Source organism: Sminthopsis crassicaudata, chromosome 4 (genome assembly GCF_048593235.1).
Source record: "Sminthopsis crassicaudata isolate SCR6 chromosome 4, ASM4859323v1, whole genome shotgun sequence".
Lineage (NCBI taxonomy): Eukaryota > Metazoa > Chordata > Mammalia > Dasyuromorphia > Dasyuridae > Sminthopsis > Sminthopsis crassicaudata.
The window spans coordinates 183,064,565-183,186,460 of NC_133620.1; the positions used below are offsets into that span (position 1 = coordinate 183,064,565).

Here is a 121,896-nt window from a genome sequence, read left to right on the forward strand (position 1 = left end):
ATTTTCCTATAGGGTAAGATAGATTTCTATACCTATATGGAGCTTGTATGTTATTTCCTCATTGAGCCAGTTCTGATGAAAGTAAGATTCACTCACTCCCCTCTCCTCCCCCTCTTCTCCTCTACTCTAAAAGCTTTTTTTTTTTTTAACCTCTTTTATTATGGCAGATAATTTGCACCATCCCACTTCTCACTTTCCTTTTCTCCCAATACACTCCTCTCTCACTTCTTAATGTCATCATTTTTTAAAAAGATATTATCCCTTCATATTCAACTTACACCTTCGCCCTTTGTTTAATTATACTCCTTCCAACTGCCATAATGAGAAAGTTCTAATGAGTTACAAGTATCGCCCTTCCATGTAAGAATATAAACAGATAAATCTTAAGTATCTTATGATATCACTTTCCTGATTACCTCCTTATGCTTCTCCTGAATTCTATATTTGAAAATCAAATTTTCCATTCAGTTCTGGAATTTTCATTACAAATGCTTGAAAATCCTCTATTTCATTGAATAGCCCCCTTTCCCCTAAAGGATTATACTCAGTTTTACTGAGTAAGTGATTCTTCGTTGTAATCCTAGCTCCACTGCTCTCTAGAACATTATATTCCAAGGCCTCCAATCCTTTAATGTAGAAGTGCTAAATTTTGTGTTATCCTGACCGTGGTTCCACTATTTCTGAATTGTTTATTCCTGAATGCTTGAAGTATTTTCTTCTTGACCCGTGATTTCTGTAATTTGGCTATAATATTCCTGGCAGTTTTCATTTATGGATCTTTTTCAGGAAGTGGTCAGTGGATTCTTTCAAATTATATTTTACTTTCTGGTTCTAGAATATCAGGACAGTTTCCCTTGATAATTTCTTTAAAGATGATGTCCTGGCTCTTTTTTTTGATTATGACTTTCAAGGAGATCAATAATTTTTAAATTGCCTCTCCTGGATCAATTTTCCAGATCAGTTATTTTTCCAATGAGATATTTCACAGTTTTTTCTTGTCTTTTTTTTTGTTTCACTTTATTGTATCTTGATTTCTCATAAAGTCAATGGTTTCCATTTGCTTAATTCTAATTTTTAAGGAATTATTTTTCTCAATAAGCTTTTTACCTCTTTTGCCAATTGGCCAATTTTTCTTTTTAAGGCATTCTCCTCATTAGTTTTTTTTTGGTTTGTTTTGTTTTGGTTTTTTTGTATTTCTTTTTGCATCACTTTCAATTCTTTTCCTAATTCTTTCTCTATTTCTCTTACTTGATTTCCAAAACCCCTTTTGAGCTGTTTTCTGGCCTGAGTCCATTTTTTTGGAGGCGTTCGATGTGGGAGCTTTGACTTTGTTATCATCTTCTGAGTGTGTGTTGATATTCCTTTTCACCATAATAACTTTCAATGGTCAGAAACTTTTTCTGCTGTTTGCTTATTTTCCTAGCCTATTACTTGGCTTTTAACTCTTAGTTAAAATAGGGCTCCATTTCTAGGGTGGAGAGTGCACTTTCCCCAAGCCTCAAGGGTTTTGTGCAGCTATTTTCAGAGATCCTTCTAAGCACCTGGCCACAAGCACTCTTTTCTGCCCTGGAGCTATTAGGAGTCTTCTCAGCCCCACTGTAGTTGTTTGGAGTCTCCCTGCCCCACCTGTAGTTGTGCGTGTGCTAAAGCAACCAATCCTGCTTCACTGACTCTGGGGATCCGGGCTGGGCTGAGACAATACACACTGGACTCCCATCCTGGTATACAGCCCCCTCCACTGATTCTCCCTGGTGTCCCTACTCCAAGAGGTCCAAAAACCACCAGTACTGCTGCTGATTCATAGGTCCCTTCTCATTGAAGCTGGGGCCCAGCCTGGGACTGGGACTGGGACTGGGGTTGGGACTGGAGCCAGCATGGGACTAGCACAGCTTGTGCTGGGATTATGTGCTGGTTCCACAGAACTTTTATGCTGACCTTCTAAGTCTTCTTTGATGTATCTGGGCTGAGAGGTCTCTCTCAGTACTGCTGCTGATTCAAGGTTGGGCTGGGGCCAGTCCAATGTGGGGCTAAGGCTGAATCCAGGACTGAGTCCAGGACTGTGGTGGGCACAAGTTCTGAATGTTGGACTCCTATTCCTAGTCACAGACCTTTTCTGCTGAACTTCTAAGTTGCCTTCAGCTGGAAAATGTTTTACTCCATCTTTTGGGATGTTCTGGTGCTCTAAAATTTGTTTAGAGTCATTATTTAAAGAAATTTGGAATGGTTTGGTGAGTTCCTGCCTTTACCATCTTGGCTCTGCCTTTCATGAGAATATTTCTGTAAAATAGTGTATGCCAATTATAATTGACTTACAAAATTTTGGACCAAAACAAATCAGTCAATCAATTAACAAGCAAATACTTTAAAAGGGTTGAGAAATAGAAAATTATACACTTCTTAAGTGCAGGAACCACTCACTCTTCATACTTCTTGGAATTTATATAGTACTTAAGTCTCATATCTTGCTAATAATTGGCCTACAATAATTAGTTCTTGATTGATTAGCCCTGGTGAGAAGAAAAACAAAAATATGGAATCATCAATTTAGAACTTAAAGGGACCTTCAAAGTCAATGAGTTCAAACCCTTGGTTTTATAAAGAAACTAATGACCAGGTGGCCAGAGGAATAGCAAGCTTAGAAAGAATTCAAACTCAAGCATCCTTGACTTTTAAGTTCAGTACTCTCTCCCCATTACACTCTCTCAATTCTATTTAATGCAGTAGGCATTTATTAAATGGAAGGTTATGGACTAGATGTGAAGAATATGAATAAAAGCAATAAGAAGTTTCTAACCAGAACTTATTTATAACCAAGAATAACAGATAAATAAATGTAAAATCATTTAAGCAAGAAGAAAGAACTGAGAAATGAGGAAAGATTTCCCTCAAGGGGTAGAACAGGAAAGGAAGAAATACGTAAAAGTTCTTGTTTCCTACTTTTTGGAGACTCCTGTTTCCCTTCTTTTCTTAATCTCAGTACCTCACATAAATTCTACAGCTATATAATTCAAGAAAGGGAAAGATGATAATTTATCAAAGAGTAGATAACTGCATATGTGCAGTCTGTTTGATTAGGCATTGTTCTCAAATAACCCTATTCCATAGTATCTTTGTCAATTAACTATATATTCCAAGCAAGTTCAATTAACGTTTCTAGGGGTTAGATTAGATTAGGAATTCTTAAAATTTTTCTACTCATGACCCCTTGTCACCAGAGAAATTTTTATATGACTATGGGTATATAGGTTTATAAAAAGGCATACAAAGCAAACATTTACTTATAATAAATCATAATTTCACAACTCCCACATTCAGTTACAAGACCTCATATGAGGTCATGAACCACAGTTTAAGAAGCTGGGAACTAGATGACCTCAGAGAAGACCCTTTCCAGCTTTGAAATTCTGTGTAACATATCTTTAAACTACTCCACTAAATTCCCACTCTGATGAGTCACTCTGGCAATATGAGTCTGAGTTCCTCAAAGATTTTGTCAGTGGAACATCCTAAAAAAATGGAAAGGTTGATGAAAGAATATCCAAGAAATAACCTAAGTTCAGAAGGGCTCAGAACCAGGGTGTTAGCACAAGATGATTAATTTTTTTCAATCTGTTTCTAGGATATAATTTTTGTTTTAGTATCTAATCTCTGATTTCACTGGGATAGAGAATTTCCAGGAGGAAATTCCCTCTATATATGCAAATCAATTCCAGACTAAATTTAGGGAGTTGCCAGGGGCACTAGAAGATGAAGGCATTTGCCTGGGATCATAAAGTCAGGAGGTGTCTTCCTGAATTTGTTGAGATCAGCTCTTTTATATGGATTTGCTCCCGTGAGAGGGACTTGGAAGAAGATTCCTACAAAGATGAAATCGTAGAGCCTTTTAAAATTATGTTTCCTTTGGTATAAGGGAAACATCAATGGACTGAAATTCAAACTTGGGTTTTAGTTAATGCTTTGTAATTAGTTGTGTGACCACTGGAAATTTAAAATCTGATGGATCTCAGCTTCCCCATCTCAAAAATAAGATCTCCTTTAGCCCTAATGTATAAATTTTTGTTTGCTTTCATTACTTCTTACCTGTTTTCAGTGATATTCTCTTCTCTCCCCAGGCACTGCCATAACATTTCCTGTCTGAAAGATTTTGCACCAGCCTCTTTCCCTAGTCTTCCAACATTCTGTTTTATGAATAAACATGATGCTTGGACTAAGGTATATCTTATAGTATAGGTTATAACCCTTGAGGAAGGATCGGGTTAGTTCTATGGAACATATATTATAAATCCAAAAGGCCTAAGAAAGAGGCTATTTCAGAAATCTTTCTTTCAGAAAGAAATAGCCTTGATTCTACTCCTGTTACTAACACCTAGTTAACTTTTACTGAATGCTACTGTCCCACACAGTAGTGACCACAAAAACAATGAGACTCCCTGAGTAAGAAAAGAAAAAAGGGGTTTATTATAATCTTTGGAGAAAGGGCAATTCCCACCTGACAAGGTGTTTGTCACTAAAGAAGAGCAATGTACAGACTGCAAACATGGGATTATATAGAACCTAACCAGAAGCCCCCACCCCACTCTCTTACCTTTTCTCCCATTGACTGGAAAGTTCTAATTTACTCAGAGACTAAATATGGAACCCAGAACACACTTTATTAAATACTTAAATGCTAAGGAAAAGGGGGGGAGGGAGAGGAAATTTTTGTTTATCTAAGATAATTAAACACCTGCAGCTTTTAGCTATAGCTCAATTTGTTATTGCAAAATCTCAAGTCACAGATTGAAGCCACATCCTTATGAGAGGTCTTCACTCAGTTTATCCCATACAGTTACTTATTATTTTCTATGCTTATTGATAGCTAAGTTCTCTTTCTTCTCTCTAGTTGCAGTTCTTTCTTCTGTTGAAAAAAAAAAAGACTAAAGTTTATAATACTATCCACATGGAAAACCTGCATAGGGATGGGAAAGAATTTTTTGAAGGGAAATGGGAGAGACTGCATTGGAACTAAATCTGTACCCCTTGCAAGAATATAAATTAGTAACTATTCCTACTCACCCCCAATCTTAACGGCCTACCTAAAAAACTAGATGAATATTTTAAATATTTTCTGCATCTTTCAGACCCAAGATAGATGCTTCAGTTGTTGCAATTTATTAATGGTCTTTTAGAATGGTGCTGCAACTCTCTGTGATTACCTGAACAAAAAGTTGAACCTAATAGATGTAGAAAAAGCTTTTGATAAAATATAACATTTATTCCTATTTTTTAAAAAAATCTCTAGAAAGCATAGGAATAAATGGAAATTTCCTTGAAACAATATGTAGTTTCTATCTAGAATCATTAACAAGGGACAGCTAGTTGGTATAGTGGATAGAGTACCAGCTCTGAAGTCAGGAGAACCTGAGTTCAAATCTGGTCTCAGACATTTAACACTTCCTAGCTGTGTGATCCTGGGCAAGTCACTTAACCCCAATTACTTGGGGGGGGGGGAATCATCAACAAGCATTATCTCTAGTGGAGATAAGCTAGAAGCTTTCCCAATAAGATCAGGAGTGAAAAAGATATGACCATTATCATAACCATTATCATGAATATTGTAATAGAAATTGAAATAATCTAGTAGTAGCTAAGAAATAGAATAATGGATCAGTATAATAAGTTAGGTATACAATTCACAGAAGTAGATAAGCATAGTAATCTAGTGTTTGAAAAGTCCAGTGATCCAAGCTTTTGGGTAAGAGATAGTTTTGATCACATTAAATTAAAAAGATTTTGCACAAACAAAACCAATGTGGTTGAGATAAGAAGGAAAGCAGGAAATGTGTGTGTGTGTGTGTGTGTGTGTGTGTGTGTGTGTGTGGTTTACAAGCTTTTTTTTTTTTTTTTTTTTTTGATAAAGGCCTCAATTTTCAATTATAGAAAAGACTCAATTTTATAAGAATATGTTATTCCCTAATTGATAAATGGTCATAGAATATGAACATATGGTTTTCATAAAAAGAATTAAAAGACATATTTAATCATGTGAAAAATGTTCTAAATTACTATTGATCAGAAAAAATGATAATCAGAAAATTCAGAGGTACCATCTCATTCACTAGCATTAAAGAGAATCAGGAAAGGCTGAGCTTTGAGGGGAAATGGGAGGACTAAAAGAAGGAAGGAAGGAGAAACTCATTGTAGGAATGGGGTCCAATCTATACAGAAAGGAATTGTGGGGAAAAATTAAGTGTGGTTTGTGAAAAGATTCAATTTCTTTTTACCCTAGAAGCCTTGCTTTGAGTATAATAATGAACAAAGATTACATATATAATGAGCATGATAATCTTAGAAATGGATAGAAACTTTATTAGCACTAGATCAATCAATGAACAGGAATTATGCTACCTACTATGTGGCAGACACTCTGTTACATACTGAAATATAAAGAAAACAATTATTTTGCTCTTAAGGAGTAAAATAAGTAAGTATCCTAAGCAACTGAACTCAATAATCTGATGGTTAGAATAACTAGAGAACAAAAACAATTAGGGAAAAGCTCCCTATTTGACAAAAACTACTGGGAAAACTGAAAATTTTCACCAAAAATTTAGTTTAGATAGATATTATATATCATGTGCCACAACTAAATCAAAATGAACATACAAACTAACAAGCAAGTATTTCCTCTCACATAAAGACTTTCTTCCCTCAAGATCTCTAACTCCATCTCTGATGCTTAGATGAGACTCCAGACTGGTACAGAATAAAAAAGAGAAGGAGAGGAAGAGAAGTAGGAGAGAGAGAGAAGGAGAAAGAGAAAGAGAAGGAGAGAAGAGGAAAGGAGAGGGAAGGGAAAGGGGGGGCAGGAATAAGGAGAAGAGATAGGGGAAGACGGAATAGGAAAAAGGGGAAAAGGAAGGAATGGGAGAAAGGGGGAAAGGAAGGAGTGGAGAAGGGAGAAGGGGGAAAGGAGAGAGGAAAAAAAAGAAAGGGGGGGCAGAAGAGAGGCCACACAATAAAAAATAATTTAATTTTAAGAAGAAAATCAGGTATCTTTCATAACAACAATTAAGGGTAGAATTCTTAGCCAAATGAAAACAAAGAAAATCACAAAAGAAAAAATCATTTCAACTCTAAAACGAAAAGATTTTATGAGAGCAAAATCAATGCAATGGTGATAAAGGAAACTATGGACTGAGGAAAAAATTCTTTACATCATAAATTTCTAAAATGGGTTGTATATTTATGATGGAATGGGAAATTAATACACATATATGATCAAGAATCAAATGGTATAATCCTCAAAAGAATTCCAATGTGCTAATAGCCATATGAAAGACTGCTCCAAATCTCTATTAATAAGAGAAATGCACATTTTGAAGCAATCCCTAAGGGTCCTAGAGAAAAAGTTATGAAACATTTTCTTACAACAGAGAGGTAAAAACTACTACAAAAGGATATTTTATACATTGTTTAACCTGGTGTATCAATATTTTTATTTAATTGTTTTTCTTTGTGAACAAGGAAATTTCAGTCCCCAATATGGATAGGAAATAATTATAAAGACAAAAGGCATCAATTAAATGTATTTTTCCTTTTATTTATTTATTTTATACCTTTTTATTGACAAAACATATGACATGGGTAATTTTTAAATATTGACTCTTGCAAAAACTTCTGTTCCAACTGTTCCCCTCCTTCCCTAGGTGGCAGGTAGTCCTATACTGTTAAAGTATATGTTAAATACAATATATATGTACATGTTTATTCAATTATCTTGCTGCACAAGGAAAATAGGATTTAGAAAGAGAGCCACTTCCATTAGAATTGATCCTCATATAGTATTGTTGTGGAAGTGTATAATGATCTCCTTGTTCTACTCATTTCACTCAGCATCAATTCATGTAAGTCTCTCCATACCTCTCTGTATTCATCCTGCTAGTCATTTCTTACAGAACAATAATATTCCATAACATTCATATATCACAATTTACTCAACCATTATCCAATTGATGGGCATCCATTCAATTTCCAGTTTCTAGCTACTATGAAAAGAGTTGCCACAAACATTCTTGCACATACAGGTCTCTTTCCCTTCTTTAATATTTCTTTGGGATATAAGCCCAGTAGTAGCACTGTAGATCAAAGGGTATGCACAGTTTGATAACTTTTTGAGCATAGTTCCAAATTGCTCTCCAGAATGATTTAATCCATTCACAACTCCACCAACAATGCATCAGTGTCCCAGTTTTCCCACATCCCCTCCAACATTCGTCATTATCTTTTCCTCATCTTAGCCAATCTGTAGTGGTATCTCTGAGTTGTCTTAATTTGCATTTCTCTGATCAATAATGATTTGGAACAACTTTTCATCATCCAAAAATTGCCTGTTCATATTCTTTGACCATTTATCAATTAGAGAATGGCTTGATTTCTTATAATTAGAGTCAATTCTCTGTATATTTTGGAGATGAGGCCTTTATCAGAACCTTTAACTATAAAAATGTTCTCCCAGTTTATTGCTTCCCTTCTAAATGTGCCTGCATTAGTTTTGTTTATACAAAGCTTTTTAACTTGATATAATCAAAATTTTATATTTTGAGATCAAAATGATCTCTAGTTCTCCTTTGGTCACAAATTCCTTTCTCCTTTATAGGTCTGAGAGGTAAACTATCCTATGTTCCTCTAATTTATTTATAATCTCATTCTTTATGCCCAGCTCATGAACACATTTTGATCTTATCTTGGTTCACAGTGTTAAGTGTGGGTCCATGCCTAGTTTCTGCCATACTAATTTCCAATTTTCCCAGCAATTTTTGCCAAATAGTGAATTCTCATCCCCAAAGCTGGGGTCTTTGGGTTTGTCAAACACTAGATTGCTATTTTTATTCACTATCTTGATCAACTAGTCTATTTCTTAGCCAATACCAGATGGTTTTGGTGACTGCTGCTTTATAATATAGTTTTAGATCAGGTACAGCTAGGACACCTTCATCAATCAAATGTATTTTTAAAAAATGCATCCCACATGATTCCCTGGATAAATTTAATAAAATGTTCAGTACCTGGTTAATGAATCCAAATTTGTCACTAATTTGCAATTATGTTATTTCCCATATTTTGAAAACAAAAGTTTATAAAAATCCATTATTAAGTAATTATCATCCTATCAAATATTTCCTATGGGGAGCAGCTTATTGTTCCTAAAGACTGACTTTTAAAATTTACACATACATGGGATAAGAACTTTTAGGTCAACATCTTGGCAATTCAGAGTCTTGGAGAGCTTCCTAGAGCACTGAGAAGACCCCACAGCCAATAAATGGCGGAGGCAGGACCAGAATCCACATCTTTTGGCTTTGAATGTATATTACTATGTCTTGTGCCTCTTTAAAAAATAACGAATAAGAAGAAATTCAGAGAAACATGAAATTTGGATGAAGGAATGCAATGCAAAATAATCAATAGCAAACGAGTAATAGAAATAACTACAATTAAAGTAAACTCGAGGTTCTTAATCTTTGCATTATGGAATAATTCAGTCTGATGAAGCCTATGAGGAACGTTTTTAAACGGATAAAATGAAATACAAAGGAAATCAGTTATCTTGAAGTACATATCAAAATCCAACTTCAGGAATGGGGGGAGGAGTGGGAATCATCAAGTCTGACTAACTACAATACTCGGGATAGTCCTAGAAAAATGATAAGGGCACGCGAACCTCCCCCTCAAGACAGAGAGGGGGAATACTGTCACGGAATGTTTGCAAGGTCAGATGAGGTCACTATTACGGGGTAAATGTTTTTCTTTGTTACAAGAGCGAGTTGTCCGGAGGGGGAAGAGAGAGGTTTCCAGAATGACAAGGATGTAATGTTAAAAGACCACAGTGAAATACTTTTTCCATTCGGTACGGTTTGGGTTTTAAAAAGAAAAAATCCCGGGGATCAGACGCGGAGCCCCGCATCCCGGGTAGGGAGCGGGCCCGCTTCCCGGCGTGCAACGGCTCCGAGAGCTGTCCGGGGTGCTAAATGCGCGGCTACCGGGTCTGGGAGAGAGGGAGGCGAGGAAGCGGGATTGGCAGGTGGCGGGATGCTTGGCCGGGCAGCGCCGCGCTGCTCCGGCCCGGCACAGAAGGAGAGGTGGGCGGGGCTGGGGGTCGGGAAATGACGTCGCGCTTAACGCGTTCACTGTGCGGGGCGAGCGCCCTAGTAACGGCGACTCCCCGCGGCTCCGGCGGCAGCGGTGGAGGCGATTACGACGTCTGCCTCCGGGGTCCTCGCGTCCTCTGGACCGCGCAACCCGTCGGTCCCTTCCCCTCCTTCGATGTCCCCGCCTGCCCGCACTCCAGCCCGCCGCGCCTCCCTGCTCTCGCCCTCCTCATCCTTGTCTCCGCAGAGCCGGCGGTGGGGGCCTCCAGCATCCCTCCGACTCCCGTGTGACCCGCGGGGCTGAGCTTCCCGCGGGCCCCGGGCGCGGTGATCCTGCCAGGATTTCGGCCCGGGCTGAGATCCGGGAGAAAGGTTCAAGCCTGACGCGCAGGCCGTCCGTCCGAGCTGTCGGAGAGGTCCGGTCCGGTCCGGTCCGGTCCACCCTGCGGAGGGACGGAGCCGAGACTAAGAGGGCCGAAGAGGGCCGTACGTAGGGAAGCCTTTTCCTCGTGCCTTCAGCCTCCATCCCGACCTCCCGCCACAGCCCGCGTCCCTGGGCGGGATGGAGGTGCGGGGACCCTGGTCCTAGACTTGGCCGCTGAGGAAGATGGCGACTCCAGGGATGAGTTGGCAACAACACTATTACTCGGCGGCCGGGGGGGCGACGAAATTCTCTTCCGGGACTCAGCAGTCGGCGTTCAGCATGGACTACAGCCAGGATCTCCATCTGAAGATGAGCAAGAAAATTGCCCAGCTCACCAAGGTAAGAGGCGCTCCCCTCCGCCCCAGCCAGCACCTTGGGAACGCGCGACCATCAACAAACAGATCCTGGATCTCCTGGTACAGCCCGTGCATCCGGTTTGAGAAACCAGGAGTTGCGGCGCGAGTGGGAGTGGAGGGTGGAAATGGGATTGTGGCTTACCTGGCACATGGAAGGGTCAAAACTTTGTGAAACTTTGCAACTTTCAGTGCAACTTGGATAGTTAAACTGGACAGCGTTTTAGTGAATTGTGTAGTTTTTTTTTAAAGGGGAGTAAAACAACTGGTAGTTAAAAAAAAAAAAAAAGAAAAGAAAAACTAGGCATCGCTGAACAAGTTAGACTTTGTCTCCGTCTTTTCGCAGCAATTTTTCAACCTAATCTTTAATTTTAGGTATCTAGGTAACAAAAAAGGTTCCCCAAATCAGTACACCATAAAGATTTTAGTTGATATCTAGAAAGATGGTTCGGTTTTTTTTGGTGTGGGAATTCCCTTCCCCCAGTTAGTTTAACAGCCCACCTGCAGTTGAGGAATGTAGATAGAGACGGGATTTGTGAGGGCGTCTGTTTCAGCACCCTTATCTTCCACATGGGGATGCTGAGGCCCAAGGAGAGTAAGCAAATTGATTAGGATCCTACCACTCGTTTGTGTCCCGAGCGAAACTTCTCCACCTCTGCTCCAAACTTTTCTATTTCTTTTCACCACGATGCTTTTCGGTATGATGTTTCACTTATTTAGGTAGGATTCACTGAATCAGTATCTTTTATTGGTTGCATCATTTTCAAAAACAGAGTGTGGAGGCAATTTAGAAGATGCGCTGGCTTTGGAATTAGAATGGAATCCCACTTCTGATGATTCCTACTTGTGAGATCTTGTTTACTGAGCCTTCTTTGCCTTAATCTCAGCTAACTCATTCAAAACACTATTCTAAGGAATTCCTATTTCAGTCACCTAAACATGGAAGTGTTCTGATAGAATGTAACTAACTCTTAAGAGATAAAACAAACTGGACAAGCACCAACCTAGCAATCTCTAAAATGAAGGGGGTTGGACTGGCTTCCGAGGTTCCTCTCAACCCTAAAGCTGTTTGAGGGCCCAAAATTCACTTCAAATTTTTTTTGAATAAAATAAGATGTTTCAAAATATCTTTTTTTTTTTTTTTGAATAAAAGGCTTTCTCTGGGCAGTATTATGAAATATCTTATTAGACTGAATCACATTGATCTAATCCGTATATTTTTTTAAAGGATAACCCCAAATTTGACTAAGCAGATGGTAATGATGATTTTTTTCCCCCTTGGGATTAAGTGATTTACCCAGGTCACACAGCCAGGAAGTGTCAAGTATCTGAGCCCATTTTTGAACTCAGGTCCTTCTGACTAAAAGGACAGTTCTCTATCTACTCTACCAACTAGCTGCCCCCAAGCAAATGGTAATTAAAAGAAAGTATGCAATTAGTTTAGAATATGGAAGAATTCAAAGGAAATGTTTCCCGAAAAGGAAAATTTGATGCCTTTGAATCAAGCTAGTCCTTGCTGGCCTGTGTTTATACTTGATGATCAGTCTGTATTAAGTGGTATAAGGGTTACTGGTTAGTTTCTAACAAATTATAATTCTTTGATGATTGGAATTTTTGAGTGGGAATAGGGAATGCAAAAGAACATTTAAAAAGAGGTGAGTGGGACAAGGGAAATGAATGAAAGTTTAATAATGGATAGAATTTGGCAAGTGAAAAGAGAAAATACTGAAGGAGGGAAAAGAAGGGAAGCCAGGAAAGTGGGTCAGAAGTTAAACAAAAAACTAGAGTGGGACAGAGGAAGAAGTGAAGAATGAAGAAAAAACAGGAAGGCTCCATCACCAAACTGGGTTTTAGAGTTTATGTTCTTTCTGGTTGTTTTAAAATAGATTGAAGGTTGACCTGATTGCTAGGTTGGTGCTTGTCCAGTTTGTTTTATCTCTTAAGAGTTAGTTACATTCTATCAGAACACTTCAATGTTTAGGTGGCTGAAATAGGAGTTTCTTAAAATAGTATTTTGAATGAGTTAGCTGAGATTCTTGGAATGAGTTTTCTGGATGACTTGGCTGTTTTAAACTTAAGAATTTTGACATAAAATAGTGTTTTGCTTGAGTTAGCTATTTTAAACTTAAGAATTTTGATATAAAAATAAGCACATTGCATTTATAGAGCTTTAAGATTTGCAAAATATAAATAAATATTATAAATATATAAATATTTTCTCATTTTTGTCCTCATAGCAGCCTTTAAAGATAGGTGCTTTTAACCTAATTTTAAGAGATTAGGAAATTGAGGCAGGCAGAGATTAATTAAGTGATTTGTCTAGGGTCATACAGCCAATGAACATCTCAGATCTTCTTGCCTCTAGGACCAATGCTCTCTTCTACTGTGTAACTTAGCATCCTAGAATGAAGTACATTGTTATTCATTCTGTTGGATGTTTAATTAATTTTTACTGTTCATCCATTCATAGTTTTGTTTTCTCTTTGTTTCCAAATTCTTCCCCTTTGTATTCTTCATAGCTCAAAGTAACCTCAATGCAATTATATAATGTAGATGTAATTAAGGTCTAAAAAGTCACAATCAAGCAATTATCAACTCCTTGAGTATATATCCTTTTTCATTTTGGCTGTCTCTGGGCATTTTTTCCTCCTTACCTGCTTCAGAAACTAGACTCTATACCTTATTAAATGTTCATCATCCTTTTCTTTATTACTGGAAAAAAAAAAAACAAAAATAGAAAGAAAATTTAAGTTTTCTGAGACTGTTAAATTACAGAGCAGGTCTTAATATGTACAGATAAGAGTTTTCTGAAGAGTTTGTCCATAATGTCAAAGTCAAATGGAAACAGATCCAGATAGCCACAGAATATATGCCCAATAAAAGACTGTCTCAAAACAACAATAGGATTAAGTTTTGAAGAATTTTAACACTTAGAACTCTCAGAAATCATCTTGGGAAATCTTAGAGATTATGACATTTATTGGTGGAGGGAAAAGTTTCATTGAAATATTTGTCCATTTTTAATCTCTCTCTCTATATATATGTATACATGCTCATGCAGTAAGTACATACATACATGCATCATTTGTGTGTATACATACACAAGCTCCCCCCACTGTCCCAAAAGTCTTAGTGCCATTTTAACTTAAAAAGGCACTGTGACTTTTGGGATGCCTTATAATTATATATTACTCCTTTTCTATTCTCCATTAAGATGTAAGCTTCTTGACAGCAGGTATAGTTTTTCAATTTGTCTTTGTATCTCCAGCTTTGGCATAGTGTCTAGGATTTATATTTTGCTACTGGACCCAAATGGCTCAGATAGAGAGAGTGGGACTTGTTACTTTGCACAGCCCTCCTGTCTCAAATAAAATTCAGTTGTAAGTCAGGACATCTTCTTGAATTACGATGAAGGACAAATGACAACAACAACAAGGCTAAATAATAAACTGGATTATATATACAAATGGATGGGTATATATATGCACACGCAAGATATGTGATTTCATAAGAGCAAGTAATCTCTGCACTGATTCAGATTATAACCCTGCCAAGTTTTAGTAAACAATTATATTATAGCCAGAAAAATTGATAGCCAAATCCTTCTCATTGAGATTCTGCTAAAACCAGTTAGGCTGGTCTTAGGAAGAGCCATACCTACTGAATCTGTACTTGTAGCCTGGCCATTCTAGCTTGTATTTATTGTCAGAGGTTATTGCCTACTTTTAGAACCCAACATTATTTCGTCACTAAGATGATACATCAGAATAGGACTAGAGTCTCCTTAATTGTCAACATAACATTTCAAAAAAGATATCAAATGTTATTAAAATATATTAACATAAAGGAATTCAAATAAAGTCATGATGAATTTTGTTCCAGACATCTTCAGTACACTCTTGGTTTAAAAAAATATATAAATAAAATAAAATAAAAAATAAAAAAGGACGGAAATTTCTAAAGCTGTTTAATCTAGAGGATACCTCATTGGAATGATATTTGTTATAGCCATTCAAGAAAAAGTGATGTTTGGATGGATAGTGCGGGAACATAGAAATATAGAACTGGATATCATTAAGTTATTTTTAAAAATAAGATTCTACCTAAATCATCTTTTTTGAATGAGTAAAATATGAGTAAGTCTTCAGTTTTTATAGAGTGTTTGTTGTTATTTTTGTTTGGCTTCCTTTTTGAGACTAGATCTCACCTAGACTGGAAGTATAGGGACTCCTTCTAGTTCAATCTAACTTTGATGTAGTCCTTTTCTAAATTTGGTAAATTTGTCTCTCCATAGGCACCTAGCCAATTAACTACTGAGTGAATTGTGGATGATATATTGGAGCCCAAGAGCTTCATAAGTAGCAGGGTTTAGGAATGTGCATCATCAGAGTGTTTATAAAAAAACAATCAGAGCTAGTATGCCACTGGATATTAAATATTACTAAATATAAAATCAAAGGAAGGCAAATGAAGATTCTTGAAATGGAGGGACCTGCTATTTTGCAGGTGTAAGAGAGTACTTTGCCTCCATTTTTTTTAGTTTTCCTTATCAGTGACTTTACTATTGAGAGTTCTCTTGTTTGTTACTTCCTGCTTATTCCAAACTTTAAAAATTTTAAGTGTTCCAAACATATTTAGAACAGAAAAAAATTCCTTTTATTTAGGTGAAATGTGCCACTCTTATCTCAAATCCCATAATTTAAAAGTTACAGTAAATTTGAATGAAGGTAAGCTTGACTTATTCCAAATGAATTTTTTTTTAAATAATTAAGGCCTACAATTCACCTTATTTGTGATGAGTAAGTTTCTGGCACTAGCATTGGATTTTGTGTTCTATAGATAACTGTGTGTGAGTCATTGCTATTTGAGGTAATTGGTAATATTCTTCTTTTCCCAAAAGTAGTTTTTTTTTCCCCCTTTCCTTCCCTTTTTCTCCCTTTTCCCTTTGTATCCCCAGCTCTTAGCATAGTACCTCTCATAGGCACTTAATAATGTTGGTTAAGTGATCATTTTACAAATGGTTTCACATTAGTAATATCCTTTTAAAACACACTATACCACATTTAATAGCATTATATACTTAGTACCGTATTCTCTTGTAAGCATTTCTTAAAGAATCTTTCAGTGTTTGTAGATATAGTACATTTAACATAGGACTTTTTACAACTGTTACATATGTTATAGCCAGTTTGTTAAGGTTGCTATTTGGAACAGTTAAGGCATAAAACACAAACTTCTTTGTTCCTTTTTATATAGTAGATTGTGTAAGTAATGGTTGACATTTATCTAGTACTTGAAAGTTTACAAGACACTTTCATTAGCATTATAGCTTCTCTGTTGGAACATTACAAATTCCTCCCTTCCAGACAGAAAGCAAGTAAAATTCTAATAGCTATATCCAGAAGTTTACTAATTATTATTATTAATTTATGAGCTCATAAATTTTTAAAATTTCTACAGTGTCTAGCCTTTTTTGTGACACTGATTAGTGCCCATGAACAACGACAGCTAGTTACTATGAAATTTTTCACCTCTTAGATGCACAATATATTTTATCAACTAAAAGGAGTCTAAAGACATTTAGCAGTGGGTATTTTGGTAAAGATTTTTTTAAGCTCCCAGGACAGTAGCCTATTCATTTAAAGGATTAGGAAGTCTATACTGTCAGTTTAGCAGCCTTTTCAGAGGCACTGTTAATTCTGATCATTTATACATGAGTGTTTTTGGACCATCAGATGCCATACTTATGATAGGGCCACCTGACTGAATTAAAAAAAAAATTAGATATAAAACATTTTATTTTTTCTTATTTTTAAAAATTTCAATATTTTATTTTTACATATGCAAATATATCCCTTAACATTCATCTTTGTAAGACTTTGAGTTTCAAATTTTTTCTCTCTCTTTCGCCTTTATTTTCCCTCTTCCCAAGACAGCAAGCATGGATTTTTAAAAATTTTTAAAAATTAAAGTATGGCCATTTCTTAGTCCTCTTCTTAATTCTAAAGAGAGCTGAGCAAAGATATAACATCAAAGTTTGAGGAAACCTTGGAAACCATCTATTCAAATCCTGAAATGGAACACTTTAATTATCAGCTAGTGAGCAACATTCGTTCAGTAGTTTAATATTTTATTATATTTTAAACGTCGTTTTGGGCAGAATACTAATAGGGAATTACTGAGGTGCTCTTCTGTTTTAGCACTCTATATGGTTCTTATGGTTATTTTTTGTTAGAAGTGTGCTCCTCTTGGGAATCTTTCCACCTTCTAGTGAATGTTGTTGGTTTTGGCTTCCATTACCTTTTGCTGCTGTTGTCTCGGTTGTCTGGTAGAGTGCTTCATCCTTTCTGAAATTCTTTGCTTCACCCAGTATTTCATAATCATAAGGCTTCTCTTGTTACTCTGCATAGTGTCCTGTCTTTCATGTTACTCCACTTATATATCCCTTCAGCTCCCAGAAGCAAATAGGATCTACCATTTTGTTTCACAAGGGACTAGCTCTCCATTACAGCACCCTAGAGCTTATTTTGTTAAGTCATATCAATCATGTCTAATTCTTTGTGACCCCATTTGGGGTTTTCTTGGCAGAGAGACTGGAGTGGTTTGCCATTTCCTTCTCCAGCTCATTTTACAGATGAGAAAACTGAGGCAAACAAAACTAAGTGACTTGCCCAGGTTCACACAGTTAGTACATGTCTGAGGCTGGATTTCAATTCAGGAAGATGAGTCTCAATCAAGATGTCTAACTCAAGGCCTAGAATACTGTCTATCCACTACATAACCTAGCTGCCCTATACCACAGAGTAACAATCTCTAAAGTGGGATCCATGGCCTAATTACAAGATGTGTGTAATCATCCAATCAGTAGTGGTATTCATGATTGCCAAATCTGTGTCTTTTCTCCTACACAACTGCACATCTCAAGATTTCCATATTCTTTCTCCTTCCTCTGTTATGGGATCTCCCAACCTCAAGAGAGTGGTAACCTGACTCAACCTCAGATATCACTATAAAAGCTGTACTGGTACCATTCCCTCCAGATGACTCTATGACCATAGTAGTTGACACCTGTGTTTTAGATCACTGACAAGTAGCTAAAGGTCTTTTCATTTTGGATGGGCTAAAGTAAATTTCACAGGATAAATAGACATGGATGGATTGTGATATATTTGTAATTTTCACAATGATGATGGTGGTGGTGGTGGTGGTGATAATGATGATGCTACTGCTTGTAATATACCAAATTACCTTGATACTAAAATTACCAGATAGCAAAAAAAAAAATAAATAAGTGAAGATATCACCTACTTAATATTGCATAATAACAAATTGTTTTATAATTCTTAAAGATTTCTGCATGATATCTTGGTTATCAACTTGCTGTTTCAAGTTAGTTTTCTGTATAATAGTCCACTTGTCTTTTTTGTAAAATAGGTGTTATGTTAATCTGGTTCAAGATTGGGAAATTTTTTAGGAGTATTGACAAATGCTGAAAGTTAAAATTGCTTTAGTAGACAAACTTGTCCCGTAAAAGAACCAGAGATCAGGAAATAGCTACCTATTTCAAAACAAGTAAAAATTCATACTCTTTTTTATGATAATTGAAATAATTACATTTTTCTTAAAATAACAAGTTTTGTGATAAATTTGAATTTTTTGTTGGTATTCTTGAAATAAGTTTCACAATCCATTGTTAGGAAATAACAATTAGTAGACTTTTTTTTTGTATCCCACTTCAACAAACCTTTATTAAAGGTTTATTATCTTTATCTAGATTATGACATAAGATTTATTTTAATATACAGTAGGAGATCGAGTTTTTGCAATCAAGGTCAAATAACTAAGAAATTTACAAAATAACTCCCATTCCAGTAATTGGTTGGCAAAAGGTATAAAATCTTTTTTTTTTTTTTTTTTTTTTTAGAATTTTTTTCCCACAGTATATATGAATGAGTAATTTTTTTTATAATATTATCCCTTGTATTCATTTTTCCAAATTATCCTCCCCTCCCTCCACTCCCTCCCCCCGATGACAGGCAATCCCATACATTTTACATGTGTTACAATATAACCTAGATACAATATATGTGTGTAAATACCATTTTCTTGTTGCACATTAAGTATTAGATTCCGAAGGTATAAGTAACCTGGGTAGATAGACAGTAGTGCTAACAATTTACATTCACTTCCCAGTGTTCCTTCTCTGGGTGTAGTTATTTCTGTCCATCGTTGATCAACTGGAAGTGAGTTGGATTTTCTTTATGTTGAAGATATCCACTTCCATCAGAATACCTCTTCATACAGCATTGACATGCACAGAGATCTTCTGGTTTTATTCATTTCAATTAGTAGACTTTTTAAAATAGTTTTTTCTTTTTCCAAGTACATGTAAAGATAGTTTTCAACATTCACCTCTGCAAAACATTGTGTTCTAAATTTTTATCTCTTCTCTTACCTTCTCCCATAGAATGCAAGCAGTCTAAGTTAAACATGTGCACATGTGCAATTCTCTTCAACGTATTTTCATATTTGTCATGCTGCACAAGAAAAATCAGATCAAAAGATGAAAAAGAAAAAAAAAAAACAAGCAAACAAAGAACAGCAGCAACAACCAAAAAATGTAAATACTTAAGCTTTGATCCACATTCAGTTTCCATAGTTCTCTCTGGATGCAGATGGCTCTCTCCATCACAAGTCTATTGGAATTGCCTAATATCACCATATTATTGAAAAGAGCCAAGTCCATCACAGTTGATCACCACATTATCTTCTTGTTGTGTACAGTATTCTCTTGATTCTGCTCATTTCATTTAGCATCAGTTTATGCAAGTTTTTCCAGAATTTCCTGAAATCAACTGCTCATCATTTCTTTATAGCTTTTTTTTTATTTTTTCAAGATATATCCAAGGATAGTTTTCAACATTCACCCCTGCAAAATCTTGTGTTCCAAAGTTTTATCTCTTCCTTCTCCCTCCCCTGGACAACAAACTAAACATGTGCAAGTCATTATATATAATTCCTGGGTTTGCCTTGGCAGGTAGATTTGCCAGTATTTTATATTGTTTGTGTTATTTTTAATGGAATTTCTCTTTTTATGTCTTGCTGCCAGGTTTTGTTGATAAAATATAGAAATACTAATGATTTATAAGGGATTATTTTATATCCTCCAACTTTGCTGAAGTTAATTGTTTCAGCTAGTTTTCTCTGAGGTTCTCTTAGGTATACCAATAGATCATCTGAAAAGATGATGTTATGATTGCTATCCCTTTCTTTTTTACTTCAGCATTTGCATAATAGATATTGTTCCAACCCCTTATTTTTAACTCTGTGTGTGTCTATATTTCAAGGGTGAGTTTTGTAAACAATATGTTGGATTCTATTTTCTATTCAAGTATATTTCTATTTTGTGGGTGAGTTCTTACCATTCATATTCATAGATAGGATTATCATCCATCCTATTTCCTTGTAGTTACCATTCTCCCTCTTTTTGTCTTGTTCTTCCTGTTTTAAGCCAATTTTGTTTCTGAGAACTGTCTTTTATCTGCCCTTCTTTTTATGATTATGCTCTTTCTTTTATCCTTTCCTTCTCTATTTCCCCGCTGGGTAAGATAGATTTCCATTACCACACTTGGGTGTGTAAATATATACATTTGTGTATGTGTAGAGTTTTTTTTTCCCTATTTAAAGCAATTTAAATGTGAGTGGAGCTCAAGCTTTGCTCATTCCCACCCCTCTAAACCATTTCTCTTCTATTGGAAAAACTGTTGTTTGCACACCTCTACATGTTATAAGTTTCCTCATATTTCCTCTCTAGTCTCACTTTCTCTGGGTATCCTTCTTTACCACTTATCTATTTTTTTACATCATTCCAACATAATTGACTCACTTTTATACACTCTTTCTATGTAGAATCCTTTTATCTGCCCTAATAATGACAGTGTTCTTGGAAGATATGATGAGAGTTAGGTAAGGGGTACCTAGATGAAATTAGGGTTAATTGAGGTCTAGTGGCAGGTTCAAGGTACAGGGAGTCAAATAGAACTCTCCTACAACCCCTTTGGATTTGGTGCAAAGATACAGAGTTAAATGAGGTCTAGTAGCGGTGCAAGAGTCCCCTATAAAGGAATTTACAGACCCCAAAACATAGATTAATAAAAGAGGTTTATTTGGGGTTTGAAAATAAGGGTAAAGGTTGAAAGACGCCAGGGCCAGAGCTGGCGCTGCGTGGACAGGAACCCTTGGCATGGCCGGCGTAAGGATGCCATGTTTGGGGCTCCTGCCAAGAGTGGACTCCAGGGTTCCCCTTTTTATAATGGGGGCTTTTGGTAATCTTTGAAAGGGGCCTATGGGTGGAGTCCCATATTGGCCTCTGGCTTGAACTTTAGCCAAGGTTAGAATTTGAATAGGATTCAGTGGGCTTTTAGATAAGGAGTAAGCTATTTGTGGGGGTTGAGAACCTGAGCAGATTATTAGAGTGGGGGCTGGGACAGCCCAAGTTAGCTCAGATCCGGTGGGGGCTGGGAAAGCCCGGATATCTCCCATTGGGATTCATGGGGGCTGGGAATTAGAAAGAAATCTTAACCCACATCAGATACATGTGTTATCTTTCCATGTAGAAAGGTATGGTATTTGAATTTTCTTTCTAGCTGCTTGAAATATTTTCTTTTTGATCTGGGACTCTGGGATTTGGCTATAATATTTCCAGCAGTTTTCTTTTTGGGATCTCTTTCATGTAATGATCATTGGATTCTTTTGATTTCTGATTTACCTAATTCAAGGATATTGGGGCAGTTTTTCTTGATAATTTCTTGAAATAATGATATCTAGTTTTTCCTTTGATCATGGCTCTTAGGTAATCCAATAAACTATAAATTAACTCTCCTTAATCTATTTTCTAGTTCAATTGTTTTCCAATAAGATAATTCACATTTTCTTCTTTTGATTGTTTTGTTTCTTGATATCTCATGAAATTAATTTTGAAGGAATTATTTTCTTCATTGTGCTTTTTTAAAATAGTGTTTTATTTTCCCCAATACATGTAAAGATAGTTTTCAACATTCATTTTTGTAACACTTTGTGTTCCAATTTTTTCCCCCTTCCTCCCTTGCCAAAACAGCAGAGAATCTGATATAAGTTAAATATGTGAAATTCTTTAAAACATTGCCATATTTTTCATGTTGAGCAAGAAAAATCAGATCAAAAGGGGGAAAAAAAAACACGAGAAAGGAAAAACAAACAGCAAGGAGGTGAAATTATTATGCTTCGATCCACATTTAGTCTTCCATAGTTTTCTCTCTGGATATGGATGGCATTTTCCATCCCAAGTCTTTTGGAATTTCTTTATATCAACATGTTTTTGAAAAGAGCCAAGTCCATCACAGTTGATCATCACATAGTATTTGTTGTTGCTGTGTACAGTGTTCTGTTGGTTCTGCTCACTTTGGTCATGTAAACCTTTCCAAGCTTTTCTGAAATCAGCTTGCTCGTCATTTTTTATAGAACTATAAAATTCCATTACAATTATATGTCATAATTTATTCAGCCATTCCCTAGTTGATGAGCATCTCCTCAATTCCTTCCTTGCAACTACAGTTCCTTGCAACTACAAAAAGAGCTGCTACAAACATTTTTGCACAAGTGGGTTTTATTCCCTCTTTTTATTTCTTTGGGATACAGACCCAGTAGAGACACTGCTGGGTATGAACAGTTTGATAGCCCTTTAAGCATCGTTCCAACTTGCTCTCCGGAATGGCTGAATCATTTAACATCACCATGAACAATGTATTAGTATCCCAGTTTTCTCTATATCCCTTCCAACATTTATTACCATCTTTTTTTGTCATTTTAGCCAATCTTAAGAGGTATAAAATGGTATCTCAGAGTTGTCTTAATTTGCATTTCTCTAATCAATAGTGATTTCCAGCATTTTTCATATGAATAGAAATGCCTTTAGTTTATCTGAAAATTAGTTTGTTCATATCCTTTGACCATCTATCAATTAGGGAATGGCTTATATTATTATAAATTTGAGTAAGTTCCCTACATTTTAGAAATGAGACCTTTATCAGAAATATTGGATGAAAAAATTTCCCCCAGCTTTCTGCTTCCCTTCTAGTCTTGGGTACATTGGTTTTGTTTATGTAAAACCTTTTTAATTTAATGTAATCAAAATTATCCATTTTGCATTTCATAATATTCTCTACTTCTTCTTTGGTCATAGATTTCTCCTTTTCCACAAATCTGTGAAGTAGAGTATTCCTTGTTCTCCCAATTTTCTTATCAAATTACTACCTCTTATGTCTAACTCATGAACCCATTTTGATCTTATCTTTGTATAGGGTGTTAAATGTTGGTTAATGTCTAAAGTGTTAGGTGTTGGTCAGCTCTTCATTTCTGCCATACTCTTTTCCAGTTTTCCCATCAATTTTTGTCAGATAGTGAGTGGCTTATCCCAAAAACTGGAGTCTTTGGGTTTATCATCAAATACCAGATTACTGTAGTCACTGACTATTGTTTCTTGTGAACCTAATCTAATCACCATTAGATTCCACTACTCTATTTGTTAGCCAGGACCAAATGGTTGTGGTAAATGCTGCTTTTGATCTCATTCAGGTAGACCACCTTAGTTGCTTTTTTTTTCTTCATAAATTCCCTTGAAATTTTTGACCTGTTGTTCTTCCAGATGAATTTTGTTATTTTTTTCTAGCCCTAAAAGTAGTTTCTTGGCAGTTTGATTGGTATGGTACTGAAAAATTAGATTAGGTAGAATTGTCATTTTTATTTCATTAGCTCAGCCTACCCATGCACAATTGATATTTTTCTGATTATTTAGATCTAGCTTTATTTGGATGAAAAATGTTTTGTAATTGTGTTAATATAGTTCCTGGTTTTGTCTTGGCAGGTAGATTCCCAGATTTTTATTATCTTTTTATATTGAAATATATATTTTAAATGAGATTTCTCTTTCTAGCTTTTGCTGCTGAGCTTTGTTGGTAACATAGAAACATATTTATGTGGGTTTATTTTATATCCTGCAACTTTGCTAAAGTTGTTAATTGTTTTAGTAATTTTAATTGATTATCTGGGATTCTTTAAATATACCATCATCTGCAAAGAATGATAGTTTTGTTTCCTCATTACCTACTCTAATTCCTTCAATTTCTTTTTCTTCTCTTATTGCTAAAGCTAGCATTTGTAGTTCAATGCTGAATAATAGTGGTGATAATGGACAACTTTGTTTTACCCCTGATAACTCACCCCATTACATATTATGCTTGCAGATGGTTTTAGATAGGTGCTACTTATCATTTTAAAAAAAACTCCATTTATTCCTGTGCCCTCTATTGTTTCTATTAGGAATGGGTGTCATATTTTGTCAAATGCTTTTTATGCATCTACTGAGATAATCATATGATTTCTGTTAATTTGGTTATTGACATGATAAATTATGTTAATAGTTTTTCTGATATTGAAGTAGCCCTGCATATTCATGGCATGAATCCCATTTGATCATAGTGTATTATCCTGGTGATAAATCTCTTTGGTAATGTTTTAGATTTTGCATCAATATTTATTAGGAAAATTAGTCTATAATTTTCTTTCTCTGCTTTGGCCCTTCCTGGTTTAGGTATCAGCACTATATCTCTGTCATAAAAGAAATTTGGTAGGACTCCTTTTCCCCCTATTTTCCTGAATACTTTATATAGTATTCTTCAAATGTTTGATAAAATTTCAGTGAGCTTTTTAACCTCTATTTCCTTTTAAACCATTATGCTTTTTAAGGAGTTATTTTCATTAGTGAGTTTTTTATATTTTTCTTCCATTTGACCCATTCATTTTTTAAGGTATTATTTTGTTCATCATCTTTTGTGTTTTTACAAAGCTGTTTTATAAGTAAGGTGACAACCTTATTTAATTTACATGCAGAATATATCATGTGAAATGCCCAGATTGAATGAATTAAAAGATGAAATTAAGATTGCCAGAAGAAATATCAACAATCTCAGATAGGCAGATGATATCACTGTGTTGGCAGAAAGTGAAGAGGAATTAAGTATCTTGATGAGGGTGAAAGAGAGAGGAGAGGGTTAAAGCTGGCTTGAAGTTTAACCCCCCAAAAAACTGTTGGCAACTGGTTCCGTCTCTTCTGGCAAATGGGGGGGGGAGAGAAGTAGAAGCAAAGAAATAGAAGCAAAGTCATATTTTACATTCTTGCACTCAAAGATCATTGTAGTGACTTGCACCATGAAATTTAAAAAAAAAAAAAAAAGCTTGTTCCTTGGAAGGAAAATTAGAACAAATCTAGACAACATATTAAAAAGTTGAGACATCACTTAGCTGACAAATCTCCATCCACATAGTCAAAGCTGTAGTTTTTCTAGCAGCAATATATGAGTTGAATTGTATAGAAAGCTATGGTCAGGTTTTTGTTATCTCATCTTTTTCTACTGTTTCTTGAAGTGGAACTTGATGGGCTCAGACATCAACATAGTGGGAGGGAGAGGCACTGTTTCAAGTTTCAGACTTTTTAACATGGTTGTTTTCAGAATTAATTCTGGGAGTTTGAAAATTTGCAGTGATGTGACCCAGGGAGATGTGGGTCAGTATTCTCCTGTTCTACACTCTGGTTCTTACCCAGGGAAGGCCACTGATCCATCTGGATTGCAGTCAGTACTGCTCCTCAGGGTTCCTGCTTCTTTGTTATTGGAAGCCTTTCTGACCAGTTGGTCTGATCAGGTGTCCAGCTCCATTGTCACTGCTTCTGTCATTAATTTCACCATTAGTTTCTCATCGATGTGGGCTCTGGGACAGCTTTTTTATAGATGTTTTTTATTTTTCTTATTTTCTATTATGTCTTGTGCTGGTTCAAGAATGTCTTACTGTGACCTTTTTTTGGTTTGGCCAATTGAGAATTTGATTTGAGGCATTATTTTAAAGTTTGGAGGGGAATGTTATGAATGCTAAGTTGAAGGCTTTCTCTGCTTTGCCATTTTGATTCCATTTCCCTCCCTGTAAGACTTTTCAAAATCAAAAAATATTCATAGTCTTTGACCATTTTTTGGCACTTGATTTTATATTTGTGTAAGTTAACCTATAAGTTTTGGATATAATACTTCTGTTAGTGATGTTTGATGCAATTATTTTTCTATTCTATTTCCTTTTTTAGTTGTCTGCATTTTACCTATATAGTTTAATTTTTTTATGTAGTCAGAATTGCATTTATCTTTGTTTTACCTTTAAGAATCTTCTCTATCCTTTATTTATTTACTATTTCTTCCTCTTGCGGTAATTATGAAATCTTTTTCTCTTCTGATTTTTTTTAATGATGTGATTTTTAAAAATTCAAGTCTCATATCTGTTTTTAAACTTAATTGTGGTATATAATGTAACATGCTTAGTACAATAGTAATTTTTGCAAATTTCTTTCTAGGAGTTCTTGTCAAAAAGGTAGCTCTTCCTCCAGTAATTTATGGTTTAGGTGTTGAGATGCTAATTTATTATTTTCTATTACTTGTTTCTTGCCTATTTAGTCTGTCCTATTGTTTTACTTTTCTTTTCACCAGCATTGAATGTTTTTGAGGTTTCTTGATTTATTACAATACATTTTGAATTCTGGTAAAGAACTTTTTCCTCATTCTTTCCCTTGAAGTTCTTGACCTTTTGTTTTTCCAAATGAAATTTGTTATTATCTTTTCCAGTTCTAAAATTTATTTCCTCAGTAATGGAATTGCTATTAGCACTAAATCTTTTCTTTTTTTTTTTTTTGCTAAGGCAATTGGGATTAAGTGACTTGCCCACACAGCTAGGAAGTATTAAGTGTCTGAGACCAGATTTGAACTCAGGTCCTCCTGACTTCAGGGCTGGTGCTCTATCCACTGCACCACCTAGCTGCCCCAGTACTAAATCTTTAGATAAATTTAGGTCATATTAGAACAATCGCATCATGAACTAATTTCTTTCCAATTATTTATTTCCCTTTATTTATCTGAAGACTTACAATTGCATTTATATAAATTTTAACTGTCATGGTAGGTTAACTTCCAGATATTTTATACATCTTATAATCAACTACATTTTATTGCCAAACTCAGAATACCTAAAGAAAAAAAAATAATCTAATCACTACACACCTGTCAGATTGGCTAAGATGACAGGAACAAATAATGATGAATGTTGGAGGGGATGTGGGAAAACTGGGACACTTAATACATTGTTGGTGGAGTTGTGAAAGAATCCGGCCATTTTGGAGAGCAATCTAGAACTATGCCCAAAAAGTTATCAAATTGTACATATCCAGCAGTGCTACTACTGGGCTTATATCTCAAAGAAATACTAAAGAGGGGAAAGGGACCTGTTTTTGCCAAAATGATTGTGGCAGCTCTTTTTGTAGTGGCTAGAAACTGGAAGATGAATGGATGCCCATCAATTGGAGAATGGTTGGGTAAATTATGGTATATGAAGGCTATGGAATATTATTGCTCTGTAAGAAATGACCAGCAGGATGAATTCAAAAAGGTTTGGAGAGACTTGCATGAACTGACGCTGAGTGAAATGAGCAGAACCAGAAGATCACTGTACACTTCAACAATAATACTGTATGAAGATGTATTCTGATGGAAATAGGTATCTTCAACATAAAGAAGATCCAACTCACTTCCAGCTGATCAATTATGGACAGAAACAGCTACACCCAGAGAAGGAACACTGGAAATTGAATGTAAATTGTTAGCACTACTGTCTATCTACCCAGGTTACTTATACCTTCAGAATCCAATATTTAACATGCAACAAGAAAATTGGATTTACACACATATATTGTATCTAGGTTATACTGTAACACATGTAAAATGTATAAGATTGCCTGTCATCTAGGAGAGGGAGTAAAGGGAGGGAGGGGAAAATCTGGAAAAATGAATACAAGGGATAATGTTATAAAAAAATTACTCATGCATATATACTGTCCAAAAATGTATAATTATAAAATTAACCAAAAAAAAAAAAAAAGAAAAAAATAATCTAAAGAAATTCTAAAGAAAAATTTCTGATAGAAATACAGAGATTTAGGGGCAACTAAGTGGCGTGGTGGATAGAGAGCACCAGCCTTGAATTCAGGAGGACCAGAGTTCAAATCTGGTCTCAGACACTTAACACTTCCTAGCTGTGTGACCCTGGTCAAGTCACTTAACCCCAGCCTCAGGGAAAAAAAGAAAGAAAGAAATACAGAGATTTGTTTATTGACCCTGACCTAATTACCATACTTTGTGGTTTGGGTTTAAAGTCTTGTTTAAAGAATGTTTAAGGCTATTCTGGGATTGCTTTTGATGTTGATGTTGGCTTTTTGCCTTTGGACTCTGGTTGGCCCTTTGGTTTATCAATCTCAAATTAATTAGCCTAAAGCTTGATAAATATAAAATTTTATATATGTGGGTACAAAAATATCTTCATAACATTATAATAGGCATGATAGAAGTGAGGTCTCTCCTCGTCCAATTCAGACTCATTTTTCTTTCAAAAGATGTTGACATTCCTCCAAAATTGCTCAGGGGATTAAGAACTTCAGTTTAAAAAATATATATATTCACATAATTTATAGTAATACAAAGAGGTAAACCACATATTTGTGATAGAATAAAGTTATATAACAAGGTAATATTTTATCAAAAGGCAAATATACAGTCCAGACAAAAATGTACATCAGTGATCCATACATTTGAACCATCACAGATTTGAGTGTACATGATGATTGGAGCCAGGGAAGTTGAACTGTAATTAAGTACAAATGGTTCCAATAAACGTTTTTGTATTGTACTAGTAGTATATTTGTTTGAATTACAAGTCTTGTTTTTTATTTTATTTTATTTTTTTATATTTTTCCCATTTATGTAATATTTTTCTAATTATATATAAAAACAAATTTTAATATTTGTTTTTAAAATTTTGAGTTCCAGATTCTCCCTTCCACCTGAATCTCCCATTGATAAGACACATGTGAAATTATGCAAAATATTTGCATAAAAGTCATGTTGTGAAAGAAAACAGATTTCCACTCCTCCCCAAGAAAAGCCTCCAAAAAGAATAAAGGAAACTGAGGCATGCAATAGTTAAAAAATTATTTATCCAGTTAACTTCAGGGCAGGTGCTCTATACTGTTGAGTAACTACAGAGTCTCATTTTGATCCACTATTGTAACCTAAACTTCTAGGGGACTGGTCAATCCAGAAAAGTAGGGGATGCACGGATATGCAGCTACTCTACATGGATATATAGGACTCCACAGTTATAGAGTCCAATTTAGTCTTAGTACCAGGAAGAAGAATATACTAACAAGTAGGTATCTCTAGAAGTGGAATGTACTGCCTAAGGAATTTTCCTTCCTTGAGGGTCATTAATCAGAGGCTGTATGATTATTTGTTGGATATATTGTAATTGAGGATTCCTTCCAAGTGTGGGTTAGTCTGAAATTCTGTGGTTTTGGATTGTCTTCTGTGGATTTTATCAAATGAATTGGCTTTCTCTCATGTAATAATCAATTTCTAAAGACAGCTACCTTTCTATTCAAATCACATATATAGTTCATAATTACATCTTTAAAAAAAACTTTTAATGCTTTTTAGGATATTACACAAGATCTTTGTGTATAGTTTTCTTTAAACAATATAAAGCTTTGGCAATATTTGGATTAGAAATAAATTTTAGGTTATTCAGATTAGTATATATGTCTGCTAATATTTATTGAATGAATACCAGCATTTACGTGGCCTTCCATATGTCTTCTTATTGCCATTTGGGAATATTGTATAGGCAGAATGTGGTCTTTTCAAAATATATTTTATTTTAGCAACAAACATTTGTGAACCATTTGATTTACTGATAAATTTTGTCTTACCTTTCATAAAACTTTTGTAAGCAAAAACAAAACCCAAACTATGAACAGCTAGCTACCCAAAACAGGTAAAAAACAATAAACAAAATTTAAAATTATTATATAATTTGTTATTTGGTAGTTCTTAAAAGAAACAAAAGTTTGTATAAATTAATAAGACATACTTTTAAACCTGTTTAATGTATTTGTCAAAGGCTTTGTGTTATTTAATGTTCTTTACTTATATAATTATACTCTATATTTTTATTAGAATTTTTGATTCTGTAGCTTTTCACAAAAAAACCCACTCATTTTGATTATTTCTTTAGATGGAAATTTTATTCCTTATAGCACAACATTCCATTATATTTGCATGCCAGATTTTATGCATTCTCTGACCTAATGATAAATTATTTGTGTATACACATACACACACATATACAAATATGTATGTGCATACACGTGTATAATAGATTTAATGGAACAAAGGGTATTAATATTAAATTCTTACTATAAAATGTTTATTATTTATTAAAAAATAAACCAGTTCTTAGCTTTATCATCTCCATATGAGTATGCTAGTTGTTTTCATAGCAATATTGAATATCATCTCCTTTTATTACTTTGGCCAATTTTATTAGTATAAGGTAATAATTCAGTTATTATTTAATAAGTTTTTATTGATAGCTTTTGTATTCTTCATTACTATAATCTCCCACAGTATTTTTTCCCTCCAAGAAAGCTATCCTATATAATGAATGGTATTTTTTAAAAAACAAAGATAAAAAATCAGCATAATTGATCAATACATTGAAAAAAGTTTGAAAATATGTACATTGTACAACATTTGTGCACCTTCCATTTCAGCAAAGATGTGAATGGGGTGAAGGAATATATCTTTTTAAGTCATACATATATCTTTTGAGTTCGTGCTTGTTGTTTATAATTTTGCAACATTCATGTTTGATCTATGTGTGGTTCTTTCTGTTTATGTTGTCTTTATGTATATTAATTTTTAACTTTGCTTTATTTCATTCTACTTCAGTTAATGGAGATCTTTTCATGTTTATATTCATCACATTTTTCATTTCCTACAGTACAATAATATTCTATTACATTAAATATTCCATGGTTTGCTTAGTTGTTTACAAATCAGTGGGCATCCTTTTCGTAGTGTCTGAAAACTGGAAACTGAGTGGACGCCCATCAATTGGAGAATGGCTGAATAAATTATGGTATATGAGTGCTATGGAATACAATTGCTCTGTTAGAAATGACCAGCAGGATGACTTCAGAGAGGCCTGGAGAGACTTACATGAACTGATGCTAAGTGAAGTGAGCAGAACCAAGAAATCATTATATACTTCAACAACAAGACTATATGACGAGCAATTCTAATGGAGGTGGTCCTCTTAAACAGTGAGATGAATCAAACCAGTTCCACTTATACAGTGATGAAGAGAACTATCTATACCCAGAGAGATAATCATGGGAACAGAATGTGGAACACAACATAGCATTCTCACTCTCTCTCTGTTGTTATTTGCTTGCATTTTGGTTTTTTTTCTGTTTTTCTTTTTCTTCCTTCTTGATCTGATTTTTCTTGCTCAATAAGATAACTTCATAAATGTGTGTACACATTGGATCTAACATGTATTTCAACATAAAAAAGTGCTGTTCTAAATACTTTTGACATTTTCTCATCTCTAGCTTCCTTGAAGTATAAACCTAGAAAAAGAATTTCTGGTTGAAAGGGTATAGACATTTTAGGCTCTTTATTCTCAGAATTACCCATTGCTTTTCAAAAAATTAGTACTGATTCACAGCTTCACTAATAATGTAGCAGTGTGTCTATCTTCCTGCCAGCCCTGAAACATTGACTCTTCCTGTTATTTGTCATTTTTGCCAATTTGTAGGGTGTGAAGTGAAATTTTAATAGTTGGTATTTATACTTCTTATTATTAGTGATTTGGAACATTCTTTTATGTGGTGGTTTTCTATCTTTGACCTGCTTATTATTTTTTAATCGTTCTTCTTTGAATTGTAAATTCTTCCTTGGAAGTGAACTGAGGTCTAAAAATGTCACCCCAGGAGGAATTAGAAAATTAGCTTGCCAGGAATTGTAGGAAAAAGGAAGAATAAAGCAGAAAATTATCTGGGTCTCCCAATCTTCTGTTCCTCAAAATAACTTAAAATAACACCTCAAAGTAAATTTTACAGTAGCAGAAATAATTTCCAGGCATATAGATTGGATAGGTCTCAGGCTATGTGGGGTCCAGGAGGATTGAAAATTCGCCAGTGAATCCAGCTGCAATGGAGCAGGAGCCCTGCTTGTCATCATTCACAGGACAACAAATTCTCTGGTTTCCGTTCCAGGGCAGAGGGGCAAGCTTAAACTTGCAGCTGCTAGAGGGATCACAGAGAGCCTAGAGAGTTTGCTGTGACTGCAATGCTGGGGATCCTGCTTAGCTACTCAGGGGTGGAGAGGAATACCTGAGGTCACTCATAGACCAAGAAGAGGGGAGCCACCTGAGCAGTGACCACACCTGGCCTTGGATTGTAGCACATTAGCAAAACAAAAATGTCAAAGACCTCTAATAGTTCTCTAAAAATAATGGGACAAAAAATCTGAGATCCCCCAGACCATGGATCAGAGTCTGACCCTAACATAGTCAATAGCCAGGAAATAGGCAATTTAAGAAAGAGTAAAGAAAAAAGGACTTTAAAAATCAAATACAAAAGGGAAAAGAAATTAGTATAAAACAAGAAAATCAAAGAAAATTATGAAAAGTTAACAAATTGGGGGGGGGAATCCAATAGAAGAATATACTGAAGATAATAACTCTTTAAAAATTAGAAATGGGAAAGAGGGAGGAAATAACTCCATATTAAGGAATAATAAAATTTACAGAATGAAAAAATTGAAAACATGAACTAATTCATTAGAAAGATAATTGATGTGGAAAACAGATTGAGGATAGATAATAAAAGAACTGTTGGGCTTCCTAAAATTCGTGAATAAAAAGTCTATACTTCAAGAAATTATTCAGGAAAAATGGCATGTAGTTTTTTTTAATTTAGTAGGTAAAATAGAAATTGAAAAAATCCACTAATCACCATACTGAAAGAGATCCCAAAATAAAAACGTACAGTAACATTATAGCTAAATTTGAAAGTTCCCAGGCCAAGGATAAATATTACAAACAACTAGAAACAGTTCAGATATTGTGAAGTTAGTCAGGATAACACAGTGAAGCAAATTATTCCATTCAAGAGATATGAATGAAAGAATTGTTACAGTGGACAGGAGGATAGGGTTCAGGGGAATCTTACTGTCTTTGGAACTTGATTAAAGAGGGAATAACTATATATCTAGATGGGTATAAAAATCTTCAACTTACAGAAAAATTCAAGAGAGTAAGAAGATAGGATAAAGGAAAGTCTCTCAGAAGGATATGCAAATTAGAGAAGCAATGGTTAGAAGTAGATTAGACTTTTCAGGAAGGAACAGGTTAAAAAAAAAAGAAGTTATCAATAAACAATGAGGGGTGAGGGAAGAAATAGGATGTACAACTAGTAGTTATAACTTTGAATGTTAATGAGATGAATTTACTCCTAAAATGTAAATGGATATCAAAATCAATCAAAGACTAGATCTGACCATATGCTGTTTGTAAGGAACACATTTAAACATGAGAAACATACATAGAGAAAAATAAAGGGCTGAAATAGAATTTATTATGTTTCAACTGATGTAGAAAAAGCAAGGATAACAACATGATTTCAGACAAAGTTAAAGTTAAAATAGATTTAATTAAAAGAAAAAAACTGGGAAATTACCTTATGTTAAAAGAACCATAGATAATGAAGTAAAAGTTACAGCTTTAATAATGAATATTTCACATAGAACTTAATTGTGTTTTGTTCTGATGGTATTAACACAGTGCTAAGAACAAACTACGAACTAACTGAAGTTGTTTAAAAATTTTTTTTCCCTAAAATCATCATTTGGCAATGTTTAAATCATTGATTGCAGTTAACACGTGTTCATTAGCTGAAATAAAACAATCTGTTTTTAAAATATTTTTGAATAAAATTTATTCTGTACATCACCAATCTAATAAATATCAACCCAGGCTAGAAATTATAGCTAAAAAACTAGAACTTGAAATTATTAAAATTGGTTAAATATTGGGACTGAAATGGATGGCATGTGATGATGTTTACAAGCTGCTATTGCTGTTTATATAAATTGTACATATGTTATATATGCAAATATTGCTTTATGCAATTTTCTAATTGCTCTCCTTATTTTGGTTTGGCAATAATTAGGCAAAATTAATCTCTTACAAGATCTTTAACACTTGACATTCTTGAAGAATTTTCATTACTTTATTGCATTGCAGTAAAAACCAACTAACATTTGGAAAGTACAAAAAATTAACCAAAATCACTATAAAATATGCTTTGCAAAATTTAATGATTGGCATTGGAAAGCATGAATCGCCAATCTGAAGAGTAGATTAAGTCAGATAAGCTTAAGGGTATTCCATTTAATAAAAATAATAAATGTGTAATGCAAATTCCTAGAAACATGTTAGAAAATAATAATTTAACATATGCAATTATATCTTTTATTGATGATGATGAAAACATTTTAAATTATTTTTATTTCTTAGAACCACACATTTGGATGTATGAAGAATTAAGTTCACCTTGAATAAGCAGTAGGGAGAACATTTTGTCATTTAAATAAAATTTTAAAATATAAAATTGATTTGAATTATTTGGAGGATTTTATTGATTATAATATGAATCAGATAATGTTCTATTTTTTTAACTAGACAGCAAAAAAGACAGCACTATTATATTCAAAAGGGCTGAAACTGAAAAGTTTTAGTTAAAAAATATAATTATGGGTGAGAGATAGTTTAACAGTAGTAAATTGTAAAATTTAATGGCAGTAAATTTATGGGAAAAGGGCAGATTAGAATGTAATTTATTTGTCAAAACTTGATTGACTTGACACCATAAGCTGGTTATAGATATACGAGTTCAACAAAAATTAATGTAAACTATTAAGGATCATGCCTAAGTGTGAAGTTACAGGTCTATTCTCCAAAAGCCCCCATAGCTGTGAATCATAATATACTTGAAGGAGATGCAAATCAGCCTTTACTGATGCAGATGTTGTTTGTTAATTGGGAAGTTAGAGGGAAGAGGAGAGAGGTCGGAGAATGCAGCTGCCTCTGAGTCTTCTTGTATCATTATCATCCTTTCACTTGAAGGGATCTATTCTGCTGGTCAGATTTAGATCCCCAATAGCCATTAGCAGGTGGCTCCCATAACAGTAAACATTCTGTAAGAATCACTTTTGGCTATATGGAATTTACAATAAAGAATGTTGTATATTTAGTTAGTAAAATTTATAATAACTTATGTACACATATACATGTTCACAAATGTTTGTATATGTGTGTGGGTGTACACACACACATTTTTCTTTTCTTTTTTTAATAAAACTTTTTATTTTCAAAATATATGCATGGATAATTTGACTAACCCTTGTGTTTCAGATTTTCTTTCTCCTTCCTCCCACCCTCTCCCCTAGATGGCAAGCAATTCAATATATGTTAAACATGTTAAAATATATGTTAAATCCAATATGTATAAACATATTTATACAATTCTCTTGCTGCACAAGAAAAATGGATAAAAAAAAGAGTAAATGAGAAAGAAAACAAAATACAAGTTAACAACAACAAAAAGAGTAAGAATGTTATGTTGTGATCCACATTCAATTCCCATAGTCCTCTCTCTGGATGTAGATGGCTGTCTTTATCATAAGATCATTGTTAACTGGCATCAATCATCTCATTGTTGGAAAGAGTCATGTCCATCAGAATTGATCATTGTGTAATATTGATGTTGTGTACAATGATCTGGTTCTGCTCATTTCGCTTAACATCTGTTCATGTAAGTCCAGACCTTTCTAAAAATCATCCTCCTTATCATTTCTTATAGAACAATAATATTTCATAACATTCACATACCATAACTTATTCAGCCATTCTCCAAATGTTGGGCATCCATTCAGTTTCCAGTTTCTTACCACTATGAAAAGAGCTGCCACAAATATTTTTGCACATGTGGGTCTCTTTCCTTCCTTTAAGATCTCTTTGAGAAAAGCCCAGTAGAAATACTGTTGGATCAAAGGGTACGCACAGTTTGATACTTTTTTGATCATAGTTCCAAATCGCTCTCCAGAATGGCTGGATCCATTCACAACTCCACCAATGATGCATTAGTGTCCCAGTTTTCCCACATGCCCTCCAACATTCATCGTTATCTTTTCCTGTCATCTTAGCCAATCTGAGTGAGAGGTGTGTAGTGATACCTCAGAGTTGTCTTAATTTACCTTTCTCTGATCAATATTGATTTAGAGCACCTTCTCATATGATTAGAAATAGTTTAAATTTCTTCATCTGAAAATTGTTCATGTCTTTTGACCATTTATCAATTGGAGAATGGCTTGGATTCTTATAAATTTGAGTCAGTTCATTATATATTTTGGAAATAAAGCCTTTTTTAGAACCCTTGAATGTAAAAATGATTTCCCAATTCATTACTTTCCTTCTGATCTTGTCTGCATTAGTTTTGTACAAAAACTTTTAAACTTTATATAATCAAAATTATTTATCTGGTGTTAAGTTATGAGTTCCAGTTCTTCTTTGGACACAGATTCCTTCCTTCTCCACAGATCTGAGAGGTAAACCAACTTATGTTCCTGTAATTTGCTTATAATATCACTCTCTCTAAATCATGAATGTATTTAGATCTTATCTTGGTAACACATGATTTTTTCAGAGAGCAGTTGTTAAACTTATTGGTAGACCACTAGTTAAATGCCTTCTGGGTAAACACTGTATCTACTAAGCTGTGCCACTAATCACTCTCCTTTGGGAGGTAAAGGAAATCTCTCCTATCTTACCTGAAACTCTAAGGATTGGTACTACATTGTCTCACCCTGATTTAATGAGAAGCATTGAAAGATAAAGAGAAAACGGGAAGCTTTGGAGAGAAATGTGAAATAACTGCATATAGTATTTTGCCTATCTCCCCCCCCCTTTTTTTTTTAAATCAGTACACTATAAATCTCTTAAGTGCCTTTAAAAACTTACCTCCAGGATTTTTTTTTTCTGTCTATTGGGCAAGGTCCAATTTCTTCCTAACTTCCTTATAATGAGTCTTGTTTTTATTTCCTCTTATAGCATATTGGATGCTGATGCTTCTACTGTCATTGATGATAAAAATAAATTGCAGAGAATAACTAGCAGATAGTTCCATTTTACACCTTTTTTCTCAAGTTCATTTATAAATGCTTTGAGATCTTAAGATTTAATTGGTTTCAGGTTAAACTTTGCTCATGATTTCTCCTTTTGTTGCTTTTCAATTTGAGGTACTGTGGTAATTTTTTTTAAGATGATAGGTTTTAAAGTTAAAAGATCTTAGGGGAAAATGATTTGCTCATAAGAACTATGAGTACCTATGAGAAATTAATCAGTAAATAAATAATGAAATAAGAGCTTTGAAAAGGAAAAAATAGAAAGAGGAAACTAAATATCTTTTAACAAATGTGTGGGACAGCTAGGTAGCGCAGTGGATGGAGCACCAGCCCTGAAATCAGGACAATCTGAATTCACATCTGTTCTCAGTCACTTAACACTTCCTGGCTGTGGGACCCTGGGCAAGTCACTTAATCCCAATATCCTCAGCAAAATAAATAAAGAAAAGAAAAGAAAAAATAAATGTGCAAAATTGTATCCCAGTGGCAAGCAGCTTATGAGAAACTAATCAGGAAATAAATAATGAAATAAGAGCTATGGAAGGAGACTAAATAACTTAGAACAAATGTGCAAAATTGTATCTCAGTGGCAAATTCTTTGAAAGTTAAAATAAACTCTACAGAATACTGTTACTCAATTGACAAATAATAGTACAAAATAAAACCAACCAAGTAAAAGAAAAATAATTTAATAATCTTTGAACTCTTCAAAACAGCATTTCAAGAAATCGTTAATAAAAACTTCCCACATTTACTAAAAACAGAAGACAACGTGAAAATATGATTCATCAGTCACTGTGAAATTTTAAAATCTGGCATAAAAAAGTGTCTAGTTGAATCTTGCAGGAATCCAAAGTCCAGAGTTTACAAGTTCAGGGGAAAATGTTGCAAGCAATAAAAAAGATGTTCAAGTTCCATGGAATCCCAGGGTCAAATAAAATTTGGCAGCAAATATCTCAAAAGAGAGCAGAACTTGGAGTAAGATATCCTCAAAGGCAAAAGATAAAGGCTTATAGCTAAAAATAAGTTACTCTGCAAGTGATATATTAAATTCAGTAGGAGAATATGTAGGGTAAAGAAAAGGAAGAAGTCTTAAGAGGGAAAAAGAAGTTGGGATGGAAGTAGTCACAATTAAAGCACACTTGAATTTTGATAAGGGAGTTTAAAAGGAAAGAAGGTAAGGTGAAAGAATTAGTGAGCCCAGGATCTGGGAAGTCTTGATGGGAAAGGTGATTGCGTAGAAACAGATCACTTCAGTTTGATCAGTAGTAGTAGTGATCTATAGTGGACACAGTCTTTCTCTATCACTACTTCTTGTATAAAAAGGATGGCAAGAAACAAAGGAAGAAATATAAGAGGACATAATAAAGGGAAATACACTACAGTAGTAGTTTTGAATTTGAATGAAGCGGATGGTTTCACTTCTAGTGGGAAAGGATAGAGAATTCAAAGTGTTTTGTTTTTTACAAGAAACACTTGATGTGCAAATATTTACACTGAAAATGAGTTACAGTAAAATATATTTCATTTGAATTTTTATAAAGCAGAAATAGCTGTGGGGATCTCAGATAAGGTAATAGCATAAAAAGATGATTAAAATAAAAAGGAAATTATATTATGTTTAAAGATGTCCTAGACATTGAAGTGCTATAATGCTTGATTTTATATGCACACGCGAGCGCTCCCCCCCCACACACACATTCTAAATGGTATACTTGCAGGACAAGTATATACAATTATAGGAAGAAATAGTGAAATTATAGTATTTGGGAGGTTCAATGTGTCTTTTTCAGAATTAGATAAATGTAACAGGATAAGCAAAGAATCTAGAAATTTTGAAAAGCTAAATATATTAGATCTCTGGCAAGTATCAAGTAGAAATAAAAAAGAATATACATATTTCTCAACTGGGCGTGCCACATTTATAAAAACTGAGCACATATTAAAAGCATAAAAATCTCATAATTTGAAGGAAGAATAATAAAAAAGAATATACATATTTCTCAACTGGGCGTGCCACATTTATAAAAACTGAGCACATATTAAAAGCATAAAAATCTCATAATTTGAAGGAAGAATAATAAATTCATCCTTATGCGATTACAAATTTTAGCAATCAATAGCATCTTTGAAGAAAGGATTCAAACAAATGGAGACCAAATAATTTAATATTAAAGTAATAGTGAATTAAAGAAATCATAGAAACTGGATCTACATCAGTCAGACTTTGCTGGGAATTCATCTAAAAGATATGTAGGGGAAATTTTATGTCATAAAACACTTTCATTAGCAAAAGAAAATAAAGGAGCAATCCATTAATTGGGCATGTGTCTCATGAAAAGTCAACAAATTAAAAAAATACTAAGTAATAACAAAAATTAAAATTCTGAAAAACAAAGGAATTTAGCAATAGAAAGCAAAATAAACCAACACACTAAATTGCTAAATAAAAATAGCCTGTTTTCAAAATCTAATGTATAAATCATAAAATGTATAATTTCTAAAAATGAAAGACCAAATTCCCCAAATATGAAAAAGTATTTGCAATAAATGTAGATGGAATAAAGCATAAAATATTAGAATCGATTTCCTCCTTACATGCCAACAAAATTGATGACATAAATTTTTTTTTACAAAAACATAAAATACTCGGATAACAGCATAAGAAATTTAAATTTAATAACCCAGTGTCAAAAAAAAGAAACTAATGTGATCATTCTAGAACTAAAGAGGAGGAAATAAACCAGGGACCCAGATAGACTATGAATTCTATCATTCTGAGACCAGTAATTTGACTAGCAAGGTAAAAATACTGAATAAAATATTAGATACATTTAAAAGATTATGTAGTGTGAGCAGGTTGGATTTATACCAGAAATGCAAGGGTTGATTCACTATTAAGGAAACTTAAACTATAATTATTAAATTATAAATTAATTGAATTATTAACTTTAGCACAGGACAGAATATAAGCTTCACAGAATCATTAGCCTTTTTATATATTATCATCAAAACCAAATTTTAAGAAAGTTTAGAGCTTCTTTTCATAACTATAAAGTGTGTAAATTATCTAAAAATTTACTTACCAAGACAGAACTTTTATGAATATAATTACCAAATATTTTTCAGAAATAAAGATGTATAAATATTGGAGATAGATGTGTGATATGTATTGCTCATCACTAGGCCATGCCATTATCTTAAAAATGACATTACATCCTGAATTAAGTATTCAGTACCCTATCAATGAACTACCAAAGGATTACTTTATATCCAAATAAGGTCCAGAAGCATGATGATGAACATAGGAGCCTACTAGAGATATCCAAATATACTACTGGGGTAATGACTTAACTATTTGATACATAGTGCCTGGAAAACTGGGAAAATATTCTGGTAGAAATTGGGCCTAACTCATACTGTATATCACAATAAACTCTTAATATGCATAGCACATCATAAGCAAGTTGGAAGAACAAGGCAAAAGATATCTGTGAATAGAGGAAGACTTTTGAGCAAACAAGGGATAGAGAGGATTATAAATAGTAAAATTGGCAGTTTTGATTACATAAAATTGAAGAGATTTTGTACAAACAATATCGGTAAAATAAGAGAGAAAATAGTTAATTAGAAAAAAATTTTACTGTTTCTCTAAAGTCTGATATCTAATACATAGAGACAATTAATCCAAGATATCAATTCTGCTATGTGTGTTTTGGAAAATATAAATGTGTTCCACTATGATTGTATATTAAAGCAAATATGTTAGGTGTAATGTGAATTTTTTAATTTTCTTCTGTATGATTTCTTCAAAGAGAAACAAAGTAAACAACTGTATCACTTCACAATAATTCACAAGCTTCAACTCTTCCACACTTACTTCCACAAGCAATTATTAGGTCTTTGTCTAGGCAAAGTGCCATTGTTATGGTATTTCTTTTGGTATAGCAGGAACTGTGAGCAGAGAACTGGTCCCACATCTTTTCCCCTCTCCATCCTCCTACCATGCCCCCTTCTCCCACTTCCCCTTCCACCATGGTCTCTAGCATGGAGTTTTAGCCTGCCCTATTTGTGCACCTGGGAATAAAGCAGCAGACTTAGGCCCCAGATGATAGCCATTCTTTAGTGTAGTAATTCTGTATTTGTTTACTGTTTAACATGTGTAAAAGTATGCCACTGCTTTTTAATTATGTTTTTAAAGTTTTTTTGTATGTTTTTTTAATGATGTTTTTGGGCGTTGTGTCTCTAGCCCCATTTTCCCTGTAAGGCCTGGGTTTTATTGCATCATTTTGCATATAACAATGGTTTTTAGGAATATATATCTCAAGTTGTAAGCAGAATTGACTTTATAGAAAAAGAACTATCCTCTAACAGATAATTTATCAAAGACTATGTATAAATTTTCTCTTAAGGAAGAAATCCAAATAATAAACAACAGTATTAATTTTGTTGTTATTGATTCAAGAAGGAAATGGTAAACCATTCTAGTATCTTTGCCAAGAAAAGCCCATGGACACTATTGTCAACACAAGGTCACCTCAAAAGGTTGGACACAACTGAACAACAACTTTCAAACTGTACATACCCTTTTATTCTAGTGATGTAACTATTGAGTATATGTCCAAAAGAAATCAAATAAATAGGGAAAAGGACCCATTTATATAAAAATATTCATAGTAATACTTTTTGTCATAGCAAAGTAGTATATATTAAATAGATTTCTGTCATTTGGATAGTAGCTAAACAAATTATGGCATATGCATGAAATTAAATATTAATTTTTCCATATGAAACAACAAAATTGAGAGATGCAAAGAAATCAGGCACTACTTGTATGAATTGGATTGGATATTGAACAATTTATATAATGATTGGAATATTATAAAGAAAAACAACTTCCAAAGATTTAATAATGATTAATGCATCAATCAACCATTACTAGAGGACCTATCTCTTGTCAGAGATATGAGAGATTAGAAATGTAAAATAAAATATTTCTGGACATATATAATATGTAAATCTGTTTTGCATGATTACCCTAACTTATTACAAGAGAGGGAGAGAATTGGTAGAGAGAGCAAAGCTCTCAAAGGTAGTGATGCTAAAAGGAAGGAAGGAGCAGATTTCATTAAAGCATTTTTAAAAACATGCTCAGAAAATAACAGAATGAGGGTTCAAGGGGAAATAGACAGCTCAGCTTTTGTAATAAACATCCTGAATTTAGTATATGCTTTAAAAACACAAAACAAAGGATATGATGAGACTTCTAGTTTTATATGCCATATGCTTTCTGTTTTGTGCATATGAAAGTGTTCCATTTTTGTTGTTTCAGAATTTTTTTTTGTTTCAGGGGTGTATGTCAGGTTCAGAATAACAAAGAAATTTTTCAAAGAATCAATTTCTTTGGTATTTTGTGAAACTAACAAAAAGGGTTTTAAATTTTAAAACTAGGGGAGGGAAAAAATTGTTGATTTATACCCACCAAAACTAGATAGAGAATATAGCTCTAGAAATTAGCTATACTGAAGGAAGAAGAGAAAATAAGATACCTATAAGTTTATAGAAGAAAAAAAAATATCCCAGGATGGAGGCAGTAGTAAAACACATGACCCCAAGTGTCTGTATTCAAATCCCCACAGTTTGAGTAACAACAAAATAAAAGTATTTCTTATTTAACTCAAGGAATAGAATTTGACTTCATTAGGTATCAGTGAGAGTTGATGGAATGGGAATTACAATTATTGTTCTGAATGAATTTTCCTTATTCATAAAAAATAGGACCAAATTAGGTAGAAAGTAAAAGGTAGCATTGTTTATAAAGAAGATATATTCATGGGAAGAAACCTAGGAATCAGAAAGGGAAACTATGATGCAATGAATTTAGGTGAAGGATCTAAATAGAAATTATTTTATTACCCTAATATATTACAGACTTTGTAGATGATATAATAGAGATGGGAGTCTTCTGTTATATAGGCATCTGATATAGCTACATGTCAAAAGCAGGACAGCTAAGAGCTTTTTGAGTTGCCTGATATTATCCTTTTAAAGAGGAACAAAGAAATTCTATTTTGAATCTGATTCTCCCTTTCTGTTCTGAAAATGTGAGGAACCTTTTAAGAAGTCACAACACCGTGGGGTATTTAGTTGCAGTGGTTAGTGCACCAGCTCTGAGGTCAGGAGGACCCGAGTTCAAATGTGGTCTCAGGCACTTAACATTACTAGCTGTGTGATCCCAGGCAAATCACCCAACTTCAATTGCCTCAGTCCCCCACAAAAAATAGTAACTATGTTCTGTTAGGGTTTCTGATTTTAAAAAGCAAGAAGAAATCTCAACGTGGACTGACAGATTTCGGAGAGCATATTTTAAAGGTCTTAAGGAAAGGATAAGCAGGATCACATGGACTAAAAATTCTGCAGGAGAAGTTAGCCCAAAATAAGAGACTAAAGAATGAAAATTTCAATTAAAGGCAACAATTCTGAGTTTAGTAAAGTAGGAAATTCTCTGTAATTGATGTGGATATCCCAAGATTTTAAAAAGGTGGCAACAGAGCAGGTAACAGAGGATGAATGTAAGAGCCTGGCATAGTCCTAGAAAAATTAATGTTAGAAGTGATAAAGCTCAAGAGCTGAGGTCAGAATGGGAAGAGGACGACAATAAAAAGAAGGGGTGTGTATGTTTTAGTCTTATTTGGGGAAAAAGGGCATTCCCTTCTCAGGGTTGAAGTGACAATGATAACGAATGACAGAGAAGGCAGAGATGCTCAATTCTTATTTTGCTTCTGTTTTCTCTGTCAAGGAGACTGATCTTTGGATGGGAAAGGACCGGACAAAAATGGCTAATAGGGAGTTGATAACCAAGATAAGTATGGAGATAGTAAGAGAGCACCTAGCTGCCTTGATGAATTCAAGTCACCTGGCCCAGATGAACTACATCCTCAGGTACTGAAAGAACTGGAAGATGTTATTGCTGAGCCATTAGTAGTAATATCTGAAAAATAGTGGAAAATGCAAGAGTTTCCATAGAACTGAAAAAAGGCACACGTCCTGGTTTTCAAAAAGGCAAGAGAATAATAGATTGTGCAAATTATAGGTCAGTGAACTTGATTTGGGTTCCTGGCAAAACTGTAGAACATAAAGTCATGATTGGTAAATAATACATAATGGTGATCATGAAAGAAAAAACAAGACAATTTTGATTAAATGAAATGGACATTTTTTAGCAATAAAATCCATGAAGCTAGGAGAAGAAGGACAATTTACATTCATTGTCTCTGAAAGTGAAATAATATTCAAAGTATCTTGGGAAATAACACAAATATGCAAGATTCCCTAATAGGTAAATAAATGGTAAAGAAAATGAACATTTTCAAAAGAATTATAGATTTTTAACTATTTTATTATTAATTGTTTCACATCACTAATGATTAAGAGATGCAAATCAAAACTATAGTTTCTTCTCACACTTAGCAAAAGTTAGAAATGATCAGTTTTTTGAGGTGAGGAGGAACTTAGCTTGCTTATACCATAGAACTATGGACCATAAAGGTAGCACAGTGAATGTAGCACCAGTCCTGGACTCAGGAAGACCTGAGTTCAAATCTAACCTTAGACACTTATTAGTGTGACCCTGGGAAAGTCATTTCATCTGTTTGTTTTAGTTTCTTCAACTGTAAAAAATGGGAACAATAGCATTTAGTTTTCAAGGTTATGAGAATAAAGTGAGAGAATATGTATATAGTACTTAGAATAATGCCTAGCACATAGTAGGTGCTATGTAAATGTTAACTGTTATTACTATATTTAGTACTGAAGGGACTTTAGAACTCATCAAATCTAACTTCATCTCACAAATGAGGAAACTGAAGCTAAGAGAAGTGACTTTTCCAGGGTCATATGGCTGAGAAAGGATTTTGAATTCAAAATATCCTAATTCCAAGCTTAGTGTTCTGTTTACACATCACTTAACTATTCTTTAACCCAGAGATCCCTTTGCTGGTTCTGTAGCCCAAGGAAATCAAAGATAAGCCATACATATACCAGAATATTCATAGGAGTACTTTTTGTGATAGCAAAGAACTGAAAGTAAAGTTGAGAGCTCAGTGATTTGAGAAGGATAAAAACTGTAGTATTTAACATAGCTCTACTATGGTACCATAGCATCATAGATTTGGAACTAGAAGAGGTCTTAAAGGTCATCTTGTCCAGCTCACTCATTTTATACATGAGAGAATTAATAATATTGAGAAAAGTTATGATTTGCTCAAGTTGATCAAGGTGTAATAAATAATTCGGCTAGGATTTGAATTCAGGTGCCATGTCATGACTTTCTACCATAGGACAATAAAAAAGGATAAATATAAGGAACTCAGAGAACATGAATTGTAAAAGTAAGCATAACCAGGAAACTATATAAATGACTACAATTATATAAACAAAAAGTAATAAATAATAAAGCTGAGCACCATGTAATTTATAATAACCAGTCTTGTTACTGGAAAAGAGATGAAATGTGGAGCATGGGATGTTAAAAGGTTGTGTATTCATTTATTTGCCATTTTTTCTTCTTTTGTTTCAAGGGAAAGGGAAGAGGGAGAACAGTTTTAATGATGCCTCTTATTTTTATATTACATCAATTTTCATATATATATATTATATGAAATACACACTTATATATGCATATATATGAAAATTGATATAATGTAAAACCAAAAGACATCTTCAATAAGACTTTAAAATAAGAACATTGACTTCCCTTTCTTTCCTTACCCCTCTCCCCTTCATCAAATGAAGATCTGTTTAGTGAAGATATTGTTGTTTGTCTTTCATTCTCAACGAGGATCATGATGACAATGTCAGACCATCTTCATTTCCTTTTTTGACAGGTTGATTAAACAAGGGAATAATGTTGATAGAGCTTACCTCGATTTTACCAAAGTATTTTATTAAAGTATCTTTATAATTTTGGAAAAGATGGAGATGTGGGCCAATAAAATGGATTGGAATGGATTCAGAATTAATTGAATGGCCAGAGTAAAAAGAGGAGTCATTAATAGTTCATTGTAAACTTGGAAAGACATAATTATTGGAATTCCCTGGGATTTATACTTGTCCCTAAAGTACTAAATCTTATTAATGATTTGGATAAAAGTATAGATGACATGATTACCAATTTTTATCATTATGTCTTATTTTGTATTATAATTCTCTTTGTTTCATATCCTTTTATTAGACTATTCCAAGAGATCCATACAAAATCTTTCTAATTTTCTAGGGTTTCTAGAAATTTTTAGAAATTCAAAAATTTTTAATTTTCATTTTCTAGTATAATGCATCATTCTGGTGGTCTCTTAAATACATATTTATTGAATGGAATTAATTCTAGGAGACTTAAGGTTCTTATCAGATTATGACATATTACAGAAAGGGTAATACAAATCACAGATCTATGCTATTTAATAAACGAGAGATAACAAGGAGAGAGGACCAAATGGAAGATACTGGAGCACACATTTTTTTTTCAGTTGAACTTGGGATTTCACAAGATTATTTGTATAAAACCTTAAATGATTAAAACAGAAAAAAAATTTATTGATTTTTAGAACACAGTGTAATAAAATTTTTAACTGTAAAAAATACAAATGGGAAAAATAAAATCTATTCTGAAGTTATTTACCAAAGAAAAAGTTTTAAAGATGACATTATTTACGAGAGAATAATAGTAATGTCAGTTAACAGAGTCTATGGGATAACACCAAGCAGTTTTTGGAAGTATATTTTTAACATTGAGTACATACAATATTAATGAATATGTAAAAATGTATAAATAACTTAGAGGAATAAATAATTCAAATTGTTAATGAATTGTTACTACAAAAAACCTGATTTCATATTAGTTTCCATGGTTTTTTTTTTCAAAATTTCAAAGAAAAAATAATTTTTATCTCCCTAAAGTGCTTTTAAATATAGATTCAGGTAACATTATAATACTCAAGTTATTTTTGAGTGGTAAATAAACAATTGATTCTAAGATCTCATAAAGACAAGACTAAAAAATGAAATTGTTGTTTGATTTCAGTACTTTATAAAATATATAAATTTTCAAATGATTAAGGATTTGCTGATGTGAAAGTACTTGGGCAATCCCTTCAAATCTGCCCATCAAGTGCAGTTATTATTCTTGTCTACTTGTTCAATAGTATCTTACTTCATGACGATTACCAGTAGAAGACTCAGGTTATCAACTGGTTAATTCTTATGCCATTTTCTTTTTGAATTGTAGATTTCTTTGTAATGTCCTTATTCAAATTTTTCTTCATAATTTGTTGTTGTTGTTGTTGTTATCATTTTGTTTACTTGCTTACTTTAGCTACCCACATTTCCTATTTGCTTCTCTACTGAACTCTGAGTAATATTCACTTTTAGTTCTTAGGAACCTGTAACATTATACAAATTATATACACACAGTTATGTCAGATAATATTACAAGTGTAAAGCAGAGACCTGGAATTAGTGGTATCAGTGGAAGAGGAAGGAAAAGATGTAAGAGCCATTTTTTTGATTTAACATTTCCCCCTAGTAACGTGTTAAAATAATTTTTAAATCTTTTTTGTTACATTTTGAGTTCCAAATTCTGTCTCTTCCTTCGTCCCCTTCCTCCTCCCTGATGGTAAGCAATCCAATATAATTTATACTTGTAAAATAATGTAAAAAATTTCCATCTTAGTAATTTTGTACAAAAAGACTTTAAAAAAAAAAAGAAAGAGGAAAATAGCATGCTTCAATCCATATTCAGATGGTATCAGTTCTTTCTCTGGAAGCAGGTAGCATATTTAATCATGAGTCTTTTGGAATTGTCTTGGGTCATTGTATTGCTGAGAATAGCTGTCATTCGCAGTTCTTCATTGTAGAGTATTTCTGTTACTGTGTACAATATTCTCCTCTTTCTGCTCACTTTAAATCAGTTTTTGTAAGTCTTTCCAGATTTTTCTGAAATCATCCTGCTTGTCTTTTCTTATAGCACAATAATATTTCATTATAATCATATACTCCAGCTAATATAAGATTTGTTGGATTACCTGAAAGTTATGATTTTAAAAAAAAGGAATCTAGACCCTGTACTTCAGAAAGTTATTAAGAAAAGTTGCTGTGAAGTTTTATAACTAAAGGGTAAAATGAAAATTGAAAAAATCCACCAATCATCACATGAAAGAAAGCCCAAGATGAAAATTTGCAGGAACATTTGCAGGAAAAATTCGCATAATTTTTGAAGTGCTTAGGTCAAGGAGAAAATACTATAAGCACAACAAGAAGGATACAATCCTTTTTTTCTACAGTCAGGATAACACAAGATTTAGCATAGAACATGATATTCCAAGATGCAAAAGAGCTGGGCTTGCAATTAAGAATAACTTATCTAGCAATGCAGGGTATAATCTTGCAAGCAAAGAAACAGATATTTAATTAGTTAAAGGACTTTTAGGAAAGTCCAGAACTGATGAAAAAATTTGAAACATAAGAAGGTAAACATGAAAGTCCAATTATAAGAGACTTTAAAAGGTCTAACTTTTTACTTTTTATTTGGAAAAATTATTTATAACTCTAGAGTATTATCATTACTAATGTGGTTTGAAAGTTCATACATATGTTGAAGGTGGTGTTGATTATAATGGGATGATTTTTAAAAATAAAATTGGGTAGGAACAGGTATAATGCAGCAATTATCTCATTGAAATGAGATGTAGATGGAAGAACTATTAACAATGGAGGTCAGGAGATCATGAAGAGTTGGTAGTGGTAGAATCTTAATATCAGAATTGAATTAAAGAGGGGATAGCATTTCCATTTAAAAGAGCATAAAAGTCTTCTAAATTTATAAGAAAATAGGAAGGTGATGTCAGTAGTGAAAAATATAACAGAGTTCTAGAAAAATGTCTGCGGGGGCAGCTAAGTGGTGCAGTGGATAGAGCACCAGCCTTGAAGTCAGGATAGAACACTAGCCCTGAAGTCAGGAGGACCTGAATTCGAATTTGGCCTCAGACACCTAACACTTCCTAACTGTGTGACCCTGGGCAAGTCATTTAACCCCAAATTGCCTCAGCAAAAAACACAAACAAAAATGAAAAATGTCTACAAAGAAGCCACCCCTTCACAATTTGGACTCTGTTCTTAAAACAATTCAACAGTACATTGTTTTTTATCTCATAATTCCTTGCCCTCTTGCCTGCTGACTTACTTATACTTTGCCGAATTAAACTACCTGCCTTCTCTTTTCCTTCTCAAATAGTTATAAGTGCAGATAGAGGAAATTACCCACCTGTGGTGACTTAGGGCTACTACAAATTTTTATTATCTAATCTCAATTGTGTCCTCACTGAAGCAAAACTAATTTTATTTTGACCTAATTTGTTCTTTCTCTTGCTCATTGGGTACCCTAAACCTCTTCTCTCCTTAAAGCTTCCTCCTTACCTCCCCATCCCTTTCAGCTGAGTACATCATCATACTTTAATGAAAAATTTAGGCCATTTATTTCAAGTTCATTTTTCTTTCCTTTTCTTTTTTTAAAGATACATTTTTATTTTCAATTTCAAATTCTTTCTTTTCCAGTCCACCTCCTTCACCTTCATACCTATTGAGAAAGAAAAAAAAAAAAAAAAGTGTCCATGTTAGCCATGACCAGAAAATGTTTTTAGTTTGTACTCTTTAGGCTATCAGCTCTCCATCTGGAACTAGATAGAATAGTTAATATCAAATCATTTGAATTTGTTTTATTGTTCTGGAAGAGCATAGCCAAGTGGCAGAATAAGGCAAGAACTCATCTGAACTCTGCCAAATTCTTTTCTAAACAAAAGTCCGGAGCAGCAGAACCAATAGAAAGATGGAATAAAATAGTTTTCCAACTCAAGATAGCTTACAAGGTTGACAGAAAAGATCTTGGTTGGGCAAAATGGAAGTAAAATCTAGTGCAGGTGCTGTCTGGCAAGCCAGCAGCAGGCTACATCCCAACATCCCAACAAGCTAGCTGGAGGCCCCTAAATCCCTACACAAGTGTGGCAAAACTCTGTGGCCTCAGTGCAGCAGGCTGGCAGGCAGGCCCCACATCCCAGGAGCTCCTAGCTCAAGAAATTTGGAACAGTGCCCCTCTACTCTAGAAGCAAAATTCATATTAAAAGTCATAAAATAGGCTGGGAATTCAGCAAACAACAACAACACAAAAACAACTTGACCATAGAAAGTAACTATGATGACAGAGAAGATGAGAACACAAACTCAGAAGACAATGTCAGAATGCCTACATGTGAAGCTGCAAAATAAGAAGTCTCATGTCCAAAAAGAACTCCTGGAAGAGTTCAAAAAGAATTTTAAAAATCAAGTGAGAGATGTAGAAGAAAAATTGAAAAAGAAATGAGAATGATACAAGAAAATCATAAAAAAAAAGTCAATAGTTTAGTAAAGGCAGCACAAAAGATGGGGAAAGATGTACAAAAAGTTACTGAAGGAAACAGCTCCTTAAAAAAGAGGTGTAGAAATCCACCAAAGAATGTACCTGTTTTCTCACAACTCCCCTTCAGTATTTATCATTTTCCCTTTCTGTCAACTGTGCCAAACTGATGGCTATAAAGTGGTTAAGTAATAGTTTCAATCTGCATTTATCTAATTACGAGTAATTTAGAACTTTTTTCCATATAGCTACTAATAATTTTGATTTCTTCCTCTAAAAACTGAGTGTTCATTTCATTAAAAAATTTTACAATCTTTGATTTAATTTTAAAATACAGTAGAATCCTATTATCACATGGATTCAGATATACTAAAAGTAAAATTATGTTGACCAAAAATAATGGATAAAAAATTAGATTAAGAAACTTCTAAGATGCCTTTCAACTTTAGAATTATATTATTTAATTATCTACATATAGTCATAGTCTGATGTATGGTTTGCCTATAATATGGGTTCTGGTCTTCCTAATACCAGAATTGCAAATTATATAATTCTTTCACAGTTTAGGATTTAATTTTGTAACATATGTGTACATATATGTTTATATTCATATATATATATATTTGAGGAATTATTAGGAATAAGTAACATCTCTATACTAAAATGTATCATTTCCATTTTCTTCAATAATTCTTGTTATTCAGCACAGTTGCCTAGGGTACTGTGCTAATGAGGCCAAGGTCTCCCATTCAGGTACCATGTAGGCCATTTAACTTACCTTCTTGGCTACAGATTTTTAGTCTGATACAGACCAAATGTCTTAATAATGTATGTTGTTGATCACCAGAGAACAGATAATAGATTCGGGTCAATGCAAATCCATCATCAATAATAGAGAAAACAGTTTATCATATATCACCTTCCAATATATCCTCACAATTAAGAGTAACACATTTTGCTGTGTTTTTAATTTTCAGGTAAAAAAAATTAGTAATGATAAAATTCAAGGCATAATATTAGATCGTTTTGAGTAACTTATTCAGGTTATTGGTAATATTTAGAGCAATTTTCATAACATTCTCGTAACATTTTAGTATTCATTAAGAATCTACCCTAAGGACTCATCTGACAGTGCCATCTGTCATTAAATGGGTAACAATTCTGTAGGCAATGAAATTAAGCCAGTGTTATTTCTTTAGAGTCAAAACCAGAAAAATAAAGGTCATGTACTCACTGTTTTTTAGAAGGAAACTTTTAGTGATACTTTATTGGCATATCACATGCTCAGAGCATGTGAATACATTTTTATATAGTATTTATTTTCCTTTTTTTTTTTTTTTTCAATATTTTCCCTCCTTTTAAACTGCCTTTCTTCCTTATCCTTGTGGGAAAAAAACATGACAAAGCCCTTATAATAAATATCAATAGTCAAGAAGCAGCAGTTCCCATATTGACTGTGTCTAAAACTTTATATGTGATTCTTGATATAGATTCTTGAATCTATCACCTCTTTTTAACAAGAGTTTAGTATAATATTCTTCATTTATACTCTGGAATCATGGTTGATTGTTGAATTTGTCAGAATTTTTAGTCTTTCCAAGTTGTTCATTTTTACTGTTTATAGTATAAATTATTCTGGTTCTGCATATTTCAGTACAGGCATTGTTGGGGTTCTCTGAATCTGTCTTAAAATGACAAAATGTATTATATTACATCCATATACCTTAATTGTTCAGCCACTACCCAGTTGATGGGCACCCCCTTGGTTTCCCTTACTTTGCCACCACAAAAAAGTAACTGTTAATATAATATTTTTGTATATTTAGGTCCTTTTCTTCTTTATTTGAGGCATCACTGATACAAAGTGTATGTACAGTTTAGTGATTTTTGAGGGTATATCCAAATTGGTTAAGAGAAATATAAGCTAAGAAAAATTATATAATTTTGTTGTTTTTTATTATAGATTTTTATTTACAAGATATATGCATGGGTAATTTTACAACACTGATAATTGTTCCAATTTTTCCCCTTCTTCCCCTCCACTCCCCTCCCCCAGATGGCAGGTTGACCAATACATGTCACATATGTTCAAGTATAAGTTAAATACAATATATGTATACATAGCCATACAGTTATTTTGCTGTACAAAAAGATTCGGACTTTGAAATAGTGTACCATTAGCCTGTGAAGGAAATCAAAAATGCAGGCAGACAAAAATAAAGATATTGGGAATTCTATGTAGTTGTTCATAGTCATCTCCCAGAGTTCTTTTGCTGAGTGTAGCTTATTCAGTTCGTTACTGCTCTATTGGAACTGATTTGGTTCATCTCATTGATGAAGATGTCCATCAGAACTGATCATCATATAGTATTGTTGTTGAAGTATATAATGATCTCTTGGTCCTGCTCATTTCATTTAGCATCAGTTCATGTAAGTCTCTCCAGGCCTTTCTGAAATCATCGTGCTGGTCATTTCTTACAGAACAATAATATTCCATAATATTCATATACCACAATTTATTCAGCCATTCTCCAATTGATGGGCAACCACTCAATTTCCAGTTTCTGGCCACTACAAAGAAAACTGCCACAAACATTCTGGCACATACAGGTCCCTTTCCTTTCTTTAAGATATCTTTGGGATATAAGCCCAGTAGTAACACTGCTGAATCATAGTTTGATAACTTTTTGAGCATAGTTCCAAACTATTCTTCAGAATGGCTGGATATATTCACAATTCCACCAACAATGTATCAGTGTCCCTGTTTTCCCACATCCCCTCCAACATTCTGCATTATCTTTCCCTGTCATTCTAGCCAATCTGACTGGTGTGTAATGGTATCTCAGAGTTGTCTTAATTTGCATTTCTCTGATTTCATATGGCTAGAAATAATTTCAATTTCTTCGTCTGAGAATTGTCTGTTCATATCCTTTGACCATTTATCAATTGGAGAATGGCTTGATTTCTTATAAATTAGAGTCAGTTCTCTATATATAAAGAAATTACATAATTTTGAATGGAAAACATCCTAACATTCACTTTGGGATATTTACAGCTTTTGGTCAAAAGCTTGATTTAAGTAGTTCTTATATACTAATTATTATTTTAAAAATACAAAGTTTACTTTATTGAAAGAGTACTTATGTCCCTCCTAATTCACCAAAAAAAGTATTGAATCTTAAGCTTGAAGACCGGGGGTTTGGGGTGACAGAAAGTAAAGGCATAATGAATTTGAGGGTTTTTTCCCATTAGGTAATAATTTTTCCAAGTTGGAGAATAATGAAAATGAATTTTATATTAAAATACTATTGGTGTGAAAATCCAAATGGAAGATAAATTCATGATATTTTGGATGTTACAAATTAGTTTCCCACCACAACACTCTTTTCAGATTCCATACCATAGGATGTATTTGTATAAGTGAAAAATCCTTATTTTTAGATCTTTTTAATACTCTAATAACTTAATTTCTAGTTTTTTGTGTCAGTGTCAGCAGTATTCTCATCTAAAAAGATTACATTTGAGATGATTTTTAAATTTTTAAGCATTTATTAAATACCTGCTAGGCATGGGTGATACAAAAAATTAAATATTCCCTGTTTTGAAGGAACTTCTGATCTAGTAAAGTGACTATATTTACATATTTAAGTACATATTTATACATTTTACATATACAAAAATGCTATCTCCCCAAATATGAGGAGGAAGAAAAGAAAAAAATCCAGGAGAGGGTTTATTTGGAGGAGGATGGAACTAACATCTGAAGGATGGGAAAAGATCACATATGTTAAGGCACTTAAGCAATTTGAAAATTTTGAAAATTAAGATTTCTAGGAGATATATTGTCAAGAAGAGAATGAGTTCCAGGAATGGGGGGAAAGGAAGGGAGCCTATTCAAAGTCATAGAGATGGGAAATGTATAAGATCCAGGAGGAAACCAGTATGAATGTTTAGAAGAATGTGTAGTGTAATGTAAAATTTAAAAAGAAGCTGAATTGTATGGGACTTATAGGACTTAAAATGCTAAACAGAGGAATTTCTATTTGATTCTAAAAGTAATGTGAAGACCCTGGAGTCTGAAAAAGTGTCAGAATCAGACAGGTGCTTAGGCAAATCACTTTGGCAGCTCTAAAGAGGAAGATGGGTTGGAAAGGGGAGAGACTAGAGCCAGAGGGACCACATAGGAGTCTGTTAAGAGTTCAAGTGAAAAGTGATGAGAACCTGAGCCAGGGTGATGGGATGTTTATGTGAGTAGAATAGCTATCAAAAAAGAGACTGATTATTAATCAGACAAGTAGGAGACAAGTAATGGCGAGATTGGCAATTAACTGGATATTTAAGATTTAAAATCTCCTGAAATTGAATGTGTATGTGTGTGTGTGTGTGTGTGTGTAATGTATAATACATGTGTTCATCTAAAGCTACTTTTTTTCATTAGTTCTAAACTACAGTGAGGCAAAGTGAATGTACTATATGTAGGTTTGACAAAAGCTTCTGTAAGCTTGAAAAAATTGCAACAGAATTTTTTTACACTAAACTTAGCAGAGAACCAGGGATGGAAGAAGTTTCAAGAAAGTTGTTGATTATAAACTAAAAGATTCAAAATAGAATGAAAGAAAACCTGGATGAAAATCAGGGTTATGTTAATAATCGAAAAAAGTTATGAAATACTAAATAAAATTGACATTTAAATGTTTATTGATCATTTTCTTTTTTAAATTTTTCTTAGCATTTATTTCTATAATAGCTTTTTGTTTTCAAAATACTTTCAAAGATAGATTTCAAAATTTATCCTTGCAAAAACCTTGTATTCCAGATTTTTCTCCTTCCCTTCCCCCAACCCTCTTTCCTAGACAACAAGCAATCCAGTATAGGTTAAACGTGTGCAATTCTTCTAAACATATTTCCACATTTATCATGCTGCACAAGAAAACTTAGACTCTAACCATTTTCTTAATGAAGAGAATTGTATTAGGCCATGTACACAGATAAGTACAGGGAAGTTTGAACAGGTTGAAAATAGTAATAATTGAAGAATAAGAAAAATTGAGAGATCACAGATGTAGACAGCACCTAACCTGAAATTTGAAGGAAGGTAATGATTCTGACAGATGTAGGTGATGTGGAAGAAACAAGCTTCACTCTCTCTTTTGCTTAATGTCAGTCAGAGACATTGCTTGTTTTTATTAGAAGCATTTATAAGAAGAACTGTTGAACTGACAGTTTTCACTTTTCAGCCTAGCCTCTCCGACTGCCAGCAGTTTCCAAAACTAATTTTTATGACATAAAATGAATAAGTAAAATCAAGATCTGGTAATCTGAATTTTAAGGTGTTACTGAATATAGGAAGTTTTATGGACAGAGTTTTCAGATACTGTTTGTCACAATTTAAAGAATCCTGTTAATGATGTTTAACTCCAAAGGCTTAGCAATTTTGATTCACATGAGGCCTAGTATGTGGTTTCAAATTCTATCTTTAAAAAGGTTACTTTTAGTCTGTATTTAAATAAGTGATCCTTGGGTTCTTTGGTTTACTCCAGATGTAAGTGTGTTATGGTTAATGGAGTTCTTGCTAGTCTCCAATTAATGATTATGCTCTTAGCACAGGTATCCTGGAAAATGACACTTTTCTGCTTAACTATACCTTTTAAAAAGCATGAGAGATTATTTTGTGAATTCACAGAGATAGAAGATGGGATAGATGTCTAGTTTAAAAAGTATCTTATAGTCCAATTTGATTAAAATATAGGGTATACAAAGGGATCAGAAGGCAGTGAGATTGTCAGGAGTCCAAATGTCAAATTGAGGAGTTTATATTTTATTGTAATGATAGTAGGGAGCCACTGAAAATTTTTGAGGACTTGGTTAAATTGTACATTAGAAAGATTATTTTGGTAATTGTGTGCAGAATAAATTGGGGAACAAAGATTAGAAGCAAGGAAAGCAATTAGATGACTATTTTAAAATCTAGGTTAAGAGGAAATAAAGATCTGAAATGGGGGGGGTGACTATAAGTAAAGAGAAGGGGATGGATGTTAAAGGAGACCAGTGATCAATTAGATCAATTAGTCATATCAATAGTCAAAAACTCATGAGAAAAAAAGATTTCTGAAGAATGGGATGTGGTAGGTAGAGATAAAGTCAAGGAAAATAAAGAAAAAGGGGGGAGAGTGTTTGGATTTAGTCTATTGAGAGATTATTTGTTAACCTGTGAGGATACAGTTTCAGTTTATTGGTGGAGATACAGGTCCAAATTATAAAAGGTAAAAAAAAAAAAAAATGAGAAGTCACAAAATAGAAATAATAAGTTCAGAATTCAAATACCACAACTTGCTCAGCCATTCTCTAGTCGATGGACATCCCCTCAATTTCCAATTTCTTTGCCATCACAAAGAGAACTGCTGTAGTTTTGTACATGTGGGTCCTTTTTCCTTTTTTATGATGTTTTGGGATATAATCTTAGTTGTGGGATAGCTAGATCAAATAGTATGCATAGTTTTATAACCCTTTGGACATAATACCAAATTGTTTTCCAGAATAGCTATATCAGTTCACAATTCTACCAACAGTGGAATTCCCTTTAAATTATTGGAGAATTTCTCATCCTGGATTCCTTCAGAGCCCAAGGAGAAGCCTTACCTGTTAAGGCAGGTCCACTTCCTAGGAGGGAAAGAGCTAATAGATAAGAAAGAAGTAAAGATGTGGGAGAAAAGGGTGGCTCCCACAGGAAATGAGATGAGATCAAGGGCACAAGTTAAGGGCTTATCTTTGATGATAAGATGACTGTTGTGAAAAGAAGAAAGTAGGGGGGGTAGTGTTGGGAGATGAGGGGATTTCTCAATGATAAGTTAGATGCTTGTATCTGGTCTAATTGTACAGTATCTTTGTTTATAACTTTTGTATTTAAGAACAAAGCAATATTTATAATTAGCTATTTTAATTAAAAATTTATTTTCTGAACAATTTTATAAAATGATTAACTTGAGTAAAAAATATTCTTTATCTGATTACCCTACTGCAGAGAAACATTGACACTTAGATCATGAAATCATAATAAAGATACTTATTGGGAATTCAAAACAATTTGCACTCACCCTAAGACCAAAATTCCTTAATTCATTCTGAGAGCATTTTCCCAAATCTCCCCTGAGTTTGTTTCTCCAAATCTTCCCTGACTTTGTCCTTAGAATATTTTTCCACATTATAACCATCAATCATTTGGTAGAAGAATATCATAATTGTACACTCCTTTTGTCATATCTGAATCAGATATTGCTTAATGAGGACTCTTAATAAGTTTCTATTTATTTTTACCATAAGAATAAAGAGTGCATTTAAATAGGGGATTAATACATGTATATTCCTTCAGATTTTCTTCTTTTTGTGAGTCATATTTGGATCTCAAATCTGTTAACCTAGTACTTTGTTTTACTGTGAAGAACAAATGTGATAAAATAATCAACATTAACTAAAGAGCTGAGTAAAGCTCATTAGAAAAGAGGTTTTCTTGGCTCATAAAGAATCAAGAATTTATGGATTAATGAATTGCAAATACAGCAAAGTCGCAAAAGAAAAAGAAGCCAAGAGAGTCAACTTTGCTCAAATTCTGTTACTAAAGAATAAGTGACCAATCTTTTCTTTTCCCATGCCTTCCCCAACTCAGAAAAAGCAGTTAAGCCAGGGGAGCAGAGAAAGAAAAAAGTATTTGAAAAAGGCTTTTGGCCTTTTTTCCACCTTTCTCTTTTTAAATCTCTTATAAGACACTGGCAGTATGACTGAGGGGCAGCAAGACAATATGGCTATAAGGAAGTTATTGCTCTTTTTCAGGTTTTTTTTTTAAAAAAGTATTTATTTAAATGTTGTTTAAAAATTGTTTATATTACTATCATGAACAAATCCCATGCCCAGTCATTATACTAGCATTAAGTCATTTGTAGAAGGTTACACTTGACCTGGGTCTTAAAGATCAGATATTTTAAGAGAAATTGATAAGGAAGTAGAGAGTATAGATATTGTTGAGATTCAGAAGAAGACGACCCCAAGAGGTAGGGGTCACAGGGGTCTTAAAAGAATTTGCAGGCTTGAACTCATCTCCAACTCAAGGAGCAAAGTTTACTTTAATTGTAATGTCAATTGAATTGTAAGTTCCAAAAGGATTTAGCAAAGAACCTGGAGCAAGAAGATAAATTTATAGGAAAAAGCTGAGATCAGGTGCTTTCCGTTACTGATATGCTAATTTTATATCTTAGAGGTAGAATTGAAGAGTGGTCTTAGAGGTGAAGTTGAGAAGTGGTTTGGTCTGTATCTCATTATTATCTTAGAAACTTTGTTATTACTGATCAACAGAGTGTTATCTGACAGCCAACATTGTTTGTGATACTGGGCACTATCAAGGTCTCGGAGATTTCAGGACTACTACCACATTTGCCCTAGAAGCTGTATTGCAACAATATGATGGAACATGCTACCAGTATTAGGACCACAGAAGAAGTAAAAAGGAATATTGTTTGCAATAAAGCTTTCTTTTTTTTTTTTTTTAAAGTAAATTGGGGACACTTTACAGAGTACTTTTGCCAAATTGGAAATTTATGTATGATTTTATGTGTATTAGGAGGCTATTGGAGTTTACTGAATAGAAGTTGCATAGTCAGCATATACTTTAGAAATTGTTTTGGAAGATGGAATGGAGACATTCTAAAGTTGTTAGAATAATCAGCTGAAAAATGTTAAATATCTTCATTAATGTAACACCTATATAAGTGGATAAAAGACTTTCAAGGGATAAAAATGACAAGATTTAACAACTTTTTGGACATATAGGGTTAGGCAGAGTGAGGATAATACTAAGATTATGAACCTGTGACACTAGAAGGATGGTAGTGTCTTGAACAGAAAGTCTGAAAGAAGGGGGAGAGTATAGAAGGAAAGATGAGTTGTGTTGAGATGTTTCTGAAATGACCAGTTTGAAATGTCTAATAGGGCATTGTTGATCTGAGACTGAAACTTAGGGGAGAGACTGAGCCCACACATGTAGATCTGTGAGTCATCTACAGAAAGATAGTTAAGCCTACAGATAGTTAAATTAATAAGATTCCCAAATAATCCTCTCAAAGAGGGAGGATAGATAAAGAATGAAAATGTAAGATATGCTCTAGTGAGAGGTCTTTTTAAGAATGGGTGAGATTTGAACATGTATGAAGACAGTAGGGATTAAATTCATTGATAGAGGTTAAAGATTCAAAAAAGAGCAGAAGACACTTGAGGATGACGCAGTCTTCTAAAGAAGGTGAGAAAGAAATAATCCCAAGTACCATGAATATGACAATGTTTTCAAATGTGCATGAAAAAAATATTAAGCTACATAAAGGAATTAGGCAAAAATTTGAAAAATTCAATTTATTCATCTATCATTTTCCCCTTTTTCTCCATTTAAAAATGCAGGTAATATATGCTTTGAACACTAAAAATGATGAGCATGAATCTTCAATTCAAGCCCTTCGAGATGCTCATGAAGAGGAAATTCAACAAATTCTTGGAGAAACAAGAGAAAAGATTTTGCAATATAAAAGCAAACTTATAGAGGAGTCAGATCTTAAACGAAAGATCCAAGTTTTAGAAGAGTCACTGGAAGGTCACAAAAAGATGAAACATCAGGCTTTGACTGAATTTGAAGCTTATAAACACAGAATGGAAGACATGCACATTTGCACAGAAGCACAGCATGTCCAACGTGTGCTGACTATGGCTAGAGAAGTTGAAGAGATCAGAAAGAAATTTGAGGAGAAGTTGCAGAGCTTTTCACAGCTACAGGTTCAATTTGAAAAAGATAAATTGCGTGCTCTGGATAACTTGAAAGCTGAACATATACAAGAAATCCAAGAAATTCTTCAGAGCCAGAAGTGTCACAGTGTCTCATTAAGTAAGGGGCAGGAAAAGGTAGAAGAACTGCACAGAATTGAAGTGAAAACCTTAAATAAAAAACTTGAAGAGCTAAAGCTTGAAAGAAAAAAACTAATTGAGGATTATGAAGGCAAGCTGAGTAAAGCTCAGTCCTTTTATGAACATGAACTTGATACTTTGAAACGGTCTCAGCACCTTACAGCTGATAGCCTCTATGCTAGTAAAGAAAAAGAAGCAGATCTGAGAAAGGAATTTCAGAATCAAGAAACAGTCTTACGTAAGACTATACTTAACCTTAGGGCAGAGTTACAAATGGCACTAGATGAAACTGGAAATCTTCATGAAAAATGCCATAAGCTTCAATTAGCACTTGGTACAGCAGAAAACAATGTTTTGGTAAGTACTATTATGATCTTGATACTTAAAAGATTTTATTGAATTTAGTGTGGATCATCTGAGGCAACCATTATAGGTCATAGGACCCCTGGAAAAATCCATTCAGAACCAAAGCCACAATGATGTTTACTTTTAGTAAGCTTTTAGATGACTCAGGAAGTTTAAAGTCAGAGCTATTAATTAAAGTAGCAATGGAAAATTTCCTCCATAAATCTGGTACATATTCTCCCACGGATACATGTATTGTCACTGGGAAGAGGGATTACATGTAAAGAACATGTGTGGCTAAGCTATATATGTGGAAGGGCACAAAGATAGGCAGTTCTGTTCTAAATGTTGCAGGGTGACCGGTTTCTTTGGTCGGATTATCACATCACTGTCTCTGGATCTGCATTTTGGTGTTGAGCAATGTCTACTCTGCTTCCTATTAGGTATCTTTTCTCTGCCTTTGCTTCTACTTTTCAGCCTTGGACTGGACTCTTCCCTCTTAAAGTCACTGCAGGACACTACTCCTTGGTGCTACCTTCTTGGTTCCATCCCTTCTTGACCATTTGCTGATCATCTCAGATTATAACTCCTAAGGTATTATTGTTGTTGTTCAGTCATTCAGTCATGGCCAACTCTCCATGGCATATCCTCCATTATCTCTCGGGGTCTGTCCGAGGTCATGTTTGCGGTTTCCATGACATTCTCTATCTCATCCACTGCAGCCCCCTTTTCTTTTTGCCTTCAATCTTTAACTTCAAAGTTTTCATGCCTAACATAAGTCTTTTCCATTGAATTTGGTGTTCCCATTATGTGATCAAAGTATTTAAACTTCAGCTTCAGTATTTGACCTTTCAGTGAGTAGCTTGAGTTAGTTTCTTTAAGTATTGGCTGATTTGATCTTAGTGTCTAAAGGATTTTCTTTATCTTCTCTAGTACCACAATTAGATAGTATCAATTTTGTAGCACTCACTTTTCCTTGTTGTCCATCTCTTATAGCCATGCATTGTTACTGGAAAAGCCATAACTTTTGATAACAAAATTGATACCTCTGCTTTTTAATATGTGTCCAGATTTGTCATAACTTTTCTCCTAAGGAGCTTCTTTTAATTTCATTGCCGAAGTATTGCCATCTTCAGTTATCTTTTAGCCCAAGAATATAAAATCTGACATTGCTTCCATTTCTTCTTCCCAGATTATCAGCTGCCAAGATCTTAGAACCTTTTTCTCTCTTCTCCTCTTTTGTCTTAATTCTTTACTTCATATACTTTCAGATGTAGATGTGTTATCATCTACATATATGATATTGTTGATATTCCTCTTGGGAACCTTAATTCTGACTTTTGATTTATCCAACCTGGCATTTCACATGCTGTTATTTTGCTTAAAAATTAAATAAATATGATGACAGTATACAACCTTGTCATATTTCTTTTCTAATTTCAATACTATTAGGATATACCCTCTTTTCCAGATCTAAGACCCAGCAAATAAGCTGTGCCCTGAGCCTGGCATAACACACTTTTGTGCTCACCCGATGGTCTCAGTCCCAGAAAAATCCCTGAGTTGTTTCCCATACTTATTATATTGCTTTGACCAGCACCAGGTAGTCTTTGAGTTCAGACAAAAACTTAATATATCTATGTTCCAATCATGAATCCCTGTTATGAATCAGACTTGTCTCATTGTGGCTGTTATCCTTCTTTATCAGTCCAGTAGCCTTTGGTATAAGAATGTAAATTTGTCTGCACTAAAGTGGATTCCCAAACCAGAGGTGGAAGGGTCTATCTAGTTCTCTTCCTTGCTTGCAAGTCATTTCCCTCATTATAGAAGATAAACTCGTCTCTTAGTCTCTGCACAGTTCTTACCTGCTCTATCTGTTCACTCTGGCCTCTGCAGGTCAAGAAATTTTGGTCCAGTTGACACAAATCTTAAGCCGATCAATTGTTCCATCTTCAATTCTAACTGATGCCCCACGGGTTCCTCAGGAGACAAGTAAGATAATCCCATCTCTTTGAAAATTTGCCCCTATTTTACTGTGATTCACACAAAGGCTTTAGTGTAGTTAGTAATGTAGAGATAGATTTTTTTTTCTCCCGAACTTCCTTGCTTTCTCCATAATTTAGCAAATGTTAGCAATTTAGTTTCTAGTTCCTCTGCCTCTTCAAAAACTAACTTTTCAAAAACTGCTTTTAGCTAATTCTAGGTTTACATATTGCTGAAGCCTAGTTTACAGAATCTTAAGCATAACCTTACTGATAATATGAAATGAGTGTATTATTCAGTAATTTGAATGTTCCCTAGCATTGCCCTTCTTTGGATTTGGCATATAAGCTGGTCTTTTCCAATCCACTGGCCACTGTTGAGTTTTCCAAATTTGCTAGCACATGAATATAGCATTATCTTTTAGGCTGTAATGACTAGAAAATGTCTTTATTTTGAAGACTAATGGAAGACCCTTTAGTTATAACCAGAGGCTATGGTATATCAAATCTAGTTAACAAAAGCCAAATATGGTGTCCTTGGCCCAAGAAAAATTTTTTTTTCTTTTCATCCTTGTGTCTGGAGTAAGATCAAAATCCATTGCCCTAACTAAAGTCTGGTACCTAAGGTTTGAAATTCTGGAGACTTTCTCTAGCTTTAATTATAAATAAATTTGATCCACATTAGAAGAAAAGCTGAAGGAGGTTCAAAAGGTAAGTGAAGAAAGTTTAGTAATTCTCCTTCTACTTGACTTGTTGTTTGACCTTTGTTCTAGAAGAGGACTGTGGCTTCAAAGAGGTAATGCAAATGAGTTGGATCTAAGTGGGGCTTGCCTGTGCAAAGTCACCAATCTCATTTTCTCTTCCAAAGCCTTAAGGGGAAGACATGGATCAGGTCTCTCTGCAAATATTTTAGGTAGACTGATTTTATTTAGACTGAAGAACAAAATTTATGAAGAAGCCTGATTGTTTCTGTCATTTTTTTTCTATTTACACTACTTTTACATCTTTTGGTTTTGTAAATGAAATTTAATATTATTTGCACAAGAAACCTGTGCTCCATGACCATTCAAACTCTGGGCTTACACAGACATAATTTATCTTGGGAATATCCTCGAAAAGTCAATATCCTTTAACTCGTTTTCTCTGTCCCCAAAGCCTAATCTGGAAAAACTCCAGTATAGTTTAGGCACACCAATATGGGTAATTCTGTTCCCAGCTCCTTTAAAGGTACTCACATGTGAAAAATGCATATAGGTTATAGGACAAGTTTTAGGTTAGTTACCCCATAGGATATGCAGAAAGTACAAAAGATTCTTAAGAACCCATAAACAAATAACAAAAAAAAAAAAAAAAAAGTAGTTAAGAGTTCATAAATATTCAACATAATTTTTCACTGTCCCAGCTACTTCCTTTTCTTGGGCTGAGAAAATCCATTTTCAGTCTCTTATAAGACAATGGACAAGCTCCCATGTGCTTCTGTCCAAGGTTAGTCATTATTACGTGGGGAAAAGAAGGGAGCAAGGGATGGTATAGGTTAGGGGAATGTCTGGCCTATGGGCTGTGTAAGACCTGCAGAATCATTTGGTCTGGCCACCTGCCAAAGCAACCACAGGCAATGATGAGCTAAAAGTTAAATACAACAACCTCCCATGTTTGAGTTTTTAAAGTGATAATTTTATGTGGTCTGTGAATGATGCTATAAATTTCCAAATGGCCTTTGGCAGAAAAAAGGTTCCCCTGTGTAGATGGTACACATATATATGATGTTCCTTTCCTACCTTCTCCCTGGCTCCCCACCCAGATCCTCTGATAGCTTTTCTGATTTCAGGATGTCTTGAAAAGGAAAAGAGCAATCCATTGGCTCGCAGTCAGTTTAAAGGGAAAATTATTGTCACATGAGCTCTTGGTCATTTTGCTCAGAGTTTAAGATCACCAAATAAGCAACCCAGTCACAAAAACCTATCCAGTAGGAAGAGCTAAACCGTTCATTTTAGAGAAGTCCTTGTGTCTAATACTTAAATTAGCAATTCGTTTTTTGTACTTTTAACAAGGTGGCAAAGGGCATGTCCAAATCTGTTCCAGAAAGAAATATGGACAGTCAAAAGTTCAAAGCTTTGTTCCTCAGCAAGCTCATCAAATTAATTCGGAAACTTCCTTAATAAAACCCACTTTTCACATATAAAAACTTCATTTTTAGAATACAAATGAATATTATAGTGAGACCAAAAAAAGCAAACCAAACAAACAAACAAAAAAAAAACCCAACTTGCTAAGAGTTGCTAATATGCCCTTATTTCGACAGTAATTCAATGATATTAAAACTAAACCATTAAAACCTGGACTTTTGCTAGATGATTTACACAATTAACATTCTTTCTGTTAGTATTAATAATGTTTTGACTATCACATGAACTTCAGCTATTAACTTTGAAATCTAGGTTAATTATATATAGGTATTAATCAAAACTTCTCAAGAATTTTGTTTTATACTGATTTTAGAAAATTCCATAGCCTTGTGCTGAAAAACAGGGATTTTGGGGTGAAAGCAAAAAAAACCAAAACAAAACAAAAAAAAAACTTTTTTATAAATGTTGGAACCTTGTGATTTATGAAAAGGTTGGTTATTATTAATACCTATAAATTTAAATTTGAGAACAAATAAATGAGCATGATTTAGCCAATAAATAATGTGCTGATAGGAATAAATTATTGCTGATTTAGTTTAGCATCTTGATTATGTTGTAATAATGAATATTTTCTTAACTTCTTAGGTTCTTCAAAAACAGCTAGATGATGTCAAAGAAGAAGAGTTAACTTTACTAAGCAAACATAAGGAGGTGGAAAGTGAGCTAGCAGCTGCTAGAGAACGGTTACAGCAACAAGCTTCAGATCTTGTCCTTAAAGCTAGTATGTCTGACCATTTTTATTTGTATGTTATCAGACTAAAACTAATACTTATGTTAATTACAAATGAAACTAGTATTTCCTTGTTATATTTAAATTATACCGAATCTGAGTATTTTAAAAAGTTTTGATGTTCCTACTGAATCAATATCATTTTCAGGTAAACTATAAATGATTTTAAGTAATATATACTTTTAAAAACAATAACTTTTTATTAAAATAACTGAGGAAAACAATTCCAGAAAATATAATTGATATGTAAAAATATTGTATAACTGTATACATTATGAGGCTTCTATACCTTAATAATAATTGGTTTTAGGGTGTTTAAAGTAATGAAAGTAATGCTAGTATCAGAGCTTATAAATTTTAATGCCTCATCTCAAGCGATTCATCATTGAATAAAATACAGTGTCCTCTAGAGGTTCCCCTTTGCCAATGATCCACAACATTTATTAGAAACAGGAAGATATTTTAAGTTGGGTAGTCATATGTAGCATTTTTGCTTTGTGAAAAAAAATAATAATCTTTGAATTGATTATTTTTACTATTCATTTTGTTCTAACTTACCCAATAAAGAATTCCAGGTTCCCTTTCATGAAATCAATGATTTAGAACTAGAAAGCATTTTAAGTCAAGTTAAACCTCCTCATTTTACAGATGAAGAAATTGAAGTCCAGAGAACATAAATTACCAGCTGAAGACCACATAGTTAGAAGCAGGGTCAGATTTAAATTCAGGACCTATGATTCAAATCTTATGTTTTCCTTATCATTAAATATTGCTTTCCTTCTCTCTTCATCTAATATAGTTCAGCACATTTTTTGTTCTGATTTCCTTTGTTTTTTCTTTTCTTCCTTTCTTTTTTTTCTTCTATTTTTTACTTTCTCTTCTCCTTCTGTTATTCTAAATTCCTATACTTTTTCCTGGCATCCTTTCCTGTGTCTTTCTTCTCAGCTATTCTTAATCAAAGTTCAAGATCAGTATGGCCTGATGGAGCTTAAAGGACACTATGCTTAGAGTTGGACCAGCTTGGGACTCAGGACCTGGGTTCAGTCCTACCTCTGGTTCTGACTACTAATTTGACCTTGAGCAAGTCATTTGCATTGTAAGATTAGGAGATTGTACTAGTTGGCATTTAAGGCCACTTCCAGCTCTAGATCTATGAATCTGTGAATAGTGGGTTTGAATTTTTGCTCTAATAACTTAGAAGCTATATGAACATGGGCAAATCATGGCATCTGTTTGAGCATGTTTCTCCATCTATAAAATGGGAGCAATAGTGATTTACACTTTTATATTTAATATGCATTATTAACACTTGCTTAAATTTAAAGAGTCAACAAAACAATAAATCATGCCTTGATTTATAGCAATTGCTGGTTTTTGAAACATAAATGCTCACACTAAAAATTTAACAGTTCTCACATGCTAGTTACTACTGATTCCAGCATCCCTGTCTTGGCTCTCCTAAATATAAATTATGGCAATTTTTCTTATCCTTGTTTGGTTGCAGGTACCTGGGAAAATGTCTATACTTACACTTTTTCTGTGTCTTGTACAATTTTCAGGTTCAAGGAATAGCTTACATGATATGAGAATAGTTTTTCCAAGTTGTTACTCTGCTTCTGTAACTAGTGAATGTTCAAAGACTGAATATTTCAGTGAAAAAAATAGAAATTACTCCTTATAAAGTCCTAATATTTATTCTCCTGAGGTTTAATGCAATAAGTAATGAATATTATGCTATTCAAGATATATCTGATCTTAGTTCAGTTCCAATTGATCAATGGTGGACAAAATCAACTACACCCAGAGAAGGAACACAGAGAAATGAACCTGGACTACTGCATTTTTGTTTTTCTTCCCAGGTTATTTTTACCTTTTAAATCCAATTCTTCTTGTGCAACAAGAGAAGTGTATGGTTCTGCACACATATATTGTATCTAGCATATACTATAACATATTTAATATATATAAGACTGCCTGCCATCTAGGAGAGGAGGTGGAAGGAGGGAAGGGAAAAGTCAGAACAGAAGTGAGTGCAAGGGATAGTGTTGTAAAAAATTACCCATGCATATGTTGTCAATAAAAAGTTATAATTTTAACAAATGTAAAAAAAGATATATAAGATCTTTAAACAAAGGTTTTTTTGGGTTATAGGTCATATTGGAATGCTCCAAGCTACTCAGATGTCACAGGAGGCTACAATAAGAGAATTGGAATCAGAAAAATCACTAGCAAAGGAGAGAGTATCCCAGCTCGAAGAAGAAAGAAGTTTTATGCAAAACAGAACCCAGAATATGGATGAACAACAGAAAAGACAGATTCTGGAACTAGAAATGGTAGGAGGTTTTTCAGATTATCAGATTGAGTTTTCTTTATATTCTTCTGCAAATTATAATTTTAAAATTATTTGGAAAAGATTAAAAGATTGATCCCATTCTATGCCTATATTAAATCTATGGTAAATCGTTTTTATAATTTTATAAAAATGCAGCATTGTGGAGACTAAAAACGAATCATAAAATTCAACATAAAAACTAATCAAATTCTACTTACTTTTTAATCAGAATACTGTTTCAAAAATAGTTTTTTCCACTAGAATTCTATTTTTTCATGAAGGATGAGATATTCATATAGTTAATCATGTAGTTTTGAAGGGCATGTCAGTCAACTAATATTTATTAAATGCCTAACCAGTCGGTACCAGGCATTGCTCAAAGAGTAAAAAAGAGCCCAAGCCAGTTCTTGGCTGTCAAGGAACTACCAAACTAATGGGGGAGACACCATGCGAACCAATAATGTACGAATAAGATATATAGAAAATAAATTGAGGGTAATCTTAAGGAGAAAGCACTAAAATTGAGAATTGGAAAAGGCTTCTTATAGAAAGAAAAGGAGACTTTAACTTTAGACTTGAAGAAAGCTGGAGAAGCTAGGGAGCAGAGATGAGGAGCAAGAGCTCTCCTGATGAAGTGCATAAGCCATCAAGAACTTTTGGAGTCAGCAGATAGACTACTGTATGGGAGGGACAGCAAAGAGTACCAGTGTCACTGGATCACAAGGTATCTGGAGGGGAGTAAGAAATGCTCATGCATGAAATGGTACTACAAATTATATGACTGCAAGATATAAGAACTGGACTTATTATTTCATTGCTATAGGGTACTGTCATGTGTAACTCCAGTGTACTAGTTCTGTTCCCTTTCCTTACTCTGAAATTATGGATCTTGTATGTGGTATATTATTATATATATTTTAAGTCAATAGATGATAAAGTCTCTATCTGGAACAATCTATTACTTTTTATTACTTTGTACAGTATTATTCATATTTTGATTGTCAAACATTGATGGTAATGATGAAAATAGTAATAGTTTTCATGTGAATATTTTTAATTGTAGCAAATAAGTGACATAAAGAAATCTCAGAAAGAATTTTATGAGAAAGAGCTAAGAAATCTGCAGACTAAATTGGAAGGGGAAGCAGCACAATTAAATGAAGCTCACTCAAAGACTTTGGAAGAATTAGCATGGAAGCACCATATTGCAATTGAGACTGCCCACAGTAATGCAAATAAGGATAAGAAAAGGCTACAGATGGTAAGGTTGTTTTTTTGTTTTGTTTTGTTTTTGTTTTAATTTATCTAACTTTAAATTCTAACATTACTAGTTTTGGAAATGACTGGAAATGAGCAATTGGGGGTAAGGTTGTCAGAAACTAGGCCAGTGGAGCACTAGAGATAATAAGTTGAAATTAGGAAGACTTTTGAGTTTTGATTCAGGGGTGGAGTAACTTTATATCACTTCATTGAGGACCATTGTCATACATTCTGAAGAGAGATCACAAGGCTGAGTTTTATTAGTTAAAACTATTAGTTAAAGAGGAATCACACACACAGTGGGTAGCAAAGAAATCGAAACATTTTAGCAACTTTTTTTTTTTTTTCCCAAGAAACTTGGCAGGAGAGAGGAAAAATGGGAACATTGTAGTGTTCCAGTTGGTTTTCTGGAGGTCTCTGAACCAGCCTTCATTTTAGTAGGAATAGCCAGGTGTTAAAGTCCAGATTCTTTATTGTCTCCTTGCCTTGGGCCCTGTTAACTTTCTGGAGGCCCTACTGGCTTTGGTCTCAATGGGGGAAGCAGGAGGATAGGCCAACCACTGGTGGAGTGAGATGGAGTGAATCTGTCTCCTTGGCTCCAAGAGCTTGAGCTCCCTCCTCAGTCCTCTGTCTTCTCTGGCTCTGACTCTGGCTGATTTTGTCCCAGCTTTATATGCTCTATTTTAATTATATCATAGGAGTGAATCTTGTAAACTATATTAAGTACCAAGTACATGTACTGAACTAGAAAACTATTAATCGTCATGCTAAACTAACTAACCATTGTCTTATCAATTCCACTGAGTTAGCACCTTGTAAGAATCCTTGTTTCAAGTACAGAGTTCTAGCCCATAATAGAACATGACAACTGGGATAGAAGTTTCCAGGAAAGGTATTTTTTGTTTTTAAGGATTGGGAAAATTCTGTAGGTTGATGGGAAAGAACCCAGGAAAGGGAATCGCTGAAGATATATGACCTCTGGACCAGAGCATTAAATGAGAGTAAGATCACTCTAGAGATTTAAAATAACATCATAATATAAAGCAAGGTAAAATGTGTTTTTATAACCTTCTCCCCAATAACATGCTCTTAACTATAATTTTCTTTTTTTTTTTTTCTCATTTTCTAAGGAACTAGAAGAACAATATGAAAAAGAAAAACTACAACTGGAAGGAGATAAAAGTCAACTTAGACAGCAGATGGAAAGGCTAAAGGAAGAACTGACAGCTAAACTAAATATAGCTAACCAGGAGGCAAGAATCCCCTAAATCACATCAACTGTATTATGTGTTAGGTCTTAGTTAATCCAATAATGATGTTTTGAGAAGATAGTATCTAAGATACTTAACTTGTCAGTGCCCCAGACAGCTCTCTAAGACTCTTGCAGATGTTAGGGTTCTATATCATTGCAGGGTCATTGCATTCCAAGAGTTTTATCTTGATTTTTGAAATTTCCACCTTTGAATCCCTGAGAAAAAAAAAGAAATTTCTTATTCTATTGGCATTCTAGGACAGGTTGATGTCATTTTATGATGACAGGTGATATCATTTTAAAGGGAAATTGAATCAATTTGTACTTATCTGTAAGTATGAGCTGTCCCGTTATGAAATTATTTTCAAATATTCCCTGAAAACATTAGTCCAAAATATTGCAACCAGCAAACACGCAAAACAAAATACCAGAAATAATTAGATAGTACTGGAAAAAAACAAAATTTTATCTTAGTCTTATACAAAATTTTAATGTATCTACATCATAATGCTGCCTGTTTTTCTTATTGCTGTGTTTTAAAGAAAAATATAAGTGAAAATGAGGAGAAAATAATAGATTTTTAAAATTTGTATTTTTATTGAGAATGAGAAGGCTTCTTAAATTTTTTCCACTCATGACCTCTTTTCATCCAAGAAATTCTTACATGATCCCATATATATAGGTATACAAAGTAAGTATACAAATCAAATACTTGCTGATGATAAATGATAATTTTGCTACCTCCACATTCAGTTACAAAACTCTGCATGTGGGGACACTACCCACAGTTTTAAGAAGTTTTGATATATATGATCATTATAGGTATGGATAGAATGAATGTGAATTTTTACCAAATCACAGACTGTTGCTTATCTAAGAAATCTTAGTGAGGGATTTTTTCAGAAAAAAAATTTTTTTTTTTTTTTTTAATTGACACTAGCTTACACAGCAGATGCCATGAACTTCTTTCTCTGGGAGGTCTTATAAGAGCTGTAAATCTAACTAAGATTTAGCAGGATTAGACCTATTCATGAATAGTAGAGCCATAATGACAATGTAGATTTAAGTTACTATGTTAGGATAGATTCAAAGCACTTTCGGGCTTAAAATAATGGGCTGTATAACTACAACCACTCTCCTCTGATTTCATTGGGAAGGAACCAGCTCTAGTTTTCCTGTCAGGGTTCCTTTTTGTCTTGTCCATAAACTTATGGTTTGACTTTTTTCTGCAGTTCTAAAGTGGAAGATGTCCCATACCATAGTTTCTCATTGGATTTATTCATTGTTCTGTGTGGTCTGAATCTAAGGTTTTACTTGTATGAATATATGGGTGATCTGCTTACATTCAGGCAATTTAGTTGGAAACAGTTGATTGTTTTCATAATTTTCATTTTCATAAATATTTTACAAATTTTCCATTATTTTTCATTCCTAGAGTAGTTACCAGCCTAGTTTATGTCTAAATATATACACATATCCTAATTTCCTTGCCACCTTCATACTGCTGCCAGATTAATTTTATATAAATATGATTTTCACTCTCGTTTCTCTGTGAAAATGTTTTCACTTTACCCCTATTATCTGCAGAATAAAGTTCAGACTCAAATAACTGTGCCTTTAAGGTTCACAGTTTGACTCAATTTTTAATTTTTAATAGTTTATTTTTTCAAATACAAGGATAGCATTCAACGTTCATTTTTGTAAAACTTTGTGTCCCAATTTGTCTATGTCCCTCCCTTACCACTCCCCTTCCCAAGATAGCAAGTAATATGATATAGGTTAAATATATGCAGTCCTTTTAAACATACTTTCATATTTGTTGTGTGTGCAAGAAAAATCAGACAAAAAAGGAAAAAAACACAACAAAGGAAAATAAACACACACACACACACACACACACACACACACTCTACCAAAAAATCAAAGGTTTAAAAATACTGTGTTTTGATCCATGTTTAGTCTCCATAGTTCCCCCTCTGGACATAGATGGCATTTTCCTTCTCAAGTCTATTGGAATTGCCTTGATTCACTGCATTGTTGAAAAGAGCTAAATCCATCACAGTTGATTATCACATAATCTTGTTACTGTGTACAATGTTCTCTTGATTTTACTCACTTTACTCAGCATCAGTTCCAAGCTTTTTAAAAATCAGTCTGTTCATCCTTTCTTATAGAACAATAATATTCCATTGTATTTATATGCCATAATTTATTCAGCCATTCCTCCAACTGATGGGCATCTACTCAGTTTCCACTGACTCCGTTTTTATGTCTTATTACTTAAGTACCAGTCTTACTGACCTGTTCCTATCCCCAGAATACACAATGCAATGTGTTTTTACATTAGCTTAGAATTAATTTTTTCTTGTCTTATCCAAATGCTATTCATTCTTCAAGACCTATCTTACTCCATGAAATCCCCGACCATTGACGTATGACAATCTTTCCATCCTTTAAACTCCATTTTTTATTTGTATCAGTTAACTAGCACTTGCATTCTACCACCTCTTATATTATTTAATTTTTCACTGTTTTACTTTCTAAATGATAAAAGCTTTGAAGAGTTTGTCTTTATATTTTCTGCAACACTTAGTACAGTGCTGTGAATATAACAGACCATCAGTACATATTTAATGAACAGATATTTTTATCCCTCCACATTATTAAGCTAAAATAGATTTTTGCCTCTAACTTCCCCCCTCCACCAAATTTGGAATTCTTGAAATTAATACATGATAAAGAACAGAAATAATATCACAGACTAGGTTCTTCAAAGACTAAGGCAAAACTAAGAATTCCATTAGCTTTATTTGGTAGAGTTTTTTAAACTGAAATGTTATTAATTGCAGGTGTAAGATTATTATTATTTAAGTATTTCCTCCATATGCATAATTAGAAGAAGGTAATTAAAGGAAGAAAAGATAATCAGTATTTTTGGTTTGATTCTCAAAAATATACCTATCCTCTAAAATATTTTTATGCAGGTTTCTCGCCTCCAGGATCTAGTAAATAAAAGTGAACAAGGTCTTGGTTCTGCAGAAGGGGTTATCTCTCATCTTCAGGATTCCCATGGACAACTTCAGAATGAACTAGATTTCACAAAAGCTAAGCTAAAAGAAACCACAGACTCATTATTAAATCTTGAGGTAATTTCATAATTCATCCATGGTCTAAATTGAGTGATAGAAAAATAAAATTCAAGCTACTGATACAATTATCTGTGTGACCATGGGAAAGTCATTTGATCTCTATGTCCTAAACAGTTTTCTGACATTGTAAATTGCCCCCTATATTAATTAAGTAATTGATCTGGACCAAAAAACACCCATACTTCTAATTTTATAATTTATTTAAGCAGCCAATTACCAGTACAAGGGTCTACCATGTTACTTTGTAAATTGTAGGCATTTTAACAATTTTTAAAATTTTAATTGAATACAGCTTTAAAAAAAAAATAGGGCCTTTAATTATTTGTTTAAAAGACATCTAAAAGGTTCATTTAAAGGCAAATGGATAAATTTTTCCAATAGATCTCATTTCCTCAAACTTTCTCACTCTTACCTTGGGTAATCTTAATTAATCTTAATTTTAGGATTACCTCTTGGCCCTGGTGACCCTATTTCTGGTGCCAAAAATAAAACAAAAGTCTAAACTTATTACATACTTACTTTATTTGTTTTTGAACTATGATAATAAGAATCTATTAGGATGATTTCTATCAACTTGGGGCTGGGAGAATGGGAGCTGGGGAAAAAGGAGATTGAAAGTTAAAGGCTCTTGTTCTTAACCTTTTTGTTTCTTTAAAACAAATAATTGGTGACTCCTCTGAAACATATAATTATGAGAATTTACATGATATTAGTGCTGTGTTAAAGCCATTATAAAATAATTTAGAATGAGATGGTAATTTTATTACAAATGTGAATTCTTGAACAAATTATTTAGCCCTGGAAAGCAAGGTTTTTTTCTCTTTATAAAGAGCAGATTAGACTAGATGATCTTTAATAATCTCTTATAGCTTTTAATTTTATAAAACACGTGTCCCACCTCTGACTTCTGTACTTTGTGAAAGTGGTTTTTTTCTTCTTTTTCTTTTTTCTTTTTTTTTTCTGAATTGGCTTAACTTTTTCCAAACAATTCAAATTGGAAAAACTTTTTGTAAGGTACACTCTGCTTAGGTACTTAAGAGAGATCCCATATAACTCATAAGAGACAATGAGACGTTGAGAGAAAAAGAAATATTTCATTGTCTAGGTATACTTTAGGTTGGCAAGCTATAGCAAGACTATCAATAAGCAGGGGAAGTAAGTATGGTAATAATGATAATTGTGGAATCCCCTAGTGCCTTCTGCCTCAAAATCCTACAGAATCTACCATCAGGTTTTTAGCATTTGAATTACCAATAGATAGTTGATACTCCTACAAATCTTTTTTTAGTTGAAGTTTAACCTAATGTTCTTGTTGCTATACTGTACTATTACCTTTCTGCTTCTAGTATTATCAAGAACCTTAGGTAATTGATGCCAATCTACAAATAGCTATCTCATTGGTCATTTAGAAAATAGCATTTCAGTATATTATAATCCAAACATGTAGCAAATAGTATATCATTATTTTTAAAAGTTTAGCTAATTGCTTTATATTTGATTATTATCCTAATTATCTGCCATTAAATTATCATATCATAGCATTTATGTCTTCATTAAGACTTGAGAGTCTGAAAGATAGTAACTTTTTTTTTTAAATAATGTAATTTTGACTCAAGTTCACATATTTAAACAGAATACTATATTAGGATTATTGAATAATCCATGATGGGAAAAAAAGTTTCAAATTAGTATTGTCACTTAGGATCTGACTAATTATGTTCGTTTATGAATGCTTCAGTAATAGAATATCTCTGTGATATAATCAGTGTGTGTTCATCCCTCTCCTATGGTCATAATCATAAGTCAGGTATATTTTCTCTACCTGTGTGACTCATCCACATTCCACCATAAATTCAAAAAAGAGTGTACCCAAAAGCTGATTTCCCCTAGATTCTTTAAATTATGTGAATACATAATTCAACATAGGGGCTGACCATCTGTTATTCCTTACCAGTTCACATCCTTTTCTGATAATAGATCTCCTGTTTGATATTATTAATGTCACTTTTTACACAAATTATAATTGTCAGGATGCTATGTTCTTGTCATGCAGACAATTCAGTCTCTTTGTTGTCTTTTGGATTATTTGTAGTTTTTATTGATTGCAAATTGTGATGCACCATAATTTTACCCTATAAAAATGGGATTTTATTTTAGGGAGCATCTTAGAATCATTAAAATATCAAATTATATTTATTTTAAAATTATATTATTAGTATAGTTTTGGGAAAGTTTTAAAATTTATTTTGTTGTTGTCATAAAAATCTGTCAAATTGCTAGAAATTTTCGGCACTGCTCATTTTATATAAAGTAATTATTTAAAGTAAAGATTTTAAATAGTCAGCTTTTACATTTTGATGCACATTTTGCATTATAAAGATTTTGTTTTTCAGAGAGAACTGCAACAAGAAAGACAACAGCATAAGGCATTGCTTGCTACCATGAGGGAAGATGAGAAGTACAAAGTGGACAAAATGGCCCAAGACTTAGAAATAAAATGGACTGAAAATCTTAGGTGCCTTTTCTTTAACCTTTAAAAAATTTACATTTTTAATGGGAAAATTATGAAGACATGGTAAAAAAATTTTTCACATATAATTTGCTTCTTAATTCTTAATTATTTAGAGGCCTTTGTCAAATATTGAATTTGTAAAGACCAAGGCATGTGAGTAAATAGGTACTACAATCATGCAATTTCTGCAGAGTACTGTAGTATAATATATAATGTTTTAAATAAAGTCTTGAATTTTTCTCCCAATTTGGTTTATGTTATAAAACCTGAGTATGAACATCAAGGAAGACAAGATCTTAGTGAAAATCAGAAAAAAGAGAAAACAAAGAGACAAAGGTAGAAAACAGTGACCAAAAGGAATAAAACATATTTATTAGAATCAAAATGTTGAAAATCACAGCAAATATTTTCGTATTGTGATTTTCTGTTATTTTTCAGTATATAAGTATATATATGTTTTTTTTTTTCCTTGTGTAGATTTCATTTTTTTGGTGAGGGCCTATTATTTAAGATGGCCTATATAGACCAATATAGTAAGTCACAGTTTTGGTGGTAAAGTTTTTCCCTCGGAGTCTTGTCTTGCCAATTTATAAACAAGTTTTTAGGGCTGTGCTCATTGATAGTTATAAGCTGGGTATTAATAGTTGCCTCTCTGTACAGTTCTCTAGAAGAGAGGACATATAGATCCCTCAGACTAGAAGGTGCACAGCTTTAGATAGGAAATATATTCCGTTACTCATTGTCTTCCAGTTCATCTCCTTTTATTTCCAGCAGAAAAGAAGAAATCTAATGGAAATACAAACTCCTCTTTAAGCTTTTATAATCCTTTTATCCACAGCTATAGTCTAAATGGTGATTGAACGAATATTAGAAATAATATGTACTTGAATTTTTTTAACCTTCTAATTAATAATACCTCACCCAAACCTTTAGTGAGCTTTTAGTGATTACTAATGAGATATTCATGCTAGTGTATACATATAACACAATAAACTCTTCTAATCATAACTTTTGCCAGCAACCATTAGATTTCCCCATCCTGCCTCCTTTACCTTCCCCTTTATCTACCAATTTGAGGAGGTCATGTCCATGTTTTTTCCACATTTTCTTCTACTAGTGGACTCGAAGTCCTGTCTTACCATTTCTTCCTTAATACTCTATTGAACTTAGTTCGACTTTTTCTTATTTTACTATATTCCACTGCCATTCTCCTAGATAGCTTCTTTGGTAGATAAATGAATTTAGTAGTTAAGTGACTACAGAACTTTGTGTTCATCATTATCACATTAGTTTTACAACATATATCATTCAGTAAGTTGCACAATAGCAGCATGGCGATTGTGCTAATAAAATGAGCTACAGGTCTAAAGCTTTATGCACATCTTCAGATTCATTTTGTGACTTTGAACAAGTTTTTCTGATTGTTTTCTTTTTTTAAAAAATAGGAATATTGATCATTGCATATTTGAGAATAGTAATTCCAATTGCCAAGTACTTTGCATTAATCTTTTCAATTGCTAAATAATTTGTCTCATTTTTAGACAAGAATGTTCTAAGCTTCGAGAAGAGTTAAGACGTCAACATGAAGAAGATAAAAAGTCAGCAATGACTCAACTTTTGCAGTTAAAAGAACGGGAAAAGAATGCTGCCAGAGATGGATGGCAGAAGAAGGTAGAGGATCTCTTAGATCAGGTAATTAATATTGATATTAATAATAATGAACAATAATGGATTCATAATTCTAAAAGCTAATTTCTGGTTCACCCAATTATGTAAATTCCTTGCATAGGAATGTGCCTTTCCAATTTGCTGAATCACTTTAGCCTGGATGTTTTCAGGATCTTCCCTTTCCCTTCCAGCTTATTGCCATTTTTATGTTCTCTTCCATCTATTTTTTCCTTGTATTTAGTCTTAGGTTAGAGATTCAACTGGTAATGACCAGTCAAAAAGGACAGAGAGAAGAAGAGCAAAGCTTCACCTTCTCCCCAAATCTTTTACTCCCTCAGCTTTTAATTTCTGGTCTTTCTCAGCTCCTCTAAGGAAATGTCTCAGAAATTCAGTTTGTGGGTGTTCAGCTGAAATTATAATGAAACTTTACCCTGTCCAATTCAGACCTTTTTAGATCATATTTCCCTTTTGGAAAGCTGATGAAGTTTATGAACTTTTCTTAGAAAATGTTTTAAATGCATAAGATAAAATGTATAGATTAAAAAGGAATTCATCTACACTGAAATACCAGTGTCAAAATGTTTTTAAAACATGTTTTCAGACCTTTACTTTAGTTCTTTGTGTACCCAAAGATTCATCATCCATATGCATTTTTAATTTCTTTTAGTTCTAAGTGGAAAAAAAAGAAAAAGGATAAATTTATAGAAACTTTTTATACCCCACCAGTTTCCCTTGGCTGTTAGCAATCATTGGAGGGAAAATTTTCCCACCCTGAAGAATACTGTTTTCTTACTTTAGAGATATGTTGGGGGACTGACTACTTATATATCAGTTCCTTATTTATTGTATATTTACTTCTGATAGAACAGACTTAAAAATAAAATGTATTATAACCAGAGATGAGGCACTAGAGCTATAAAATTGTAGGAATGAAGTTCAATAAGTGCTTAAATTTACAACAGTTAAAGAATGAATAGGATCCCTTGTGTTGATTAAAAAGGAGAAAAAGTTTTGAAGACATGACAAGTTTTTAAGGTCATTAAATGTGGTCCATATAATTAAAGAAAAAGTTCAGTTAATACACCTAAATAGATTGAAACAGTTTCCTTCCAAAAAGGAGCAATTTCTTTTCTTTTGATCAATAGCATCTTTCCCAATTTGTTTCTATACTTTTAACCTCTGGAATAAAAGTGAGATAGAAACAAAAGATAGAAGTATTCTTAAATCTTTCTTGTTTCATGTTCACTTCTCCATTATTTAAAACTAAAATTAAAACAGTTTTCTCTCTTCAAATAATTTACACAACTTTTAAATTTATGATCTATTATTGCTATTTTGCAAAGCCAGTAATTAAATAGTATATTGACTGCCCTAATCCAGTAATTGTTTGGCAAGCTGTAAATTGAGGACAAGCAGCACACTGATCTATAAGTTTTAGCACTATGGCTACATAGTAGCTTGACTTACCTTTTTAAAGAATTAGCTGTTGTTTTTATTTTTGTTCTAGCAAATTTTTGAATTAATAAGATAGCTCTCCTGGTAATTTCAAAGAACTATATGTAATATTTTTCAAGAGAGTTTAAAATCTATTTTTGAAGTTTCACTATTTGCATAGTTAACCAAAATTTATACATTTTTGTATGGAATATTGGAAGGGTGCTATATGATGTTTGCTTTCAAATTTTTGTGAGCAAATTTGGGACTTAGAAACTTGATAAGAAGAAGGAAGCAATTGTATTAGATGCTTCATTTAAAACTGATCCAAATGAAGTTTGGCATATTATCAGTATTCTCATGTAAAGCATACATACTGGACATATGAAGACAAACGTTAATAGCCAAGCCAAAGTAGTCATTATGTTATTTTGCACTCTGACATTCTGGTGATAATGGAAGATTTCAGTAGTTCACATTAGCTTGTGAAAATTGAAGTCTTCTTTGGCATTTTAAGTGTCATTTTAAAATTGTCATTTAGTTACTAAAGAACAAAAACAAACAAACAAACAAAAAAAAATAACCTTACTACCATTGCATCCATTTCCTCCAGATAGTGGTTATTATTTTAGTAGATTAAGAGTCTATATTTACATATCAGATTTTTTTTTTACCTCTAACAATTTTTCTTTAAAAGATTTGTTTTCTAACATTATGCTTCTGTACAAGATAAATAATTTTCCTAATGTCTCATCTTCTCTGATATGATAGAACGCCCCCTGACTAGAGTAGGCCAGCACCATCTTGAACCATGAAGCTCCAGAAATCAAAATTGTTCTTTACTTATTTTTTGAGAGAAGTCTATTATATTCCTTTCTGCTATCTCTAGGATTATTAAATACTGAGGTATTTGGGGTTCATATTGCCCCCATCCTTGTGGCATATTAACATTCACTTAGACCTCAAGTTAACCTCTGTACAGTGAAACAGTTTATTTGGATTATAAAATCATAGATTTAGAGCTGGAACAGGCCTGAGAAGTCATATAGTCTATTTTTCTTATTTTTAAATGGGGATAAAGTCATATAATCAAGAAGCATTAGACCTTTGTATCATAGAATGAAATTTTTGAATCACTTCCCTTTTCCCAAAGGAAACACCTTCCTCCTCCTTTGAGCTTTGGAATCCCTTCCTTTCAGCTTTAGTCTCACAGCTCAGTGAAGCCAGCCCGAAGTGCAGTCTCTCTCCTTTCAGATCCCATCTCCTAGCTAAGTAGAGGTGGTTCATATAGTTAACCTCACTGTAGCTTATTACATAGATTACAGATTCTTTGGGTGTCATGCCATAGTTGAACACAAGTTCAATACTAGTTTCTTCAGAGTTCTGTGGCTTCTGAATTTTAGAAACTCTACTTTGCAGTGGCCTGGCTTATTCAGCTATCTATTCCTGATTCCTGGTCTGAGAAGGAATACTGTTCAAAGATGACCACTACACAAGGCACAAGGCCTAATTGTCACAAATCCAACCTGCACAAGAGGCAAGATATTAGTTGTGGTAGAGCCTCTGGTCACCATGTCTTTCTCCTCATTGTTTTCTCAACCTCTGTGCCTTTCTCCTCAGTCCTGTCAAAAGTCAGGTGGAGCTCCAAATTCTTGCTAAGTAAGGCAGCAGTCAGTTGCATTGCCCTATCTGTACCTCATTCTAGTTGGAAAAGTCCTCTTTTCAGTCACTTAAAATTCTACATTTTTACTTTTTCTTCCTTTTACTGAAAGTTCTTTTCCAAGTCTTCAAGTGGATGGCCTGTGACCATCAAGGTGCCAAAGGGCCTGATCATCTCTAAAGTAAAAGCTACTACAAATGCCCCAACAGCCCAGCACCAGAAGGCAGTTTTCAGAAGTTCAGAATACTACTGCTACATTTTGTGCCATCTCTTTTTACTCCAGCCTTAGAAAGGATATAATGCTTTATTGCTATTTAAAATAGTACAACCCTCAAATAATAAAATGAGAAACAAAATTTTTCCTTTAGGGTGATACATATTGTCAGTTCCATTGATCAATAAACATTATATAGTGATACACTCAGAATAGGACAGAATCAATTAATATCAAGTCAAAACGTTTTTAGCTTCAAATCCCTTAAATTCTCCCTTCTTTTCCCCCAATAATAGAATAATTGCATATTTGGCCATAATGTCATAATTTTGAAATGATGAAATCGAGTAGGAATAGGTTTGTTGTTTGAACTAGCAAGAACATAGTGGTTCGTTTGTTTGGATTAGAGAAGGGAGGTCAAGCACAGTGGCACAGATTTGGTACCTATGATTTCATCAGTGTAGAGAATTTACCGTGAAAAAACCCTCTGCTTAAGCAGGTGGCAATCTTTCCTATCTGACCAGTTCTCTAGGTTAATCTAGCTGTTTGGAACCAGGTCCCCTCTGCTATTGATCTTCTCTTTTGTTTACATCTTTCCCAACTCCTGCACCTATTCCAAGACATTTCCTGACCCAGCATAGTCTAGTTACTTAAATAGTTCATCAAAAGAAACTGGCTTTGCCTACCATTGCTGTCGGGAGCTCACTGAACATACAGCAGGGTTGCCATAAAATAGGATTTGGAACCCAAGGTAGAACCTGACAGTATTGAACAGAAATGTGCTGAGAGCTGTTGTATTAGAAAATATCATGGAATCTGGATTTCCAAGTTTGGGGATTGTTTCTGGTCCAGGTGATGCAGATATGTGTGATCCTACCGTGCTTTACACATTTTTATTTCTGGCCATTTGTGTAGGGCAAGCAAGAAATTGCATACTTTGTTTTGCCTATAAATTTAAATTCTGTGAATGGTTTTTGGACCAATTTAAGATTATTTTGCTATCTAAAAAGAGTCAGTGAAAAATCACAGGTAATTAATTGTCTTGAAATCACCTACTTACACTTTATTAATTCTTTCATAAGCTTTTATTTCCACCTTATGTTTTGACTTTTTAATTTAGTTTTTCCTTTTAACATCTTTTTTAACCCAATAATTGAACTAATGAGACTGACTGATTTTTTTGTAATAATTTACATTCACTTACATAATTGTAAGGGTGGAGAAATATATTTTTTGACATCTCTATTACAGTTTTTTCTAAGTCAGAATATTTTCTAATATGGATTATAAAATACTAGGGCCTGTGATTATTACACTATTTGAGGGAAGTAGCAGACATTTCTATGTCAACTTGCACATATTTTTTCACCAATGTGATTTTGGTCTATAATGATTCATAAATTCAACCAAAGCTATAAAAGACTTTCACTCAACTAAAAATATAAAGTTCACGTAATGTAGCCTGAATATTCTTCAAGATATGTCAAGGAAAACTATGTTACAATTTGGGTTAAATTGCAGGCATCAGAGAATAAGGTGAAACAACTTTACAGATCAATGGCTTATACCTATAAACTGAAAAACCGTGGTAGGTTGTGGAATTTTTGTCTTTCAGGGAATACTGCTTCACAAGATATACATTACTGTTTTTTCAAATGTATTTAGATGTATATTTAATGAAATATAAATTTATTTTAAAATAATGAATTCATAGTAGTTCACTGCTATTATTTTTGCAACCAAAATATTAAGAATGCAATTAAATGGTATTAAGAGTACAATTATTATCATAATAATAGCTGTTTTTTGTATTTTTTTACTGTTACAAATGGGGATAGTATTCATCCTTGAAAAGGTTGGAAACCCTCAAAGCACAATAATTCAAGGGTGGAATCATGCTGGCCAAAAAAAAACCAGTTATATTAGAGGATTAGCAAACAAAGTGACCCCAAATCAAGCCAATGTTATTAAATCATAGCATATTAGTTTGGTGAGATAGTAGGGTATTTAACCTTCAAGAACACGCTAAGGAATTTATATTTGGTATGATAGGCAATTTGGATAGGCAATTTTATTCTCTTTCCACTAAATTCCTCTACTATCACTGTGATAATTAGAAAACAGTTAAAAATCTTTCCTTTGAAAATACTGAATAGAATTTTTAAAAACTTCTATATTTTGAAAATAAAAAGCTATTTTTAAAAGCTTCTAAATTTTCTCTCTAATAATATAATATATAATAGAGAAATAATTTTTCTCTCTAATAGTAAAATATATACTAGATAAATAATTTGTGGTTCCTACTATACAAAAGGCCTCAAAAATAAATCAGCTTCATTGTGTTACTATCTGTAGGAGTCTAGCAAATCCCCTTACATCCAAATTTTCATACTAAAAGCTGACAAAGTAACAGTTCAAAGTAGAATATTAGCTATGATCTACTGTTCTAAATGATATCTTATAATATTGTTACAGCTTTCTAATAAGAATTTGGTGCATCTTTTATTATCATGTCACAAAACAAGTGTTTCTTAAGTGTTTGGTTTGTGCCAGGCACTGTGTTAAAATTTAGCTAGAGTAAAAAGGCAAAAATAGTCTTTGACCTCAAGGAGCTTATGTCTAATCAAGGAGACAGAATTGTATACTGTACAAAAAAGATATATACAAAATATATAGGAGATAATCTCAGAGGGGAGGCACTAGCATCCATTGTTTGCATGTTGACTACCCAGTTAAACTGTGAACTCCTTTGGAGAAGAGACTGGTTTTTTTTGTCTTTCTTTAAAATCCCTACCTAATGCTTACCATAGTGCCTGGCATACAGTAGGTGCTTATTATATGCTACTTGAGTTAAAACCAGGAAGAGGAAAAAAAGGAGAGAATTTTAAACATATGAGATGCTGTCAGTATGAAGTGAGAAAATGGGAATGTTGTGTAAGAGGAACAGCCATGAAACCAAGTGCCATTGATAGAATAGATTGTGTGATAAATTAGGGAGTAAGATACAAGAAAATTGGAAGAGAGAAAGGGGCCAGATTATAAAAGACTTTAAAATCCAAAAAAGAATTTTATTTGGAAGCAGCAAAGGAACCATTGGAGTTTGTTGAATATTGCTGTGACATGATAAGGCCTATAATTTAGAAAAATTACTTTGACATCTGAGGAGAAAGTAGACTGAAGTGGGGAGAAATTTGAGCCAGAGAAACTTAAGTACAAAGCTGTTGAAATAGCCTGTATATGAGGTAATGAGAGTCTTCACCAGGTTGATAACAGTGTCAGAGGAGAGATGAGGGCATTATAGGAGTGATGTTATGAAGTAAGAAATGAGAGGGATAAGGGGGAGAACATGGGGGATAGATGAAAGTGAGGAGTAGAGGATGACAGGTTGCAAGCCTGGGTACCTATTAGAATAGGATTGACCTACAGAAATTGGGAAGTTGGGGAGGGGAAAGAAGGGGATTGCGGGAGGAAAATTTGGAAATGCAGAATTTAAGATGTCTATGAAACAACCAGTTTTAGATTTCTTGGCAGAGCATATTTAATTCTGCCTACCAATTTTCATACCAGTCTTTCTAGAAGAAACCTAATAGTCTCCTTAACATTATCTTTTTAAAGTATTCATTAATTAGTTTAGTTTTGAATTCCCGGATTGATAAGAGTGCTCTCAAGGTTTTAGTTGTAGAAAAGATTGTTTTCCCATGGCCTACCTAGAGATGGTTTCTTAAATCATAGAGGAACATCTGATCAGTCTCATTGAGCCCTACACTTTTATAATGTTAAATAGAATTCACTGAGATATCTAGGGAATCTGCATGTTTATTTCTAATCAAAAAACCAACATTACTAACTCTTTAATAATTAGCCCTCTGCATAATATTATGACATTCTTCCCCTTAAAATTACCCTTGATTCTCTATTATGTTGGTTCTATAACTTCTATATATACAAAATTGGAGTTAGGAGATTATTGAGATAAGATTATGAGATATGTGGCATGATGTAGGGATAAGTTTATTCTTTACTCCTCTCTACATGCTGTGACCCAGTTAAACTGACCTTCTTGCTAATACTTACATATGTATAACCCTGTGTTTCTAGTCATCATACTTTTGACTTAACTTGCCTCTAACTCTCACCCTAAATCTACTGTTTCATATTCCTCATTTTCTTCAAAATTCATTTCATGGACTGCATACTACATGAAATCTTTCTTAAAAATCCCAATTGTTAGTGCCTCCCCCCACCATTCTTTTGTAATTATTTATAAATACTTATATATGTATGTGTTGTCTTGGCCCTCAAATAAGTAGATTTAGAAAAATTGTTGCCCATGTATGACCTTACCTAAAGGCATTTTTGAAACCCTCAGAAAAAGTCATATGATAATTTCTCCATAATTTATAGGTTCCAAGGATTTTTCCAGATGATCAAAAGTAAATCCATGAGATTATTCACAAAAAAAAAAGAAAATTTAAAAAAGGGAAGTTTTCTTAAAGCCAGAATTGTTAAGAATCTATTCCAAATAGTGAACTTATTAACTCTACAAAGTTCTGTCATTTTGAATAGAATTGATCTACTACTCTCACATTTAAAAACAGAAATACTTTATAATATAAAAATCACATATTCAAAACTTCCCTTTTTTAAATTTCAGCAGATTAGAGGATCGAGTTTCTTCCCAAAATAGCCATTTTCATGAGTACAATGCAGATGTCAGGCAATAATTCTACTGATCAATGTTATGCCCTTTTCCTCTTACAAAGAAAAGAAGAAAAACCTAAGGATATTTGTGTGATTCTTGGAGTTACCATCAGCTTTTAAGTCAGTAGCAAAGAACTGTTTTTAATAAGCCATACTTACTACTCTTTGATACGCTTCTTTAAAACCTATGTCAAAACACTATTAGGTAGCTAAATGGTGCAGTGGATAGAGTGCCAGACTCCTCTTCCTGGATTCAAATCTGGTCTCAGACACTTACTAGCTTGTTACCCTAGGCAAGTCACTTAACTCTGTTTGCCTCAGTTTCCTTATCTATAAAATGCGGTGGAGAAGAAAATGGTAAACTACTTCAAATATCTCTGCCAAGAAAGCCCCAAAGGGGATAATAAAGAATCTGATATAACTAAAATTTGACAACAAAAAGAAAACAATATTGCTTGTTTTGAAACTCAGGTTGATTTTGTGTCCCTAGGCAAGTAATTTAATTATAGAGCCAGATTACTCTTTAAAAACAGTGTAAATTGCAGAGCAACTATTGGGAGGAGAAGGGAATCATGCATGTTGAGAAATAGTGGCAAGGGAAGAAAGCTATAGTCTAGGTAAAGATATTTGTTTAGCTCTGACTCTTCAAAATCTCTCACTTCTCTACTTAGAGGGCCAGCATCTTAATTAGTCCTTCCTCAGCTTTCCCCAAGACTATTGGAATAGCCTTCTATTTGGAGTCTTGTCTTCCAAACCATCCTTTACACAGTTCTGCTCAGTATAAACTCTGATGACAACTAATTCCAGAATCCTTTACAAACCTTTGGAATTTAAAACACTTCTAAGTCCCTCATCTGATTTTCTCTGTTCCTGATACATGACATTTCAAAGCCCATATTTTTGCCTTTGCATAATTTATTTCTTGTTCCTAGAATTGTGTCTCTTCATTAGTCCATTAAATCCCTAGTTCCCTTCAAAACTACTCCAATTTTAAGTTTCTATCGTTTTGAAAATCATCATAGTGTTTACCTTGTTACCTAACACCTATGTGATGAATTCTCCTTGAGTTTAATTTCAAGGAATTAAATCCAAGGTCACTTATGAGAAATTTTCCTGACTGCTATTCCCAACTGCTAGTGTCCCACTCCAGCCACTCACAGAATGACTTTATATTTTATACATACCCATATATGTGCACATAGTGAACACTTAATAAACCCTTGGTAACTAATTTATAGCCAGTCATGGGGAGTAGGGAGCTACTGTACCTTAAGCAGAAGGGTAACGTGCTCCAGACCTGTTCTTTAAAAAAAAAAAAAAAAAAACACAAAAAACAAAAAACCTTTGGTAGTAGAATGGAAACTGCATTGGAATGAGGAGAGACAAGTCAAAGACAACAATTTAGGATGTTATAGTAGTCCAAGTGGAAATTGAGAGTATGAACACGGATATTGACACTTAGTTTAAAGAGAAAAGGATATATATGAGAGAGATGAAAGACGAAATGACAAGATTTGGAAACAGTTTATGTGATATGAGTAAGTGAGGAGTTGAGGATAATGCCTAGACAACTGGGATGATGGTGATGTCTTTGACAATAATAGGCAAGTTGAGAAGAGGAAATGATTTGGTGGGGGGAAATGGTAAACTCTATTTTGGATATGTTGAGTTTGAGAAGCCATAAAATTCAAAAATGTTCCAAAGACTTCAGTTTGTGACACAAGCTTATAATTTTCAGTTTTTAATACAGAAAATGAACATATTTTTTCTCTTTAAAGTTAGCAAAAGATCAAAGCAATACTAAAAAGTTGCTAAGTAACAAAGCCATTTTAAAGAAAATTTTATATTTAAGATGATATTCTATTAAAATTGTTTCATAAGAGCTATTTAATAAGAATATAAGGGCAGTATGAAATGAAATGGCCTTTTTTCCCCTTGTGATTTTATCCCTTTCTAATTATTTGTTCATTATTATGTGATTCAAAAATTTTGATGGGCTTCTCAAAACATGTCCAGAAAAATGAATATTTTTACATTTTTCTTCCTTTCACCCACAAAACCATGTGTTTAGATTATCGTTAAATCTTTAAAATTTCCAATGAACATTTACTTTTGAGGCCTTCAGTAACCATGATGAGCAAACTTCTTTATGCTGAGAACTGATGGGTGTGCACAAAAGCTGAATGTTTTGCATAGGTAAGTCAACATACCAATAAACATATCCAGCACACTTAAAAGGCTGTTACACATTTATATTGTCTTAACCAATTTTTTGTCTGTCTAATTTCTCTCTCTGAAGTTTTTCAACTTATTTTTTTCTCAGTATAATTAATGTTCTGTGTTTTACTCTCCCTTTTATCCCTTTTTCTTTTACTTAGTTGATTTCTGAATGTTTCCCTTTATTCCTGTGATCTTTTCATAGAGGCACTGTCTGGGTGAAGCTTTGCATAAATCTATCAACAATGTAAGTGAGCTGCACTTACAATTTGTTCACAAGGGCATGCTACACTTCTCAATTTGCATAAGTAACATCATTGCTTTAAAGCTTCAGCCTGTCCATAGCAAAATACATGTTGGTAGACTCTTAAGAGGATGTAATCTGATACAGTTAACAAAAGCTTTTCTTTTTTTAAACTGCATTCATTCATTTGTATATGTGCTTACATCTGGCATAATACTTTATCATATTAATAAATATAGCATTTTTATGCAAAGTCAAAGCAAGCTTTTCATAGCACTTTTCTTAAGCATAAAAATTGATGATGCTTTTCTTTGATACTCTGAATGAAGGTAGTGTTTTTTTTTTTAAATTAACTAGTCAGCTTTATAATAAAATCAGTAATGAATTCCAACAGACCTAAACACTAGAAAAATGGATTTCAACTTTTTCAGATTCTTAGTTCATATTAAGATTTCAAGACTTAAAAGGTAAACTTAAATATTTATGACATTTTGGAAATTTTGTGTTTATGTTCATGATATATTTTAGAAATTCAAAAGTTATAGGCACAAAGAAATGTATGATGAGATTTTATCTCATTTCAGGGTTTTGCAATGGTTACCTACCTTATATGCACTCAAGGATATATAAACTGAAAGTAACAAAGTAATATTTATAAATTTAAATTTTCATTTTTCTTCTAAGGACAAAAATAAAGCTTGTACTAACTATATGACATTAATTCTCTAATAGTTTTGTGAAGAATAGAAATCTTGGAATTTTTTTTACATCTTGGAGAACTCAGAAGAGTCTTTATACTTTGAAATTTTTTTGTACTCTACCAAAGAAAACATTTATACTTGAGATTTTCTTATGACATCAAAGCATATCAAATTAAAAGTCAAATTTGAGTACAAGTATCAACCATGTAACTATGTTATTATTGGTTCTTATGAAATAAGATGTCATTAGAAATTCTTCTCTTTTGAGAACTATGTTTTATTTTTGAGCTTATTAGTAGTATTTAAAAATTAATTCTTAATTTGGCTATTTTTACACCAATCACAGGATTTGGGGAATCTAATACATATAGAATAATAACTAAAAATTAAGCAAAATAACATGTTAGCATACTTTTAAAAAATTATTCCTATTCTACTATTATTGAATGACTGAGCCCATCATCATTTCTGGAATTTCTGTTCCCAAATTATACTCTTCCTAGAAGGTATTCAAGTCCTAAATCCAATTTGTGAAAATCTTAACAGTGATCTTTCACCAGCTTTATAATTATAATTTATACATTATGATACTGCAGAACCCTCTAATTGTATTTCACTATTTCCAATCCTTTTTTATCCCAGTATGAAGGGAGAGCTACTAAAACTCAGCACTTAACATGAATTTATTTTAATTAGTATTTTTTAGAAATGTTCATACCATGATTAATTCTTAACTCCCCCTCCCCCAGATTAATTCTTAAAAGCCCTAGTTTTTATATGTTTTCAGGTTTTTTTTTTTTTAGTTAGCCTTTAGGATGCTTAGTGGGAATATATGTAACAAATATCTAAACACATCTTATTTAACTAATCCCATTAGTTATGAACTTTTAACTATTTGTCATTTAAAACTAAAAGAAAAAGATAAAGAAATGATAAAGCTTTATTCATTTAATCTCCATTAAATTCAAAATTTGAGATTATTTGGATCAAGGTATGGCCAAAGTTTAGCTTTGCTTAGCAGATTTTTTTCCCCATTAATATTATATATTAGTAATATAGAAAATATCTTTTTGAAAGTATTATAGGGGTACTAATTCACATTCTTGAGTAAAGTTTTTTTATTTTTATCATTTTGTCACTGAATAAATAAGGTCTTATCATATACAGAATTGTTAAGAGATACAAGCATAAGACATAAGATAAATGAGGTTTGTGGTCTCTAGAGGAATGTGTGTACACACACACGCACACACACATATAGACACACATACTGATAACAAATAATTCTTTAATTTAAAAAAAACTTTAGGATAACTATTTGGCTTTTATCAAGTTAGTTTGAATTGTATGTTTTTTAAAAGTTGTTATTCAACTTTCATTAAAACTTAGACTGACATATTTTCAAGTCACAGGTAAGTGAGGTTTTATTGAAGTAGATTCCTACAATTGCCATTTAATACTAATAGTAGTCTACTTACACATTGCTCTTCTTTGATCTTATAATCATGGTTTTAAACACAGACACACCCATTAACTTGTTACCTTTCAGATTAATACACAAATTTAGAAAAAACTTAAATATATTGTTGTTTAAGCACATTAGGAGACTAAGTTAATATATCTTACCGTAGAGATAATTAAGAATCTATTTATTCTCTCCCTCTTAGCTAACAAAATAGACTGAGTACACTTTGCAGTATCTTTGAGACTCATAATTTATCAATATTCATGCTCCCTCTAGATCACAAGACTTCTTTAGGTTAGTAACTGGTCTATGAGAGTTGCTACAGCTGAAAAATTTATCACCTTGCCCAGTTGATAATGAATCTCTCTGAAGTGAGGCTCTACTACACACATGCAGTTCATCACAGCTCATAGTTGAGATGTACCTGTTTAATAGAATCTCCCAGGTCTGAAACTGCTAGTTCAGGAGAGTATCCAGTTCAAATCTCATCTCTGGTGCTTCTTGAATGACCTTAGGCAAGTCACTTAACTGCCATTGAGCCTCTGTTTAAAATGAAGTGGATTAAATAGTCTCCGAGGTTTTTTTCCAGATATAGATCTATAAACCTATAATCTGTGTGATTACTCTTTTTGTCAACAATGTATCATAATGTCATGAATTCAAGGAAGTTAGAGTTTGTGGACCAAGGTTTTAGGTATTGTACATAATATTATATAATCTGTTTTAAAGTCCCATCATGTCAAACTCTTCACATTAACAACTTTCTCATTTGATTCTATAAAGCTCGTAGATCCATCATAAAACTCTTAAGAAAACTTGTTGGTGGTGATTAAGTAAAGATTTTCTTTAAATAATCTAACTTCAGTTTTTAATTTCAAAACTACATGAAAATTTTACCAAAAAACAATTTTATAAAGAGGAAAAGCAATAAAGTTAATCAGACCATATAATTCTATTTGACATAGTCCTGAAACTTGTAATTTGTATTAGTGCTGTTTGACACATGGAAAATTTTTAAGAAAAATGTGTGCAGGATAGTATGCCTATTTATCACATAATTTAAATAAATGAAATTGATATGAGAACTTAGGGGAAAGTGAAGCTCAAGTATTTAATGATAAAATTAACCAAATTAGAGATCATTGAGAACTAATAAAATAAGAACTCTCCAAATATTTAAAAATATTTAAAAATCATTGTCAGAGTATTTGAGAATTGTAATCAGTGTGGATGAAATTATAGCTTTATATACTGTATAACCTCATTTATTTCTATTAGCACACTTAAAATAGTGCATATTTTTTAAAATGCTATTTTCAATTAATTACATGCCATATTATTACATAACAAAAAGTTGTATCCAAACCTGTTTAATTTTAATTTTTTTTGTTGTCCTTTGTGTTTTTAATGAGGTTTTACTGTATTGTTTCCACAGCATATAACAAATTCAGTTGTTATTATAAAAATATCCATTCATTTTGCATTGCTTTTCTCATTTTTGGTTTTTAAATATCATATAATTTTCATGCTAAGTATGGCTTGACAGTTTTATGCCATTTGATTAATTCATTTATGGAAAGAGTAATAGTCAATAAATATGAATGCTGAATTGCATGACAAAGATTCTTTGAGTAGAGTTGTCTTTAAAATAAGTACAGAGCTTTATCCAGGTATCCAGAAAGATATTTGAAGTAAAATGTTATTATTTTGGAATGGTTTCAAAGTTTTAAAAGTTCTGTTATAAAATATGTACTGACTTGTTTTTATGCTGGCAGATTTATATGAGAATTGATATTATCTATCTTGAAAACATATTTCTAAAATTACTCTTCCCATTACAGGAAAGTTTGTTTAACATGACAAGTAGATATTTTAATATAAATGACATTTAGTTAACATGGTTGTTCATTTGTAATCAATCTAAATGTAATATTTCCTCAGAAATTTTCTTTTTTCTTTAAACACTAAAAATGTCAGTCATCATAAGTAATTCTGCAATATAAAAAAAAAAATTTTTTTTGGTTTGATTTGGGAGGGATGTTTTGGTGCTGTGAACTTTTAAGTTAATGCACAACGGCCCAGACACATTACATTTAATTGATTAAATAAGTACATACTCAGAGGACACTATCAAGTATTCTTTCCTGTTTAATGCTATCTTACAAGCTTAAAAATAAAAATATTGGTTTATAAGGTCTTTCATTTAGAAAATGTCAATTTCCTCTTCTTCCCAGAACCCTTCATACATGTTGTGACAAAGCTGTCACCAGAGCAATCCCTAGGATACAGTGAATCAGGGTGAGCGCCTGGGCCCCATGCTTTTCGGGGACCTATCCTGCTGCAGGAACCAGTGGGCTGGGCATTTGACTCATGAAGGCAGCCAGCTGGGGAGAAGGAGGTGACTCATACACATACACTCCTCAGCCCTTACATACACATACCCCTCAGGCTGCATGTTGTCCTTTACCCTCCATTTATAATTCTTTTAATGTACATTTCAGCCTGATTTCACCTGTAAAAGTGTTGTGGGTGGGGAGTGAGGGCCACAGGGTATTATTGGCCTCAAGTTTTGTATTCTCAGGAGATGGCACTGGTTGTTGCCTCTTTAACTTAGATTTGCAGTTGTTAATTTTTAGAAGGTTGATTACTATTTAAGAACTGCCCCTTAAGGCCACCTGAAGAGACATAGTTGCATATAGTCTGTGGGGCTGGTTCTTTTCTTTGGCCCATTTCACCTCAAGCTATAGAAATGTGTTTATAAATTTCAGTTTTACACAAAAATATAGTTTTAAAATAAATAGCACTTATATACCTTAAATAATTTTAAAATGGTACTACAAAAGAACAATTTATTAAAACAACATTGTCAATATTTTTATTCTTTTTGTCAGCTTATGAATATATATTTCATAACTGCTTTCATAACGGTGTACACTGACCGTTATAGATCCCTTTGAAGCTTAGCTTGAACTACAAAAATACAACCCAAGTGATTTGTCCCAAGTTCGTGGGCAAACTATTTTCTTGAGGAAGAGGGAGACCTTTCTTTAATTAAACCTTACTGGTTAATCTTCCACCCATATTTTTGCCTTTTTTTCTTATGCTACCCAAGTGATTCTCCAGCCTATCCCTTATTAAGTTTCTCATTTATCTTTCCTTCCTTCTATGAAACCCTATATTTATTTTCCATGAATTAGAAGGGATTTATTCACTCTAAAATCCTTTTTTCTTATTGGCAGGAAAATTTATTTAGCTTGATTTGCATGTAGCATTTTTAATTACCAATTTCACAGCCCCATATTATGTTATTTTTTTTACCACAATTAACAGATTTTTTTTTTGAAATTTGGTGAATATAAGTTTAAAGGGATAGTAGCCATTGGAACAGAAATTAAATAGAATATCAAAATTAATTAGTTTCATTATGTGTGATTAGAACACATCCAACACATATAGACATTTACATTTCATACTTAGAACAAAAGAAAATCATGTATGTCTGAACATAGCCAGCATTTTTAGGCATTTACCTTTCATAGTTAGAAGGAAAGAAAAATAATGATTTTATGTGTGTTAAAAGCTAACAAGTATAATACAAATTTATATTGGGAGTGATTTTTTTCTTTAAAAATATTTAGTAAATCGTTTTCTTAGGTTGAAAGAAAAGCACCTGATATTGGTATAGAGGTAAAGTAAAAAGAGAGTGAGAAGATTTTATAACTAGATGGATGGCCTAGGCACAACTTTTTAAAAATTAAGGTCCCTTATGATAACCATTTTAAATAAGAAAAAATAAGGATATTAGATAATGAAATTGCCAGTACCTCAGCTAACATATAGGAAGATTTAGATTTAAAAGAAAGCTTGCAAAGGCAAATTGATCTTTTGATATTGTCCTCTTGAGAAAGACATAAATATATTTGTATATAATTATAATACTACCTTATTTCATATAACACATTAGATTCTTTTGTTATAATTCAGAATATATGATTGTGTTTCTACCTATGGATTACATTATTGCCCCAGAAGTTATAAGAATATTATATACAGTAAATCTCAGTCCAGTTTCAAGGACAACTTGTAAAAAATAAAATGAAGAATTATTAAACACAAATATTACAGTGTCATCATATGGTAAAAATTTTACAGTAAAAATTTCCTAAGAAAGTTTTAATTAAAATTATTTATCATTGAAAGACTTTTCCCCTTAGAGTGATGGTTCATAAAATTTACCTTGTATTTAGACTCAATTGTCTACCCTTCTGTGGCATAGATTTCCTTGCTGAAACAGAATTTGGAGATGCAGCTTTCCCAGTCTCAGACTTCTTTGCAGCAACTTCAAGCCCAGTTTACACAAGAGCGCCAAAGGCTTACACAAGAGCTTGAAGAATTAGAAGAACAACACCAACAAAGACACAAATCCTTAAAAGAAGCACACGTCCTTGCATTTCAAAATATGGAAGAAACAAAAGAACAGGAGCAAAAGGTACACTTAGCATATTTAATGACAATTAAATGTGACAAAATAGCTTATTTTAAAAATCCCTCAATCTGATGTAATCATAATTAGCTTTTTTAATTTTCAGAGCTTATTTTGCAGACTTTCCCCCTAAAAAAGGCCAATGGCCAATGCACCCTATTTTACTTTATTCATATAGTTACAATATCTCTGTCTTTTTAGGATGTAAGATCCTGAACAGAAGAGTTCAAGTTTTTTGACCACTGTAGATCTGGTAGATGCTTGTAATAAATTAAACTTGAAATGGAAAAAAAAAGTATTTAAGCTTCCTAATTTAATTCCATGCTATCATTAGGAGTGACTGTTTCTAGTTTATATTATGTTGCTTTTTACATAGTGATAATGAATAAATCCAAGTAAACTAAGTGTACCATTCAGTCCATCTTGTCCATAATTGTGGACCCAGCCATAGGCCTTTAACAGTGTCATCCACTGATAATCTTTTATCATCTATGTGCTCTCATAGTGCAAAGTATATCCAAGCAAAATGTATTTGACTAGACTAACATTTGTTTTCCTCTTTTCTTTACTTATGCCACTCACAATGAAATGTAAATGAGAGGAATTTTGAAGGCAAAAATACTTTAACATTATATATTGCCTGTAATCAATCTTCAAAACATTCTTTAAGGTGTCCTAGAATGGTGCTGGGGCAGCTAAGTGGTGCAGTGGTACGGTGCTGGGCCTGGAGCCAAAAGACTGAATCCAATCCAGCCTCAAACATTTACTAGTTGTGTGATCCTGAGCAAGTCATCTAACCCTCGTCTGTAAAATGAGCTGGAGAAGGATATGGCCAACCACTCCAGTATCTTGCCAAGAAAACTTAAAAGGGCTTAAGAAGAGTCAGACATGCCTGGAAACAATTGGACAACAATAAATAAGGATGCCAAAAGCCTCCTGTGTTCTCCCCAGGCTAAGATTACTCTTAAGAGCATGTGAGTTCTTGGACTCCAGTGTTGACAAGTTAAGGAGGCTGTGTTCGTGTTGCCTAAATAGATTCATTTTGTGAGAACGAAAAGTCAGGCTTCAGAAAAGCATATACTCTGGAAATTTTAACTCACTATGACAGACTTGTAATTTATACATGACTGGTATTTAATTCAATTCAAATTGAACACAAAGTTATCATTCTCTATGAGTCATGTGTTAAATTCTGGAAATACAGAAGTAAAGAAAGATAACATCTGCCTCAGAATATGGCATATACATAAAATGAGTATTTAAAAAGTACAAGGCAAAGGGAAGTACCCGTGAAATAAAAAAATATTGACAGATGAACCTATTTCTCAATTAAGAGACCAGCTACCTGAACAATGGTGCCCCAGCTGATAGCATAAGAGATCAGAATAGAATAAGAAATACTTAAGAAGCTAGAAGGTGAAGATGGAGCACTGTTCCCTTAGGGGACCCTGCAGAACAAAACACCAGAATGTGGAACAAATGCAGAAGTGTACACATAAAGGGTGGTTTTGAGATAGAGGAGGGTAAAGACTAAAGGGACCTGAAATGTTCTTTGTAGGAGATAGATGATAAAGACCCTAAAGTGATTAGTGGAGCAAAAGAAAGAACAGACCCTTTAAATCTGCCTGGCTCTGTCAATAATATCAATTTAATATAGTTCATTTTTGTCTAGTAATATGTCATTTTATTAGTTTGCAAACAGAGTTCACATTTAGGGAACCCTCATTTTAAGTAGTGAAGAACTGAAAGTAATGTCCGAAAACTGATTCCTAGCACTTTGACTTCCTTTTTACTGCTAAACCCACTTGTCACCTTCCTCCCTACACCATTGAAATCACAGGTCTGTACCTGTAAAATAATAATAATAATAATATGGAGTTACTTTTGGTAATTCATTTGGGGTTTCCCCCCTCTCACTACTTATTTGTTTAATTCAAATGTAATAAAAGTTAATTATTTCTTTTTGTTTTTGTGTTTTTTAGGCACTTGAAAATGAGTTACAGCAGAAACATTCAGCTGAGCTTCAATTATTAAAAGATGCACATAGAATGTCCATGGAGGGTTTCAGGATAGAAATGGAACAGGAACTTCAAACGCTTAGATTTGAATTGGAAGATGAAGGGAAGGCTATGCTAGGTACTTTTTGATATAGTTTATAATTCTCTATACCAGCTAGATAGCACAGTGGATAGAATGCCAGTACGGAAGTCAAACCAGAGTTTATATTTAGCCTCAGATAGTAGCATTGTGACGCTGAACAAGTCACTCCACCTTGTTTGCCTTGTTTTCCTCATCTATAAAGAAACCTGGGGAAGGAAATGGCAAACCATTCTAGTGTCTTTGTCAAGAAAATCCCCATTGGGGTTGCAGAGTCAGACATGACTGAAGCCACTGAACAATAGCAACAAAAATAAATCTGTATATACCTGAATACTGTACTTCCATTTTAAAAGGTTTATATATACTAGAAATTAAAATTAATTTCAAGAAACTTCATCAGAAGAGTTATGCACATATAAGGTATATTTCATTTGAATACTCCCATACTTAGAGGTCATTACTAAGTGAAGATTTAAAAAAAGCAAAAGAGAGGAGAGTGCAAACTTTCCAGTAAGAAGAAATGTCCTGTGTTCCATGCTGCTTGCAGTAATATATCATGGAGCTTTACCAATTTGTCTCCATACCTGGACAGCAGATTGAGGTGGAGATTGGAAGTTAAGGAATCTTTCTCACCTTAACCCCATATAAAATTAAAAGCTTCCCTTTTTAGTTGCAGAATTAAAAAAAAAAAATTTAAGAAGTTAATGGGTATGAACACACAAGTAGAACTGCTTGATAAATTTGTATGTCTCACACAGTACTCTAAAGTTATAAGCTGACCAGAAATTTTTGATCTGTATTAGTGGAAGAAAGCTTCTTTTACTGGGAGTATTTTATAGCAATGAAATCACAAGTTTAGGTCCAAAAAAAGAGATAGGAAAGAAAGAAGCATGGTGATAGATAGGTAAAGAGCAGACCTTGGAATCAGAATGACCTGACTTAGGTTTAAGAATCCTGTGCAAGTTATTTATCCTCCCTGACAATTCTGTGACTATGAATTGACATCTACATTGTTATAAAGAATTTCATTTCAAAGAAAGCCCCTCTTCCAGTGAAATCACAGGTTTGTGTGACGGGAAATGTAATTTCTTGCTCAATTATCTAGTAAAGTCATCTTTGCAGTTTTCAGCATTTATTAATGAGGTGGCTGAAATCTAGTTTTGCCTTTACATTGTGACTTACATTTCTAGAGAATTTTGGCCACAAGATTTTAAAATCTGTCAGTTGAAAAGGAGGAAAGTTATTTTGAGCCTTTTAAAGAACTAGATAATTATTAGTTACTTAAAAGTTTTCTAGAATACTGTGATTACTCTATCTCCCATTGTCTTCTGTTTAGAATCCTCTTTCCTTGCTTCATGCCCAACCTTCTGACATTTTTAAAAATTAATCTACTGTTAATGCTAGATACATGTTGTTTCTGTACAGAATGAGATAAGGCAGAAGCATTTTGAGTATTGTGGAATACAAAAGGAAAAGTCGTCAGGCAATGCTGCCAGTCTTTATAATGATTAAGAGATACTGGACAATTTCATTTTCCCTTTTCTATTAAAAGTCACTACTTGTCAAAATCAGGGCCAGATATAAAGGTGTAAAGTTCTGTTGTCTCCAGAGACTGCCAATCGCTCTCTGGGAGGAGATCTGCTGTCTCAACTCAATCTCTCGGCAGCCAACTCTGACCTAGAGTAGAGACTCCTCCCTCTCCAGAGTGCGCCCTCTTTTATCCTCCCAGAGAATGGGCGTGGAATAACGCAAGGGCTTGTGGGAAGATTACTTCTACCAATGAACTTGCTCCTTTTAAACATTAAGCTCCTCCCCAGAAGTTCAAAGGGGTAAAACTCCCTTTAAAGGCCGGAACTAGAGAATTGTTTAAGTACCGATTTAGCACTAAGTAAGAACCTAATATAATTACATAGATTACATAAACACATAGTAACATAGTAACAGAATACATGCTAGAAGTATGTAAATAACATGATCAAGGGCTGTCTCTTTTGCTGCTGGCACTGCAAAAGTTAATCCTGAAAAGGTATCTACTACCACGTGGATGAAAGACAAACAACCAAAAGATTTATAATGGGTCACATCCATTTGCCAGATTTCATTGGGTCTCAAACCACCAGGATTCTTCCCTGGAGGGAATGTAGGAGCATGGAAAGGAAGGCAAGCTGTACAGCTTTTTACTATGCTCCTAGCTTCCTCTCTTGTGATTCCAAATTGTAAACGTAAAGCTCGAGCAGCCTGATAATATTTAGAATGAGATTCTTGGGCTTCCTGAAATAAAGGAGTATTGGCTAACATAGTTAAAAGGCTATCTGCCTTTGAATTTCCATCAAAAATAGGACCTGGGAGTCCACTATGTGAGTGGACATGAAAGATATAAATCTTACCTGGATGCTTTCTCACTCGCTCTTGAAGTTCCTTAAAGAGCTGATAAATATTGGAGGCTACAAATTTTATTTGGGCTGTGGCAATTCTTTGTACCACACTTACTGAATAGGCCAAATCAGATATTATATTTATGTCTCCTGGGTAATAAGAGCTAGAATGATTGCATACAATTCATTCTGCTGAGTGGACTGAAAAGGAGTCCTGACTACTCTCTTTATAGTTAAATCATGAGAGTATACAGCACAAATATTTTCTTTGCATGCATCTGTAAAGATAGTTGGTCCTTTAAAAGGCACCTTAGAAACCTTTTCTTCAAAAATCCATCGCCAATTATGTAGTAGCCGGGTTATCTTTAATGGAGATCCATATGCAAAATTTGGAGCGGTGGCCAATAAAATTTGCCATTCTGGGATGGTCTCACAGCATACATTAATTTGTACGTTAGTATAGAATGTGTATATTTTTTCAGGACTTATCCCAGATAATTGTACTACTCTCTTAAGGGCCTTTAATAAAATCCTAACCACAAGAACTGGGTAAGGAGTAAGGCTTTGTTCTGGTTGTGCTGGGAGGTTCACCCACTCTATCACATTGTCTCCTTGATGAAGGACTGCTGTGGGTGCCTTGTGTGTAGCAAAAACTGATATTTCCAAGGGTTTTTGAGTGACTCTTTCAACCACATTGGATAAAGCCAGTTCAACTTCTCTCAAAGCCTCTTGAGCTTCTTTTGTAAGCTGGCGTGGTGAATTTAAAGCACTGTCTCCCCTTAAAATGTCATATAGAGGTTGCAGTTGATTGATAATTAAGCCTAACATTGGACACATCCATTGGATATCTCCTATTAATTTTTGGAAATCATTTAAGGTGTTCAACTTCTCTGTTCTTAAAGAAAGCTTTTGTACTGTGAGTGTCTTAGGATATACTTCATATCCTAAATATTGAAAAGAAGCATGTCTTTGAATTTTTTCTGTAGATATATGCAGTTTGTAGTACTTTAGTGTTTCCATGGTCTTTTGTAGACATGCTTCTAACATTTGTTCCTCAGGTGCACATCCCAAAATATCATCCATATAATGTAACAATATTACTTTTGGAAATGCTTTTCTTACTGGAGCAAGAGCAGCAGCAACATACATTTGACACATAGTAGGGCTGTTTTTCATTCCCTGTGGCAAAACTGTCCATTCATATCTTTTATAAGGCTCAGCCAAATTAACACTAGGCACTGAAAAAGCAAATCTTTTCATATCCTCCTTATCTAGAGGGATAGAATAGAAACAATCCTTAATGTCTATAACCCACAGAGGCCATTCTCTTGGCAACTGAGTACAGGATGGAAGTCCAGGCTGAAGAGTTCCCATAGTTTCCATCTGTTCATTTACTCTTCTTAGATCAGTTAACATCTTCCATTTCCCAGATTTCTTTTTCACTACAAATACTGGGGAATTCCAAGGACTTAGAGAAGGCCGCAAGTGTCCTTGGTCAAGTTGTTCATTCATTATGTCTAATAAGGCCTGAATTTTATCACTTCTTAAGGGCCACTGTTCTACCCACACTGGTGAATCAGTCTTCCACTGAATAGGAATCGGTGAAAGTGCAGGTAGGCCTTCAACAGCAGCCCTGCCTAAAAAGCCAAAGTGCTTATTTGTAATCCTATCTGCTGTAAAATGTCTCTTCCCCACAGATTGATGGGGATTTGTTCAACTATAAAAGGAGTAAAAACTCCTGTTTCACCTTCAGATATCCATCTCAAAGGCATAGCACTAACTTCTGCTGCTATTGATCCTCCTACCCCAGACATGTAGGTGTCTGCCTTAATCTTTGGCCAGTGACTGGTAATAACTGTACGATCTGCACCCGTGTCTACCAATCCTTCAAATGGTATTCCATTTATATAAATAGTAAGCATAGGTCGGTCAGCTGTCACAGCTGCTGTCCAATATATTCCTGGATTTTGTTCATTGGAGTCAGAATCTGGGCAACTATCACCAGGATGCTTATTAGGGGTACATAACAATAAGCCTGATACTACTACTTCTCCTGGTGGATAAATCACATGTTTTATACCTGTGTTAGTGACTGGGATATTAGCTACACATTCTCCAGTTTCCCACATTAGTGAATGGATGGACTGTAAGCACTCTCAGAAGGTGAAATGGTCAAGCCTACTGTGCCTGGAGGCAAAGGATCCATAGGCTAAACACTTGTTTGTTGAAGAAGAACCTAACATAAAGGGAGCATTAGTAGGATGGAAACATGGGTTTTACTTAATTTATGTGAGGATCAAATTTTAAAAAAAACCAAAGCAATCATTTTTAAAAGGATATACTTTGAGATCTTTAATTAGAAAAAATTATCAAGTTCTTTATTTTGTCATTTTTAAAGGTATAGCAACTGTAGGAGCTATTACACTAAGATGAAAGCTTTCTAAAATTGGGATGGGCTTCCTTATGAAATAACAAGCAGGCTTCAAAGGTTAAAGGTTCAAGCAGAAACTTAAATATATATCAGGAATAGAGGAACTTAGAAACAAACAAAAATTGTTTCATATTTTGACTTGTTTTCTTAAAGCTTAGCACATTGAGCACTTGAGAATGTTTGCTTATGGATTGATTATTTGGTTGAGATTCTTACATTGAGTGGGGTCTCTCTTAATATCCTATTAACCTAATGATAATGAAAGATAATAATTACATTTTACTCAATCATAATACCACTTCCACAGAAAAATTAAAATAGTCATAGAAAATCTTCCACCCAAATAGACTTGACATTTCTTAGTTATTGAAAATAGCATAATATAATTAAATATGCCCCAAAATAATTATATGTGCACATATAATTTGTAGCAGTTTCAGTTGAAGCCATATTCTCATTTTCTTTTACTAAAATATCAATGGTATTTTTGAAATAACTGATCCCCTTTTTCATGAAAACTAGCTTCCTTACGCTCAGAATTAAATCATCAACATGCAGCAGCAGTGGATTTGTTAAAGCATAATCACCAACAAGAACTGATAGCTGCTAAAATGGAACTGGAGAGGAGCTTAGAAATCGGCAGAAGACAGGTAAATAAGAATATTCTGCTACATGACAAACACATTCATAATTTTTAAAGACCATAATGTAAGTCAATATCTTAGTAGTTATTTTATTAATTTTATATGTTGAAGTTTTGTTTTAAAGAAATTTGACTTTTGCATATATGCTTTTGTCAAATGAAATACTATTTTATGCATTTTTAATTGAAATTTTTACTTGTGCACTGGTGAAATCTTGACATAAGACTTCCCATTTTGTTAGTTGCAAAATGAAGCTATAAGTTGTAATTTGTAATAAAATGGAATATACCATAAAAGAATCATAATCTCCACAAACTGAAAATTAATGAATTAAATGTTCTAAAAGCTTCACTACTTTGGTCTGCTTGCACTATTGTATTTTTATTTTCCTTTAAAGAATTTGGAGGATTAAGCTGTCTTGTTGGGGTTTTTAGGTATATTTTAGTATTATAATTATATTATAATTATATAATTATATATTATAATTATTTATTAATTGATGGGGAGTAAATATTTTATAATTTTAATCCTTTTATTGTGATAAGTCATAAAGTCTAGTTTCTTCATCATATCATTTATTCTAAGTTGCCCTTAGTTGGTGGAAGGAATATTCTCTCCAACTGGAATTGCACGATTCTAAAGCATATGATATTAAATATCCAAAGAATATAGGCATGCAGGTTAAGCCCTCTCTGAAAAAGAGAGGTAATAACTAGACAAAATAATGTATGTATAATTTGGTGGATCACAGGAACTAGATGGAAGAACAACACTGAAGGTTTCTTTTCCCTACCTCTAAACTCCTTTTTTTTTATTTTTATACCCACACACACATACACACACACACACACACACACACACACACACACACACACACACACACACACACACTTTTCAGACTAAGCAATTTAGATATACAAGAGGCACATTCCTAAAGCCTTTACAGGGCAAGGAACAAGGAGAGTTCCTTTGGTCATATGTCATACAAACCATTATTTCATCCTAGTCTCTTCATCTATGGAAGAGTAGATCCTAAACAGAAGCCCAGTATTAAAAATTCAACAAATATTTATTAAATGAGAATTTTATGTAAGGCACTGTACTGAGTGGCAGGAATGGTTACGTTGTGGATCTTTGATTTCTGTCCAACATCATAGCCTATCAAAGCTTCCTGATCCAGTGTGACTCTTGTCAGTTTCCTCCCACAAATCTTCATGATTTTTTCAGGATGTTGTCTTCTACTTTTTCTAGGAGTTGAACAGTCAAAGATAAAAAGGAAGAATTTTTTTTTTAGGCTATAGAAAAACCTGAATAAAGTTATAAGTAGTAGGAAAGTAGCCAATCCAATTATTTATTCAATCAGTATGTATATTGGGTTATTTACTATATGTGAGATATTGTGGAAGATACAAATAAGAGTAAGATATGCCTTTATAGACCTCATGATTGGGAGATTACAGAAACACAGATGTAACATGAAAAAAGTATGAAATTAATGAACACATTTGTGGAAACTGAAATAAGGGAGAGATTAGTTCCATCAGAGTTGATTAGTGGAGAGATTTTTTTGGAAACATAATTTGAGGAATTGATAGCAATCCGACTGATAGCAGTAAGGAAAGGATAGAAGAAACCGTTTGAGGAATGATATTGGAAGTATTTATACCAAGACTTTCATAGTAGTTAAGTACTACATTTTAACTAGGACCTAAAGTAAGTAAATGATAGCAGTGGAAGATAAGGCTGGAAGGGTAACTTTAGACTAAATCATGAAAGATCTTAAATGCTTATTGTATAAGTGAGATTGATTTGTGCTTTGGAACCCCTATATCTAAATTTATACATGTGACCCAAATCTGTCTCCTCACGTACAAACAGATTTGCTAATGTATTAAAACATTTAAGAATTCTTTTACTTTGACAGGATGAGGAATATATGTGTCGCCTATCAGATCTACAAGAGGAACTAAGGCACAGAGAACACCATATATCTGAATTAGATAAGGAGATACAGCATCTTCATGATAGTATAAGTGCTTTAACCAAAGAGTTGGAGTTTAAGGGAAAAGAAATTCTCAGAATACGCAGTGAATCAAACCAGCAAATAAGGTATTATCTTTTTCTACACTATAATATTTTTCTCATTTTAAAAAATGGGTGTATACTAATGCGATTTGATATGAGAAATTATCATGTGGTAAAGTTAGGCTGTTTTTATATCTTAAAATGCCAAGGTGCCATCTTCTTAAGGAGTTGAAAGTTATTTTTCATTATGTGTTGTCAATAGTGGTACAAATAACATATGAAATACTTATAGCTTAATTAGCATATTTTCATAAATTTTGCAAGGTTAATATGATGAACTAAACATTTTTAAAAATGTTTTTTAAAAGTATTAAAGGACACAGCTAGAAGATCAGAGAAGTAAGTAGCATAATACAGCTTATGTTTATAAAATTTTCCATGTATATAGCCATTTCAAATCTGGCAGAATACAGTAAAATAAAAACTGACTTATAAATAACTTTTTCTTAACAAAAAAAAATAAATTAAACAGGTTGCATGAGCAAGATTTTAACAAGAAACTTGAAAAAGAGCTGGATGTCATGACAGCAGACCACCTCAGAGAGAAAAATATCTTGCGGGCAGATTTTAATAAGACTAACGAGCTACTCAAGGAAATAAATTCAGCTTTACAAATTTCGTAAGTTTCATTATATTAAGCAAAATTCATATATAGTTAAGTTTAAGTAAAGAGACATATCTGACAGACTAGCTATTAATATTTTTACTATAGTTTAGAGATAACGAAAAGTTCTTATAAAATGTATCTTACACATAACTATTTCAGTGTGATAGATTTCTTAATTAGGATAAAGCTATAAGCCAGTTGAATTATTATGTCCTTCTTTACTATGATTGCACATACACTAAGGAAATATTTAAACAAATTGCACATATACTAAGAAAATATTTGAAACATTACTGTTAGGACAATAGCTATCTTAAGAATTTACCTCAAAAGAATTAAATAATAAATTCCAAGGGGAAAATTATATCTAATTTTTATTAAAATACACAAAAATATTTTAAAATAATTTTTGAATAAAATTCAAAAGAGCTCAGCTTTTCAAATTAGGCCAACAGAACTGCTTTTCATAGATGACAAAGTTATACCCACCAACACCATCTAAGACTGCCTATGCAGTAGAATATATTCAATAAGAATGTGCTTTAATTATAAAAGCTTATTTGGAGGAGAGAGAGGAGAGAAAACAAATCAATGTGATCTTTGTCTCAAAGGAAAAAGGAAAAAAATCTTAATTCTATAATTCAGTAAATATACATGAATTATTAACATGAAAGAATCCCATTTAAAAAAAAACAGGTAGATTACTTATGAGAAAAAGTAGACTTTATTGATCATGTCTTATTATTTTGTCAGTTTGATCTACCCAGAACACAGTAAGAAATCAAGAAACTACTTCACCTAAAGAAACAAAATTTTTCTTACCACAAGAATAATGTATATGTCTTTTCTACTTAAACTGTAAATTTAAGGGGTAAGAATTATCTAAATCTTGTATTGTTTTACTTTTTTTTTTTTTTCTTGCTATGGCAATTGGGGTGTTAAGTGACTTGTCCAGGGTCACATAACTAGAAAATGTTAAGCATCAGAGGCTAGATTTGAACTCAGGTCCTCCTGACTTAAGGGCTGGTGTTCTATCCACTATGCCATCTAGCTACCTCTGGTTGCTTTTTTTTTTTTCTTTTTTTAATGATGTGGGTATTAGATTAATATGAGATGAAATCTCAACTTTAAGTACAAATAGTTGGATGATAAAGCCAAATAAATATGAAGTAGGTATTTTTTATATTTGCTTAAATTGGCTGAGTAGTTTTTTTAATATCTATCTTGATCCTTGACTAATAAGTCATTTATTGGGAGTGGAGGCTTGGATTTTTGTTTTTATTAACCTACAAACTGGTTCAAATAACTGAAGCATTATGATTATTTCTCAAGAAGTTTCTTTCGAACTGTTGAATATTTCTGGGCAATGGTCTGAAATGTTTGATTTTAGACTGTCTTGGATTGAAATTGATGATAGAAATTAATCTTTTTTAGTGTTCACTTATAAATAGTGGTGGCACATAGAGGAAATAAATGAGCTATACAATCTTTTACATTTAAATTTTATTTAATTAGTAAAGCTCTATTTCTTACCTTCCCATGCCCCCATTAAAAAACAAAAACAAACAAACTTCTACACTGGCCATATTTAAAACATATTTTTCTACCTGCACCCTAAGTCCATCATCTCTCTGTTAGGCAGTGGGATGATGAATGTATTGGTCCTCTAGAATCAGGTTTCATGAAGTTCTTAAGAGATCTAACCAATGCAGAAACTATAGAGTCTAAATTAACCTGTCTCTGAGAACTTACTATAAAATTAGATGCTCTTTAGAAGCACTGGAACTAATTCATCTCAGAGATGATTCTGGAGCAGCTTCCATTTTCTGATACCTACCCTTGTTCAAGGTATAGTGAATCTCAGAGATTTCATTGTTAACTCCAGGTTAGGCTGGCCATAAGCTTAAAGGCTAGCCAAAACAATGTTTTTAAAAATGCTAGCAATTTTCTACTTTCTTTAGAATGATTATTAATTACACTTAATACCTAGGTCTTTCCCATCCCCTAGGAAACTGTAATTCTCTACATTATAGAGCATAATAGTTACAGATCTACATTGGTACAAGAGATTTTTCTTACCAAAGTTCTCTATACCAATAAAATCATAGTTTGAAACTAATAAATAGAAATTCATTAGGGCCGTGTTTTAAGTTTTCCCCCACATCCTCAAGATAGTCTTTCAGCTTTGTGGGAATTTGATTCTCTTAAATGACATTATATGAGGTTTTATTCTTCAATGGGAAATATATTTAAATTTATTTATTATATAAGTATTATACAATTATATTTAACTTATATATTATACATTGTATGTATATCATTATATATATATAGTATAATATTGTATATATTGTCTAAATTTATTTAAATCAAAAAATAAATTTAAAGAATTAATGAGTGGGACAACTAGGTGGCACAGTGGCTAGAGCACCAGCCCTGAAGTCAGGAGGACTTTTGTTCAAATCTGAGCCTCAGACATTTAACACTTCCTAGCTATGTGACCGTGGGCAAGTCACTTAACCCAATTGCCGCAGCAAAAAAAAAAAAAAAAAAAAAAAGAACCAATGAGCTAAAGATATTTAAATGACCAGGAAAAAGTGTCTCTACATAAAAGGTCTTAACAAAATGAAGAAATATATAATCTTTGGAAGGTTTGAAAAATGTACTAGTGTTACAAATATTATTTACACATACATACATACACATACATAGGCTGACCTTGTCAGGCCCCAAACAAAACAAAATCTTATAATCCCTTTCATTTAGCAAGAACAGTGAAAACAAAGTTCAGCTTCTAAACTTTGGAGTAAGCTTTCTCTGACTAGATAAATCAGCTAATCCCTAACTAGATGGCAATTCTCACTACTAAACTAGGTATTATATAGTAATTACTGTACCTTTTGTGGTTATTGTTTGCATTTTGGGTGAAGACGCCTTCCAAAAGTTTCCACCAGGATACTGACCACTAGAGAACAAATTTAGCATAAGGACCACAAGAAATGGACAAAAAAAAGGAAAGACTGACTCTAAAAAGTATTTTTGATGTGATAGAATTCAAGGGACAGGAAAGACGCATAGCATGCTAAGAATCACATAATCTTTAGATGGCCTACAAAGAATTTGACTTCTTAATGTTCCATCATTGGTGACCACTAAGTGACAATAGGAAAGGGACTAGGTTTCATACATTTAAAATATATGCAAGAAGACATAATGAATAAGAGGATAGCTAATGTTCTTCTTGGGAGACAAATAAAAAATGTTGATGTTTTTATGCACCCAAAGCCAAAAAGAAGTACAATTTCTTAGGACATTTGATAATCTTGCTGTGGAATGATTTCAAATCTAGGCAAACAAAACACTATGAAAAGGATTCCAGCTTTTGCACCAGTACCTAATTGCAGAAGACAAAAAAGTATAAAAGTACATCTGGATTTATTTATTATTTATTTATTTTAAAAGTATTTTCCGTAAAACAAAATATAATGTAAGAAAATATGATAAGGGAACAGGTATGCTTTTGCAGATAATTTTCTATAGTAAATCACAGATTTACTGTCATACAACTAACAGAAATATATAAAATGCCTAGAGTATATCTGTTTAAGGCTTTTTAAGGATTTTATTTAGTAGAACAAAATTCAGCTTAGATGTAACTCTCAAATAATGTGTATCCCATGCTTATGTTATATTAGTTTATGATTTTATAATAGATACAATCATAGGTATGTCTTTATTCAGGAATCTATTGAATAATAGCAGATAAAGGTATGCACCAATTTAAAATCTCATAGAAAATGTCCTGCTTGGCATACAAACAAGATTCCTTATTAACTGTAAGATTCTCCAGTTATACTCACAGACACGTAATTATTAATTGCATCAAACCCAGGAATACTATCAAGCCTTCTTGATGAAATGTATCTTTTAGTAGGTCAGTTTTGGAAGAGGCAATATACTATAATGAACAGAGAAAGCTAACCTCAGAGAAAGACTTTGTTCAAGTCCCACTTCTAACACATATTTGTTCTGTGACACTGGGCAAACCACTTAATCTCTTAGTGTCCCCAGTAAACACTCTCGAACTATAAGTTACAGAATAGTTAGAGGAAGTTTCATTACCAGGAGGTCCTAATACTAGTAAAAACAAAAAAAACTTCCTTCCTCCTCCTAAAAAAGAATAAATGTTAACCACTTACAATGTGGAGAAAGTTGATAAAAATATATTTCCTAGATTATAATATATAGCTCATACATACAGCCCATTAAGTTAGTGTGTATTAATGTGTATATTATATATCTATTTCATATAATAAGTATTTTTATCTACAATTAAAGTTTATGCTGATAGTAAATATCAAGTACAGACAAACTGCTCAAAGTAATATTTTCAAAATGATGGCAGAATCTTAATGTTTCCTATAATTATTAGCCATATTAAATGCTTGATGTCCTATATAATTAAAATTATATATATTTAATTTTGACATGAAATAAGATATTGATAATGATTTCTGCTAACCCAAATCATTCATATTTCTTTTGATCTTCAGGGAAGAAGAAATTTTTATCTCTTTTGAAATTATGGCATTCCATATTCACAATCCTATTGCATCACTAGGAGAATGCTAATATCAAAGAGTTGGGCTTCTGCAGTAGGGAGCAACTTAGAACCATGGAAAGTCCTATGCAGTTTTTCCAATATGATTTAATTTGTCTTTTTATTTCTTTATTCTGAGAGGGTTCTTTGAGGGAAATTGAATCAGCATTTGTTTGTTTGTTTTTTTAATCATTAAAATGCCTTTTTTAACTACAAAGGATAATCATCAACAGGTGTAGCATATAACTGATGATGATATATATAAAAAAGAGTGTAATTCATTGGCATGAGATAAACAAGTCACATAACAAGAATGAGAAACAATGCCAGCTACATTGATAGCCTTAAGTATATTTTTTAAAAGGCTTCCAATATGGTTCCTTTATTGAGGACTTATAGAAGCATATAGATGAGGATTACATAAAAAAAGAAGACATATGCTTCTGATCTGATTTAGTAAAGAGGATGTTATTTCATCCACATCAATGTTATTTCAGATAAATCAGTCCCAATAATGTTAGAAATACTATTTAGGTAATTATAGTAATCATGAGGGAGACAAGTATTTTTAATCCCTAATTTTGTAACTATAAGAACACACTGTATTGAACCTGTTACTTTAGGCCAGAATATAAAATTTTCATGAGGACAATGGATGAAGAAAAAAAAGTTTTAATTCATAAAGTTGAATTTTTAAGTATGTGAAATAATATATACAAAGGATACTGATTCATGGAATAATAACAACTGATAAATGTGATAGTGTGTTTTGTTTTTGGCCTCATTTCATTCTAAATTTTTATCAGTAACTTGGATCAAAAATAAAGTATGCTTACAAAATTTGCAGTCAGTTTGTTTTTTAAATAACATTATTTTTATCAGTTTAGGAACTTTCTGACAGGATTTTCCAGATTATTTCTAAAATTCAAATGTTTGTATTCTTTTTAAAGAGATATCTACCAGCATTTAATTTTTGGAGTCTCTCCTAGGATTAAAAAGAGATTTGTGTTTGCTTAATGAGATTCCAACAAAAGACCTAATGAGAAGGATCAGAAAGAAACATTCTCATTTTAAATTATTTTTATATTTAATTTTCATAAAGATCTTTCAGGGATACTTTTACATGTGCTTTTTTATCTTAATGTACTGAATTAAAATTTTAAAAGTAGGTCAGGATGATTTCAGGTGGGCATTGGTTAAAGGTGCTAAGGGTAAAACTTCTATACTTTTGCTGCTGGAATTCTGAAGACCTAATAAATGCTTGAGAAATGTTTACATGTCTATAGTACTGTGTCTGTGTTATCTTCTTTAATGTTTTCACATTTGTGCTTAAAAGTTATTAGGTGTTTCTCAATTTAATCAACTCACTTTCTTCCTTTAATAATTCAGTTATGTTATTGCTAATAAACTTAGGGCAATGCTTCTAAATTGATTTTGCATAGTAGACTGAGCTGATTGTAATGGTTTTTTCACTATCCTTAGAAATAAATAAGACTCCAAACTAATATATATCCATTTCACCACTGCCTCCTAAGTATTCTAGAAGGATTTCATGAAGCCCACTTTGTCATGTGGGTTGCTATTGTGATGAAGAATGTTAACACTGACATCTTCTGGCTCCAACAAGAATATACTGCATAGTCACTTGAATTTTGGTTAAAGTATCAGTGTAAAAAATGCTAAACATAGTTTTGCATGTGGATCTTGTCTAGGCTGCCCAGTACGTAGAAAGTGCTTTTGCTCTTTCTGCCCTATTCAGATGTTAAGAAGGCTTCACTGCATCTAATATAGGAAGCACCAAAATAAGCTTGCCTTAACTCAGGAAAAGGGGAGAACTGTTCCCCTGTGATTAGTCTTGCTCTACCCCACCACACTAGTGGTTCTAGTAGAACTACTAGCCAGAACTATTAGTTCTAACTACCTTTTCTAAATTCTTTTAAAAATACATGGTTAAATTCTGGTTGTTATAATTTTATTGATCTTAGTGGTTTTATAATTGACAGCAAGATAACTTCCAACTGAACCAAAATTAGAACTAGAATGGAGGCTATACTTTTTTCCAATCCAAAGTGGTTATAACTGGGATAATCCTCTCTTTATATACATTTAGGAGATTTTTTTCTCCCATCTTCAAAGGATTTTTGAACCTATGTATTAAAAGCAAACAAATGCAAACTTTAAGGTTCTATTAAAACAAGAGTGTTATTTCTTTCTAACTTTTCCCTTCTAGAAATATCCTCTTAAGTTCTATAGTCAACGTAATCAGGATTTGTCGGTTTCTTCTATGCATGTGTGTGTCTATATCTGTGTCTCCTTTCCTCACCCTTCTTCCATCTTTTCCTTGAATCTGTTAACATTTCTGCATTGCCTTTGCTCATAAAATAACCTCAATATCTTCTGTGGTTTCTTTTTATTATTATTGCTAATGCTGAGAATTGCCAGAATTGGGATGAATTTTATTTTGTCTGATCCCTGAAAAAAAACTATTATATTTCACACAGCATGGTTGATTTACATATAAAGCAATATGCTATTTATTCATACAATTTGAGAAATTAAAGTATCATTTGTGTATCTTTGTTTCTCGTTCTGTATCTGTTCCTTTTCTCAATACATGCTCTATCGAGTCTTTTTTTCAGGAGAGGTGGGGGGAATAGAGTCATTTGTGTCAAGAATTCTCAGTGAGGAATCTTCATTCACTAATGTTATGAGGCAGCTATGATGCAACTTCTGTAGTCTTAGAAAGTTGCTTGGAGACCTAAGATGCTGATTTCTTCAGAGTCAATAGCTAATATATGTCCAAATTAAAATTCCTGACTCCAAAAGCCAACTTATATAATCCAAATCTTATATAATGGTATTTTTTTAAATAGTTATCTCTGAAAGTATTCTCTTTTTTTAAAATATTAAACCCATATTTCTTAGGCCAGTCACACACACTCTTAACTACCCAATTGCTTTTGAGTTACTTAAAATAATTGTGTCAATACTGCTGATTTCACTACACAATACTTTAAGCTAAACATTTTGACGAAATTTTATGTTACTATTTTAACTCAGACCATTTTATACCTGAATAAACAAAAATATTAAACTAAAGTTTTTGAGGAAAATAAATGTTTTCTATTATTATCCAATTAGACTCTTTTGAAATTGTTGGTATTGCAAGGGAACTCACTTGTGTCAGCAGTAAACTAAAGATATTACTGTTTTCATAAAAAGACTAGAAGACATGGAAGAAAAATATATAAAGAGAGAGTCACGAACCGAAGATTTACAGATGATCGCAGACTTGAAAACCTTGCTTGCAGAGAGAGACCAAGTCATAAAGAAACTAATTGTAAGATATTCAGTGTTCTTTTTGGTTAAAATGTGATGTGAATTAACCTTCATGCCCAATATCTAAATGTAACTCCCTTAGTAGTTTTATTCCACTATTGAAAGTGAATGCTTATAACATATAATATGGCCAAGGGGGGAAAAAAACCTATAACAACTTTTAAAAATATCACAATTATGAATTAATATCTTGCTTATACTTAATTTGTTAAGGCTAACCAAGTGTTAGTTTTAAATGATAAGGTTTGCTTTCAGTCAGCAGGCATTAATGCTAAGGATAAATGAATTTCACAATGGTTGAGATTCACACAGGGAATCAGAAGGAAAATTTTATGAACTGACATAAATCAGGCATTATTTTTAAAGCTAGCACGTAGTTTTCTTTTGCAATGGAAATAGAAACTGAAAGCTAATTCACTAATTTTCTTATTGATCTTCTCTGCTGGGAATATGGAAAATTAACCATTGTATGAGAATACTTAGGCAGCATTTAGAAAAAGCCTGAACCCAGCACTGATTTATGGAGCTCTTTTGCCTTAAAATGTTCAGTTCAAATCATTCATAAAGCTCCATGTGAATGCAGAGGACTGCTACCCACAGAGTAGATAGGTACAAAGTTTAGACATATTACCTCCTTTCATGGAGCCTACAGTCTAGTGGAGGAGTTCTTGGAAAAGAGGGTCAGCTATTTGATATGAAGTTATACAAGTAAACTTATTTTGTGTAGTTGTCAGGGAAAAGGATTTAGACAAACTGGTCAAAGATATAATAAAGCACATATAGAGAAAGTACCAGGTCTGGAATCAGGAAGACTTCTCTTCCTAATTTCAAATATGGCTTCAGACACTTACTAGCTGGATGATACTGGGCAAGTCACTTAACCCTGTTTAACTCAGTTTCCTCATCTGTAAAATGAGCTGGAGAAGGAAATGGTAAACCACTCCAGTATCTTTGCCAAGAAAATACCTAATGGGTTCACAAAAAGTTAGTTATGTTTGAAACAACTGAACAATTCAGGTTATTGGAAAATGAATTGAGCTGCCTCATTAGATCATAGGATCATAGATTTAGGACTAAAATGAATCTTAAAGAGGTCATCTAGTTCAAACCTATTCTTTTATAAATTATGAGTTTGCCTGTTACCAAATGTATTTAAGCAGAGACAAAAAAAAAAAAAAAAAAGACCATTTTTGGAGGGAATCTGTGCATTAAACAGCTTGTTAAGACTAGAAAGGGGAAAGGGGGGAAGAGCTGAGAGCATCTAATCATAATGTTGTAGAGATCTAATTATGAAAACAGCATGAATTTTAGGTATAAAGAGCTTCCATAAACTATTTAGCCAGACCAATAGAAAACGGATAGATTGAAGTAAGAATACTTATTTTCAAGCCATGTAGAAGTAGGATTTTGAACAGTTTGGGGGAAAAAAGATTTATGAGTTGGGAAGCAGCAAATTTTAAAATTTAATTAGAGACTACTGTCTTAGTTTTGTCAGTAGCAACAGATTCTCCTTAAAAAATAGTGAATACAAGGGGCAGCTAGGTGGAGCAGTACATAGAGCAGCAGCCCTAAAGTCAGGAAGATCTGAGTTCTAATTTGGTCTCAGACACTTAACACTTCCTAGCTGTGTGACCCTGGGAAAGTCACTTAACCCCAGTTGCCTCAGCAAAAAAAAAAAAAGAAAGAAAGAAAATAGTAGATATAATGTATAATAAGCATTTATAAATAATTTTTATTTTAAACTACAAATAGCTGATATTAAAATTTTAAAAAATAGATATTTAAATTATTTTGATAGTATTCTAAAATATCAATATTTCTTGTTCCTAGGATGATAATAAATTTTACCAACTGGAATTAGTCAATCGAGAAACTAACTTCAATAAAATGTTCAATGCAAATCCTACTGTTGGTGTTATTAACCCTCTTGTGAAGGTATGTTTAAATATTGTTAAGAGAGAATATGTTATATAAATTTGACTGATAAATAGAAAGTTACTGCAAGGAGTGTTAATAAGATTAAACTTGCCACAAAAGAAAACCAGTCTCATTTTTTTTTTACCTTTCAAATAATGTAGAGCCAAATCTATTCATTTTTATCTACATCCACTTTCAAAATTTGACTAATAGCAGCTTTAATCCATTATGCAATAATATTGTTTCATTAGTTTCCACAGACAAGGAAACTTCACTACCAACCTACTAATTGAAGCTTTTATACTTACTTAGATTAATCCTTAACAGAATTCAATCTGTCATCCAGATAATACTCAAAGACTTTCCATCATGATGAAACCTGCCAGAGCCTATACTCTATTGATATAGCTTTTGAGAACTAAGAGTCTCATGCCACAATGAGATATATTTTTGTTTAGTTATTTTAGTCATGTCCATCTCTTCATGAGCCCATTTGGGATTTTTTTGGCATAGATACTGGAGTCGTTTGGCATTTCCTTCTCCAGTTGGTTTTATAGATGAAGAATTGAGGCAAATGGAGTTAAGTGGCTTGCTCAGAGTCATATAGCTAGCAAATGTCTGAGGAAGATGTCTTCCTGACTTGAAGCCCAGTACTCTTATCTTCCACACCACCTAGCTGCCCCATAATGAGATATTAGCTTGACTTTGAAGAGAAATGAGTAATTGATATTTCTAAATACTTTAAGAATTTTTAAACTCATTTTATTGCTTCTATTTCTAAAAAGAAACCTCTTGAGATAGTCTCTTAACATTTTCCTCACCTATCCATATTTATTTAGCCCTATTCTAATGTTTCACAGTGGCTTGAAAGGTTATCCTGGGTTCTCAAAGATTATCTTAGGCAACATAAACTCTCTCAGATTTAACTAAACTGAAATTAGGTTTCAGATCTGGATTCAGTGATGGATTGCCCAAGAATGAGCCTAGTTAAATTTGAAGAAGCTTATTAGTAGCTTAGTCACAGAATGCTTAACTTTTCATCTGAAGCAGCTCTCAAAAATGTATTATTTGGGGTCAGCTAGATAACACAATGGATAAAACACTGGCCCTGGAATCGAGAGGATCTGAGTTCAAATGTGAATTCATATACTTACTAGCTGTATGACCCCCTAGGCAAATCATTTAATCTCAATTGCTCCACAGGGGGGAAAAATAATAATAATTAGTAACTTATAAAAATATTCTGCAATAGGGAAAGAAGTACCCATCTTGATATAATTATGGGTCCTTGAAGTAAGTTATGATCTTCTGAGGAAGTTAATAAGGTATTTCTAAACCCCAGATATTCTTCAACTCTTCATAACCTAAAGCTTCTGATAAACAATGAGAGCATTTTATCAGAACATGTACTTCTGTGATAGATGTAAACTTTCAGAGGTGGAATGAAGTAAAATGTTTAAGCTTTCCCTCAGCTATGATACTTTGTTGCATATGTGTTATGATCTTTGATTCAATTGTTCTCTAGTCGCATAGAACTTGATAAGTAAATTAAGTTGATAAGGATCACATATACATAGAATCATGCGCCATATATAATACAGTACCTAATTGTAATGCCCCATGCATAGTATATATTTGATGACTGATGAATATCAAATGTTTATCAATTTTGACAGCATTTACGTAATGATAATATATGTGGAGACAGAACAATGTAAGTAACAAAAGGACTAAAAAAAACAAGAATGATAAAATCTATTTATATTTGCATCTAATGTGAATAATATTGGCTACTATTAATAAAGATCCATGGTTGTCAGCCTGTAGACTGAGTACTCTTTCTATAAGATTGTTACATAGAGTCCATCTCATTAAATTACAGCAAATGAAAGAAGTAGGAAAAAGATGCTTTCTATAGATTGAATGATGTCTCATTCTATGTATTATTATTTTTCAAATATATATATAGGTGTTATAAAAATACAAATTCATGTAAAGTTATTTCCAAATTCAGACATTTTATGAAATCATGTCTCTCTAGAATGAATGAATGGCCATTGGCATAACTGCAATAAGGTGGGGATCCTTGATATTTTATTTATACTAAAAAGATATTTTATATGCAAAGAGTTTAGACCATTAACATAGATGATATTTTTAAATTTTATTAAAATTCTAACTTAGTAGCTTAGCCATGGGTTTGGCCAGTGGGTTTCCTCCAGTCTTTCAGCCCAGAACACTATATAAATTTTTCATGACTTAGGGCTGTAGTTTGCAACACATATATAACTTCATTCCTACCAGCTCTCCATCATTCTCTTTGATAAGACAAATTATCCCAAAATTCAAATTTACATGTTTCATAAGTTAAGGTCACTAACATTTAGCTATCAGGAATTATTAAATTGAGATAAGCTTTCAGAGTCAAGTAAAGAAGATGAGGAAGGTAGATTTTCATGGGATGGGATTCTACACCTTATATTTAATTTAACTGAGAACAAATTTATAACCAGTACTTTATTCAGTGATCCCCAAAATCTGAAATACAGAAAAATACATGTTAAAGGTTTTTATTATACCACTTGGTGTTTGGCATAACACTTGAGTTTTTATTTTAACAACAACAAAAAAAATGCTACCTTTGTTGTTTTGTGTCTAAATTATGTGTTTTCTAAATTTATATCATTCAATGACTTCAAATGTAGAGAAAGATGTCTAAGTAGTTGAAAACTATTACAATAAAATGAAAAGAGTAGATGCTTACATCTTTTTAAATAGTTCATTAGGACATCTCATTTTAACATGAAATTACAAATAATTTCCTATGTCAGATTCTTAGAAACTATTCTACAACTTATAATTATTGTATTTTGATAATATTGTAAATAATATTTTAAAATATTGTATTTTAATAATCCTCATTGATTCTAATGATGAAAGTAAAAGACGGCTACATCAATCCAAATATAGGATATAATCTTGATTAGGGAAATGTGGAACAGTCTAGAGGGAATTAAACAACACGAGTTATTAGTCACAGGTCTTATACAGGCTGGAGGAAGGGAAATGAGGCTGAAGCCCATCGTCAGACTAATTTAGGACTTGCTTCAGAATCATAATGGTTTTAGTGTTGTATTATTTTCATATTGATAGATAGTGGGGAACCAAGCTCTCATTTTCACTGAGAATTTCAAAGATTCCTGCAGAATGAAGACTGAAATAAATATAGATTGACTGTGGATTCTCTAGCCTACAGGGTTTTTAAAAAGTTCTCTACAAATTAATGTCATTATTAATTACTAAATTAGATCTAATTAGGCAAATTTAATTGCTTGTCTTCATGAATACTTTTCACTGAATTTGAAAGTATGATCATAACTCAGCCACTTGTCTTGAGTGGAAATAAAGAATTTCTTAGTTTTTCCAATTAAATTTATCTGTACAGAAGTACGTAGGTGCTCCGATCAAACCCATTCTTCGTGGGTTACAGTGAATCTATGTCTCAAAGCAAATGGCTTGAAGCATTTTCTTATTCCACATTTTTTTGAACCAAAGACTTCTTTGGATAGCTGACTAAATTTCAAGGACTCCATTCCTTTAAATGTTATATATGATTGTCCTTTCCCCTGATATTTATTTAGTCAGTACCCTTTAATATAATGGTATCTCTATTTCCTTTTGTTTCCTGTTTTACTTCTAATATTCTTTCCCCCAGAATATGCTTTCCCCTCTCCTTAATTCTCCTTACTATTTCTTCTGAATTTATAATATTTCTTTTCTGGATATGAGGATTCCAAAGAGATTGTTAGAGAAAACTTCCAAGAATTTCCCATAGTGCTTAACACTAATTTGAACACCCCAGTTTAAGATGAAATTACCAAAATACTCTCATGAAAATTTCTTAAATTACTTCCATATTTCTCATCTGTCCTGATTATAAGGACTTTCCTCATACTGTGTTGTTTTTAATGCAGCAAAAGAAGAAGAATGATAAATCAACAAACAGGTTTGTGAGTGTTCCCAATTTAAGTGTTCTGGAACCTAGTGGAGTGGGCAATGGACATCCTAACCGCCTGGATCCTATTCCTAATTCACCCATCCATGATATTGAGTTCAACAGCAGCAAACCACTTCCACAGACAGTCATACCATCCAAAGAACCCAAGACATTTTTGAGGTGAGCATTGCCTCACCAGTGGGTTTTTTTTTTTTTTTTAAACTTAAGAAACTTGTCTGTTTAGTAACAGAAATTCACTAGCATAAGAATAACTTAGGAATACCAATATTTCTGTGAAATTCTATTTTATAGCCTCTTTTATGGTACTTTTTTCTTGTTTAAATTATATTTCCTAAGTGACTTTTAAATTATGGGTCAATTTCCTAAAAGCTTACTGAGAGTTTAGTATAATTCTTTTTTTTTTTTTTTATTCATTTTTCCAAATTATCCCCTCCCTCCCTCCACTCCCTCCCCCCGATGGCAGGTAATCCCATACATCTTACATGTGTTACAATATAACCTAGATACAATATATGTGTGTAAATACCATTTTCTTGTTGCACATTAATTATTAGCTTCCGAAGGTATAAGTAGACAGTAGTTTAGTATAATTCTTAAGCTCCAAGTATTTTCTATCAACTTTATAATTGTATTACCAGTTGCCTTTAATAGTTCATTTTTAATGCAAAATTTTTTTCAGTTTAATTTTTACAGTTCTTACATGACACTTTTCAATGTTATGAAAGAATTTTCTTTTTTTCTATTGTTCTTATATATTGGACTTCAGAAGTTTATTAGTTTATGTATATTGCCAAAATAGGAAACATAGAAACTCCGGAAAATTAATGCAGGATAACTTAGGATAAAATATCATCACTCAGATGTCTACAGAAAAAAAAAAACAAACTTACAGTTCATGATTATATATCATATAATTTAATGAATTGTGAAAGAAATTGAAGTTTTTAGACCTTAGATGATTTAAACTTGGATATACTGCCAGGGTTTTGTATTTGCTTAATAAATGATTGAGCTTTGTTACTTTTAATTTATTTGGCCCCTTCTGTTAGCAAATCTATTCACTGTCATTAGACACTGAATAATAATTGTAGATTCTCAAAGGTGGATATTTAAACTGGTTTCAAATGAATAATTAACCATATGGTTAGTGATAGGTGCTTTAAAATAGAAGAATAAAGAATCATGAATAAAAAAAAAACATTCTAATTTATGTTAATGTATATTCTGTTAAATATTTTGTGTTGCTTATTTTTCCCTGTGCATGAGTATGTTCAGGAATCAGTAAGATGCATGTGCATGAGCTCATGGATTATGACTACTGGAGTTTCCATTACAAATTGTTGCGTGACTTATAATTTCCCCAAAAGACGGTAGGGATTCTTTTGTTTTATTGAATAGCTCCTTAAGGCTTTAATTAGTATTATGTTTCTTATTAACCATTTTTTCTACTTATCATCATAATAATTATTATTGGAGAATTTTGAGAAGAAAGTAAACTGGTTTTAAGCACACCATTTTTTAAGAAGTTTACATGAAACTACAAAATATTTGTGAAATATCAGCACACTCTGAAGTTCATTTACTAGATGAAATATATAAGCAATATTTAAAAGAATTTTAAGGAATGCCTTTTCAGATTCAGAAAATCAAACTAAAAATAAGTGGGAAAGCTTAAAAGAATATACTTATGGTATATCCTCTCATATAGCTTTTCTATAAATAATAAATAAATAAATAAATGATTTGACATCTTATTTTTCCATTGTATTAATTAATTTTATACATTGGCTCTTTAATTACTCTCATCTGAGCTGCTGATGCACTTCAGTAGAGTGGATCTTGTAAAATGCTCAAAACATAGCTTCTGATATGGAGAATCAGTTAAATTTTATATTATTATCCTTCTTCTCAATTTGTTTTGTATGAAAGCTTAATATTGTGTTTAATTTCTTTCTTTTTTTTAATGAATTAGCCCTCCTCAGAGTGAAGCTTCACCAGTGGCTTCTTCAGATCCCCAACGTCAGGAATGGTTTGCCCGGTACTTCACATTCTGAGAGAATTATTTTGAATACAGTATTGTGTGGACTGTTAATAAGAGCATGACTTTATTACAAATTATTATATGAACAGGCTTTCCTATAACATGATGAACACTGTGAATGAGAAAGTATTTGTCTCTCCAATTTGAAAATATGCTATATTTCCTGTGATATTTGTTTAAATCACTCTACAAGGTACTACATTATGTGTGTAATTATATGTTATTTTTATTTTAAATGGAAGTCTTTAACCTTTGTAATTACTGCATAATAAATTTTGTTAGAACAAGCCTGATCCTTCTCATTTATTTCTAGTAATTTTTATATAGTTGCAAATTTCAGGTTAGATTTTTCCAAAAAAATCCATTTTTTTCCATTTTACAACATGATGCAGTGTATCAAGAGTGTTATACTTCAATCATTATGCTAAAAGCAGGTTAAGGAAATTTATAGTCTATATTCTATTGTCATGTGTAACTTACACTTAACTGAATTCTCTAACCCATTTCCTTCTGGAACTAAATATAAGTTATCCTTTTTTCACAAAACTGTTTTTCAAAAACTTAGCTTCAAAAAAAAATATTTTTTGGTTTTTGAAATTCTTAACATAAACACCAAAGAAAATGAAAAAATATTAGAATTTTTAATATAACTGGTGAACTTTGATAAAAATTTAATTGAAATGCTGTTGGAGCGTTTTCAGTTTTGGTTT

At 33.0% G+C, this 121,896-nt stretch overlaps 1 protein-coding gene across 11 annotated transcripts; it reads left to right on the forward strand.

The window, feature by feature from the left end:
* Positions 1-10,169: 10,169 nt before the first annotated feature.
* Positions 10,170-121,501, forward strand: FAM184A (family with sequence similarity 184 member A). Of its 11 annotated transcripts, none has more exons than XR_012489221.1 (19): positions 10,170-10,893; positions 59,997-60,851; positions 65,593-65,728; positions 67,889-68,070; positions 69,133-69,330; positions 70,460-70,582; positions 73,566-73,727; positions 76,124-76,245; positions 77,784-77,934; positions 94,823-95,035; positions 97,012-97,165; positions 102,458-102,585; positions 104,504-104,688; positions 105,137-105,283; positions 113,094-113,211; positions 115,041-115,145; positions 119,102-119,304; positions 120,421-120,515; positions 121,118-121,501. XR_012489221.1 is itself a non-coding variant. In XM_074309998.1 (19 exons), the coding sequence occupies exons 3-19, from the start codon at positions 60,198-60,200 to the stop codon at positions 121,197-121,199; spliced, it is 3,063 nt and encodes a 1,020-aa protein (XP_074166099.1). In that variant the 5' UTR covers positions 10,776-10,893; positions 43,914-44,056; positions 59,997-60,197; the 3' UTR covers positions 121,200-121,500. The 11 variants fall into 11 exon arrangements, 10 of the variants coding, with proteins under 10 accessions (XP_074166091.1, XP_074166095.1, XP_074166098.1 ...); XM_074309998.1 differs by lacking the exon at positions 120,421-120,515 and adding an exon at positions 43,914-44,056 and having other exon boundaries at positions 10,776-10,893; positions 121,118-121,500; XM_074309990.1 differs by lacking the exon at positions 120,421-120,515 and having other exon boundaries at positions 121,118-121,500.
* Positions 121,502-121,896: the final 395 nt, after the last annotated feature.

Bases quoted from the DNA above. Each gene is read 5' to 3' on its own strand.
- FAM184A (XM_074309990.1), top strand. From the start codon at position 10,738: ATGGCGACTCCAGGGATGAGTTGGCAACAACACTATTACTCGGCGGCC. The intron at 69,331-70,459 runs GTAAGGTTGTTT...TCATTTTCTAAG, and splicing joins ATAAGAAAAGGCTACAGATG to GAACTAGAAGAACAATATGA. The intron at 76,246-77,783 runs GTGCCTTTTCTT...TCTCATTTTTAG, and splicing joins AAATGGACTGAAAATCTTAG to ACAAGAATGTTCTAAGCTTC.